The 119834-nt window shown below is 43.9% G+C and overlaps 2 protein-coding genes across 6 annotated transcripts; both read left to right on the top strand.

The window, feature by feature from the left end:
* Positions 1-2916: 2916 nt before the first annotated feature.
* On the top strand, positions 2917-69929 carry ELOVL5 (ELOVL fatty acid elongase 5). 5 transcript variants are annotated; one of them, XM_083607417.1, is made up of 9 exons: positions 24971-25104; positions 41680-41830; positions 44266-44331; positions 47126-47313; positions 54064-54141; positions 61310-61481; positions 64475-64599; positions 65745-65879; positions 67299-69929. In XM_083607417.1, the coding sequence occupies exons 2-9, from the start codon at positions 41824-41826 to the stop codon at positions 67428-67430; spliced, it is 903 nt and encodes a 300-aa protein (XP_083463543.1). In that variant the 5' UTR covers positions 24971-25104; positions 41680-41823; the 3' UTR covers positions 67431-69929. The 5 variants fall into 5 exon arrangements, with proteins under 5 accessions (XP_083463547.1, XP_083463546.1, XP_083463544.1 ...); XM_083607421.1 differs by lacking the exons at positions 24971-25104; positions 41680-41830 and adding an exon at positions 2917-3036; XM_083607420.1 differs by lacking the exons at positions 24971-25104; positions 41680-41830 and adding an exon at positions 3357-3486 and having other exon boundaries at positions 44267-44331.
* Positions 69930-85964: 16035 nt separating this feature from the next.
* GCM1 (glial cells missing transcription factor 1) lies at positions 85965-100927 on the top strand. Its single transcript, XM_083607336.1, has 5 exons — positions 85965-86567; positions 90541-90793; positions 93359-93471; positions 95242-95361; positions 99945-100927. The coding sequence occupies exons 1-5, from the start codon at positions 86466-86468 to the stop codon at positions 100677-100679; spliced, it is 1323 nt and encodes a 440-aa protein (XP_083463462.1). The 5' UTR covers positions 85965-86465; the 3' UTR covers positions 100680-100927.
* Positions 100928-119834: the final 18907 nt, after the last annotated feature.

Genomic DNA, 119834 nt, shown 5'->3' with positions numbered 1-119834 from the left:
ATCACACAGGGCACTGCTGAAATATAAGAGCCCAAAGTCTGCCACTGCTGGTGATCACAATACGTAGTGTGCTATTGTGTTCAGCTCCTGCTTGTGGGTGGGGGTGGCAACTTGAATAAAATTCTGGGGAGGGCCCAGATAAGCCCCACCCTGCATAACCGATCACAAGACACGGCACATGCACACCATTTGAATGGCAATGCCCATCACCTTTGGGGAGCCCCGGCCCCTCAAATATTTTATTGGGGGGGCTGAAGGGACCTCAGCCCCTATGAATTGGCTCCTATACTTGTGGACTTCCTATAGCCATGAGGCTGACCACTGTGGGAGATGCAAAGCTGGACTAGATGGGCCTTTGATCAAATCTAGCAGGGCTCCTTCCATCAGTAGTTTTAAGATCCACGAAGCTGAGACTTCTAACAAGTCCATTTCATCTCGGCATGAATTGTGGACGAAAAGGGCATATTGAACAGCATTATCCTCAATGGCTCCACTTGTTATGGAACTCCAGTGGAGCTTCCTAAAAGGTCTTTCTGTGCTTAATCAGTGCTTATGGCCAGCCAAACTTTGGAGGGTTTAAAAGTGAGGTTAAAAAAGCATGACATTATGTAAGTGCCACATATCCCCTTTGGTCCCCTGCCCTTTTCTTGCAGGGCAGGCTGGAGACTTTGTCCCTTTGATTTCCTAGGAGTCAGCAAAGGTTTATAACAGAGAGATAGTTTTGGAGATGGCTGTGTTTGCACAAGATTAAAATCTTTACCCTCAAGTGGCCTGGGTGATGTTGACCGAGCCACAGATAACGGTTGTGAAGGTAATGATGGGTCTATGCATATTGCATAGGTCTCCAGTATGGTGCCTGCTCATACACCCTCAGAGGCTATCCCTGGCACCTGCATAAGAACAGAAGAAGCGGCTTTGGCCCATCTGACTCCATTGTCAGGGCTGGAGTCAGGTGCAGGCCACCAGCAAAGCAGTAACTCACCCCAGGCCAGTGAAGTTAACTCTTTATTCAAGGAAACAACCACAGTTCTGGCCTAGTGGCCTCTTTCTAGGAGAAGAAGAAGAAGAGTTTGGATTTGATATCCCGTTTATCACTACCCGAAGGAGTCTCAAAGCTGCTAACATTTTCCTTTCTCTTCCTCCCCCACAACAAACACTTTGTGAGGTGAGTGAGGCTGAGAGACTTCAAAGAAGTGTGACTAGCCCAAGGTCACCCAGCAGCTGCATGTGGAGGAGCAGAGACGCGAACCCGGTTCCCCAGATTACGAGTCTCTCACTCTTAACCACTACACCACGCTGGAGGTCTTGTCCTGATGAAGCAGTTGCGAGGACTGAAGGTCCCCATCTTCCCAGTGACCCCCTAAGACTCCTCCTCTCCAGGGCCTTTCCCACGCAGTCACAGGCTGTGTCTGTGCACAACCACCCTCTTCTCTGCCCCCTTCCTTTCTCTGTGAGTTCGAGGGGACCAGAAGGTAAGGCAGCTGGTTGCAGCAGGAGGAGAGACTCCCTGGATTCTTCCACAGCCTGTCTCCACTCTGCCTCTTGGCCTCCACTTGAAACTCAGTCAGAATCTGAACTGTCACAGCCTCTTCCTGTTCACTAAACCCTGTCACCTCTCCTACTTCCGTCACCTCCTCCTCCTCCCAGTCTGCTGCCTCTTGCCACTTGCCTGTCACCCCACCACCATTCCCTGGGCTCTGAGCCTTCTTCCCTTGGTGGTTTCCCAGCTAGGGGCCTCCTACCACTCCTCTGCATCCAGCCACACCATGACATCAATACAGTGGTACCTCGGGTTAAGTACTTAATTCGTTCTGGAGGTCTCTTCTTAACCTGAAACTGTTCTTAACCTGAAGCACCACTTCAGGTGCTTCCTGCTGCGCCGCTGGAGCACGATTTCTGTTCTCATCCTGAAGCAAAGTTCTTAACCTGAGGTACTATTTCTGGATTAGCAGAGTCTGTAACCTGAAGCGTATGTAACCTGAAGCATATGCAACCTGAGGTACCACTGTATTATCTACATTAATAGGCAGCGGTTCTCCAGGCTTTCTGGTAGGAGTCTCTCGCAGCTGTACCCGGAAATGCTGAGGACTGAATTTGGGACAAAGCAGATGTTCTACCACTGAGCTACAGCCAACAGGAGCCAATAACTTGGGGGGGGGAGAGAGAGACTTGCAGATGGGAGGGGACACTTGCAGCATGCAGGCAACTCCCACAACAGTTTCCGTAGCTTGCAAATGTGCCCATGGACCCAGAAAAAGTTGGCAAACCCTGCCACTGTATAACCCGCCCTGAGTCCTAGGATAGAAAAGAAGCTTCCAAGCCGCTCTGTTCTCTTGCTTGAAGGATTCTCGTCTGAATTGTGCAGTGAGTGTTGCCATGTCAGGCCTTGGGGCTTAGTCGACTCTGAGGATATTCTGTTCCATTTCCTCATTCGGCTCTTGGTTGTGGTGGTAAAAGTACGCAAGAGCCCTCCTCCTTATCTCTCCTGAACAGCGCAACTGAAAAGAGATGCGTCGTTGGGGGCACAGAAGAGGCAACGACTTTTTCACTGCACGTGTGAACGCTTCCAACTTTTGTGACATCTGTGAACGTTGCACAGAATGTTTGAAACGGATCGGTGCCCTCTGGTGCCTGCAAAAGCAGGAAATGCAAAAAAAAAAGTGTGTGTGGGGGGGTGTAGTTTTGTTGCTTTAAAGCTATTTCATTCTCAGGCACCACAAACGCCCTTAGCCAAAATCCACATCATTCCCCCGCTCCGCCCCAGAGTCCGCTGAACCGGGTGCCGGGTGGCCGGGTCAGCGCGCTCCAAACCCCCCACCCGAAATCCCGAGGCGCCTCCCCCTCGCCGCTCCGATTGGACACCTCCGCCGCCGGGTAAATGGGGTGAGCGGCGGGCTGGGGTGTGCAGCGCATTGGAGAAACAAGCGAAGTCAGCCCGGGCCCGCCCTCCGCTCTGGAGGAGGTGCGGCGGCGGCAGGCGGGGTGGGGAGGAAGGGGAGCCAAGTCTCGCTCTTCCTCCCTGCCCCCTCCCCGCAGGTATCTGTCCCAACTGGGAACTCAAGGGCGACAGCGCCCCCCCACCCCCATCTCCACGGGGCCGAAGGGCAAGGCTGCAGCCAGCGTGGAAGGGACCGGGTGGAAGGGGGGGATGTGAAGAGCAAGGCTTTACGCAACCTGCGTGCTTTCCAGGCGACCAGCATCCCCTTGCTCCCTCGGCCCAGCTGCTTCGGAATAGCTCCGCACTCCAGTGGCGGAATCTGGCCTCCAACTCCCCCCCCCCCTTCCTCAACTCTCCGCCCTCCCCTTTCCCCACTTGTCGTGTGGGTCCGCCTACCCCGCCGGCCGGCCTCTGACTTCCACAGGACCGCTCAACCCGGTTGTCTCCCCTGCTAGCGCTCCGCTCAGCCTATGCCGCGCGTCTGATCCTAGGCGAAGCAGGACGGTGCCAAAAATAAAATTAAAAAATCGCCCTTCAGCGCTGCCAAGGAAGCTTGTTTAGTTAGTTAGGATCCGCGGGCGCTTCAAGAGGGTGTCGCTTTGCTTTTCCTTTCCTCTGCCCTTTCGTAGTTATTATGAGCTGCTAATCCCCCTCCAAAAGTTGGAAACTTTTAGGCTCCTCACCGCCCGAGCCCCTGGAGCTGTTGCCAGATGCCGCGGGAGGTTTAGGGCGCAGTCTCGGGCGTTTATTCAGAACTCTGCCTCCACACAATTAACTCGGGGTTTCCCCTGGATGTCCCAGCGGCTCGCAGCCTTAGAATTTCTCTTAAAGGAGAGGAGAGGAAAAGCCTAGCAAGGGATTCCGTGCGCGTTTGCTTGGAAATCAGGAGACCCGCGACGGCGGTCTCATTCCTATGCGCAGCCTAATCCGGAGTTAGGCGCACCTAAACCCACCGAAACCCGCGCCTTTAAAAGCGCATAGCTCTGCATGGGAAGCACATCAGCTTTACTTGGGAGGAAGCACTATGGGCGGACACTCGCCTGCACAGAACTATGCACAAAAGCGGGCTTGTTGTTGCCAACTGCGCGCATGCAAATATGTGCAGGAGCCTAGCCTCAAGGTCAGGCACTGGCGCTGCCCGGCGGCTCTAACCTTCCCTATTCACGCCTTCCCTCCCCCGGTCGAGCGTTCCATTGTCCCTCCCTAACCCTCTCCCAGCCCCCGTGGCGTCACAACGCCCCTTCTCGCCAGAGCTCTTCCCATTTGTCTCCCGCCGCGATTGTTACGTCACAGTCAGCCCACAATTTAGCCGGAGATCGCGCCCCCTTCCTTCTTTCCCTCCTTGGCGGTGCCTGAGCGCCGAGGCTCGAACCCGCCCCTTTCCCCTCCCCGCCTCTGCAGCGTGACTGAGCCGGCTGGCTGCTGCTTACCGCTATCTCTCCGCCTCCCTTCTTTTTTATTATTTATTTTTTGGTTTTAATGCTGCCTCGGGATCTATCGCCACCTTAAAACTGCCTGCTGCTGAGTGCGCGCAAAAAGGTAAGGGATCCGCGCTTGGCCAGCCTGGGCCTCCGCCGGCGGCGAGGTGGGTGGGGAAGCTGTTGCTTTTCTAGGGCGGATGCTCCCCACACTCCCATTGCCCTTGTAAGGGGAAAGAGAAGGAGAGAGGGCGCGGGCTCCCTTTCCTTTCCCGCGCGGCCGATCCTCTGCTCGCGGGGCAGGATCGGGGACCGGGATCTCGCCCGCCCTCAGCCCAGGCGAGCAGCGACCGGTGGCTGGCTGGAAGCAGCTGGCGGACGCCCTGGGCTTGCCGAGGGGGCGACTCCGACGTGCTGTCGGCTGGGGAGGATGGAGGGAGCTGGCTGGTGATTCTAGGCAGTGTTCATGCAAATGGCAGTGCGCGAGGGGATGTGGGGCTGTTGCTGTTGCTATTATGTCCCTGCCGTCCATACAACACACACACACACACACACGGGGGGGGGGAGAACCGGTTTAGGGCGGGCCCCCCATGGCGGCTCCACGTGCATCCTCGCCTTTCGCTTCCCCGTTATTGCTGCGGGCGATCAGCGGAAGAGGCGGCTCCCGTCTCGAGTTTGAGAATGTTTGGGGCTCGCAGAGCCAACTCGCTGCTAGCCGGTTTCTGCCCAGCAGGGGCAGAGAGAGAGAGGGAGAGAGATCGGCAACAAGTGCTGAGAAAAGCTCCGCGTTTGTACAAACATCCTCCGCCGCTTCTGGCGGGGGAAGGAGGTGCTGGTGTGTGCCGGCTGTCACTTTGCAGCCCCGGTCCCGCGTCGTCGGAGAATGACGGACGGGGCGCGTGAGCAAGCAGGTCTCTCCCCCACCCCGTGCAGGAAAACTCTTGTGGACGCAGGTCGTTGTTCACGTGTGATGAGCGCTCATCTCGCCGCCTTGGGAAGCCGTTTCCGGCCACATGTCGAAATAGACGTGCACACTCTGCCTTGCGAGGGTCTAATTGCACAGAAACGAAATGCTTCCAGCGAATCTGTGGTCTGTTTGTGCTGTGTAAAGTGTCCCAATACACCCAGCTGGTTTGTTCGATCCAGCTGAACTTGGCTGCCGGTGTGTTGCAAGCCCCCTGCCTTGCACTGCCCTGAGCAAAGTGATGCTGGTGCCCTTCTGTGATAAGCAATCTTGGCTAGAACGGAAGGGTTGCAATGGAAAGTTTGCTCCAGTTTGGCTTTCTGCTCAGGATTCCCCTTCGACACTTGGGAGGCTGTGTAGCCTAGTTATGTAGCCAAGTGGCTGATGTCTCCTGCCAACAGCAACCAGTGCATTCCCAAAGGCCCACTTCCTTACAGGAAAACAGTGTGTCCTTCCTCAGGAAGGAGAGACCGGCACTGAAACTCCCAGAGAAGAACATTCTTCCTGCCCTTAAGCATTTCATTGAGCTCTTCCTTCTAAAGCACCCCCCCATGACTAGTAAGTCCAATGAATAATAATTTTGATTTTTATTAATTTTCCCTGGCAACCATCCCTGTTCCTAGGGGAGATTTGGATCCCTTCCATATGACCTGTTTATTGAGCATTGATTCTTATTTGTTTGCACAAAGTTGCAGGGAGGTGAAACAATGTTGGCAATTTATTCAGCATTCCTTCCCATTTGTTTGCGAGTATAAAAATTCCACTGAGCAATCACAAACCCGTGCATCTTCCCATCATTCTTATCACAAAACTGACCTCCACCCACCTTTTCTTTTTTAGGAAGTTGATTTTGCTATGCAAATCCACTTTAATTATGCAACTTGAATTTGCTGGTACTGTATGTGATTGAATCCCATCTGGATATAGTGCAGTCCCATGCACTCCTCCCATCCACGTAATCCCCACTGAACACAGGGAGATTTGCTTCCATGTAAACATGCATAGAGTTGCTTTGTTAAACTGTATGAAGGGCAGCCTTCTGCCTTGATGCTACATTTTGTACATTGTTAGATATTGGAGAACTTTTTAAGTTCAGTTGGAGAACTTTCTGTGTTCAGTTTTTGTTGAGCTAGATGGGAAGCAACGTTCTTTGGGCAACAGGCTGCTAAAAAATGCTTCATTTGTTTTTGGCCCAGTGTTCAGGTGCACTACACCTAAATAATATAAACTAAGGCTGCTTATCTTACGCCTGCTTATCTTTGAGTGACTCCATTTGAACTCCAAAGGGACTTGCTGGTATGCACTGAAGGGTTGGGCAAGCCTGTACTCTGCTTCAGAGGAAGGTGTAAAAAAAAAATAAAAACCCCTCCCAAGTCACATAACATCATTGCCAATGGCTTTCAATCAAAGAGAATCCCTTCTTATCTCAAACAAGGGTGACTTCATTAGATGTAGAGTTTGGAAGCAAAGTTTATCTGTCCCCACAAAAGCAAATGGATGGGGTTGTTTTTATGGAACTCTTCAATCCCACTTGATTGTGGTTCTGTGCCTTGGAAACGGCAAGGGAAACTCCAGAGCAGCTGAAATAGGAGTTGCTTGTTTTTTTTCACTCTGGGGAATTATGCAAAGCAGCTTGGAATCTTTGACTAGACAAATGTGTTGGTGATGAAGCATCCCTAAGGCAGTGATTTTTTTTAATTATTTTTTTTTTTGGCAGGGGGTGGGAGGGAATGTGCACTTCTAACTTGAGAGTTTGATTAGATGTCGGATTTATAAACATCCATCAACTGCCTTTCCTTAGTGCCTAATCATGGTACGTATATTAAGATATTTAAAAATCCCCAGCGGTGCCTATCAAAACTCGGCATGTTCCTGTGTTAGCTGAGAAAGTGGATGGAACTGAGTTGAAAGTATGCTCTTGAAAACAAAAAGATTCTGTATTGCAGAGATCACCTTTTTGTGGAAAGGCAACACCATTGCTTAGTCAGCAAGGAGGTTTGATCTTCAGACACAAAATCCTGCCTTCCCAGGGCAAAAATATGCTGACTACAAAGCACTCAGCTGCACCCGGAAGAAGAGAAACAGCAAGGTCTTGCCTGGCAGGCTGATCCTATGGTCCTTCCACACAAGGCCTAACATCAATGTAACCTTGTTGCTGCTGGTAGAAAGCGCAAGAATAGCCATAGCAATGAGCCAAGGTAGCAGTAGCAACAGACACATCACAGTGGCTGACAGTTCTGAAGCCACCCATCAATCAGTGATCTTGCACATGGGCGACTTGATTGGAAGACACCAGTCAGCACATTGGGGTGGCATGAACTCTGTGATGAGGTCACCCGATCCTTATGGATCAGTTGAAAACTGCTGCGATCCTGGTGTGCAGTACTTTAATACGCTTTTATTATTGTCCTACAAATCAAAGCATACACATAACTCTTACATTAGTAACTCCTGTTGTTGTCTTCTTTCTGTCCCAAGAGACAATGGAGTGTGCCTCTGGGGGGTGAAGTCAAACCTCTGCATTAACAGCCCTGAAGTGACCTCTCCAGGGTGCAAGCCTAGGCAGTGTGTATGGAGGTCCTGGGTTGCCCAGGCAGCAAGACTCCCCTCTTGGCCCCACTGACATGGTCCGAAGGAAAGTAGAGTAACAAGTTTGGCACTGGCTTGGCTGCAGGAGTTGTCGGAAGGAAACATACAAGGTACCATCCAACCATCTTAGGGACTCGAGTCTGGATTTGTGTGTAGGGTTTACTCCTTAGTCTTTTCTTCTCCTGAAGATATCCCTCAACGCAGCAGAGGTTTAGGACCAGTTTTCCTTCTCCTAGATGGGCTACCTTCCCAAACTGACCTCCATCTGCCCCATAATCTCTGTAACAATATCTATTTATATCTTAATAACTGTAGCCTTGCCTTTAACTGGTACATTTTTTCTAGAGGCACTGTATTATGAAAATGATTGGCCCTAGGTTAGGGGTCTGGCTAGCCTCTTTTGATAATCTGGCCCTGGCTTAAACAGCCTCCATCTCCATTGTTAGTGGGGTCGGGGCAGAAAAGTCAAACGCAGGGTACAGATATTCTCAACCGTCCTGCAATCTTTCCCCAGGCCCCCCACATGGAAGGAATGAACTCTCAGTAGGCAATGGACCACAGTTAGAGAACTTCTGCTATAGCACCTTCCTTCTAAGAGGAATCTGTCAGCTTTCTCTGTTATTCCTTTTTGGGAAGGTACAGGAGCTCAGGAAGAAGTGGGCAGTTGTATCTGGTTTCTCACTGGTAGCAGTCGCTGTACTGCACAAACTTGAGCTTTGCATGGCACTACAAGGAGTTAGGGGAGAGACATGTTTGCCTGCATGAAAGAATGGGATGCCTGTTTGTCTGTGGGCGGGGATGGGGAGATAAGAGTAGCATCAGTAGACATTAGCTATAGGTAAGACAGTCCTGTAAGGCTGGCAACGGCATGTTTGCTACCATGTCAGTGCCTACAGTATTTATTCTGTGCATCTGCTATGCTCATCTGGAACGGGGTGGGGGGTATCTCTGGTTAATATGGCCAAGGCTGTTTTGGACTGGACTGGAAGGACTGGGTGAATTACAGATGCTTCTTAGAACATTGCAACGCTTTGGAGTGAAGACGACCCTTTTCGAGACACAGCATTGGACAAGTGTGTGCACTAATCTGAGTGATTTGTTTTGCTTTTCCTTTTGTTTGTCTTTGGGGTTGGGGAGTATCCCTATTAAGTGTTATAAAACACGCCTGCACTTTTCTGCCAGTGCACACAACAAGCCTGGCCTTCCTGTGCATGCTGCAGGAATAGTTGCCATATTTGCATTACTGTTGCAAATAAATATTCCTCTTGTGATGCGTGCTGGTTCCCAGCCTTCCTTAGTCTTATTCCCAGGGCTCTTCAATCAGAGGCTGCTTAACTGTTGTCAATGTATCTTCTACGGTGCTGTGTTGCTGTCGCTGCTGCTCGCAGTGAGCCTCCCATGGGAGCTTTGAGTTATTGTGAAGGGCACAGAGTTTGTTCGAATTTCTATCCCACCTCTCTTCCAAGGAGCTCAAGGAGGCAAACGTGCTCTCGCGCCATCAGCACAACAACCCTTTGAGGTTGGTTAAACTGAGAGGCAGTGACTGCGGCAAAGTCGGTGAGCCTTATCATGTCTGCGCCTCATCATGGTTGCTATCAGGGGCTGCAACTTCCAGGCAGCATAACCAAGGGCGAAGGGATTTCTCCACCCTGATTGGCCCTCACACCTGCCAGTAGCTCCTCACTAAGATTCACAAAGCAGCTTTGCCATGTTTTGAATTTCTCATGGGAGGAGAAGGACCACCCCACACTACAACATTCAAAAACCTTGCCCTCCAAAATGGCTTAAATAAAAAATTGGAGGGAGTTTTCAAACTAGCTGTTCATAGAGCATTCATCCTGGTATGTTTGCATGGAGAGTATATGTATGTGTGTGACATGTATACAGGGGTGTGGGTGTGTTTATAGGGATGTGGGTGGCACTGTGGTCTAAATTACTGAGCCTCTTGGGCTTGCCAATCAGAAGGTCAGCAGTTCGAATCCGTGCGACAGTGAGCTCCAGTTGCTCTGTCCCAGCTTCTGCCAACCTAGCAGTTTGAAAGCATACCAGTGCAAGTACAGTGGTACCTTGGTTTACAACCATAATCCGTTCCGGAGGTCCAGTTGTAAACCAAAACAGGTTGTAACCCAAGGTGCGCTTTTGCCAATGGGGCCTCCCCCCCCAAATTGGTTGTAATCCCAAAAAAGGGACACGCACTTCCAGGTTTGACGTGGTTGTAATCCAAAACGGTTGTAATCCAAAGTGGTTGCAAACCAAGGTACCACTGTAGATAAAGAGGTACTGCTGTGGTGGGAAGGTAAATGGCGTTTCTGTGTGCTCTGGCTTCCATCACAGGGTTCTGGTGTGCCAGAAGTGGTTTAGTCATGCTGGCCACATAACCCGGAAAGCTGTCTGTGGACAAACTCTAGCTCCCTCAGCCTGCAGAGCGAAATGAGCGCGGCAACCTCATAGTCGCCTTTGACTGGACTTAGCTGCCCAGGGGTCCTTTAACTTTTACCTTAACTTTACACACACAGTATTGGTAGCTAGACTCTTACTGTGCACTTTTATGTGCAATTTTTTGTTGCTTATTGATCTTATTGTGGCCAAGGGCCAGCTGAAGGTCTGTATTCTGCCCCCAGGCCTGAGGTACCCCACCACCACCCCACTCCTTGGAGTGCTTCTACACAGAAATCTTCAAGTGGCTATTTTTGTTGTTGATTTTTTTAAACATGAATCTAACACCCATAATCTCCAAAGCGTTTGTGTGCATTACAGGCACCTATAAACTTCAGCACAAAAAGAACGGAACTTTAGAAGAGGCAATTTAAGCCCTTATTGATCCTCAAGCAGAACAGGAAGTAAACAAGAGGCAATTGTACTACAAATGGGCATTCTGGCCAATGTGGGCTTTTAAGTTCCCATCACACACCCCAAAGCCTCGCATGTTAAGGTTCCTGGCACCATTTTGGAAATGACCCTTAGAATCACTGCAGGAGGGATACTGAGCGAAGGGAGAACTAACCTCCTCTCCCTTCCAGCTGCTAGGGATGCAGGAAGCTGGCAATAGCAATAATGCCTCAGGTAGCTGATATTGCTTTTAATGTGTTTTTGTTTTGCTTTTTTTTTTAAAAAAATAGCAATACTTAAAAATGGTCTAGTGCTGAGGGCAAGACGCAAATATGTTTTAAAATCTACATCAGCAACAGAATTGTGTTTCATAGTTCTGAAAGTGCGAGAGGGAAGCAGAAGCAAAGATGGATAATAAAGGCAGGAAATGGGAGGGAGGAAAGGAAGTGGAGGCTTTAATTGGTGTTAAATGGTTGCCAGAGAAGCAACAGACTTCAGTGGGGTTATTTTTGTTTTTTATAGCAGGCTTACATTTACTACCTTTTCAGGAGGTTCTTGGAGAACTTGATGCCTGAGGCAGGAAATCCAAATGCTTTTTTTTTTTTTTTTTGCATATTAGTAAAAATATAATGGCCATTTTGCTGCCTTTCTACATGGAACCCCACAGAGTAATCTTCTTCAGATGGGCTGCCTTCCCTGGAAGCTGCTTCTGGTGTAAAGGCAGCAGCTCAAGCGGCTCATTAGGGCAGACGAGTGCCGTCATGTTATGCCACTTATGAAAGAATTGCAGTGCTTGCCAATAAGCTGCCAGGCGAAGGCAGTGGCACCAGATACCTGAAAGGTTGTCTCACTCCTTGTATACCCAACAGATCACTCTGCTCTGCAGCATCCTGCAGAGTCCGCACCACTAGATTTGCAGGAGGCCCTGCGACATAGGCACTGGGCCTTTGGTGTGGTGGCTCCTTCGCCATGGAACTCCCTGCTATTACATATCTAGTAGGCACCATCTCCATTGTTTGTTTCTGGTGCCTAATTGAATACCTTTCTTTTTCAACCAGCCTTTTGAGGGAATATTTTTTTATCCCAGTCTCTACCCGATTTGGATTTGAAATTGTTTTCGTAGTTTCCGGTCATAGAAACATAGACTTGGGAGGGTCCCGGTGGATCATCTAGTCCAAACCTCTGTGATTCAAGAATATGCAGCTGTCCCTTACAGGGATCGAACCTGCAACCTTGGCGTTATTTTGTCAGCACCACGTTAAATCATTTTGTAGGATGTGGTTCGGAAATGAAAGGGAAGATAGAGAGAAGGTCCCCGGGGCTTTTGCTTAAAGTGGAGAGACTCTTCTTCCTTGAGGACAGTGATGGGTGATCTTCCCTTTGCTTGGGAATATTGGGTGAACAAAGAGCTAAAAACCTACCTTTCCTGGCTGGAATCTGTTGGATGCTTGGGATCTTTTTGCTGAGAGCTCTTGGAGGAAGTTGGGAAGCTTCTCTCTCCTAGTTTTATAATGTTGGTGCATACATGCTGATGGCGTCGTGTGCAAATGCCATAACAGATTGCTCCCTTGGAATTGTAGTCTTTTTCCAAACACAAAACACCTTTGCCAAGCACACAAGGCTGCTGGGAGCACGAAAGGGTTTTAGGTCTTGATGGGGCAGGGCAAGAAGCAATTGCACTAATTGATTCAATTCAAGATGCTCTCCAAACGACAGGAGACAAGCATCCTGGTTGTGGCTTCGAGTAATGTTTGACCCCGGAGTAAAGGATTAATATGATAGAATTCTTACTCCTCCTAACCAGTTTTGAAGCATGGAGAATCATTATGTTGTCAGCCAGAAATGAACGTTGGTGGGGATTATACTCTCTTTAGAAGACATCCAACCATTACTGTATTTTTCGCTCTATAAGATGCACCAGACCATAAGACGCACCTAGTTTTTGGAGGAGGAAAACAAGAAGAAAAAAAATTCTGAATCCCAGAAGCCAGAACAGCAATAGGGATCGCTACGCAATGAAAGCAGCAATCCCTCTTGCTGTTCTGGCTTCTGGGATAGCTGTGCAGCCTGCATTCGCTCCATAAGACACACACACATTTCCCCTTACTTTTTAGGAGGGAAAAAGTGTTTCTTATAGAGCGAAAAATAAGGTATGTGCTGGAAAAACTTGTACTGTGAACCAAGTAATTTTAAAGTGCATTAGGAGCAAGAGAGGATGATTCCATGAATTTTTATTTGATCAGTTAATTTAGGCAGGGAAATCTAAGCCTTTCCTCAGAACTGGTCTTTCAGCTTGGGGGAAGTTTATTGCAACGATACTACTAGTATTTCTAAGCCTGTTAAAAAGGAGGCTCAACCTTCTCTCTCTCGCTCGCTTTTGCCCTTCCTTGCAGCTGCCCGTGGTGTGGTTTCTTTACACTAGTCTTTCCGTTAGCATTCCCCGCTTTGATCCAGCTTGTGCTACTGGTGGGAGGGAGCTCTCATGCAGAACAACTTTTGGTTTTCTGGTAAGCTGTCAAGCAGCTGTTACAGGAAAGGATAGGTGTAAGTTGATGAGGGAGAAGTGTTCCGATGACATCACACAAGATGGTTGCCTTTTTCTTGACAGGAAACCACTGTGTAGACCACAAAGCAGCCGCCCTGCATTACTTTCTTGCCTCCACCCCCCCCACCCCGCCCAATCATCTGCTTAAAAATAAGCTGTGGATGTTTGCCCTCCTTAATTGTGCCTCTGTAATGCAAGCCTTGCGTTTGTGTTTCCATGTTTTTATTCTTTTTAAAAGCCACCCAGTTGCAAGCACTGGAGGCCTGGGAATTTGCATACCTCATCTAAACCAGAATAATAGCTACGGCCGAAAAATAATAAGCCCACTCTGCTCCATGCCTGTTGCGGAGTAACACTGTAAGACAAACCCCTAACCGTAATTAATTCTACTTGTTGGAATGCAAGCAGGGTTTTCTTAACCTTTCCCCCCTGTTTTTGGAGATTAAAATAAGACTAGAATAACTAGAGAATTTTGTAACGGACCTTGGACACCGTCTTTTCTGAACTCTGTGCTCTGGAGCAAATAAATAAGGCTTGATTTACTTTTGCATCCATCTTCATTCTTACTTGTGTCTGTGAGAAACCTTGGCTGTCCTTTAATATAACTCAGCTAAGCAATTAAGAGCCTCACCTGCTGCCAGACAGACTTTGCCCCTTGAGACTGCAGTAGGTTGTGGTCAAAAATGAGAATGGATCCTTTTTACCAACAATTAAAATGTGGGCCAAGACAGTGGCGTAGCGTGGGGGGTGCAGGGGGGGCCGGCCGCACCGGGCGCAACATCTGGGGGTTAGGGCAAATCCACGGGTTAGGGGGCGCAAATCCACGGTTAGGGGGCGCAAATTACTTGCCTTGCCCCGGGTGCTGACAACCCACGCTACGCCACTGGGCCGAGAGAGTTCTAGTGTAGCCTTCTCTGACATGCTAATTTCCATTTGTTTGGTTTTGGCACAAGGCAGTGGTGGAGGAAGCCGCTCGGGTGCCTGGGACAGCACGCTGAGGGGCGGAGTGAGCCGCCCATAAGGGCGGGGCACACCGCGGGGCCTCCAGAGTCTGCCTGCCTCCTCCCACTCAGTCGCCCTACAACTGAGGGAGAGATGGCAGGTGGACCGTTTGGGGCAGCGCGGAGCCTGCGGGCGCCCAAGGCACTGTGTCACTCCCAGGAGAGACGCATTGCTTGGGCGCACTGCAGGCCCCGTGGTGAGTGCCACCCAGCGTTTAGTCACCCCCCCTCAGTGGTGGAACCGGGGTGGTCCGCACCCACCACACCTATCTTCCTCCACTACGGGCACAAGGGAGCATTGCAACCCTTAAATCTTTGCACTGACAATTGGTGTCGTCCAGTACTAGAGGTATCACTTGACGTTGCTGATCACATGCTTCTGTCTGCTGTGGATGTGTATTCACTGGACTGCTTGGGCCAGCGGAAAGATGCACTTTGGCCGGAGAGATTTCTAGTTCACTTCCATCATCAATCCACAGAAATGGCTAGACTTCAGACTCTTGTGTCTTCTTCAGATGACCTTTTTACTGAGCATTTATCCTGATTCACTGGCATAAAGCTTACCCCGATCTTATATGAGGATATTGTTGAGTTGTTAGCTGGGAGGTTATATATAGCATTCGTCCTGATTACTTTTTGCAGCTATACCTCCTATCAAGAAGTCATTGTCCCACACTTTTTAGTGCATTTCCCTGCAATTTCTCTTAACTACAAAAAGTTATACCAAAAAGTGGATTTGCTACAACAAAGCGCTTCAATCCACTACAGTTGCGCAAAAATGAATTTATGGTATGCGGAGGTCACTGTTTTGGAGAAGGGACTCAATCTGGAGGTGACTATGTATTTATTTTACTAACCCTATATAATCCTTGTTATACAACTCAGATTGTTTTCTTTCTCTGTAAAACAAATTCAGTCTTGACCTCCCTTGGGAAGTGGAGGCAGTGAAATGCTTTGTGTGCTAAAGGTCATGACAAATCATGGACCTTTCTGCTAACAGCATCCCAAAGGTTAGGGCACCTTGATAGCTACCTTCATTGCAAGCTAAATTTGTGGCTTGTAGCCATATTTGTTTAGAAATCTTCTCCATACATTTTCTGTGGTCCATGCCCACATCCAGCTCAATCCACAAAGAACTGCCAGTATGGTGGGTGATTTGTTGTGAGTGTTCATACCAGTGAGACTCTTGCAACACTACTTCTTAAAACTTTACCTCTCCTTTGTTCTCCCTTACCTGTGTAAGAATAAAAGATAGTGTCTTTAAATCCAGTCCAACAGACAGAGTTAATCTACAGTCTTAGCTAGCAGTGCTGTGAATAACGGGAATAAAACTTTGCCTTTTTAATCTGGTTCTTATTGATTTCTCTGCTTCCCGTTACTGGTCTGCTGCGTTAAGTGCAGGGGGACATCAAAATAGTCTCTTCTATAATTATCTGCAAAATCTATACTTTAGTCCCAGAGTTACTCTGTAAAGCAGTGAGCTGACGTAAGTTTAAAGGAGCTGAAAATCTTAAACATGTATGGGAGTGTGGCAAGTAGGGATGGATGAATCTGCCCATTTCAGTTCCTTGCAGTTTCTAATTTTTCCAAACTTTCTCCACATTTCCACACCTGTTTGTACTCACCAGCTTTCAGGAGCGAATTTATTCTCATATACACATGTGTGTGTGTGCAATTTGGCCTAATTAACCCCATTTTTGCAAAGCAATTTCCTCCAACATAATGCATTTTTCTATGTTGATTTCTTGAATATATGCATTTTACTCTAGCATGTTTGTTTATGTCCACATCAATTGATTGGAGAACTACTCAGCAAGATTCAGAGATGTGCGAATTTTAAAGGATGACTGTGTTTCAGTTCATGTTTTGTTTTGGAGAAGTGTGACTTGAGGCCTTTCCCCACGTAACTATGTAAAGTGGTATAGTTGCTGGGGGGGGGTTGGATGGGGAGGGGGCATTCTGACACACGGCATCCTCATTATTTAGCTAAAATTCCACAATAATGTACTTGGGGAAAACGGCTTTCCCCTCCCTTCTGCCGTGAAAAACTTGGCATTTGTGAAAGATCCGGAATGGACCCACAATGTTTCCATTTGCGTGGCATGTGTAGAAGCACCATCCTGTGTGGAGGTAGGGTGGGGTTGGCGCATGTGGTTTGAGGCATCTGTTTTGCACCACTTCCTTTGGACAGATGCAAGCTGTCAGTTTGTGAGCTCAGTTCGGAAGAGAGAGATGGCAGGTAGAGGCAATGGTGCCAGTGACAGCAGTCATTAGCTGCAGACAAAATTTAATCACAGTAACCAGGTTTTCCCAGAGCTCAGGCAGATACACAATTCCTCTTCCAATCTCCTGTTCTCTGACAGTATTAGTATTCTGGAATATTAGGCATTAAACACCCCCACCTCCCCTCCCCCCAAAAAAATCTGTTCCCCCCAGTGCATGTGAATAACTCTGACATTTACTTGCTGGAGGAACACAAAGATATTTAAGGAGCATGGAACATTTCTCAATTTGGGCACAAGCTGCCATTTGTTCAGAAAGGAAAACCCCAACCGGTCATCAGAAAAGTTGTGCAGGCAGAGCAAAAGTTTTGGTACCCAGATAGGACGGATGAAGCATTAAAACTGGAAAACTCATGGGCTGGTTGTTTCTCAGTTTATAAAGAACTGCCTCTTTGTGCCCCTTCTACCAGGGAAATGTCCTCCATCAGCTGGTTAGCATCAGCTCTGCCCACACTACACAGATACAGCCCTGCTCAGCAGTTTGTGCTTCCTGGCACTAAACCCAGCCTACATTGTGAGGGAGGGTTTGCTTTATTTTTCTCCTGGCTATAGTAAAATCTATATCCTATCTGTGGTTGTATCAACCCATAGTTACCTTTCCCCCAGAAACTCAGAATTTGTCTAGCCTCTGTATTTAACTTCCCCCTCTCAGAACGACCGTAGTCTTGCTTCTTCTTTAATGGCCGGTGAGTTGCTTTGTCATTATAGTTAAACGCTGATAGTTCTTCTGCTTCGACCAGCCCTCAATCCTAGGCTGAATCCTGAATTTCCAAACTTGGCATGTTTAGAACGTGAGCTTCCTCAATAAGTAGCTGAGTAACTGAAGTATACCTGGCACACATTTTCAAGATAAATTAGCCCTGATTTATATTGTTTTAAAGACTGTGGGTATATAGACTCTCTATAAATTGACCTGTGAGTGGACTGCTTAGTCAAGAGGATAATGGGAAAATCCGTGTTGGAATGTAGTCTTCTTGCTCCCTTAATCGTTTTAATGATCTTGCTGTCTTTATAAATATCGGCATCAACAGTGCATGTAAAAATATTTCTCATTAGAAGTGAGGGATGAACGTGAAACATTTATTTATTATCTAAGGCATTGCTGCTTTGCCCACCAAATCCTAGAGTCTCCTGCAATAACAGATTGAAATACAACATGGGTGCACAGGCTGGCGATATCCTAGCTGTTTTTACTTCAGAATAAATATGGATGTGAACTATCCAGACAAATGATGCCAAGTTGATGGTGCTGAGCATGAGCAATCTTGAGATTTTCTTACCTCATTCGCCCACTTATCTGTGGAACCCTTATATCCTGGCTGAAGTAGCTGTATGATGCAAAGGATTTTGAGACATCATAGAGCAGTGGTTTTCATGCTTTCTTTGGGGGGACCTCCTTTTACCTGAACCACGTTTGCACAATTGTCTCTCTGCTTAATAAGCGAAGAGATGAACAAGCCTTTTGCTCACACACATACACAGCCCCTTTGTTCCGCCATCCATGTGGGTTGCAGTTAAACTAGGGTTCATTTAGTTTCCTAGTTCATCTGAACTAGGGAGCTATGGTTGCCAGCTTTGGAAGAAGCCAAGGTATTTATCCCTGGTTTGAAGTTTGTTTAATAGTCTGGCTTATTATGAAGCTGGTAACCATAGTTTCCTGATTTCACAAGAAATGGGAAACTGGTTAATTGGTGGCTTCCTGTTTTAATTGTGTGAAGGCAAGAACAAAGGGCTTCATGTGTTGTGGAATGAGCCCTTCGTATCTTGCCTTATTAAGTCAAGATATAATTGTCCAAACTGACTCATTAAGTCATCTGCCAATAAACTCCAGGTTGTGTCCTATTGAAAGCCCACTGGCGGAGCTATGGAAACAAATAATGTCCGCCACTGCGTTGCAGATAATTCTGGTGCATATTGTAGGGCACACAATCCAATTGGGGTGAGGCAGTTTAGAACACACTCAACACTTTCATATGCCCACACATTGCAGGGGAAGACAAAACATGTTGAAAAGCTTCCCTGGAGAAAAGCTTGTCTGTCATTCCTGATCTCATGGCCAAACTTGCAGAGAACCCCAGATTTCTCCTGATTGCGGTCTAGAAACAACTGCAATTGGGTCTTGCTCTCCTGCTGCCCAAATAGAGAATGTATCCAATGTTTTCTTCCCTTCCTGCATATTGCACAGAAAGATTGTAATGATGGACAAGGCTGTTCTCTTCTAGCAGTTTGTTAGCTATTTGTTCGCTGGAATGGCCTTCACTCAGCCCCCCATTTACCCCTTTCCCCCTTTCCTGTTCTGTATGGGCAAAGCTAGACTTGTCACAATTCATGCAACCAACAAGTGTACCAGTGGATTGGGGTTTTAAAAAATACAGTGGTACCTCGGGTTAAGTACTTAATTCTTTCTGGAGGTCTGTTCTTAACCTGAAACTGTTCTTAACCTGAAGCACCAGTTTAGCTAATGGGGCCTCCTGCTGCCGCCAGAGTATGATTTCTGTCCTCGTCCTGAAGCAAAGTTCTTAACCCGAGGTACTATTTCTGGATTAGCGGAGTCTGTAACCTGAAGCGTATGTAACCCGAGGTACCACTGTAGTAAATAGCAGATAAGGGTCACCTATCTGGATCAGGGTCAGAGCAGGAATCAAAGGTTTAAAGGACCCCCCCCCAAAAAAAATAATCTATCAGCATGGTCCTGATCCAATAGCTTCTCCATCAACTGCTCTTTTCTATATAAAAGGAGGATTTACACACTTGCTAATTGTGTGAAGGGAGCTATGACTTGTGTGGCTTTTGTGAGCATGCATTTGTCAAGTTCAGCTCTTGGAGAAAGACACAGGAAAGTCTAGTAGATACCATTTTGGAGGAAAGAGTCTGGCCTAAGTCAAGCAACCCAGTCCCATCCTGGACCAAAGTTTGCCTTCCTTTCTTCCTCCATAGCAGATTTTGCTGAATGGGCATCTCTGCAAATAAGAGGCAAAGGTTTTTGATAGCTGTTCCCCTCCCTCTCTCCTTTTCCCCCCTTTTGTTAATCGGATTACAGTAACTGGCCACCCACATTAATCTTATATTGTTCATTTATGTTTAATCTTGTTTACTAGAGCAGAGACCCTCTGTTGACCTTTGCACTCAATTTACTTAATATGAGCAGCAGACTTGGGAACCCTTGAATTTTCACTTCCGTGTCTGATATGAGTGTCCTCATTCCTTTGGCCCAGTATTAAATATTTGTGCCACTAACCAATTTTTGATAAATCCTCACAGAGGTTTGCAAAAGATAAAAATACTAATGAAGTAAAAAAAAAAACAAAGATCCAGAGTGGTAAAAGAGGAAAAGCAAAGCAACATAATTTACCTTTGAACGGGATTGAAGAGACCTGACTAACAATCATGGGTTTAGCATGGTGACTAAAAGACCTCTACCTGGGAGGTCTTCTGCCTAACCTCTGAGGACAGGGCACTGGGGCAATGGCCTCCAAAGTTAATCCTGGCACATGGCCAGTTTGGTTTGGGTGACAGACTGCAATCCTTCAGGTATCGCAAGTCCCAAATTGTAAAAGGTCTTTAAAGGTACACATCAGCACTTTTGACTTGGGGTGGGAATTGGTCGTCTGTGGATGTTTATTTAGGACTGGAGAATGGTGTTCATATCAGCTGTTCCAAGTTAGTTCCAAACACATCTGCAATGTATATTGCAGTCTCCAAAGGCAGGCCTGAGTAGACCGCTTTGCAGTATGCTAAAAACTGGTGTGCACCTGTGGATTGTTTTGCTCCACATTTTTACTTCAGTGCCACTTGGGATACTTTTTGGCATATGCTACTGTGAAGTTTTAACAGCCGCATATGTGTCTTCTCACAGTTGTTAGATGTGTAGTGACTTTAAACTAGGGTGCAATATTGCTCATGTTCATAGCACAAATATATCCCTTCCTGCTTTGCAGTTATGCAGTTCTCTTACTCAGTTTTCACTATGCATTTTACTTCAGAGTATCTTGTTGGAAATCCAGAGAATTAATCTATAGTCTTAAGGATGTAGTCATACCTCAGGTTACAGACGCTTCAGGTTGTGTTTTTTTGGGTTACGGACCCGCCGAAACCTGGAAGTACCAGAACGGGTTACTTCTGGGTTTCGGGGGTCGCACATGCGCAGAAGCGCTAAATTGTGCTTTGTGCATGCGCAGAAGCGCCAAATTGCAACCCACGCATGCGCAGACATGCCCCTGCAGGTTGCGAATGCTGCGGGTTGCGAACGTGCATCCCGCACGGATCACGTTCACAACCTGAGCGTCCACTGTAGTGCCTTACCTGTAAATGTTGTTGATATAAATCCAGCAGTTGGCTGTTCCACTGGGTAGTTCTGGGATTCTCAAAGCACATCAAATGCTGATTATGTAATAAGTAATATATTTGAGCTTTGCATGAACTGCAGAGCATTCTGGGTGGCGCTGTAACACATGACACTCCAATCAAGTTGGCTGTATGGTCAACTGAAGCACACGTTCTTTTTCCTCAGAGGAAAAGCATATTATTGATAATTCAGTTAACGTGGACTGGCCCTGAGCTCATTGCCTTTAATTACTGTATTTTTTGCTCTATAAGATGCACCAGACCTCAAGACGCACCTAGTTTTTGGAGGAGGAAAACAAGAAAAAAATTATTCTGAATCTCAGAAGCCAGAACAGCAAGAGGGATCGCTGCGCAGTGAAAGCAGCAATTCCTCTTGCTGTTCTGGCTTCTGGGATAGCTGTGCAGCCTGCATTCGCTCCATAAGATGCACACACATTTCCCCTTACTTTTTAGGAGGGAAAAAAGTGAGTCTTATGGAGCAAAAAATACGGTACTTGCTTTTGAACATGCCACTTCTCTTCATTAAAACCGCCCCATGCCCATTAGATGGAGGCTCTCAAACACCTTTTCATGATAGAATTCAGGCTTGGGTTTTGCACTTATTACAGATTGAAATTGGGTATCTGTTTTTATTATTTATTGGCATTCCCAGGTTCTCTCAACAGAAGTTCCAGAAGTGTCCGGTGTGAGTGGAAAGGCACTTCTGCAAGGAAGCCTTCTCAAATTCTTCCCATTTCCCTTCCCAGTTGCAACTCCCTTTGCCCCAACCCACCCTGTTCCAGAGGGTCCTCAAGTCTCTGTAGTGGCTTTGGTGGGGGGCATAGGAGACTATAGCGTTGCCGATAGAGAACCAGGAAAACCCTTCTGCATGAGCCGAGTTGTACCAGCTGTTCTCTGGATCTAGCCCATGACTATTGTATTCATTGTAATAGAATCATAGAATTGTAGGCTTGGAAGGGACCACAAGGGTTGTCTCATCCAAACCCCTCTGCGATTAAGAGACTCATGCTTCTTCCCAGCAGCCAAGCAAATTAAGCTTGGGTTTTCCAGCTGCCATCTCAGTCACAGCTACTAGCTATACCTGTGCTGGCCTAGCTGGAGAAATGGAACCATCTCTCTTTTCTTTCAATAATAATAATAATAATAATAATAATAATAATAATAAATTTTTATACCCCACCCTCCCCGACCAAGACTGGGCTCAGGGAGGTTAACATCAGGCATATAAAAAAATTGATTAAAATACAACTTTAAAACAGAATTAAAGGGCTCAATCAGCCCTTTCATGAGATGAGCCCTTTAAGGGCTTAATCCAAAAGAATCCATGTAGTCAGGACAATAACAGAGTCATCCTCCTTCCTGATGACATAAAATGCTGTGATTCTTTCCACAGGAATGTCTTTTGGGCATGTACAACTTAAAATGTAGCCTCATTTCAGTGGAAACCCAGATCAAAAACTGTTGGGGGGAGAAAACGTCAAATCTTCACCAAGGCCAACTATCTAGACTGGTCCTACGTGGGCCAGAAAAAAGCCAGGGAAGTCCCCAAATAGGGGTTCCATCACAAAAGGAAAGAGGGGGAGGGGATCAGGCTGGTTCCAAGCCAAAGGCCAGGGGGAACAACTCTGTCTTACAGGCTCTGCGGAAAGAAATCAGATCCTGCAGGGCCCTGGTCTCATGAGACAGAGCGTTCTACCAGGCTCCGGAGCCAGTGTTGAGAAGGCCCTGGCCCTGGTTGAGGCTAATCTGACTTCCTTAGGGCCCGGGACCTTTAGAGTGTTGCTATTTATGGACCTTAAGGTCCTCCGCGGGGCATACCAGGAGAGGCGGTCCTGTAGGTACGAGGGTCCTTTTGGGACCTACTCACTGAAGAACAAGTAACACCCCAAGCCCAAGTGTTAACACGAAGGACAAATTCGGTGAAATTAAGCAGAGCTGATTTTGCCTTGAATTATTCAGGGAAGGGAGAACTGGGTGGCACAATTCTTCTTTCCTTTTGCTTACGGGAACTCTGCATTTCCTCTTGCTCAGACGCAGTGGCCTCTTTTGATCGCGCCTGTCAAGTGTGTTTCTCCTGCTGTGCTTCCCTCTAACCAGGCTTCATTTCGGTAGGCATGATGAAACGTTTATTTCTTATGACAGACGCTACTTCAATGTTGTCGCCTCCTTCTCCTCCTCCTTAAAAATGAGTTTAAAGCCTGGAAATTTAAAAAAATGGTACCCTTGGGCAAGCAATCTTAGTTTCCTGTTAATAGTTATTTTTTGTGCCATGCTGCTTTCAGACATAGTTCCACACAAATGTGGGCTTCATCCTGCACTGCTGCTGTCTTCAGAAGATGTGCTTTGGGGGTGGTTGATAAACCACCTTGTTTGCTGACCTTGAGCAAGGGTAGTAATGGAATGGGTAGTCTTCTTCCTTATTTTTTTGGCAGGGAATGGGAAAGCTTTAGCATAAGAGAGATCAGTCTACCATACAGGCAGGACAGTGTCTTATACTTGAACCTACTTGCGACAACACTTAAGATGACAATCAAAGTCCAAATCGTAGTACAGTGGTTCCTTGGTTCTCAAACGCCTTGGTACTCAAACAACTTGGAACCCAAACACTGAAAACCCAGAAGTAAGTGTTCCGGTTTGCGACTTTTTTCAGAAGCTGAACATGCTCTGTTTTGAGTGCCACGCTTCTGTTTTGAGTGTTAACGCTTCCGATTTGAGCGCCGCACTTCTGTTATGAGTGTTATGCTGAGGTGTCTGTTTTTGCTATTTATTTTGCATTTTTGTGGCTCTTTTTTGTTTTTGTGACTGTGTGGAACCCAGTTCAGCTACTGATGGATTGATTGTGTGACTGCAATACATTGTTTCTTCCTATCATTTTATGGATCAATGGTCTCGTTAGATAGTAAAATTCATGTTCAATTGCTGTTTTAGGGGTTGTTTTTAAAAGTCTGGAACAGATTAATCCATTTTGCATTATTTTCTATGGGAAAGCGCGCCTTGGTTTTGGAACACTGGTTTTGGAACAGACTTCTGGAATGGATTAAGTTTGAGAACCAAGGTACCACTGTAAAACATACACACGCAATCCCAGTTTTGTGAAGACCTAACCTTCTGATTTCAGTGGTTTTCTCCTTGCATAAGTCTGCCTCCCTTCTCCAACCTGGTGCTCTGCAGTTGTTGTTGCACTAGGGTTGCCATCATCCCAGGCCATCCCTGATGGGATTTGGAGGACAGGAGGTTGGGAGAGCTGTTTCTCTTGCAGTTCTGTCAATGGACACAAACATTTCCTTGAAGTGGCATTGGACTAAACCTTAAGGAAACAGCTCCATTCCATGGAAGGAAAGGCTTAATTGGGCCATGGTAGCCTCATGAAGATATTCCCTGTTGATTAGAGCTGGGTAACGTATCAATACGTCATCCAAAATCAGTCTGAAGTCCACATTATGGTAATGTTTTCATAATATTTAGTGGTATATCGTGAATCATCATGTGTATGTGTGTGCTATGTAAAAAAATCAAGATGTGGGAACAACCGTGAAGCTGGTCGTCACTTGTCTCATTATTCCTGCCACCCTCGTTGCTCAGTACTATAAAATCATACAGTGGTACCTTGGTTTTTGAACGTAATCCATTCCGGAAGACCATTCTACTTCCAAAACGTTTGGAAACTGAAAACTTAATCAGAAGCCTCAATATGGAAAACTCAATACAGAAGTCACATGGCATGTTCAACTTCCGAGGCGCGTTTACTCCCGGGTTTATGGCATTCGAAAACCGAAATGTTCGTCCGTCAGTGGAGATGTTCAAAAACAGAGGTACCACTGTAGTTGTTAAAGGTAAAGGGACCTCTGACCGTTAGGTAAAGGGACCCCTGGCCAACTCTGGGGTTGCTCATTTCGCTTTATTGGCTGAAGGAGCCAGCGTACAGCTTCCAGGTCATGTGGCCAGCATGACTATGCTGCTTCTGGCGAACCAGAGCAGCGCACGGAAATGCCGTTTACCTTCCCGCCAAAGTGGTACCTATTTATCTACTTGCACTTTGATGTGCTTTCGAACTGCTAAGTTGGCAGGAGCAGGGACCAAGCAACGGGAGCTCACCCCATTGCGGGGATTCGAACCGCCGACCTTCTGATCGGCAAGTCCTAGGCTCTGTGGTTTAACCCACAGCGCCACCTGCACCCCAACAGTATGTTAAAGGTAAGTAAAAATGTCTCAGTTTTAGACCCCTAAGTAGTAGCAGTTGCCAGTTCGCCTCTACATAGTTCCATCCTTATTTCAGACATCATGATATATCAGTATATCATGATGTTTAGCTGGTGATATATCACAATGGTGAAAACCAGACATCGCTCCACCCTACTGTGGATGGAAGCTATGCATGGAGAAGGGGCTAGTGGAAGCAGGCTGCTGGTCCACTGCAGCATTCTGCAAGGCAGTGGTTTCCCCTGCGAATATGCATGCATAGCGGAAAGCCTATGCATGAGCAGCAGTGGATGCGTCTTATGGAGACATCTGAGCCAACACTATGCAGGCATCTTGGGGACATGGCCAGTGAAATTGGAAACAGGCCCAGCAGCACAGTCCCATTGACCCCTTCTTCTGCATGGAGGATGCCCCAGTAGGATTTCTTTCTAATGCCATTTGTGAATGGGTGATAGGAACACTACATATGAGCTCATAGAACTGCAATGCAATATTCAGAATTTTGAAATGGTATCGCTCTTTTTGCAGTGGATCAGGAAAAACAAAACCCTCTTAGAACGGATTGCAACTAGTTTTAAATACCACCCCTACCCACCCACCCCGGTTCTGCATAGGTTGCGTATATCCCCTGGTTTATTGCAATATTTAACAGTCTCCTGACACTGACTGTCATTCATTTCTGCTAATCTGTACTCAAAACTGGCAGCATAAATGGCCCATGGCCCTTCAGAGAACAATAAATCACAAATAAAAAATGTGTGTGGCTTTCCCTAGGACGTCAAATGAAATAAAAACATAAGCGAGTCATTTGAGACAGCTATATCAAAACACCTGTTTGGCTCAGATACTTATCAGATAAGTTGTGTAAGCCTGTTCTCCGAAGCCTTCATCCAGAGAACTTCCTCTTGGCAATATAACTTCCTTATATACATGCCGTGCACATTGATATTGCCACCCAACAGAACCGCTGAAGGTCAGTTTTAAACGATCGCATTTGCAAAATGTCAGTGGCTGGCAATTTCTTTTTAAAAGTGTGAGCATGCCAAAGGGCTTTGAGCCATTTTTTTAAGCATGCATTTAGAGCAGTGATGGTTGATACTTCTTGGGACTGCTGGGGTGGAAGTCAGGGAGCCCAATGGTAGGTGGAATCAGAGCCCATGGCAGGCAGAGCCATCTAGAATTCTAGTTTTGTCCCCATCCTTCTGCCTACTAAGTCCTAGAAGGGCAACATTGAGACTAAGGAGGACTCAAAAGACAGGAAGTGCCACCTACTACTTCCTGGTTGGAAGTAGGAATGTGGTTGAGGCCAAGATTGGTGAAGCACTGCTCCATTCACCCCAATGGATCAACCTCTATTGCTTTGGGTACAGTCTTCTGTATGAAGGGCTGTCCACTCCGCTTTCAAGATCAAGAATCCTAAGTAGGGAGAGCAGAGACCCTGGAGTTCATAGAATCATAAAGTTGGAAGGGACCCAAAGGGTCATCCAGTCTAACCCCCATGCAGTGCAGGAATCCTTTGCCTAACGTGGGGCTCGAACCCTCAACCCTGAGATTAAGAGTCTCATGCTCCACCGACTGGGGTTAATATTTGGGCAGCAGCTCATGTATAGGGCCCATAGCTCACCTGGTCACAGCTTTCCCCACTATGGTGAGGTAAACATTTCTATTTACAGTGGTACCATGGGTTAAGAACTTAATTCATTCTGCAGGTCTGATCTTAACCTGAAACTGTTCTTAACCTGAAGCACCACTTTAGCTAATGGGGCTTCCCGCTGCCGCTGCGCTGCCACTGCACAATTTCTGTTCTCATCCTGAAGCAAAGTTCTTAACCCGAGGTACTATTTCTGGGTTAGCGGAGTCTGTAACCTGAAGCGTATGTAACCTGAAGCATATGTAACCCGAGCTACCACTGTACATCACAATAAGTACTTTTGAAAATTGTATATGTACAATTAACATACTAACATTTCACAGAAATCTTGTCCTTGTTTGGTGTTTGTATTAACCCTTTTGCTGTGGTGCATGAGTGGCCCTCAGACCTCTTTTAATATGTAAATTTGTCCGCTATTTCATTTGGTTTCCACAGTAATGCCTGGTTTAATTGTAAGAATAAAAAAAGACCATGGCGTATAAAGGTATTTCAAAATGGGCTCCCAAGTTTTTTTCCCTTTGTAATATTCTGAAAAACATTGTAATCTAACTGAGATATAAATATTAGCATTAGGAACCTGCTCAAATAAATCAACCTTGAAGCAATTCTAGTTTTGCAGCCCGTGGTTTCGAAGTGTAACTATTCTCTCCTGGGCTCCATTGCTCCTTTTGTAGAAAGCATGAGCTTCATTCCCCAGTTTTTCATTCTTTCCACATTTGCATCTGTGCCACCTACTACTTCATTCTCATTTCTTGCGACTCCAGACTTGCTCCATGTTACGTTTCACGCCTATACATAGTCTTGCAAAAGCGAATTCGTCTGCTAAAACAGCCAATTGCCACATCCTGAAAATTCAGGTCAGGAGCTGCTTCTTAACGCCATTCCCAGGCATTCTTAAACAGTCCACGGAGGGTCAGTGCTCATTAGCTCCACTCTGTCCACCCACCAATTCAGCCTTCCCCACATTTAACAGAAAAGTTTTGAGCGGGTTTGTAAGCACCTTCTGTTTACAACGCAGGAAGGTCAGTGTGGAGTGGGCAGGGCTGGTGCATATGCCCCCTTTGCACAGAGGGTTTAAGAATGCCTTGTGAGGGGGTCTAAATTAGGGAGAGCCTGAGGTTCCATGTAAAAAAGAAGCCTTGATGCCTGGGAAAACAACCCAATATTCGAAATGGATGCTTACATATATATGCCATGCTAGGATGCTCTTGTAGCTTGTTAATTGTAGAGCAAACTTTTTTAGCAGTGGGCCGGTCCAGTGTCCCTCAGACCTTGTGGGGGGCCAGACTATATTTTTTTTGGGGGGGATGAACAAATTCCTATGCCCCACAAATAACCCAGAGATGCATTTTAAATAAAAGGACACATTCTACTTATGTAAAAACATGCTGATTCCCGGACCGTCTGTGGGCCGGATTGAGAAGGCGATTGGGCTGCATCCGGCCCCCGGGCCTTAGGTTGCCTACCCATGTTGTAGAGATAGCACAGAATGCCAAAATCCGGATCCCTGGAATCCTTGAAAGCTTCCAGTCCTCTCAATAATTCTTACAAAAGCAATCCTAAATATACTGGTCTGAAACGACGTTTACTTTGATACCAAATGAGAACAATGTTCTTCGAGCTGGACTTTGACATCTTTCTCTCTGCCTCTGCCTTCAAGGGCTTGTGCATTGTCCTACTTTTGCCACCTTGTTTCCGTGTTCTGCTTGATGTATTTCTATTACCGTGGGTACTAAGCGTCCTTTGTAATTGGCAACTACCCTTAGTCTCTCCTTCAGGCCTTCGATATCTATCACATAGAAAGCATTGTCCTTACCAAGAGGCTGAAATGTAAGATAATGTCAGGAGCTGGATGACAAATAATACTCAGTTGTCTTTGTTTGTTGGGTGCGCTTTTTTAAGGGGTGGGGGAATGGGAGGTTGGGGGTCAAGGGAAGGAGAGAAACTTCTTATTTCCCCACCCCCCTGAAACTTTGCTGATTTCCCATTCCATCAAATAACCTTTATTATTTGGAAGGTAAGTTAGATTGCTAGCACGTGGAAATAAATATTCTGGGATTGCAAGGAGAGAGAGAAAAAGTGCTTTTGGGAGTGATTTGCAGCCAGCCAACAGTAGAAAGAGAAAAAACTTGCAGGTACACTTCACCCCCTCTTGAACTCTTGGGGTCAAATTTCTTGCTGATTTAGAAATGTAGATCCAAGCTCCCACAATGCTTTTCTGCTAATAATATTCTCAGTTTGAAATTACAACCATTAAAAAAAAGGAAAATTACACACACACACACACACACACACACACACAAACCCCTAAGATGGAAGAAATCAAAACTCTTCACCTGGCTCTACTGGAAATTATTTACCACACTTTTTTTTTTTGAAACAGCAGAAGTGCACAGTTAATGCTGTTATAGAGGGTTTTGTTTCCTTAATCCAGGCCTGCACAACATTCAGCCTGTGGGCAATTGCAGTGCTTTCCCTGAGTGTCTGCTGCTCTCGGGGGTGGGGGCATTTTAATTATCCATTGTTTGCAGCCACCTATTCCTGAGTTCCTTTGTGTGTTTGTGTGTTCTCGCTTCAAATCCAAAGCTTCCCAGTGCTCGCTCGGTGCCCAGTTGTTTTATGCACAAGTTGTGCACAAGGTTTATGCACAAGTTTTATGCCCAGTTGTGTTTTAGCACAAGGAAGGGTCTGAAGGCCATGCCACAAAAGCAACAGCAGGGAAGGAGGAGCCCTTGAACAACCCATCTCCTTGGTTTCCTCCTTGCTGAGGGTGGAAGTAAAAGCGGCCAAGGAGAAGGGCTGTATGGAAGGCTTGAAAGTTTCCTTGGCTGGTTTGCTCACCTGCCTTCCTCTTGCCAGACCAGCTGAGGTACAACTGCACATTCTCCTTTGGGCAGAACCTGCAACAACTGGAAGAGTTTCAGGTAGGGTTTGTGAGAGAGAAATGGAGGAGGATGACAAGGGATCTAAATCAAGCAATTCAGTTTTATTTTCCAGTATACCTCCTTAAGCCCAGGGTAGCCAGCATAGTACACTCCAGATGTTGACAGACTAGGGTTCTGTTCATTCCAGACCATTGGCCATGCTGGCCGGGGTGGATGAGAGTTAGAGAACCGCAACATCTGGACGGTTTCATGTTAGCTATCCCTGCTTGAAAGCTTAAAACGTTTTAAAAATATCTTTTAGGTGGGGTGGGGGGTCTTAAGAGCTAAAGGTGACATAACAGGAAAGCCCTGCTCCCCACTTTCAAGCACCTGCACCCCTTTGTTAATTTCAGTTGACATAGCAGTGCTACCGAAGGAAATGTGTAGCTTTTTCTACTTGCTGCTCTAAATCTGCGGCCTTCTTCTTCTTCTTCTTCTTCTTCTCATCATCATCATCATCATCATCATCATCTTTCCTTCAGGAGGACATATGATAGTTTGGGACAGGGCTTTTTTTCAGCTGGAGCTCAGCTCTGGTGGACACCATTGCCATTCTAAGAGAGGTTCGTGGTGAACTCTGGCACCTCTTTTTCTAGAAAAACAGCACTAGTTTGGTCATGTGATCAGAAAAGCAGCATTTGTAGCAAGGGTTAAATGCTCCATCCCCTCTCATCCCCACTGTTCCAATTAAAATTAACCACCCCCTACTGCTTTGCTCTGTATATGCTTGTATGTGTAGATAGTAGTCATTCTGATTTTTTCGCAAGGACAAAGTTGCATCAAGCAATTGCTCTCCCATCATATGTTTCAGTTCATGTTCCTGTCGTTTCCTTGTTGAAAAAAGGTGGTTTGGGGTTGGTTGTCCAAGAGCTCCAAATCAGCTCTAAATGTGCAACTTGGGTGTGCCTGTCTGTGATTGACTCTCGCCCCAGTCTGGAAGTGCACTAAGAATGGAGGAAGAGCAGACAGGAGTCCCTCACTCTGTAAGAATTGGTTAAATGGATGCTGCTTGCTGAATTACCGTATTTATCGCTCCATAGTGCGCATCTGACCATAGGGCACACCTAGTTTTTAGAGGAGGAAAACACACAAAAAAATATTCTGAATCAAATGTTGCACTAAACTATTTAAAGCAGCAAAGCGGGTGGCTCCTGTCCACTTTGCTGCTTTAAAGCGAGCCTCAGAGGAGGGTAGGAAGGGGAATCATGGCTTATCTAAGTCCAGTTAATAATGCTGAGCCTGACTTATGGCCATCGAGATTAGCCTGGCCGTCTCAGTGGAAATCTGGGGAGGCTGAGGTGGACTTTCCAGTGGTCAAAGTGTGGTTGTGTCTGCCTGCCCGGCATCTATTTCCTGCCCTCTTTCCCCCCTGCACCCCCACACCCTGCTTCAAAGCAAGCCACGGAGGAGGGAAGGAAGCGGAGCCATGGATCCTCTGCTCGCAACTGCAGCGGATTCCCTCCACTTTGAAGCAGGTAAGTGGGAGAGGAGCTGATTACAGAGTGTAAGCTGCTCTCCTCCCACTTTGCTGCTTCAAAGGGAGCCCGGGAGGAGGGAATCTGCTTCAGCGGCAAGCAGTGGAGGATCCATGGTCCCCTTCCTTCTCTCCTCCGTGGTTGCTTTGAAGCAGGAAAGTGGGAGAGGAGCCGCTTACACGGGTTTAAGCTGCTCCCCTCCCACTTTGCTGCTTCAAAGCAAGCCACGGAGAAGGGAGGGACGGACGGAATCCCCTTCCCTCCCTCCTCCCCGGCTCAGGTCAGCAGCAGCGGCTCTTGCTGGCTTTACAATGAGCTGGAAGAGCTGCGCAGAGCGTGTCAGCAGCAGCGGTTCTTGCTAGCTTCGCTCCATAGGACGCACAGACATTTCCCCTTACTTTTTAGGGGAGGAAAAGCGCGTCCTATGGTGCGAAAAATACGGTATTATGAAAAGCTGTCTTTTTACCAGCCCTTGTTTACCCAAATCAAGGTCCAGAACCAACCTGGGAATGGAAGTGAAACCTTTCGGACATATTTTATCATTCGGAACAATTAATGCTAGATGAAGTGATGAAATGGTGACCTTGGGCTAAAGAGCTCTCCTCTCCCTGCCATTATCAAGTTAAAGATCTGATCTCTACATTTTCATGTGCCTACAACTTGACCTTAAAGAGAAACTAGCCTTTCCTTACCCTTCTCTATTTGCAGGCCACCACCACCTTTTCCACTGGCTGGGGAAACTTTTTTTTACAAAGTGCTTTGCAGCCAGACATCTTGAGTGAAAGTGGCACACTCTGCTCCCACCTCTAGCAGAGCAATCTGCTAACTCTCGCTGCTGGAAGAGGAGGTGGTGACAGCAAAGGGAGCAGATGAAAGAATTGCCAGGAAGGGGGATAGACTTTTGGGCTGTCATCTGACAGTCCTGTTAGGAAGGCATGCTCTGTGTGTCTGCTTATGAGGACCAGAAGGCAAAAATGCTGGTCAGGTCAGTTTTTATTTAGCTTTGCTTATGCGAGCCTCTTGGGACAGAGTGTTGAGCAGGAAGCTTGTCTGTTTTCCAACCGGTGTCTTATGGTAGCATATGTATGTTGAAGCTGAGAGTTTTATACTGAGATATAGCTCAGTGGTAGAGTCTCTCTGTCTTGCATGCTGAAGACCCCAGATCCAATCCTGGCATCTCCAGGTAGGGCTTGGGTATGCCTGCTGCTTGAAATTCTGGAGAGTTGCTGCCATTCCCATAGACACTTGTTGGTTAGTCGTTTAGTCGTGTCCGACTCTTCGTGACCCCATGGACCAGAGCACCCCAGGCACCCCTGTCTTCCACTGCCTCCCACAGTTTGGTCAAACTCATGCTGGTAGCTTCGAGAACACTATCCAACCATCTCGTCCTCTGTCGTCCCCTTCTCCTTGTGCCCTCCATCTTTCCCAGCATCAGGGTCTTTTCCAGGGAGTCTTCTCTTCTCATGAAGTGGCCAAAGTATTGGAGCCTCAGCTTCAGGATCTGTCCTTCCAGTGAGCACTCAGGGCTGATTTCCTTCAGAATGGATAGGTTTGATCTTCTTGCAGTCCATGGGACTCTCAAGAGTCTCCTCCAGCACCGTAATTCAAAAGCATCAATTCTTCGGCGATCAGCCTTCTTTATGGTCCAGCTCTCATTTCCATACAGCAGAGTTCAAAATTAGCCAGGTGCATTTTGCACCTAGCTTTCGGCCACTTTTGACCACGCAAAGATGCCTGGGCACCAGGAAGGTGCCTGACATCTCTACCATCTGGAATTGCATGAAGGGGGTTCCTTGGGTCTGGATTGTTTTCATACACTAATACCACATCCTGTAGAATTCTATCCGTTACATTTTACTTGCGCAACCGGAATGAATTTCAGGAACCAAAATGCTTTTTTCTTTGCCGTCTGAGCAGGAGCAGTGAACAACGTTACAGTGAATTGTTGTAGCTTGTCTTCACTTGGCCCACCTCATTGTCCTGCTCACAGTCGTGAAGAATATCCATACATTATGAATGGTCTGTGTCAGCATTAAGGAAAAAGAGGTAGTGGCAGGCCAATATATATGTGGGCTGTCTCTGGAGCAAGTGACTTTTCTTCTTTAAGTTCTCAAAGCTCTTAACCTAGCTCAGGGTTGTCATCTGAACTGGCCAGATGCTTAACAATCACAGTCAGTCTGTCATTTGAAGAACTTTAGAGCTGTCTTGCCCCCAAAGGGCAAGTAGACATTCCGTTTTGGTGTAATCTTGGTTTAAGAAGCCATTTGGCGCCTAGCTTATATATCTGAGTTTCTAGCACCGGTAGACAGTAGTAAACTGGATGAACTCAGTGGAGGGCAGCTTTCAATGTTCCTGTGGATGGAGGAGAACAGCCATGTGAAATGTTGGCAGCAAACTGGCTGCTCCGGGATTAGCCTCTTTTAATGGACTCAAACAGATGATACTCCTCAAGCAGCCTTGTATTTTGATCGGTTGTCGGGTCACATATTTCACAGTGATATTAGCTGAGCTTTGTTGACAGCAAGGAGTTAACACACAAAGGACTTTGTGCTTGCCCCTTCAAAAGTCGCTGGGTCAGCCTGAATGCTGACTCTGCACGATGAGAATCTCATTTTACCTTCCGAGCCAAAGAAGAACTTGTGCCAGGGAGTGACACTTGATTCATAATACTGCCAGCGTTACAAGCAGGGCAAATCCATATTCCAAACCAGGTAATTATGACTTTGGAGACATCTCTAGCTTGCAAGCCTGCTCTTATATTGCATCTTTCTTGAGTTGCCAGTGAGTATAGCTTCAGCATCTCTCATTTTGATAATTATCAGTAGTGTTTCTTTGGAGGCTGTTGCTCTTACATAAAACCAGGGATGTTTTCTGTGACCATAGAGGTAAAAGAGATAGTTTGTCCGCTGCGAAGGCAGAGGAGCATATTTTAAAGAGGCAGGGAGTGACCTTTCTACCTTTTTTAAAAAAAAAAAAACCTACCCCAGTGAGCTTCTTAACGATTCCTAGTAGCAGTTAGGATCTAGAAGAAATATCAGTGGAAAGAACGTGGAAGAGAATGAATAAAGTGTCAGGCAAGCTACCTGAAAGGTAGACTGTACCAATAGGAATCTTATACAATAGGCGTGCTTTCTGTTTATATGAGGACACCAGTGGTTATGTGGCATTTTACAGATTACAAGAGGAGCTCACAAATAAATTTTAGGTCAGGAACAGGTGGGAGAAACAAACCAGGAGCTCTGCTTACTGTGGTGGCCAAGCATTGAATCCTGGGTATTTTTTTTAAAAAAGCCATGGTTTGTTGGCTTGCATATCCTAGCTTGTTGGTGAACAACTGGCCAATATTCTGGTTCAGATATGTTTCCCCAGTGACAGCAATGGGGATTTTTACAAAACATTTTGAATGGGAAATCATCCTTTTTTGTAAAAAAAAAAATCCTTCGCAAATTAGTGTTTTCAGTCTTCATCAGAAAATTTCCAATTCCCTGCAGAGGGATTGGATTTAGCACGTTCAGTTTCCTTTTATTTAGTAAACAAAACTGTAAACTTGCCAAGCTTGCCTACTGCTGCATTTTCAGCAAGTGCATCCGTTCATTGCTGCTAATGAATTTTAAGAAATATAAAATTCCCACAGGGGTTTTCCCCTCTCTGCTTCACTGGCTAGATGCCCTGTTTATTGTGATGTGCAAACGTGGCTGTGTGGTTGTTTCAGTTGTGCATCCTCAGAGTTCCATTAGGGCATTAGCTGGTTTTTGGACAGATGTTCTGGGAAGCAGTCCCAGGCACAGGGCAGCGAGGGAGAAGTGATGGAACTGTTGGAGGATGCAGGAAACCTTTGAGCAGCTACAAGTGGTGGAACTAGATGAGCAAAGGTCATTGGCAGGATTGTATCAGGAGATGGGGGTGGCAGGGGCAAGGCTATGGAGGAGGTTGAAGGACCTTGCACTGAATGTGGAAACAGACAGAAAGAAGTAGAGAGATAAAATTTGCCAAATCGTTTTTATTGCTTTTTCCGGATCGTACCTAATCAGCCACAAATTAAAACAAATTTAATACAGTTTCCCCCAAAAATTGGTTTCCCGCCCTCTATTCTTGATGTGTCCAGTTTCCTCCTGTTGCTGCTTTATTTTCTAATACACGTTCCATTAAACTACTTTATCCCTAACCATCGGCTATCCACTTGCCTATTCCTGCATGTGCAATATTTCAACATTTGCAATTTCTACAAGAGAGGTTACTCCACAAAGTGTCAAATCCACAATAGATCAGTAATGATCTTTTCTAAAAGCAATTCCTTTCCTGGGTGGAGATTTCAATGAGTGGTGTTGCATGATCAGAGTGGTGACAGAGGCACGTTATTACAGCAGCAGAGTGCTTGACAGATGTGAGGGGACCCAGGTGATACAGCGGAAGACCAAAGAGGAGGAGGCTGTAGTCAAGGTGAGAGATTACCATGGCGTAGACTTGAGTTCCTGCGGTGGGAAGGGCCGCATTTTTTGCAAAGCAACACAATGTAGCTGTGGACTCCGTATGAGGAACAAAGGAGGGGGAGAAAAACCAAGGTTACATGCCTGTTCAACAGGATAGATGGCAACATTGTCAACGAACAAAGAAAGTGTGCAGGGTGAAGCAGGAACAAAGAAAGGAGGCTTGGGAGGAAAGATGAGAAGTACAGTCTTGAGAAGATTGAGACTGAGACAACAATGAAGCGTCCAAGCAGAAATATTGGAGAGACAGCTGGAGACGTGAGGTTGGGGCGAGGGAAATGCTTCAGGGGGAGCTGTGCTGAAGACCTGGTGTATCAAAATCTCCAGCGCACTGCCTTGAAACTAGGAGAAAAGAATCCTAACAAGACAGCAAGCATAGATTAAAGCCATTCATGCCTGGATGTGGGTCTGTTCTGGACTGGCGTCTGAGCCACAAACACGAGTTTGAACTAGCCGGAATTTATCCTTTGATCATGTGGCTTCTGACATCTTTTCAAAACTCTTCCGCAAGGCTAGCCTGCCATTTCTTTACTGTGACTAATTGTACCGTGCTGAATTTCCCAGTGTAATAGTTATACTTTTGAACTCTGGCAGAGGAGATGTTGTTTGGCTTGGAGGATTGTGAAAGTCATCTTAATGGGGAGAGATGTGGTGAGTTTTTTTGGTTGGGTTCATCTGGACTGCATTCTGCAGATTACCTCTTAATTCTCAGGGAAGTGCTTTGGCTAGCAGGCTCTAACTTTGTCAGAATCACTTACGGCTTTCATTCTCCATGTGAGGCAGACCTCCTGCAAAGGCACGAAGGGTTTCCAGGGGAAGACAAGCTCCTTTTATAATACCTTCCAACCAATATGAAGGAAGAGATTGCACCCCATGCCTTTTTTTTCTCTTTGCCAATAAGCAACGGAGCCTTATGTACTGGAAGTTACTTTTACATCCTTGCAAGACTTTTGTCACCTCTAAGCAGGCACTTCCTGTCCCAGTTCTTATTACTATATATTTTTTTAGAAAATAATGTCCAAACAGCACATGAGAGTGGCATACCCGTGTCTTTAAATGCAAGGTGGCCTTTAAACAAAAATTCTAGCCAGGAAATCAAAGCAACACTTTCTTTGCAGCAAAGGAAGAATTGGGAGTAGACTTTGAGTGCACTCCCAATTCTTCCTCCTTTTATATAATAATAATAATAATAATAATACCCTGCCCATCTGGGTAGATTTCCCCAGCCACTCTGGGCGGCTTCCAACAAAATATTAAAATACAACAATTCATCAAATATTAAAAGCATCCCTAAACTGGGCTGCCTTCAGATGTCTTCTAAAAGTCAGATAGTTATCTGAAGTGAGAGCGTTCCACAGGGCAGGCGCCACTAACGAGAAGGCCCTCTGCCTGGTTCCCTGTAACTGTTCTTCTCACAGTGAGGGAACTGCCCGAAGGCCCTCTGCCCTGGACATCAGTGTCCGGGCAGAATGATGGGGGTGGAGACGCTCCTTCAGGTATACTGGGCCGAGGCTGTTTAGGGCCTTTTAGGTGTGGTTTGAACTTTCCCATGCCTGATATGACATCAAGTCCTGCAAAAGTGGATGTGGTTTATGCGAAACAACATGGCGGACCACCCTGTGGTTCAGAGGGACTCCACCACAAATCTTAAAGGGCCAAAGGAGTGTGGAGGTAGGAGGTGCTGGAGCCTTTCCCCAAGTCCCCCCCCCCCGCCTACCCATGCACACATAATTGGGCTCATCCTACTCATCCACAGAATGTCAGAAGACAATTGCTTCCCACTGAAGCCGCCTTAAGAAGGGTAGGCCTTCACGTAATACAATCCTTGTTGCAAATATCACACACTATAGCTGGAAAAAGAAAGATAATAAAAAGAACCATCACTGTTGTGATGTTCCTGTTTTTCTCTGCAATTTCTGTCATGACAGTCAGCTTTTGTTTCCTCAGAGTTGGAGGAGACAGCAAAATATCATTTTTCTTCCCGTTACAAAAGAGAATGAGAGTTGTATTCCCAGAAATCCCTGCAGTTTCTTGGAAAGGGAAAAGAAAAGAGAAAAAGGAGGGACTGCTGCCACTTGAGCCAGTGGATTATTTTTTTAATGGTTTAATTGTTAATTCAGATCCCAAACGTTATGTCTACATATTTGGGGATATACGTAACACATACACAGTCACAGTCTCTCGCTCTCCATTCAGAACACTGCAGCAGATGTCAGGAGTTGGCACAAGTTGAGAGAGAGAGGGGGAAAACATACACAAAACACTTTTGTAACAGCATAGCTAAGGCCTCCGCAGTATATGATGGTGGTAGCAGGTTCACATTTTTAAAACATGAGCCAGCCCCACCCAGATATAATGCAGGAAGGAGGGATAGTCAACTGAGATTGAAAAACAGGGTCAATTGGGCAAGCAGGGGACCAAAGCCTCCGAGACAGTTCCTATTTTTAGACTCCCCCCCCCAGGCTCTTTTTTTGTGAAAGTAGTGTTTTATTTCTTTTTTAAAAACTGAATTCAGTTTAGGCAGTGGTTTTGCTTTTATTTAGATGTGAAAGCCTAGACATATTTGGAGAAGAACACAGATGCAATGTACCATTCCCCATCCTCAAAAAATGATCTTTCTAAATATTTCTAACATTGTGTTTATTGGGGGGGGGGGTAAAACTCTAAAAGAAAAACATTTGGGGGGCACACTGAGGAAAAACCTCCAACAAAGTAGTTTCTCTTTTGGGATGAGTGAAATGCTTTGAAAGACAATATTTTATTCATTCAGGGTGTGTAGTATGAAGAATTTTATATGCCAAGTTTTTTAAAAATGTATATAATGGTGTATTTGATGCATTACACTGTATACATTTTCTCCATGTTCTCCCCACCCCGCCCACTGAATGGCTTTAGAGACCTTGCATCTCTTAATACATATACAAATAAATTTACACAAGCACAAAACCATTCTGGCTTATTCCATAATGGTATTATGTAACCAAATCAATCATTGTCAATTCAGCCAAGTGAGATGACCACATGGAGATTCAGGTGGCAAGTGGATGACTCACCTGTAAATGTTCTCCTCCCCAAGTTTCTAATTACAAGGGGAAAGAGGACTTTCCTATCTCAGTTTGTTTTGCAAATAATATATATTTTTGTATGCAGCCTTTACCATGTCATGCTATACTTGTTTACACTAGTAAACTCAGTTTATACAGTGGTACCTTGGGTTACATACGCCTCAGGTTACATATGCTTCAGGTTACAAACTCCGCTAACCCAGAAATAGTACCTCGGATTAAGAACTTTGCTTCAGGATGAGTACAGAAATTTTGCTCCGGTGGTGCGGCAGCAGCAGGAGGCCGCATTAGCTAAAGTGGTGCTTCAGGTTAAGAACAGTTTCAGGTTAAGAACAGACCTCAGGAACGAATTAAGTACTTAACCCGAGGTACCACTGTATTGCACAAGCATGGACACACACTGCTGTTAGAAAACAACTTCCTCCCCCATGATCCAGCGATCTGGTGAGACAGTGGACACCTCACAGCTCATGTGTGTTTGGGTCTTGTGTTGTGCTGGAGTGCTTGTCTCAATGGCAAAGGAAATGTGATGCTCTGCATTTTGACTGCTTAGTTTTGGAATAATGCCCCTTCTGCTTCCCTGCCCCCGGAAGCACCTTGGGGGATCCCATTCCAATTGTTAACTTTTGTGGGTGTGGGCCATTTTGTGACATACCTACAGAGAGATGAGCAAATACCTTATGTTTCACACAATCTTCTAATTTGCACGTTCCATGCCTCTAATTGTTTTGAGTTATTCTTCCAGTCCATTATATTGAGGGAGGAAAATTAAAGTCCCATTTTCCATTATTCTAGAAGTCTGTGTACTTTAGTTCAATTGCGTAGCAGATCTAAACTTTCTAGCTAATGTTGTTGAAGCCTGTTAAAAATTTCAGGGAGGATTTCCATGTTATCTGTGGCTGGACAGGAGTGTGCCCCCCAAAATCAAAACGTATCAGCAAAGTTCATGCTCTTTGTAAAAACCATAGAATTGTAGAGTTGGAAGGGATCCCGAGGGTCTTCTAGTCTAACCCCCTGCAATGGAGGAATCTTTTGCCCGGCGTGGGTCTCGAACCCACAACCCTGAGGTAAAGATTCTCATGCTTTACCAACTGGGCCATAAGAGTACTTCCAGAAGACCTGTTTGTTGAGCATTCATTCTGATTTGTTTGTGGGGAGGCTAAGACAGTGTTCCATCAAAGCAGTTGTTGTCCCACACTGCCCACTTCATTTTCCTGTCACTTTCCTTACAGCTAAAAGTTGGGGAGGGTGTTGGGAGAGAGGAGAAATTGGTTAGCTGTGCAAGACCTTCAAATCACCTTTAATCATCCAAGCTTAATTTAGCAGCATGTGATTTGATACTACCTGAAATTAGTGACCATCTAGAAGTGTCATGATCCTGACATGGGGTAACTGTGCCCCTGAAGGACCAGGTGCGCAGCCTGGGAATCATTTTGGACTCACAGCTGACCATGGAGGTGCAGGTCAATTCTGTGTCCAGGGCAGCTGTCTACCAGCTCCATCTGGTACGCAGGCTGAGACCCTACCTGTCCATGGACTGTCTTGACAGAGTGGTGCACGCTCTGGTTATCTTCTGCTTGGACTACTGCAATGCGCTCTACGTGGGGCTACCTTTGAAGGTGACTCAGAAACTAAAACTAATCCAGAATGCGGCAGCTAGACTGGGAGTGGCCACTGAGACCACATAACACTGGTCCTGAAAGACCTACATTGGATCCCAGTACGTTTCCAGGCACAATTCAAAGTGTTGGTGCTGACCTTTAAAGCCCTAAATGGTCTCGGTCTAGTATACCTGAAGGAGCATCTCCACACCCATCGTTCTGCCCGGACATTGAGATCCAGCGCCGAGGGCCATCTAGCAGTTCCCTCACTGCGCGGTTACAGGGAACCAGCCAGAGGGACCTTCTCAGTAGTGGCACCCACCCTGTGAAACGCCCTCCCATCAGATGTAAAAGAAATAAACAGCTATCTGACATTTAGATGACATCTGAAGGGAGCCCTGTTTAGGGAAGTTTTTAATGTTTGATGTTTTATCATATTTTTAATATTTTGCTGGAAGGTGCCCAGAGTGGCTGGGGAAACCCAGGCAGATGAGTGGGGTATAAATAAATCATCATCATCATCATCATCATCATCACCATCACCTGAGTTTCATTTCATGCAAAAAAATGTGATATTCCCACTCCTGTGTGTGTGTGTGTGTGTGTGTGTGTGTGTGTGTAAAAGTAAAGGGACCCCTGACCATTAGGTCCAGTCGTGACCGACTCTGGGTTTGCGGCGCTCATCTTGCTTTATTGGCCGAGGGAGCCGGCGTACAGCTTCCGGGTCATGTGGCCAGCATGATTAAGCCGTTTCTGGCGAACCAGAGCAGTGCACGGAAATGCCGTTTACCTTCCCGCCGGAGCGGTACCTATTTATCTACTTGCACTTTGACGTGCTTTCGAACTGCATCCCATCCACTAAACCCCTAGAAGGAAGCTAATTGCAGGTGGTTTGAAGGTACACACACACACACACACACACACACATATTAAAAGGGTGTGGGAACCTGCTAATGCAAATCTGGAAAAAGCCATCCTTAGTATAGCAATATTGCTGATAGTGTGGATTATGTCAATCTTGTTAAAGTAGCCAGTTGCCTACTCTTATTCCTGGGTTGAGCAGAGCAGAGCTGAGAAAGGGCATGGTAGTTCTGTGGCATTATTCAGCATTGGGTGGTAGCTGTTGTTGTTTAGAGAAATACAGTGAGAAGGGATGAGTACTTGCTTTCCCAACCATGAGGGGTGGAAACAGGAGACGCTTGGAGGTGGGTTTTTAGCTGCTGGTATATGGAAATCTTCATGTCAAAGGTTGAAGCAGCTGAACAACATCGCTGAGGTTATTGTGATGTGTGAATAAACAACTGCAACAAATGCCCTTGGAATACGCTGCTTTCCTTTTAACAATATAATATTGATTTTATCTCAGCATGGGCCTGTGAAACCTTTTGTTGCTGCGAATCTTACCATTTCTTCTGATACACACACCCTGTTTGATATGCCCTGCCTGGTCTTGTCTGGATGTAGCATTGCTGGCTACTGAGAGATCTCAGTAACATAACTCTACAGCTCCATGAAATGTGAGTTCTTTGCATAGTTCAGGGTTGGCGGGGGGTAGGAGCAGGACTCCCTTGTTTGTCAGTAACTGGGAATTGGTGGCCGTGATGTGGGGTTGCCATATGTCCTCTTTTTCCAGGACTTGCCCTCTTTTTCATGGGTTTGTAAAATGAGAGTCGTCATAGCGATTCGTAGTTAAAAGCAGAAAGTCTGCAAACGTATCCTATTTTTTGCTCTTCCAAACATGGCAACTCTAGCAGTGTGAACAGCTCAAAAGTTGCAAACTTGCACAATATATGGGACAGACCTGGGAGATACAGTGTGATTACTTTAGGGAAAGAATGTAGTTCTGGAACGCTTTACAAAGAGGAGTATTTTCTTATTAACCTCCATGTTGAATGTGCTTTATTATTCTGTGCCTGCATCCCGTTTAGTGATAGATAACGTGTGTGTGTGTAGCTGCCTTATACTGGTCCATCTATTCCAGTAGAATAAAAGGGACCCGGGTGGCGCTGTGGGTTAAACCACAGAGCCTAGGACTTGCTGACCAAAAGGTTCGCGGTTCGAATCCCCGCAATGGGGTGAGCTCCCATTGCTCGGTCCCTGCTCCTGCCAACCTAGCAGTTCAAAAGCATGTCAAAGTGCAAGTAGATAAATAGCGGGAAGGTAAATGGCGTTTCCGTGCGCTGCTCTAGTTCGCCAGAAGCGGCTTAGTCATGCTGGCCACATGACCCGGAAGCTGTACGCCGGCTCCCTCGGCCAATAAAGCGAGATGAGCGCCGCAACCCCAGAGTCGGTCACGACTGGACCTAATGGTCAGGGGTCTCTTTACCTTTACCTTTATTCCAGTAGAATAATAGAATTTTAGAGTTGGATGGAACCCAAGGAATGCAGGAAACTCAACTAAAGCATCCATAGCAAATGCCATCCAACCTCTGCTTAAAAACCTCCAATGAAGGTATTATGTACTCTGCTTAGCAATGCTTCATCAAGGCAGAAGTCTTCCCAGTTGCCTGGGATCCTTTGAACTGAGGATGCCAAAGATTGAGTCTCTGAATGCAGTAAAATTGTTCTTGACTGCGCTTTAGTCTCTGCCGGTTAGGAAGATGTCAACACAGCACCACAAGTGTTGGTGCTGACCTGGTAACTGGAGACCTGATTTTTCCCCTTAAACACATCCACCCACCTCTGGACATTGGTACAGAAGCAGGCAGCAAAGAGTACCCTCACTTTCAGATGCTGCAGAGCTGCATGGTTTTGATAGTGCAACCCTCCTCTATGCATACTGTCGAAAGGTGAAGTCCCAGGAAGGGTTTACTTGACAAACTTGGTTCTGCTGTGCTTATTTGGAAGGTGGCATTAAGTCATTATAAGACACTGTTTATTCTGCTGTGTTTAAACTTGGTCTGAAATATCAGGGCTGCGGGTAAGCTTTATTTGGCAACTCTCATCTTTTGGTTAAATGAGCTGCTGCTATGGTTTCGCTGTACATAGACTTGTTTTGTTTTGTGTATACACACACACACACACACACACACACAGGCCAAAAAGTGACTCAGGATTATTTATAAAGTAGGAGAGGAGGAAGGCAGGTGAAGAGTCCCTTTTTAATTATAAGTGTTTCCTGTGCAGCTACGAGCTATAAAACAAGTTCCTGCTGCATCTGTTTCAGGCTTTGACTTGTGAATATTGTTTTTCAGTATCCAAGTAAAGTAGAGATGGCTTCCATTTTGTCTCTTTTCTTGTACGCTGCCTTCAAGATGGCAGGAGATGTTTTTAAATACGTCTTTAGGGATGTAAACTTTATGGCGTGCTCTGTTCAGCGTCAGTGTCTTCTCCCATTATTTGTGGTCTTCCCGCAGCTCTTAACTACTGAATGCAAAAGAAGTCTTACAAAGTTACGCCATGCTTTATGCATTTGAAACTCCATAAGGAAATGTGTATCAAACGTAACGTTTTGCGGAATTTCCCTAAATCTCCTTTAAGCCTCCATTGCGATAAGTAGAAGAGTACCATTTATAAATGCACATTTAAAGTAGTATAGGCTCCTTATTTGTGTCCTGGCCTTGGGAAATGCAGAAAGTCATGTTAATACCGTGATGTGAGTTCAACAGCACTCTTTCCACCTGTGATTCAGAGGTATACTGACAGTGGAGCAGCCTTCAGTGCAAAAGATGGGCTGTAATTCCCCAAATATTCCTGCAAAAATCTTCCAAGTGTTCAGAGGAATACTTGGGGAGCCTGTGGCCTTTTGGTTGTTGCTGGACTCCAACTCCCATCAGCCACAGCCAGTGCGGTCAATGCTTAGGGATGATGGGTGTTGCAGTGTAGCACCATCTAGGGAGCCATGGATTCCCACATCCACGAAGGTATCTCATGCTAGTTTAAACTGTATCCTGATAGCAGCATTTCCATAGAAAAGAGCAAAATAACTGTTTTCTCCCCATCTTCCATATAGGTTGCACAATGACGTCTCTGGATGAAACAATCAATAGCTATCTGGACGTTTGGCTTGGACCCAGAGGTAGGTGGTTTATTTGGGAGAGGGTGGGCTACCTAGTTTCTGATTACTTGCCAAAGGTTTTTATGTTCCTGAATACAGTGACATTTAAAAAAACTCTTAACTAAGATGTTGTGTAGTAGTCACTGGAATGAGGACTGAAATCCCTGCATGGTTGGTTTTTTTGTTTTGCTTTGCTTTGCTTTGGCTTGCAATGGATATAAGTGCTTTATTAGATGTATACTTTTATCCTTGTTGGAATTCAATACAAGGGGTGTTCTGATTTATGCCACTTTAGGTAGCTAGATCTTTTGGAGAGGTGGCCTATAGTTACATTAATAAATAAACTCCCCAGCAGCAGCGTCCGTGAGCGAATAGCATATTTCTGTGCTGAATTCTTCTGTGTACAAAATAGCTCCTTTTAAGACTCTGCCTCTGTGGTTCTGTTCCCATGGAAAGCACAGTCACGAACAAAACGAAATAGTTGCCCTTTTTATGTGTTTGCTTAGACATATTGCATTTGAGGCACCCTCGCTGATCTCACCCTCTGCATCAGCTGAGTTGGCACAAAAATTGAGCCCGCATGTTCCGATGACCCTGCGGGGTGAGAATTCTGTAGTGACATTCGGTCCTGACGTCAGAGTGGAAAACACATGAATGAGGCAGCCCATTTATGTTAGCACATGTTCAAAAACTCCTGTCAGTTAATAGACTCATAAACATTACAGCTATCGGAAAATACGAAATTACTCTTGCATTTGGCGTATGTTAAACAATTGTGGAAGCAATCTATCCAAACTGAACCACTGAAATGCCATTGATATCTGTGGGAAAGATAAAAGCTCATATTGTAGCTTAAATGACAGAACACACAATGCTGTATGGAGAAAGACCCAAGTTCGGTGTTCAAATTTAGCCAGGCGCCCGGCATGTTTTGCGCCTGACTTTTGACCGCTTGTGACCAAGTGAAGATGCCCTGAGCACCAGGAAGGCAACTGAGATCTCCACCATCTGGAGGTGCATGCTTGGGTATCATTGGATCTTGGCTGTAGAATTCTATCCGTTACATTTTACCTGCGCAACGGAATGAATTTCAGGAACCAAAATGCTTTTTTTGTGCAGCCGGAGCAGGAGCAGTGAACAACATCATAGTTAATAGTTGCAGATTGTCTTCACTTAGCCCACCCCACTGCCCTGCTCACAGTTGTGAAGAATATCCCTACATTATGAATGTTCTGTGTCCCCATTAAGAAAAAGAGGTTGGAATAGGTCAATATATATGTAGGCTGTCCCTGAATCAAGTGGCTTTTCTTCTTTAAGTTCTCAAAGCTCTAAGCCTAGGTCAAGGTTGTCATCTGAGCTAGCCAGATGTTTAACTGAGAATCAATCCCAGTCATCTTCATCCTTTGAAAAATAAGACTTTAGAGCAGGGTTTCCCAAACCTGTGTCTCCACCTGTTTTTGGACTACATTTCCCATCATCCCTAGCTAGAAGGACCAGTGGTCAAGGATGATGGGAATTGTAGTCCAAAAACACCAGATGGAGACCCACATTTGGGAAACCCTGCTTTAGAGCTGCCATCTTGCTCAAAAATGGCATCTAGACATTCTGTTTTGATGACTGTAATCTTGGTTTAAGGAGCCGTTTGGCACCTAGCTTATATATCTGAGTTTCTAACACTGCCCAAGTTTGCTTCCTGGTGTTTCCACTTATAAGATCTGAGGAGGCTTCTGCTTATGACCTGTGCATGTTGCTGTCCATTAGAACAGATAGCATTATCCTAGCTGGACCAAAGTTCTGATGGTGTAAGACTGGGCTCTCCAGATGTGACTGGGCTTCCGCTCTCATCAGCTCTGCCCATTGGCCATGCTGGCTGGGGCTGATAGGAGTGCTATAACATCTGGAGGGCACCAGGTTCCCCATCCCTGGTATAAAGCAGCATCATATCATCAATTTGCTTAACTCTACTATGACACACCCATGGGAATGAAAGATGCTCCAATTTTCTTGGATCATCCCCAGGTTTCCAAAACATGAAAGGCCGCCCCCCAAGAAAGTGCAACTCCTCGGAATATATTTTTCAGATTCAACAGCAAAGCTTAATTGTGTGAACATGGGATCTCGGATCTCTTTATAATATTTAAGCACTATTTAAAATATTTACATTCTCCTTATTTTGCCACAAAGCCTGGTAGTTCAGATGGGTGGGAATCAATAAAACTGAGAAACTGCCAACTTGAAAGGTGAGGCGAGCATCTTGGCTCTCACAAAATCCATCTAATTTCAGATAATGGGAGTAATGGAGATGTCAGGAAGGAGAGAATTAAAAGTAACTTGGAATATAAAAGCACCAGGTATCAATATTTGAGAGAGAAGTAGGAAAGGCTAGTGTGTCAGGTGCTCCTTCAGGGAGCAGCACTTTTGTAAAGGGAGCATAATTAGTTGTTTAGCAACAGAGCAATTAAATAAAACCTCGCTTTATTTAATTGGGGTTCGTGTGCAATTCAGAGCAATGGGCTTTTCTCACTGTATCTCCCAGCTATTATTCCTTTGGCTTCTCTTAGAAAGCCTTGCTAAAGGGGGAACCGAATCTCCACACACATCAGATACCACTAACACAGATTGTCCTCCCAACTTCCTTTGGTCTGAAATGTTGGTATTGAATCTGGTCAGACGCTCTGGAGCAACTGCTTCCACAACATGCATAAATGTGTACCCTGCCTTTCCTAGCAATGAATATTCTTCCAGTCTTAAATCTGATAAGTCTTTGAAATGGCCTTAATCCAGATAAAAATGTTGCCTTTGTGTTCCGTTTCAGATCCCAGAGTAAAAGGATGGTTTCTCCTGACCAATTACACACCTACCTTCATCTTCACCGTCTTATACTTATTAATCGTATGGTTAGGACCAAAGTACATGCGGAACAGGCAGCCGTTCACCTTCAGGGGTATTCTAGTGGTCTATAACCTCGGGCTTACGCTTCTGTCCCTCTATATGTTTTATGAGGTAAGAAATGAAGAGGCTGTGAATTTTTCTCGCATTGCTTGTTCCATGCTTTCATACAAAATATCAGGTTCAGGAGGCCTCTCCGAATAATACAGTTTTAGAAGACTTCTAAAAGCAACTGGGAATGGCGTCCACCAAATCTCTGTTTTTGCAAGGAGTTCCACAGGGCAGAGCCTGCCATACAAAAGGCTCAGTCCCTGGTAAGGTGGCAGAAAGGATGTGAAGGGAGAGAGTCTATGTGCTGACCACCTGCATCACAAGGATGCTTCAGAAGGGAGTTGCTGCCAGGAACATTATGTGCAGGTGTATTTTGATGCATTGAACAGAATGAAAGTTTATGAGTCATGGTGGAGGGGAGAGCATATGTGTACAAATTCAACAGAGCTTGCTTTGTTTGTTTTGTTGCTATTCTACACGATTTATGCTGTATTCATTGTGTTCCATTATGTTATTTTTATCTTTTGTTTGTAAGCTGCTTTGGGATTTATTTGAATAAAAAGCAGCATAGAAATAGAATCAATCAATCAATCAATCAATCAATCAAAAAGGCCAGTCAAACCTCAGGGGTGTGTGGGACCACCAGCAAATGCCCCATCAGCGATCAAAGTGGATATATTTGTCTGGAAGCTTGGGCTTCACAATCCTTGTAATATATTTCCTTCTCTCTCACCCCCCCCAACTTTGGTAAACTTTGACCAATTGTGACTCCTAAAAAGTTAACCATTATAGTTGCACAGTTCATACATTTACAGGCCACCAACGCCTTTCTGGTGGCAGAGGAACATAGTCTTCTAAGCTCATCCTGCAACAGCTTTGCATGTTTGACCGTAGCACTTACCTCAAGTGTGGTTTGGCAGAGAAAGTGGCTCATACATTCCTGAAATAAGTGAACAAGCAGGGCCATTCCACGCATGGCTGAATGCACAAAACCCTCGTGCTGCATTTTATGGGAGATGCGTGGTTAAGTGACAGAGACCATAACCTGCTCCTATGTCATGGCAAGCAGCTCGGAAGACCAGAAAACTGCATGAAATGAGTCTCTAGCAAACGCATCCTTTGAATAATTGTTACGTAGAACCCTATGATATTAGAAACGCATGTTGTTGTTGTTTGGGGGGGGGGATTATTTACATTTTCACAGTACCGTAAAAAGAGCAAACTAATCTACAGGAAATACAAAAAAGAAAGAAACTAAAGGAAGAAGGAACAGGAAAAAAGAAACTACTCATTGCTTATATTGTAACTTTCATCCCCTACAGAGGAAGGTGTGCCCTCCCAGCTCTCACCTGGCCCCATCCATCTCCTCCCACAGCCTCTCGTCCCTGTGGTATCTCTCCTTACCCACTGTGGCGATCACACAGGGTCCCCAGATGTTTCACCGTCTATTGTTCCCTGTGCCACCACTTTATTTCTCGCTGCCACCACCCAGGCTCTACCTGGTACAATACTGAGTCCAGTCAGGGTTAAATTGGGACATAAACGTCTGTTTATTTATTGCAGTTTAACAAGTGTGTGGTTTCATAAGCAGTATCAGTCAATTACATTCATGGGGTGCCTATCCAGACCTATAACTTCCGCTACCTGCTCTCACTCACTAAACCACCTCTCAGATATTTACTTGTCTTCCTAGCCCCTAACTGTTCCTGACTCAGCTTATTTCGCTACACTAACTCAACCTACCCACAGACTTTATCCCAATTCACTTCCACTCCAACCAACCACCCAACTTCCAACAAACTCCTCCCTTTGCCCCTCCCAGAGCTGGTTTTATAATCCCTCTGATTCCACCCCCCTCCCCCAGGTTCTGATAGGGTAACCTGTTTAACTATTTCACCTCCAGCACTCTCATATGGTAATGTCACACCCACCTCTCACACAGGGTTCTCAAACTGTCCTCCCCTTATCTGTATACTGTTCTTGTTGTTGTTTAGTCGTCTTAGTCGTGTTCGACTCTCCGTGACCCCATGAACCACAGCATGACTTGGAAACTCTCGCTTCTCAAAGCTTCTCTTTTTTTTAAATGCCCATGGAGTTTTCTTGGCAAAATACTGGAGTGGTTTGCCAGTTCCTTCTGCAGGTGTATCACATTTAGTCTAAACTCTCAGCTATGACCTGTCCATCTTGGGTGGCCCTGCATGCCATAGCTCACAGCTTCTCTTGAGTTATTCAAGCCCCTTCACCACAACAAGGCAGTGATACATGAAGGGGATACAGTTCTTACCAAAGTACAATAAGAATATGAGAATAAGAATAAACCACCAAGGGAGATAAAAGTAAAAAGAGGAAAAAGAAGAAAGAAATAGATAAAAGGACCTCCAACTACCTATCTGTCGGTTGTGTATACGATATTTCTTGTTGAATCTAGGTTATTCAATTATTCCTCCCCTTGCTAGATTTTGTTTTTCCAGCTCTCCAGTTCATTTATCAGTTGCTTGGTGGGGGGGGGGGCATGGCGTGTTCTTGGTTTGCACAGAATGGCCTTTCCTTACCTGGGGAGACAAGGTTTGTTTTCCCATTCTATAAAGGTCTGGAGGCTCTGTAGCCTAGTTATTCCGGCTTTGGTTGGTACCTGAGTAGGATGTTCATGCGAAGTGTTCTAAAAGATCCCGGCTAAAATGGGAACAGGAGCAAATGTGCTAGAATAGGAGTTCAGAATCTTCTACAAAAGTGGCATGACAGTCTTAAACAGTTTGTCCCCACGCCTTCTCCCTGCAGAAAAACCTCACAACAAACAGCACTTCTCTCGGAGAGTTAGATACCTAACTTTTTATATTGCATGGGAAACACCTAATTATTGCAGATACGACAGGAGCAGTTTATTTGTTTAGAGATCATTAATCTTCATTTACTTTTCCACTTGAACATACTTGCTGTGTCAAAGTAGGTGTTCAAGTGAGATAGTGGCATCTGTGGCATGTGTTCCGGAGCAAATATTTTGGCACCAGGATTACCCACAATGAACACATCTACGCAATCCTTTCTCCTTTAGAACCTCACAGGAATGCATTTTCCCCCCTTCTGATTTTTAATTTGAAGGGAAATATCTGGCCAAACAAATAACTTCAGATACTGCGTTTGGATTTCAGGGTTATGTTGCCTTAATAGAAACGGTACATTTTAAAATGTACCTTTTGTGTGTTTTTTGAAAGCAAAATAAAAATAAAAATCTGTTACCTGCTCCTCCCTCTGTGACACTAACCCACCTGGTATTTTATTTTTTTAAATCCCTTGTGTCATTGCTAATCACATTGTTAACCTAATGTGTGGTTAGACCCTTCAATCAGTAGCCAAGGCTCAACAGAATATAGTAGACTAGTTAATAATGCCAGTGATCTGCAAGAATGGAAAAGGTGGGGAAATCTTGACTTCTGTGAACAGATGATAATTTAGGATGCTGTAGTAGTAAGGGGCTTTCTAAATGGTGGGCACAAATCTGCATTATGTATAGAAGGGTTTTCTTTTGTTTTGTTTGACAGCAAAGACAAAGCACAAATACACCAAATTGCCACTGCTGTAGAGCTTGTGGGAAATCCTGTAGGGAACAATTAATGGTCAAGTCCTCCTTCCCATGTGTGCTCAAGCCTCTTTGTCATTTAATATGTAAGATGAGATAACTACAGAGACTGAATGCAGTGGCAGCAGGAATGGGCAGCAGGTTGCTATGGGGAACTTGCAAACTATAAATGGAGAACGTATTGTTTCTGGTATTCCCAAAGCCAGAGTTTCTTGAGATAGTTTGAATGGAAATTCTGCAGATAATGATTATGCTATCATTGGGTAGTACTCCCACCCCCACCCCCCAACAAAAAGTTAGAGTATCTTGTTTTCAAAATGCATGTTTTTATTTTTGTACTGGAAACAAAGTAGTAGTTTTATAGTGAGGTTAGGTGGGGGGGGAGTGCCAAAAGAGAGCTGCTTATTACATTGCATTTATATTTTTGTTCCACCCTCTTCATCCAAACAGTTTGGAAAGCATATTTAATTTTATCTTTCCTGCCCCCCCCCGCAGTTTTATCCGCCCAACAGCCCTGTTAGGTAGTCCAGGCCAATAGAAAGTGACTGCCTCTAGGCCACCAACTAAGCTTCGTGTATATGAACTGGCCAAGTCCTGGATCAGCCACAAAAGCTATATCTGATTTCATAAAAATGCAGAAATCTCAGCTGGAGAAATCTCAGGCATGCTAAAGCAATGAGTCTTGCACATTTAGAACTGTTTATGGAAACCAGTTGACATTCACTATATATGCACTCCAAATGTTGAGGTTAGTCCTTTGATTTTAAAATGCTGTGTGTGGTTTTATTTTTTGGGGGGGGTCAAGGAAGATATATTACATGAAGTTCTAGATAAACATTTTTCAGAAGACGTTATCGAAATTATAAATCCTGGCCTCTTGCCTTGAGTTGAGTTTTGTTTTGCTTTGCTTGCTGGCCCAGCCAAGTCAATACTCATGAGATTTGACCAGTATTTTTGTCAAATCTAAAATTATATTTTCATGTTTTCTTGTAAGGAAGCTTCTTGTGGTCAAGTCAAGAAGACTTGAAATAGAAGTCTGATGGAAAGTGTAAAAGAAGACTGTTTTGGAATCAGACTCTACTCTCATCCTGCTTTTATAGAAGCCCCTCTTAAAGATTATCAATCCCTCCCCCAAGAGTTGCAGGCTATTTCAGCATTGTGATGTGTACATACAGTGGTACCTCGGGTTAAGTACTTAATTCGTTCCGGAGGTCTATTCTTAACCTGAAGCACCACTTTAGCTAATGAGGCCTCCTGCTGCTGCTGCACCGCCGGAGCACAATTTCTGTTCTCATCCTGAAGCAAAGTTCTTAACCTGAGGTAATATTTCTGGGTTAGCGGAGTCTGTAACCAGAAGCGTCTGTAACCTGAAGCGTATGTAACCCCAGGTACCACTGTATCTCACTTTTACCTCTAGGCTATTGGATAGCAGACATTTCCAAAACCTGACTGAGTAGTGCATGATAGGGAATCTCAGTCCCAAAGGCTCCTCTGTCCAGCCCTTGGGAGGCAACACCCATCAGCAGCCCTACTCTGCACCCTCCTTCAGTGAACTCTTGGAATCATAGAGTTGTAAGGGACCATGAGGGTCATAATCTTAATCTCAGGGCCATGGGTTTAACAAAAGATTCCTGCATTGCAGGAGGCTGGACAAGATGACCCCCACTGCAATGCAGGAATCTCAACTAAAGCATCCATGATATATGGCTTTCCAGTCTCTGCTTAAAAACCTCCAAGGAGGGCGAGTCCACAACCTTCCGAGAGAATCTGTTCTGCTGTCGAAGAGCTCTTACTGATGTTTAGTTGGAATCTCCTTTCTTGTAACTTGAAGCTCCTACCCTCTGGAGCAGGAGAAAACAAGCTCGCTCTATCTTCCATGTGGCAGCCTGTGGTGATCACACAGGGTCCCCGGACGTTTAACGGTCTATTGATCCCTGTGCCACCACTGTGCTCGCTTCCCCACTGCCACCAACCCGTTACTCTCGGGTAAAACACTGAGTCCAGTCAGTTGTTAAAAGTGAACCAAAAAAACCAAGTTTATTTTACAAGCATTAACAAATTTATGGTTTCTCAGATAATATTCCCGTCAGTATCTTAACTTTAGTTTCTTTACCGGCCTATACCTTCCTAATACCTTCTGACTGATTATCTCAACTGTTTGACTGACTCCTCTTAACAAATTCTCTCCCTCTCTCACACCAGACTAGCCCAACCCACAGACTTATCTTCTCTGTCTCTCCTAACTCCAGACTGTCTCTTCAACAACTCTAACTCTAACTCCTGACTTCTCCCTTTGGGTTCCCATTGGTTAGTCATTTTACAATCAGTTAACCCTTTCCTTATGAACCCAGTATGATGTCACACACCTAGGAGGGCAAACGCCACACAGCCCTTTAGATATATGAAGTTGGCTATCATATCTCCTCTCAATCTCCTCTTTACCAAACTAAACATTCCAAATTCCCTCATAGCACTTGACTTCCAGACCCTCGATCACCCTCCTCTGCTCACAATCTGGCTTGTCAACATCCTGCTTACCGTATTTTTCGCCCTATAGGACGCACTTTTCCCCCTCCAAAAATGAAGGGGAAATGTGTGTGCGTCCTATGGGGCGAATGCAGGCTTTCGCTGAAGCCTGGAGAGTGAGAGGGGTCGGTGCGCACCGACCCCTCTTGCTCCCAAGGCTTGCGGATAGCAGCCTGTTCTGGGGGCTGGGGTCGGGGGAAGCTCGGGCTTCCCCCGCCCCAGCCCCAGCCCCGCGGCTGGGGGGGGGGGAATAAATTTTTTTATTCATTTCCCCCCCAAAAAACGAGGTGCGTCCTATGGGCCGGTACGCCCTATAGGACGAAAAATACGGTAAATTGTGGCACCCAGAATTGGACACAATATTCCAGGCGTGGTCTGACCAAGCCAGAATAGAAAAATCCCCCTCTCACTCTCCACTTTTTTAAAAGCTGTCGTTTGTCTCCAGCATCTAATGAAACTGCTTTTGGGGGACTTTTACCCTAAGGTCTTGTGAATATGACTTTGATTCTTTTAAGTTTGTTTAAATATATAATATAATAGAATAGAATAGAATAGAATAGAATAGAATAGAATAGAATAGAATAGAATAAAATATAATATAATATAATATAATATTATATATATATATATATATATATATATATATATATATATATGTAAAAATGTGCAATGTTGTCAATGGCCTTCTTTCTTTTTCTTTCTTGATTTAGCTGGTGACAGGAGTATGGGAAGGCGGATACAATTTCTTCTGTCAGGATACGCACAGTGGAGGTGAAGCTGATATGAAGGTAACATTATAAGCTGACTCTACTCTTTTGCTTTGCTTCTTGCATTTGGAGCGAAGGTCAGTACAGTTCTTACATATTTGGGAAGGACATGTACCCTTCTCTGTTATTGCCAAAGGAAAGGCTTTGCTGTAATTTGCATGCTTTGATAGTGCCTTGAAAGGAAAGTTAGTGCATCATCACTAAATCCATCTAGTCCATCCAGAGTTTCCCAAACTTGGGTCTCCAGTTGGTTTTGGACTACAACCTGCATCCATCCCTGATCTGCTAGCTAGGGATGATGGGAGTTGTAGTCCAAACACAGCTGAAGGCCCAAGTTTGAGAAACCCTGATCTAGACATATCTGAACATAAAGGAGTAATGCAAGCACCAAATGTTGATAACTCAAGGCTTGTAAGAAGTGCAGCCCACTCTGTTCTGTGTATTGCTACTTTGATATGTTTTCAGTGGACCTCTCTAAAATTCCTAGCTGGAAACTCCCTCGTTTTATGAGAAGCCTGACTCTGTAGGGTGTGTGGGAAATACATGTAACTGTAATTTGGCTTACTGGCACTGAATAAAGATACTTTCCTGGAATAAAATTGTGCTTTAGTTGGTTGAATTCATCATTTGGCGGTGCCACGGGTGATTTGGTACACTTAAAAACTGGTGCACATCCCTTCTGTCGTTAACAAGGAGATGAAGACGGCAGTGCTTTCATTGGTTTAGGAGCCATGCAGATAAATATTCAGGAGGCAATTGAACATGTTCTGTCAGCTGCTTTCATTTCTAGCATTAAAGGATGCTAGACAAGACATAGAAATCTCTGTCCCAACTTGGCCAGCCATGAATCTCTTGCTTAACTCCGTCTTGCGCATAGAGCCAAGTGAAGGGTGGTTAAATGCTTTGGGTTAGTCACTATCTATAGGCTTAGCCCTACTGCACAAGGTTGTTGCGAGGCTAAAACTGGGGACACCGCCTCTAACATTGGATAGCTTTAGCATACAATACTCAAGAATCAAAAGTTTTGTGTCTCTTTTGTAGGAAATGTGTACATTTCTGGGCATTCCTCAGTTTTCCATTTTGAGCTCTTGATACTGGAGGTATAGAAACTTTTGCAAATGAAGTGACAATTTAAAGAAAGAAAGAAAGAAAGAAAGAAAGAAAGAAAGAAAGAAAGAAAGCTTTTCACTAGCTTGAATTGCAAAACTTGCTCACTGTTTTGTAAGATATTGGTTGGACCTAATAAAGGTACTGCCTGATGTAGGTTTTTGGATTTCCAACCACACCCACTATGGACCAACACAGCTATTGGCCATCACTTCCCCTCCCCTTGCCCCACTTCGCCACAGGGTGAAGGAGATGCTATACTAGTAAAATCAGCCAAATGGCATTGTCATGGGTAGTGGGGAGAGAAAGGGCAACCATTCAAAACACAACCCACCCCCCTGTATGAGAGTTGAGTCATTCTTCATCCAATCCTTGGCTCTCTTAATGACTCGGTTCCTTCTGAAAGAGATCCGTTTCCTGTAACCGTTGTTACCAGCAGCAGGCTGTCACTCCTAGCATTGTAGTGTGGTCAAGAGGCAGGCTGGGTTCATTGTTCTCCAGCTGACCATGAGAACTTCTGGGACTTGGTTTGCGTTATGCAGTAACTGAATGGGAACTTAGGAGATGGTTGCTAGAAACATAAGCTTGTGGTTAGTGCAATGTGGCATAGAAGCCACTATGCCCATAGAAATTCTAATCTACCTAGGACAATTCTCCTCTAAGGAGCTCAGGGTAGAGCACATACGTGAGGAAATGTTGCTTCTAGCACTGCACCCTATGGAATATCACTATGAACTTTTTCCACCCTTTTTCTACAATATAATATAATAATAATAATTTATTATTTATACCCCGCCCATCTGGCTGGGTTTCCCCAGCCACTCTGGGCGGCTTCAAACAAAAGATTAAATATACATTAAAATACCAGTCCTTAAAAACTTCCCTAAACAGGGCTGCCTTCAGATGTCATCTAAACGTCAGATAGTTGTGCCTGGTTCCCTGTAACTTTGCTTCTCACAGTGAAGGAACTGCCAGAAGGCCCTTGGTGCTAGACCTCAGTGTCTGGGTTGAATGATGGGGGTGTAGACACTCCTTCAGGTATACTGGGCCAAGGGCATTTAGGGCTTTAAATGTCAGCACCAACACTTTGAATTGTGCTCAGAAATGTACTGCGAGCCAATGTAGATCTTTCAAGACCAGTGTTATGTGGTCCTGGCAGCTGCTCCCAATCACTAGTTTAGCTGCCGCATTCTGGATTATTTGTAGTTTCCGGGTCACCTTGAAAGGTAGCCCCACGTAGAGCACATTGCAGTAGTCCAAGCAGGATATAACTAGAGCATGCACCACTCTGACGAGACAGTCTGACGGCAGGTAGGGTCTCAGCCTGTGTACCAGATGAAGCTGGTAGACAGCTGCCCTGGACACAGAATTGACCAAAATGACTCCCAGGCTGCGCACCTGGTCCTTCAGGACCAGGGAGTCCCCCACACCCATCCACCCCGTCTCCCCAAAACAGTACTTCTGTCTTGTCAGGATTCAACCTCAGTATATGAAGCATCATCCATTGGTTCCCTCTGGTGTCTTATAAATACATACAAATTTGCGCAGACTTTTCTGGACCAATAAGGTTAGACCTTGTCATTATTGAATTTTTGTTTTTATATGACTGTCTATGTTTGTATCTCTGTTTTTAGGATACTGTTTTATTGTTTTTATGTTGCATTATTGGACACCACTTAGATGTTTTTAAATACTGAGCAGTTTAGAGGTGCTCTTAAATAAAAAGCAAATAAAAAAGCTCATGTGGTGTAGGATAGGCTGAGAAGTAATAGCTTTCCCAAGATTAGTGAGTGAAGTTCATGGCTAAATTGAGAATCCTGGAAGAGCTTCTCCACACTCTTTCTTTCCTGGGGTGTTAGATGTTGAAGTCTTAGTGTGAACCCTATTAGAACATTTCTGTATCCTGCCAGGATATCCCAGATAGATTTTTTTACCTGTCAGTGTCCAGCAAGCAAAATGTTCTTATAAAAGCAAATCTGAAATTGGCCTGCAGTCAAAAGAACTGGAAAACCATGAAACTATTTTTAACTTGTCTCTCCCTCGGAACATAGTGCCTGAAAATTACATCTCCCATTATAGCCAGTGAACAAATAAGAATCATAATTGCCTAATTCCCTCATTTTCAGTTCCTTTGTTTCTTATAGTACTGGACACTTCTAAGGAAACACTTTCCGACATTTGCATGTGACAGTTTGAATGGAGGAACAGTAATAACTAGCGACAAAGAATGAAGTATCTCATATCCTTCAAGAGGACATTTGAGACAGATGTAGTGCACAACTCATTATATAAAATGATAAAATTAGATCACAGACAGAAGCAGTGTTTTAAAACCTGAAAAGAAATGACCCTGTTACAAGTGTCTACATTTCAAAAGCAGCGAGTAACTTCTTTAATGAAGGCTACAAGACGATTCCACTTCTGTGTTGTTTTGTGGCATCCCGGGAAAATCAGCTGTCTTCTTCTGTTTTCCATGTTAGTTTGCTTTAGCTGACGCAAATCAATAAGCTTATGCTTTTACAAGTTACCTTTTAAAAAAAGAAAAAAAATGAAAGATATTTCAGATGTGTAGATGTTAAAAGCATGAGCAGTATCGACCCAGGTTTCTTTAGGACGCTGTTATGGGTGACACCAACTTGACTCAACTAAATTTTGGACGGCTAATTTAGTCAGTGGTGCCAAAACCCAGTAGTCCGGGGGGACGGGACTGCAGGACCAGGGGCCAATTGTGGCCCTTCAAGTTTCTTTAGGACTTTTTGGACTGGTACAGTCCCAGAAGTTCATCACGACAACCCTGGAAGAATGGCAGATGAAGTTGATTGACTGTATGGGACTGGCAGAAATGACCGGCAGAATCCGCGACCAGGGAGAAGAGTCAGCAGAAGAAGATTGGAAGAAATTTAAGGACTATTTACAGAAATACTACAAAATTAATGAACTCTGAAAAGATGTTGGATTGAACTTTTGTAGTCTCTAGCTGTTATGATAAAGATAATAGGGATTAAAATTGTTTAAGTTATTAAATTAAAAAAAAAGTTGAGTGGAAAATAAGGTGATATTTTAAAAGGAATGTTAAGAGATTAGGATTTGCTGGATTAACAAGTTGAACTAGAAAACAAGAAGGGGAGGTAAGAGGAAGTCAAAGAATCATGTTATTGAAAAACTGTTATTGAAATTGATTTGTTTTTAATATTTTCCTTTTTCTTTTTCTTTTTGTGTTTATATAAAATTGGAAAATCTAATAAATATTCATATAAAAAAAAACAGAAGTTCATCACGACATGCCTTTTGGGTTCTCATGCCTAGAGCTTTTGAAACATCACTGAAAGGTCAGGCCATGTAATCATGCCAATGAGTTTCCTTTCTAACTTTCAGAATCTCTCTATTATGAAATTTGGGGCCGGTTCAGATGTCACAATCTTGGCCTGATAAACCATGTTTTGTTCAAATGGGAATGAGCCATCCCCTGTATACTTTCTCTCACCTGCTTGGGTGATTCTCTTCAGAACAGATGTCTGGGTTTCTTATACCAGAGTTCTCTGTATCATCCAAACCAGAAAGGGTGATTGGCTCTTACCAAAGAACCAGATAGGCTCTTACCAAACCAGGAGACATAACACCAAACAATAATAAGCATGAGGTGTCTTGGATTTTGTGTGTGAAGTGTATGGGCTTAAAATGGACAGTAGTGTTCTTTCAATTTATTGAAAGTAGACTTAGCTTCCAACCAGCAGGTTAGCTGGAGTCTACACACTCTTCTTTCTTCTTCTTTTCATTGACATTATAGAAATAAGATTAATATGTTAGGGAAGAGATGATGTTATACGTTGAGAGGGATTCCACAAAATGGGGGACAGTATCATCATCATCATCAGGTTTATGTGCATTGGACTGAAAATAAACTTCCTGTAGAGAGAAATGTGGGAAAGATTTCACGACAAATAAAAGTCCTAATTTTTCCAAAATCGGCTCTTCTCCATACAACAGTGTGGATATCTGTCTGCTCACCTTTCTGAACTCCAGTTTGGTTTTCAAGTTCTCAGTGTCAGGCATGAGGTTGAACAGTTCCGTGTCCTGTAACATCATCTTAACACAGGTTTGGGCATGTTTGTGGAACAAGAATTCTTCGTGATTTCACATTACGGTTGCTTGCTTGCAGCAGTGTTTCTCTCCTTCCACATCAGCCCAATCTTCTGTGCCTCATTCTCCCCAGCCTGGAGGAAAGCAATTTCCTTTTAGGGAATACAGTAGCACAATCCTCTGTTTGTTGCTCAGATTGTTCTTCGGAGATCACAGTAGCAGTGTAGAGATTAAAACCTCTCCCCTGAGTGTCTTGGTGCACCTGAGGTACACTTTAATAGGCTTCTAAATCATTGCCTCTTTTGCTTTAGTCACTGTTTTGGTTTTATGACTACAATCCAGAGCATGCCCGGGGACTTAGGTCCTCCCAGAAAGCACCTTACTTTATTTTGAACAGCACACATGCATTGCCGGCTGTTTTCGAAACTTCCCTGTCTTGGGGACAACATAGGAAGCTGCCTTCGACCTATCAAAACCAACAACTCTCAGGTCAAAGACCAAAGCCCTGCTGAGAATATGGAGCAAGTTACCCTATTCTGGTAACTAATGCACAAAGAGGCTTCTAAGAAGGGTGTCAGAAAGCCACAAATCCCATTCACCAACCCATACGTCTGCTGTGTACTCTGGCCCAGCACATCATTGGATGTGGGCACATTAAACCCTGGTCAGGGTACCCCAGTCAGGAGGTACTATACATCTTTGTGGACAAGGCCTTCTCTCAGACATGACTGGCACCTGAGTCAGCATCTAAGGGGCCATGTTCAGTACCTAGAGATAAGAAGGGAGAGGCCTCCTCTGCCACTCGGTCAGCATTGCCTCATGCAACTCCCACCTTCCTCATCTGCCTGTAACAGCATGATGGCCTACTTGTTGCATCAGGTCAGAAAGAAGGCAGCGCTGGTACACTGGGCTGGAGCTGCCACTAAGTATTTGTGCCTTCAAGTATCTTTTAAGTTTGTTTTTTAAAGTGGTCCTGGGGATAGCTCAGTCTGTTGAGCATGAGGCTCTTAAGCTCAGGGTCGTGGGTTTGAGTGCCACGTTGGGCAAAAGATGCCTGCATTGCAGGATGTTGGATTAGGACCCCCCCCCCCGCCGTGGTCCCTTCTGATTCTACAATTCTGTGATCTATGTTTTATTATGTCTACTTGGTTCCAAGTCTGTAGACTTTACTGCTATTTTCTTATGACTACTTTATGTGAACTGCTTAGAGGTTGTTGTTTTTTTTAAAAAGTGGTTTATTCATTTTCATAGATGATAGATAGATAGATGATAGATAGATAGATAGATAGATAGATAGATAGATAGATAGATAGATGATAGATAAATAGATAGATAGATGATAGATAAATAGATAGATAGATGATAGATAGATAGATAGATAGATAGATAGATAGATAGATAGATAGATCATGACTGTCACACTGTATGGCTGAGCACCCAATAACCCAATTTTCAGTTGCCCCAATGGTTGTTGAAGACCATCAACCAAACTTGGCTAAACCATTCTGCTGGCTCGCTTCCTGAGATCATCATTTCTGAACGATGGTGCTGTTATTGGCAAAGCATATTATGTAACGCTAAGCCATCATTTGCTCATGGCTTGTTGAACAAACCATGGTTAAAAGAACCTCAGAGACCAGACAAGCCATGATTTATTTCTGCAAAGCTTTGTTTCCCACCTCCTGCTCTTGCCTCATGCCTCTGTAGCTTGGTGTGTTCCACCGCACTTAATGCAAGCCATGGCTTCACATGCATCGGCCAAGCCATGGCTTTAAATAGTGGTTTGTTTCTACAAAATAACCAGGGTTAGTATGCTAGGCTGGATTCAAATGAATAACATATCATTCTGTTTGAACTAAGCCTATATTGCAATGATTATTGATCACCAGGATCTGTGGGGCAGGGAGAGATTATTTGCTTGGTTGGTAGAATTTGCGATGAGCTATCTTATTTCATATGCCTCTATGGAACAAATGCCTGACCTCTTTCCCCCTCCTTTTAGATCATACGTGTCCTTTGGTGGTACTACTTCTCAAAGCTCATCGAGTTCATGGATACTTTCTTCTTTATATTACGGAAAAATAACCACCAGATCACCGTTCTTCACGTCTATCACCATGCAACAATGCTTAACATCTGGTGGTTTGTTATGAACTGGGTGCCTTGTGGCCACTGTAAGTATTCCTGTAATTCGTGATGAGAGACCTGTGTGTGTGTGCATTTCCTGAAAGACTCCTTCTGTTTGAAGAGGGTGTGTTAATGCACACCTTCACTTCTTGGGAAAACCGTCTCCTTGGTTGGAAATGGGTAGGGTTGTGCTGGTTTGCCAGCAGCTTGTAACAGCAACCTCCTCCTCAAAGCTGGGTCAGTTCTGTGTGTCTCCCTCTGTTCTTTCAGCTGTTATCCAATGCTTTCATCCATCAAGCTCCTGGTTTCTGACTTTTAATTTGTTCTCTGGTCAAATATTACTTGCAAGCTTGCTCTGTGGTTGGCTGGCAAGCTGGATTTGTTAAAGTACAACAGGAAACTGGCACTCCAAAAGTCTTCAAAGAACAGTGCATGGGAGCTGCCGTGGTTCCACGTGATCATAACCAACCTGAGTAGAACTATTTTACCTGCTTCCAGCCTGCTCTCTCTCTTTTAAATATAATGTTTATTACCGTATTTTTCGCCCTATAGGACGCACCGTCCCATAAGGCGCACCTAGTTTTTTGGGGGGGAAATAAAGGGGAAAAAATTATTTCCCCCCCCAGGCGCGGGGCTAGGGCGGGGGAGGCCCGAGCTTCCCCCGACCCCAGCCCCCAAACAGGCAGCTCTCTGCAAGCCGTGGGAGCCGAGCGCTGGCTCCCGCTGCTTGCTGAGAGGTCCGCGAAGCCTGGACGCGCTGATCTCAGCGCGCGCAGGCTTCGGCATGCAGGCAACTCTCCGCAAGCAGCGGGAGCGCTCCCGCTGCTTGCGGAGAGGTCCGCGAAGCCTGCATTTGCCCCATAGGACCCACACACATTTCCCCTTCATTTTTGGAGGGGAAAAAGTGCGTCCTATAGGGCGAAAAATGCGGTAACTTTCCATTTTATAACATTTAAATACATCCTTTTTCCCCCTGCAGTAAATTTTTTGCTCTTATGAGCTATTCGACTTCCCTCCCACCCACCTCGTGGTTACCACATTTCCTTTCTATCTCGTAGCATTTGTATTTTTTCCTACTTATCTTTCATCATTTCAATTGTCATGTTTTTAAATAAATATAAGAAGGTATGAATCATAATTGTTACAAGCTTTTTAGATCAGTCCTGCTAGTGTTGTTAATTCTTTGCAATTGTCCTTCAAACATTGTACAAATTTACTTTCCTTTTGGAAAGCTTGATCATGCTGGTTTCTAATTTTCCTGGTCAGCTTCGCCAATTCTGCATATTTAATCATCTTCGTCTGCCACTCTTCAATCGTTAGTAATTCCTGTTGTTTCCATTTGGGGGCTAAAAGAGTCCTTGCTGCTGTAGTTGCATACATCAACAGTTTTTGATCTCTTTTTGGCATTTCTTCACCTACTACAGTCATACCTCTACTTACATATCCCACCCTATACGTAAACTTCGGGTTGTGAACACGGCAAATCCGGAAGTGTATACTTCTGGGTTTCACCCCGCATGCATGTGCAGAAGCAGCACCTCCGGATATGGACTTTTCAGGTTGCGGACGGACCCCCTGAACGAACTAAGTTCGTATCCAGAGGGCCCACTGTATACCCAATAGGAACGCTTCTGGTTTTTTAACAAACGCACTCTCAGCCTGCTCTCTTTTTTATTGTAATTAATCTTTGCATTTTAAAAAAATGTGCTGGTTAAATTGTAAGCCACGTTTGAGCATTTCTTTTAAAGGAAAGGCAGGAGAAAATGAATTTGAATGAACAACGACACTTGCAAACTGTACGGAGAATATGCAGAGCTGGCAATCCAATGTTTGTAGCTGCTGCAGCAACCCATTGAAAGAAAGGGATGAGGAAACAGTTGCTGCTTGCTGCACTTTGATGCCCTTGGTGGCATCAATTATTTGATGATGCACATCTGGGTGTGAATTCACATTGGGTTACTCATTCAGCTGCAAAGCATCGGGTGCAGCAGCCTCTGCATATACGACCTGGTGCAGATAGGGCTTCCTGTTTCCATCTCTGCCTTACTATGCAGATGGAGTGAATGTCCCTAACCTGAAGGCTGAAAGCATGTTGTCGCATGCAACTGGATTCAGGATCAGAGCCTGTGAAGGAGCTGGCAATCTTATTACCATTCATGTTGTTATTTAGTCGTCCTAGTTGTGTTCGACTCTCTGTGACCCCATGAACCAGAGCATGCCTTGAAAACTCTCACTTTCTTCTCTAAGCTTCTCCTTTTTTATGTCCATGGAGTTTTCTTGGCAAAATACTGGTTTGCCAGTTCCTTCTCCAGGTGGATCACATTTAGTCTAAACTCTCGGCTATGACCTGTCCGTCTTGGGTGGCCCTGCACAGCATAGCTCATAGCTTCCTGGAGTTATTCAAGCCCCTTTGCCACGACAAGGCAGTGATTCATGAAGGGGATTACCATTCATAGCCCAGCTCTTAAAAACACAGTCCAAGCCAGTCTTAAGAGGGGAGAGACATTGCTCTTAAGGCAGTTAAACCCAATTTGCATGGCAGATCTGACTTTCGACATCTGTAATTCTCTCTCTCTCTCTCTCTCTCTCTATATATATATATATATCATTGCCTTTGCAGTTTTGTGTTAAGTTTTTGAAAAGTTCAGCAGGTCTGAGGAATTGAAATGGGGCAGGGGGCAGGAAATAAATGAGCAATGAATTGTAATAAAGGGGAAATGTAATAGATAAAAGTATGTTATATATTACAGAAGGAAAGGGCAGGAATGGAAACACCAGGGAGGAAGGACGGGAAGTCAACTTATTATTACTATTAATTAATTAATTAATTAAATTTGTATTAAATTTGAAGTTAAACTGTTAAAAAAATATTTGAAATTCAATAAAAAAATTAATTGGCAAAAAAGAAAAGGAAAGTTCAGCGGGTCAGTTTAGTGGTTTAAACTTGCATAGAACAACAGTTTAAGCATGTTTCCTATAATGCATATTGTTGCAAAAAAAAAAAAAAAATTCAACTAGCATCTCTTTCTATTGTTTCCAGCCTATTTTGGTGCCACCCTTAACAGCTTTATCCATGTCCTCATGTATTCCTATTATGGGTTATCGGCTGTTCCATCCATGCGTCCATATCTTTGGTGGAAGAAGTATATCACGCAGGGGCAGCTGGTGAGTAAATGGTGCCTCTGTACATTCTTTTTTCCTCATATGCCCATATGCTTATGCTGGTTATTACTGTGTGTTACTCTAATGGGGGACATTATAGTTATATAATGCCCCCTTCAGACTGGAGGTCAGAATCTTTTTAAGATGACAAAGCTGCATATAACAGAAGTAGGGAATCCCTTATGCCCTAGCTACTGCTTACAAACCTCTCACTTGTACACCAAGTCACTTGCAAGTCGAGCTTTACTATGCTTTCCTAACCATGGAGGAATGGGAGCAATACTCAGCTCTTTTCACTGTCTAACTCAACCCTTGTGAATAATAATAATAATAATAATAATAATAATAATAATAATAATAATTTATTATTTATACCCCGCCCATCTGGCTGGGCCTCCCCAGCCACTCTGGGCGGCTTCCATAAAAACCAAAAATACAGTAAAATATCACACGTTAAAAACTTCCCTGAACAGGGCTGCCTTAAGATGTCTTCTGAATGTCAGGTAGTTGTTTATCGCTTTGACATCTGCTGGAAGGGCGTTCCACAGGGCGGGCGCCACTACCGAGAAGGCCCTCTGCCTGGTTCCCTGTAGCTTTGCTTCTCGCAATGAGGGAACCGCCAGAAGGCCCTCGGCGCTGGACCTCAGCGTCTGGGCAGAATGATGGGGGTGGAGACGCTCCTTTAGGTATACTGGACCGAGGCCGTTTAGGGCTTTAAACCAGCCACATGATATATTTTTAAGCAGGGACCCTACAGTAGAGATTGCAGTAGCTTCCTTCGTTTTCAATGTGAGCTGCCTTGGGAAGGTGATAGATTTTGAGATATATAAGTAAACTTGTGGTCTTTCCTCCCCCTTTCATAATATCGACATGTTCTCTACTTGCGAATACTTGAGCTTAATTGAATGGCACAGTTAAGCGGCCAAACTTGTACAGGGTGTGCGGTACCTACCCATCTCCCACTTGGGGAGCAATGGGGTCTTCCAAGGGGCACAACCACCAATCTCTTACAGCCAAGTACAAAAGGCAATTTAAAACCTCCACATTCATACCCAGCTATACTGCTACATAGGGAATGGTTTCAATGTACTCCTTCGTTTGTCTGTTTTCTTGTTCATCCTTTCACTTTCTTTTTTTACCTTTAACAGACTCAATTTGTCCTGACAATCTTCCAGACAAGCTGTGGGGTGGTTTATCCTTGTCCATTTCCCCTGGGATGGCTGTACTTCCAGATAGGCTACATGATCTCCTTAATTATCCTTTTCACAAATTTCTATATTCAGGTAAATTAAGATTTATTCCTCTGTTTTTGTTTTTTGCAAATGTCGATGAAGAAAATAACAACTAGAAAGTTTGTGTATCAGAATGCACTTCTAAAAATTAGTGGACAGTTGGATCCTAGCAGAAGACGTACTTGGTTAACTTCCCAGGACCACCACTAATAGTCAATTTTATAATTACTTTGGTGCTGTAATGCAGCAACAGGAAGCACTCCCTGCCAACCTTAGGCAACAAATGGAGATGGGAACTTGCACTCTCTCTTATGCACTTGCTGCTGTGTGAGAGGATTGGCCTTCTCTGCTGCCACTAGAATCTTATGTAATAGATACAAGGGGCAGTCAGTTCCTATTGACTTGACTAACCCGCCAGCCCCCCAGTGTTGGTCCAAAAAGCCTTTCAAATGAACAAAATGGACTTTTCTGACATGGAAATGTACTTGGCCTAGTGGCTGCAGCTACTTTGCAGTATTTACACAGTGGTCCCTATTCAGAGAAAGCCATTAGCATTTAAATCCCATTGGTGTTAGTTGCAACTAACTTTTCCCATTGATTTCAATGGAACATAGGCACAAGTGACTTAAAGAGGATTGGGACCAGTTGCTTGGTATCAGGTCAGGTATAACTTAAAGCAATGTGTTTAATGAAGGAAACTACTTTTTCCTGAGCTATTTCGGAAAAGAAACAGCTTGAAGACATATTTGATGGCCTTCTGTTCTAATAGGAAAAGAGTAGCTACAAGTAGTGGATAGAGAGAGATACTATATATATTTGTTTTGTTTGGCTGTAATGCTAAACAAGCCTTCCCCAAACTGATGTTCTCCATATGTTACTGGACTACAACTGCTTTCATCCCTGACATTGGCCATATGAAATGAAACCATAGTTTAGTGTTGCAGAAATGAGCTCATGCGCTGCCCAAACATGGGGAGCTAGGAAACTTCCACATCAGTTTTAGATTAACTGCAGCTTTCTGTGTCGTCAGCAGACGGGTTAATCTTAACTATGGTAGGTTGAAACCAAGCCAACTTCAAATTATAGGTTAAGAAACTGGCTTGTCCCAACAAACTGTGGTTAACATTAACCATAGTTTAGGGGCACAAAGGCAAGAGTCTTGGTTTCATTCTTGCCTTTCCTTTGGCCACTCTTCCTCCCACTAGCTCGCAAACAAACTGTAGTTTCCTGTTCCATTTTATATGGGAAGTTATGGTTTGTACAAACCATACCTTGCTCCCATACCAAGATATCAAACAGGGATGTTATGTTTTGTCTTTGAATCTGAATAGGGTGTATGCTTCCTAGTCTTACGTCCATACGAAGGGGCAAGATGCTTGTTAAATAACAAAATGAAATTGGCAAGTTTGCTGCATTGTTGCTGTGTGGGGCGAAAGCTCACTACTGACCTATGTGATTTATTTTTTTTAGACTTACAACAAAAAGGCAGCGTCCAGAAGGAAAGAGTATCAGAATGGTTCCATGGCTGCTGTGAACGGGTATACAAATAGCTTTTCTTCCCTTGAGAACAATGTGAAGCAAAGAAAACAAAGGAAGGATTGAAGACCAAACTGAGAAGCCATTTTGATATTCCGGGCAACAACAACAACAACAAAAATCATCTGATTGTAAGCACAATATGTGTTGTGCACTGATATAATTCTTGACAGCTACTGTAGCTATTCCTGCCTAGAATAGTGTTGATTTATGTAGGACTTAACAAGTGCAAAACATCCTAGAAACTATCCATAGGCTCAAGTTGATGGTGTTGATCATACTGGGTGGTCACAGACACGAGTGTAAACTGTGGAAGGGAGTATTATTGTAGTATGTGTGCATATATCTATATATAAATACATAGATATATTCGTCACTGCAGTTGCCTTACTAGTCAATATGATAGGTGCTGAATTATGATTCACAATTTCAAGACTGTAATCCAAACTCATATTTTTTAACTGTAGATAATGCATGTGATTGTGATTTGTACAACAAAGGTTTTTTTGTCTGTGTTAAGGTGTTTTTCCTCCCCCAGTAGTTTAAAACACACATGCCTTAAATTTGAAGTAAAGCAGGGCCCAAAACTTAATACTGGTTTGAAAATGTATGGAAATGTTTTGACTCTGGGAGCGACTTCTCACGGGGCTGACACCCAGTTACCAAATAGACATGCTATAGTGTCTGTTGTGAACGGTGCACATGTGTAGAAAGAATGGCTTTCCCCCTTCAAAATGCTTGTTGGGTGGCAGCTGGGATAAGACAGCTTGCACATGCTCATGTGCACTCTTGATCAATGATGCAGCCTGTGTGTGCCCCTGTATTTGAGGGTCCCAAGAACAAAATGGACTGTTTAGAAGCCATCCTAGATGAGTTGGGCTCCTTTCGTGAGTCATCTAGAAGTCTGCTCTGTGTTGCACTGAAGTTGGAGTAATTCTCCCACACGTGATCTTTTTGAAATGAAAGATTCACGGGAAAAGCTGGACTCTTCATTTCAGTCACGAATTGTGCAGGAGAAAGACGTTTGATTGTGCTTACTGTCTTTTTAGTTCCATTATCACAAGTCTGCAGCAGTTTGGTGGTTCAGTTTGATTTTGTCAACTAGGTTTTAATTTGCATAAGTGACGGGGAAGTTAATTGGCACTTAAGCAGCATCCGTATCTGAATGCTGACTCTCTCCCCTTCTTTCAGCATTAGAGAATGCAATGGGGGGGGGGGGGAGAGACATCTTACTCCCTTTAAAAATCGACATTCCCAAGTTGTAGCCTGTCCCTTTTAAAATTGCCACAGAAGTGTGAGATGAACCACCTGCGGCATTTTTCTTCCCTATCCTTCTGACCAGAAACTGTGTAGAAGCCACAGCTGGTTCATCCCCCCAGTTCGTTAAAAGTTTAAAAGATGTAAAAGTGAATCTCCAGGTTGCATCCTGGCCAGCCAACCATTGACCTACCTGCAATTTAACTGCAAAGCAGTTTTCTGACTGTTGCAGAAGTTGTGACATGTCCACATTCTCCATTGTTTGACAAAACTGAGCTTGCAATTCTTAGCTGGTGTTTTTCTTGCTTGCTTGCAAGCTTTGAGTCGGATTCCAACAGCCACAGGTGGAATCCCACTGGCAGAACAGGGTTTCCATCACTTCCCTTTTTCTCAGAAAGCTGACCCGGAGTTCAGAGGATCCTTGAGAATGATGAGGATGGGGTTTGGCTTGTGGCAAGGGGGGCTACAGCTGAGGGGAAATGGGGAGCTCCCTCAGAGCAAGCAGAGATACCCTTCACTCACACGGAGTCAGCCTTTGGATCCAAACCATTGACTTAAAAAATGTGCCTATAGCAAAGGGGGTTGTGTGTGTGTGTGTGTGTGTGTGTGTGTGCTGCAAAGTGTGCAAATTGGGCCATGCCAGACTTTTATTGTTGTCTTGCGAAAAACCCTTGGAAATAGATTGGTGATGAATGTCTGTTTCTTAGTGTGTGTTGTGTATTTCACCTGTACTTCCTCGGCCTGTTAAAAGTTTATTAAGAAACTTGTATAAAGTGTGTTGGAAACTTCCCCGCCCCCCCACACTTGCAATGTCATAAAGCAGGCACCTTTAATGGATATACTATGTAATTTGGTGGAGTTTTAGCCTACTAACTTGTTGGTCATTGAAATTCATTTGTGTCAAGCCATCCTGTTGCTTCCATCCCCCAAGTTTATATATTAAGTATAATTTGATATTTATACAAATATCAGTTTTACCATGTTTTTGCACAGCTGCTATTGGGGGAACTAATGTGTTTTCCCTAATGGGCTCGCATATTATTTTTATTTTTTATTTTTTGCTTGTTTTTGAAATGAGAGGCAGAACCAGTTTATGTTTGTCTGCTTTATGTTCTCAAAGCTTGTGTGTATGTATGTGTCCTTGGTTTCTAGGTACTGATTTGCAAAGTCTACATATTTCATACAGCAGCTTCATCATTCAAAATATGCTGTCTAAACATGTGTGCTAAAAATAAAAAAAACTAGCTTGTCTGAAATATTGACATTGTCAACATTTTGTGTTTTTAATCATTAAATTGTTATTGAGTACCTGTGCCTGCGTTTCAATACAGTGGCATCTTAGTGGATTTGAGAAGCTTTGCCGTGGAAGTGAAATTTTCATTATTAACAGTTCTGTTATGTGCAAATGAAGCCATCAACTGACCACTAAACCATGGCTTAGTGTTACGTGGGTGAGCCTGCATGAGCCTATAAACACTGGGCTAATGTAGTCCCTTCTGCCACATGGCTTGGATAAGTAATTTACCTAAGTTTAGTTTTGCGTAAGTATTAAGGTAAAAAAAAAGAAAGGTAAAGGACCCCTGGACAGTTAAGTCCAGTCAAAGGCGACTATGGGGTTGCTGCACTCATCTCACTTTCAGGCCGAGGGAGCCGGCGTTTGTCCACAGACAGCTTTCCGGGTCATGTGGCCAGCATGACTAAACAGCTTCTGGTGCGACGGGACACCGTGACGGAAGCCAGAGCGCACAGAAACACTGTTTACCTTCCTGCCACAGGGGTACCTATTTATCTAGTCGCACTGTTGTGCTTTCAAACTGCTAGGCTGGCAGGAGCTGGGACCGAACAACAGGAGCTCACCCTGTCACAGGGATTCGAACCGTCAACCACCTGTCCGGCAAGCCCAAGAGGCTCAGTGGTTTAGACCACAGTGCCACCCACGTCCCGCTAAGTATTATGTACAAAACAATGGTTAGTTAAACAAGCCAGCTTCATAATGTTTGGGTTTGAAGTTGCCTTGTTTAGAAACCAGCCACTGCTTTTTATAAACCAGGATTCCTAGTTTGTACGTAACACTAAGGGATTGTCCACATTTGATCATTATTTAGCTGTTGACCCACCCCCCCACCCCCACTTTTGAATTATACCAAAGTAGTCCACACCTGCACATATTTGCATTCATAAATGAGGAGGAACTTGGGTCTTTCTCGTTTATACCAGTAGGTGTCCCATTTTGTATTTGTCTCTGCCTTCTAATTTGTTGATTCTGTTACGCTAACCATAGCTGTCAACTTTTCCCTTTTCTTGTGATGAATCCTATTCGGAATAAGGGAATTTCCCTTTAAAAAAGGGAAACGTTGACAGCTATGACGCTAACTCAGTAGTGACTATGCATGCCTGCAGATAGCTGTGCATGCATCATTAAAAAAAAATAAATCCCCAGACAAGAAGAGTGCTAGACCACACAAGCAGGAAGTTGTAGGTGTGCATGTGCAGTTTTCTGGTTTTGTGCAAATGTGAAAGTTCAAAATGGAGACAAAATTCCTGCATTCAGGAGCATGCAAGAAAAGAAACGAAAGCATTTGTGGTATGGCTTCATGGCATTCAATGATGTCTGCATAAATAAAAGATCAACTTCTCAAAATTATCAGAGGCACACAATTCAGATCACTCTGAGGTCCACTTAACATTCTGCAACATTCAGTGGAGGTTTTGTTACTTTTTTGACCCAGCATTTTTCTTTGCTGCCTGGTATATCAAATTCCTTTTCTCATAACACAAAGAGACCCTCAATTTTCCCCACTGCAGGTCTATTCAAACTTCTCCTTTCTTAAAAAATAATGATGATATAAACATACAAAAATCAGATTCCAACAGCCCCCCTGAGTCACCATGACTGTGGTACCAGGTTGTATATCTATATAATTTTTGCTTTTTCCTCCTTTCTTCATTAGCTTTCATCACTTAACTCTCACAGAGGGTCTGCTAATTGTCTGAGAGAACGGTGTCTTATTGTGTGCTGCACACTCCTGTTCTATATTCTTCTTAAGAGATGTGGGCTAGTCTTGTGAACATGGAAGTTTAACGTAGGAGTCCCAGGCCACAATCCAGTCAACTACTTGAGGCTTGGCCAAGGATCGCATACCCTCAATGGGACATCTGTTCCTCCTGGTATCTCAACATCAACATTCCTCTCTTCCCTCCCCCTCCCACATCTATCACAACCTACCACAGTGGAACCTCTGCTTACAACCATAATCTGTTCCGGAGGTCCGGTCATAACTAGAAACGTACATAAGTAGAGGCACACTTTTCCATAGAAAGTATAGTGGTACCTCGGGTTAAGAACTTAATTTGTTCTGGAGGTCTGTTCTTAACCTGAAACTGTTCTTAACCTGAAGCACCACTTTAGCTAATGGGGGCTCCGACTGCTGCCGCTGCTGCACGATTTCTGTTCTCATCCTGAAGCAAAGTTCTTAACCCGAGGTAATATTTCTGGGTTAGCAGAGTCTGTAAACTGAAGTGTATATAACCTGAAGTGTATGTAACCTGAGGTACCACTGTAATGGAAAAGTGAATTGATCCATTCTAGACGATGAAAAACAGCCCCTAAAACAGCAATTTAACATGGATTTTACTAACAAGACCATAGATCCATAAAATGAAGGCAATAATCAATGTACTGTACTATAAAATAAATAAGACAGTATTGTAGATGAAAACATTTATTTTTTTCCTTATGTGCGCTGAGGGTGGGTGGGCTTACCTGGCTTCAAGCTGGGGGTGGGGCAAGGGTCAGTAAAGAGCTGATGCACTTCAGCCAGGGTCACTTTTTTTTCTTGCCAGGCCAGGTTCTTCTCTGGACTTCCTCAGGTTAGTTCCTCGGTGGGCTTTGGGGCTGCAGTGCGCCCTGCTGTGCCTCTTGTATGCGGCACCTCTTCCACAGCTTTGGGGGTGGGATGGGGGCCCTCTCCCTGGCAGCAGAGGCCTCAGTGCTGCTCCGCAGCTGGCCGGGCGAGCTCCAGGCTGCCAGCAAGGCCTCTGTTCATATCTAGAGGAAAGTTCATAAGTGGAAGCACCTACTGAAGGTCGTAACTGGAATCATATGTAAGTAGAGCCATACATAAGTTGAGGTTCCACTGTACTGAAACACTTCTGAGGTTGTGGGAGCTGGAAATCCTCCTGAAGTTTAAACACAGTTCAAAATGCTTTGGGGATGGGTATCAAAAGCCCAGCCAAGTGTGGAGAAGCAGGCAGTTCTCTCAGTTTGACACCCAGTGGTTGCAGGATTTTATAATATTATGGAAGTTATATCCGCATTGCTCCTCTTTCTGCCCCAAATCAGAATATAAAGATTCTTCTTCGTAATATTGATCATTATTTCATTATGTCAACCCTAAGCTGCCATCACCCACTTACACTAGTACCTAAAATCAGGAGCAAATTGGATGCTACACCATTCGTTTGCACAATTAGCCATTGAATTTATAGAGTGGCGTTCAACCAAGTATTCCTGCTTTCAGGGGGTTGGATTAGATGACTCTTGCGTCCCTTCCAACTCTATGATTCTAGACCTACTAAAAGTAATGGCCCTAACTGGGTCAGGCTCATTAATTACAATAGGATTACAGTGGTTCCTTGGTTCTCAAATGCCTTGGTACTCAAACAACTTGGAACCCAAACACTGCAAACCCGGAAGTAAGCGTTCCAGCTTGCAAACTTTTTTTCAGAAGCTGAACGTGCTCCGTTTTGAGCGTTATTCTTCTGTTTTGAGTGCCACACTTCTGTTTTGAGTATTACGCTTCCGATTTGAATGTTACGCTGACGATTTGAGTGCTACACTTCTGTTTTGAGTGTTACACTGAGGTCTGTCTGTTTTTGCTATTTAGTTGGCGTTTTTGTTTTTGCAGCTCTTTTTTGTTTTGTTTTTTGTAACTGTGTGGAACCCAGTTCAGCTACTGATTGATTGTGTGACGGCAGTGCATTGTTTATTGCTTTCATTTTATGGATCAATGGTCTCATTAGATAGTAAAATTCATGTTCAATTGCTGTTTTAGGGGGGTTTTTTGAAGTCTGGAATGGATTAATCCATTTTGCATTACTTTCTATAGGAAAGCACGCCTTGGTTTTGGAACGCTTTGGTTTTGGAACGGTCTTTCGGAACAGATTACCAAGGTATCACTGTACTCCAATTTAGTTGACTATCAGCCATTGTTGTTAGTGTTATGTACTGAAGTTCTCACCCTGGGCCAGCAGGGGGATACTGTAGATAGTTCAGGTCCACATATGCAAATAAGGGATCGAAAGTGACGTTCAGTGATTGGATAGTTACAGAAAATGGTTACTGTTGCGTTCTCGTGGAGCTCTATATAAGCAGGCTGGCTGAACCCTTCAGTTCAGTTCTGTTCTGGCCTGTGAATAAACAAGAACTGTTTGAAGAATCACTGTGTCGTCTGATATGTTCACCCACAACCTAACAGTTAGAATGAAATTGCAGGTGGGAGGACCATATCCAGATCCTGACAGGTATAGGGACTGTGGTGGGCCGTCAGGCTCTTTGCCCTCTGCTCTGGTCCTGAACTTGTCCATCTGACACCTGCTATTTGCATGAAGAATAAATCTTCCATTGCCTTCCTGACACAAGTGGTAGGAGAAGTGGGAGCTGTGTCTGCAATTAACACCAGTTCATGCCAATTTATAAATATGTGAATAATGTGACACCTAGTTTGACCGTCATCTACTTACTGAAACTCAATTGTTCAGAAATATAAATAAAATTCCCAACATATGAGAGTTAGCTTCCATTGCATACACTGAATTTTGTGTTGAACTTTTTAAGTTAGTAGGCTCCCTTCTAACACTCCAAAAAGGCAGTGGTGTTTTGGGGTGGAGCGGGGGACAGACCCTGAATATCCCTGGATTCATCTTCAAACGACTGGATGTTCTTTATCAGGGTCTGAGAGCAGGGAGCAAATTTTGGTTTTATCTCCAGACTTGGTTGCTTATTCAAACACATATCCTGTTCTCTTTGTTGCTCTGATAATGAACCTTGCAAGACATTCTCTGACAAGTCAGTGCAATAAGACATCATCACCTAGTCTGTGCTTGGCTCATCTTTTGCCGAAGCCTCTGCTGGTCAATTGTTCTGTATCATGAATGCAGTCATTCTGTACTGTACACAGAAGGCCTATTTGTGGACTGGGGTGTGTGAATCCAACACGGCCAGCAAGATGCATAGAACAAGATATAAAACTCTAAATGGAGGAATGGTATCAGAACTAAGGAAGAGGTCTGCCCCCCACCCCAACACCACTGTGAATCTTAGGAAGCTCATCCCAGAATTTCTAAAATTTGTCTGGCAGAGGAGAGGGAAAGGGTTTTCTGCAAACAGAGCTGTCATCAATTATTTGCAAGGTAACAATTTTGATATGCCCTTGTAGGAGTTCTCCGTGGTGCTGACAGCCAGAATATAACGTCCTCTGACAAGACAACGAAGAACACATTTCCCTGCTACCCCGTCAGACCTCTTTGCATACAGTAGCAACTCTTAGGGAAAACTGAGGGGGAGGGGAGTAATTCAAGTTGCCACTAGATTATAGGGTGTTCATATTTTGATAACGAATTTTACAAACTGGACCCTGCACAATGAACTGTGAGGGAAATTAAAGGCAGAAGTTCTCCTCCTTTTCTCCTGCAATGAATTGTCCATGGCAACCGTACGGTTCCTAGTGTTGACTGATGGGCAGTCCTGACTTTATGCATTCTGTCTGTCGTCCATTAAATGTGAGGCAGCATAAATTGGGTTCCCATTCAGTCATTGAGCAGACAGAGACTTGCTTTACTTCGGCATGTCTCATGTTCCTTCAGACCACAGCTCCCACGCTTCCATGGTCTAAATGTCAAACATCATAGGCCATAACAAGCATAGGGAGAAGTGAGGGTTTGTTCCCATCCTGCTGGTTCTCTACAATCCTCTCCCCACTTTATAAACTGATAGTGGACATACCACATCATCTATTTTTAAAACTGTAATTATAAATATTGTACTCATAACTTGTCCTTCCTCCAAGAAGCCCAGAATATTATATTTCAAATGTGGAATTTTCCAGTCTTGCCCTTCAAAAAAAGTCTGTAAGGTGGGTAAGACTGATATAAATCAGCTGCCCCAGGTCAGTAAGCAAGATTCATAGCTGAAAAGATCTTCCCAATCTACCACGCTCTTAAGCTCTGAGTTCCACACTCTACTAACCAACTTACTCTATGCTTACCTATTAGCTGGATTCTGGCCCTCTGTCCATTGTGTGGTTGAATTTAAGATCTTAGTAGAGAATTAAGTCTTGTTTTAAATTACCGTAATGGGAATGTAGCTCATTGTATTTGATAATTAGTGCTTTAACATTATGCTAATGTCCTTGGAGTTGAGCTGCTTCTTACAGAAGACCAATGTAACTTTCCAAACAGGGTACCAGTCTAAGCTTCATGCAAATATTTGAAAGGACAGGTCTGAAGGGCACCTATTTCTGCACAGAGACAGCATCCTTCAAAGGCAGCAGCTCTGACACTTTGCATTAACCCAATGTGCCTAAAATGGAAAGGAGGTGATCATCTGTCCTGCTCCAGTGACTCATCTGAACTCACCTGACACAGCTTCATTTTCTACAGCTAAACAGATCTGTCTCTGGTCAGTACGTAGAGCAGTGTTCCCTTGAGGTCCTTCGGAGGAAAGTGTGATGAAAACAACAAGTTCCTCACACTTTGTGGCAAAGATAAAGAGATATTATATTGCGTGACCAGGCGGCAACCACCTCAGCCCCCAGGGATCACCAGTAAGTAATAATGACACATGACCACGTGTTATGGATTAAAAATTGGCCACAACTTTATTAAACTTTCAAATGTAGAAGACCTTGGCTTAGGCATTGGGCTTCTAAGGGTAAATGGGATATGGGGGTGCTCTGCAAGATGTATGTGTATGCAGGCAGCCCACCTCATATCCCCGCATGCAAGGTAGTTCACTGGCAACCTTTCAGTGTATGGCCAGTGACACCTATATCACAACCCCTTTAAGAGGTGACCCTGGAATCGCCGCCACAGGCGGGGGGGGGGGGTGAGTCACCACTTCATGTCCCTCCCCCATTTTAGGGAAGAAAAGACTAAAGGAAATTAAGATAAAGGACCAGAGACTATTCATGTATGTCACAGCTTCTGCAAGGACTTTGCTGGGCCAAAATTGGAAATCACAAGAAGTTCCTACCATTGCAGAGTGGCAGGTGAAGATGACAGACTACGCGGAATTAGCCAAATTGACAGGAAGGATCCGGGACCAGGACGACCAGAGATTCCAGGACAATTGGAGTAAATTTATTGAGTATTTAAAAGACAGCTGTAAAAATTTAAAAACACTAGCAGGACTGAAGTAACTCCTACAATGTAAAATAGATAAGATGTGAGAATAAAATATGCGAAAAAATGTGATAAGGGATAGCAACTGAAGGGATGGAGGGAAGTCATAGCTCAGCAGAGCAAAAGGGTTTATATTTTGATGGATGTATGGATTGTTGAAAAAAAGATAATGTAAAGAAAATAATAAAAAATTATTTGGAAAAAGAAGAAGAAAAGACTAAAGCCCAAGCCTTATACCGTCAAAGTTGTGACGAATTGCTACGGGAAGGACAAAGCCTGCCAGTGCAGGAAAATTTCTTCCCGACTCTTCAACAGCAACCAGTCAAAAGACTGCAGCAGCGCCCGCTAAACAGGAAGAAAAAGGTTAACCTGTAAACAATAAACATTAAACAAAGGGAGGGGTGGGTGGGTGAAGCTCCTGAGCTGACTGCCTGGCTGCTGCTGGCTCCACCCCCTATTTATATGACTGGCCCCACCTCCCAGCATATAACCTGCATAACCTGTGTAACCTGAGGCTGGGCGTGAGCCTCCACAGAATAACACGGAGAGGCAGGCCAGCCCATACAAACTGGAAAGTTCCCTGGGGTCCGAAGCGTCGTGCGCAATCCCGCAAAGTGCACCCACAGTGTAACGTGTGAGTGCTCACTATGGGAGAGGGAGAAAAAGTTCTCTCTTATCCACTTTCTCCCCACACTGCACAATTTTATACAAAAGTACTAAATCAGTTGCAGGGTCTGGTTCAGGAGTAGGGCTACCGGTAGCAGATCTGGCCCAGTCTCAAAGAGCGAATACAAGCCTTTAAAATAGTGCTGACTAGAGAGCCAGTGTGGTGTAGTGGTTAAGAGCGGTAGACTTGTAATCTGAGGAACCGGGTTCGCGTCTCCGCTCCTCCACATGGATTTGCTGGGTGACTTTGGGCTAGTCACACTTCTCTGAAGTCTCTCAGCCTCACTCACCTCACAGAGTGTTTGTTGTGGGGGAGGAAGGGAAAGGAGAATGTTCGCCACTTTGAGACTCCTTTGGGTAGTGATAAAGTGGGATATCAAATCCAAATCCAAACTCTTCTCGACTTACACCCTCCCTTTTTTGCTCGTGCTGACTTGGTAGGTCACGTAACTGAGTCGAAAGGAGTTTGGAATACTTGAAAGTCTCCCTTTCATCCTTCCACCACCACACCTCTCTTCTAAGACTAACCCCAGCCTTGGGTCAGCTGCCTTTGGCTGAGCTGGTGTAGAGAATTTTGATCAGCGTATCTCCAGCTAAGCCAGGATGAAGGTCTTCACCAGCATGCCACCTATTCTAACCTCTGCCCATCCCAGTGGATATCAGGTTTGGATTTCTCCCGAAGAAGATCACTCTCATCAGTGTCTGAAAAAGGGGTCATAAGAGGGGCAGAAATGTAGTCAGGGGCAATAGCCTGAAAGCCAGGCTGTTCAAGATGGGGGATTCGTGGATGAAAATTCGTAACAGAACATTAAAAACCTGTATGCCTCTGTATTCATAGCCCAAATACACCATGATGTTGTTTTTAAATCAATATAAACACAAAGAACACAAGCTATTGCAATCAGCATGCCAGCAGGAGTAGCTTCAGTGGGGCAACAGGGATCCATTGCAGTGATGGTATTCCATCAGTGTGATTAATTCATGAGGAAGGAACTTTCTAAAAGCTGATAAAGGAAGTCAATCTGGTAGGGAAAAAAAGTTAAAAGCTTGCGCCAATAACTGTGCATCTGAAGATAAGAGAGTTAAAGATGCAAAGAGTATGTTACAGGTCATTCCATGTTCCCAAGGAAATTGATCCCTGGTTGATTGTAACTGGGCAAAAAATGTCAGCTGTTGTCAGGGCCCGGTTCCAAAATGGCTGCTTAATGTAGCTCCTAATGCCTGCTGCGCTTTGCTTTATCTCCTGATTAGTTCAGGTACTTTGATAATGTGAAGAGGCCACAGTCCTCCATGTCCTTCAGACTTATGGCAAAGTTAATTTGCTTTATTTCAAACTGTCATATATTTCCCAATGCGATTTTTCTTCACAGCTGGCTGAGCTCTAAAACTAATTGAGTAGCCACTTCAGCTGTGCAGGGACACGTTCTCTCCTCTCGTGCTGAGAAACTTGATGCATCCTGCAGAACATACAAGCGCCAACATCCTTCCAAAAGGATTCACACTACCAGAAATATTTATGAAATAGTTATCAGGCTGCAAAAAATGAAAATAAAATAAACCCTTTTGTCGTCCGCCATCTATTTCTTCCTGTTGGCTTCAATAAGCGGCTGCAATGGGTTTTTTAAATTTATATAACTAGTTCTGTGTCAATTCAATGGAATCAGACTCAGAATAGCATTTATTGTTGCGGCCCATAAACGCACCTTTGACCGTAGTGATTTCTCAGCATTTTTGAGCTTGAGCGAACATGGAAATCTCTTAATACAACATGTAAATATCTAACCATGCGTTACAGATTTACAATGGCCGTTCGTCACTTGGTTCTTCGTTTTGCTGTGTTGTAAATTGTTTCGATTACTCAAAAAAAGTCTGTTAAAAATACAATATGTAAACGAGAGTGTTTTTGTTAATTCAAAATGTATATTCAAGTCCACACACACACACACACACACACACACTCAATTAAGAAAACCCCTTTTGTTATATGTTGTGCTAAAAGATTTCCATGTTCACTCGAGTTCAAAAATGCTGGGAATTAAAAAAAAAAAATGCTGGGAAATTACTACTGCTAAGGGTGTGTCATTAACAGCCCTTAACAGACTCCATGGGCAACCAATACCATTCACAAAGAATAATTGAGTTGTCAGGGACCTAGAAAGTCATCTAGACTGTCTCCCTGCTTAGTACAAGATAGCCACGAGTGAAGCACTTCTTATTACTCCTCCTGCACATCTCCCACACAGAGGTTTGGTTAGCTCTGTAATTCTGAGAAGAATAGAAATCTTATACAGTAAGTAGGTCAATATTTCGTGTTTGCGAAAGAGCTGAGAAAGAGCGTCTTACATTGCACTGCTTTTTGAGTTTATGGAACAGGAAGGCTTCCAGTTTTGGCCTTCAGAGGTTATTGAGAATACATGATACAATGCAATAATTATCAGTTCTTCCATCTAAAATTAAATTGACATAAGCCCCTTCAGAAGTCCAAAGAAGCGATACTGATGAAAGTGGTTTCAAGATTCAAAATTACATTTTAACAATCAATAATTATAATCCTATTCTACAATATTAATGACTTTCCGCTCACCCACGCTCGATGTTTATAAATGTAATTACATATGATTGCATTTTAAAACTCCCTCATATCGAGTTCCATCCTCTTTAACTGGTTTCTTAATATAACCTACTATTTTTTTTCTTAGACTTCAGTATATAACTATTGCAAATAAATAAAGAACAAAATAAAAATCGAATATTTACAGGTGCTTTGCTTACATTATCTCAGCAATCCTTACAACAGGAGGACTGTATTTTACCCCTCACAAAGCTACAATTCCCAGCATGCTTAGCAAACTAAGGTTCCCAGGATTCTCATCTGGTTCAATGTAAACACTACTTTGCTTTGCCTTATGGAGGCTACTTGAACCTAGTCAGTTTTGTTGCATCAGAAATACTCCACCCCCTTGTCTTTCATTAAACATAATTTATTTCAAAAGCAGATGAGGACTTTACTCAGCCTTGGTTTATGGTTTGCTTTCAGTGCAGTTGTTTGATCTGGCTTTAAATCCATTGTACATAGCCAGCGAATAATTTTGCCCTTTGGTTCTAGTTGGCTTTGGGGAAGTGTGATGCCCTCCCACAGACACCAGACATTCAAAACTACAGAGAGGCTTGTTCTGTCCCCCTGCTGTTACATTTTTTACAAACTCCAGGCGATCTCTTTTAATAACCGCATGCTTTTGCCGTCCTGATTTGGTGCAAAGATGTTAAACTTTAAAATGCATTCCCAGCTGATGCTAGATGAAACGTAAGGATACGGTCTCTCACTCAGGGGGTAAACCTGTCTCTGAACTCGTCCCTTTCAGTCGGCAGGTTGGAGTTTTACACAGCTGAGTGCTCCTCCGTGCACAAACATCCCCTCCACACAGAAAACCACTTATCCAGAAAATTTCAGCTTCTTCTCCTGAGATACCAGTTTTGTTTGTATTGGTAGTAAGCCCAGACTATGAGGAACAGCTCCAGAGGCCAGCCTCAATCCAGGAGGCCTCCGAAACCAGCAAACAACCATGACAGGATAGTAGCAAGCAAACCTCTGCATTGGCAGCTGAAGCTTCAGCTGCCCACCATTTGAACCAAAATCATTTCCAGTCTCAAAGATAGGGAATAGCAGCCAGCTCTGCCAATCAGATGGCACCAGGGGCGGTGTGTGTGCATTATAAGGCCAATGAAGGCACCAGAGCAGTGTCTGGAGCAAGCCAACATTCCCTGAGCCCTTCCCTTCATCACTCCCAATGTTCTTATTGGCTCTGTGATCCTAAAGGCAGTATCTGATTGGCCGATTGGTCGCAATCACTCTTGTGGCAGGGTCTGGAATTGTTTAAATGACAATGGCAGGCCCAAAGAGGTTGGCAGCCACAGCGCTTCAGTGTGGGACATGTACTGGCAGGAAGTCTTTTTGCAGCAGCCTACAAACAAGGGAAGAGGGACATGGGTGGCACTAAGGGTTAAACCACAGAGCCTAGGGCTTGCCGATCAGAAGGTCGGCGGTTTGAATCCCCGCAATGGGGTGAGCTCCCGTTGTTCGGTCCCAGCTCCTGCCCACCTAGCAGTTCGAAAGCACGTCAAAGTGCAAGTAGATAAATAGATACCACTCTGGCGGGAAGGTAAACGGTGTTTCCGTGCACTGCTCTGGTTCGCCAGAAGCGGCTTAGTCATGCTGGCCACATGACCTGGAAGCTGTATGCCGGCTCCCTCGGCCAATAAAGCGAGATGAGCGCCGCAACCCCAGAGTCGGCCACGACTGGACCTAATGGTCAGGGGTCCCTTTACCTTTACCTTTTTTACGAACAAGGGAGACGAGGGCTGCCATCAACAATGGCCACCAATAGCAAAATAATAATGATAATAATAATAATAATAATGGTGATGGTGATGTGGTGAGATGGAAAAGAGTAGGGTGGCCAAAAGGGGAAGTGATAGCACCAGCACTTGTTTGTGGAAGGAACTTGGGCTATTCCATCATTTAAACATTTACTGGCAGTCTGAAGCTGTACAGAGCAGGGTTTACCCTCTCAATTAGGGCTAGACCCAAGACAAAGGATAAGATGGTGCCCTCCCCATTCCATGTACAGACACTAACCGCCTGAAAATAAATAAGTAAATCGCAAACTCTGGAGAACTGAACCTAGAGGTCTGGAGAAATGAGGAGCTGAAACGGATGTACAGTGGTACCTCGGGTTACATACGCTTCAGGTTACATACGCTTCAGGTTACAGACTCCGCTAACCCAGAAATAGTACCTCAGGTTAAGAACTTTGCTTCAGGATGAGAACAGAAATTGTGCTCCGGCAGCATGGCAGCAGCGGGAGGCCCCATTAGCTAAAGTGGTGCTTCAGGTTAAGAACAGTTTCAGGTTAAGAACCGGCCTCTGGAATGAATTAAGTACTTAACCCGAGGTACCACTGTATTCCTATTCCTAGGACTCATCAGTACAAAAGAAGCAGGTGCAGCTACACTTCTCCAGTGTAGCATTTATCCCCCCCCCCCATCTGAAAGCCTTTTAGGCTTCCCGGGAGCTCTGTCCTGTGGCTGGAACATAACTGTGACCTTTGCTCTTAGCTCCGATACAATCAAGGAGATTGGGTTGCTGCAGTAAACAGCTTATTCCTTTGGCTCTTAACAGGGCTTAGCAGAGTTCCTCCAACTTTTTATTTCATTCTTTTAATTGATCAGAATAATAACAAACATTGGCACAGACCAGAATGCTAACAGTGAGAATATGTTGGAAGTGAAAATTGTGTGGTGAATGAGCTAGGGCTCAGGTGCCTGACATGTCACCACACCCCTCTAAACTACACATCTTCAAAGAGGCAGGAGATGATCTAGCACAGCTTACAGAGATTGCGCTCCTATTCTGGTTCTCTCCACTGCAAAAAAGAGAGAGAAGAAGGTAGGATTGTGTGAGCTCCAGAAAGGAAACAGAAGAAGCACAGGAGAACAATAATTTGAAAACAACTTCATATGTAACTTTGCGAGGGGTGAACCACAGAACTACTTGGAATTATTGGAGGGAAAGAATGTGCTCCGATTGTGCTTTGAAGGCATTGTGTGTGTGCACACCTAGTGTGGAAATTCCCAGGACAGCTTCACTTGAGGCATCTGCAGGGCAGTAATAGCATTCAGCACTAGTACACCAGGTCACTGGCTTAAGGGTACGGAGTGCCCAAGGCAGGCACTCTGCTTGCTTGCTTGCTTAAATCTCTTTGAAGTTCCTCAGAGTGCTGGACATAGTTATGCATTACAAGATCACCAGGCCTGTAGGTTGCTTGTCCTGGATTCCAAAGAGTTTCTGCTTAGAATCGTTGACTTGAGCTCTAACCTGCTGCCCATGCAAGAAATCTGCTGCAGGAAACCAGAGATGTGGCCACCATCCAGCCTCTGCTTAAATACCTCTAACGAAGGAGAGCCTGTCAATTTCCAAAGCAGGTTGATTCCGAGTTTGAAAAGCTCGTACCACCTGGAAATCAAAATCCTTTCCCCTATCATTCCTATCCTGATGAATAAGAGAGAAGGGATTGGTTGGGTCATCTATCTCAGAGGTTGGGGACATCAAGCCCAGGCCTCATGAGCTGGGGCTCAGGACTCTCCCAGGGTCCCACCTCTTATAGACCAAGCTCCATGCCCTCTAAGAGGACTTTTGCCTAGTTGAAGTGTCTCCTTGAACAGAGAGGTGAGGATGTGGGTGTGGAACAGGCATAGGCCAACTCGGCCCTCCATATGTTTTGGGACTACAACTCCCTTTATCCCTAGCTAACAGGTCAGGGATGATGGGAGTTATAGCCTCAAAACATCTGGAGGGCTGAGTTTGCCTATGCCTGGTGTAAAGGCTTATGACTTTTGTGAGGAACGTCTACTGTACAGCGGTAGGCACTCATAGCCATTATTCCGCCTGCTTTTGCCTCTGGCCACGTCCATCACTAGGTTGCCCAGAACATTGCCCATGAGAAAATGCATCCCTCAGGCAGAAGGTTCCCTACTCCATATCTGTTATTAATCATTTATTACCTACCTCTCACAGGGCAGGCTGATCCCAAAATCCAGCATTAAAACCAGTTAAAACCAGTTACAGTTATGGGAATAGGGTGGGTCCCTGAAAACACACATCTCAGGCATCAAAGTCCTCAGTAAATAGATGGGTTTTCAGCCCCTCAAATATTTTAAGATGTCTATCGTTGCCTCTTAATCACCTCATCTCTAGAACTGATCTGTCTAACCCCTTAAGCCGTAAATTATAGGAATTGATCTTCAGATTCCCTCACCATCTTTGTCGCCCGAAGGTGAGTAAGAACATCAGAAGATCCCTGATGTGACCCAAGGCTGAGGACCTATCTAATCCAGCACTCTGTTCTCACAGTGACCCGTCAGATGGGAAGGCTGCCAGCGGAACCTGAGCAAGACATCATTCTCCTCACCTGTGATGCCCTGAAACTGGTACTCAGGGGCATGATGCTTCTGACCATGGAGGTTGGTCACTAGTGCATTGGCCAGGCAGGTATGTGGCTGTCACTGCCAATAGCTTAGCCAAGCAGAAGTCTTCAGTTGACAAAGTGTCCCACTCAGGTGTCCTCGGTGGCTAGGAGTGCCTTTTTTACCAACTTTGGTTGGTTTGACAGCTGTGGCCATTCCTAGAAGAGGACAACTTGGCCATAGTTGTCCATACATTGGATTACCACAGTGCACCCTGTGTAGGGCTACCCTTGCTCTTGGTCGGGAGGCTACAGCTGGTGCAGAACATACAGAGCTTAGTGCCAGCAGCATATAACATCCTGCTTGCGGGATTCACCTGGGCTGCCACTCTCCTACCAAGCCAAGTTGAATATTTTGGGACTAATATTGAAGGCCTTTTACAGCTTGGGACCAAGTTATTGCCCTATCTCTCACGCACCCAGTAGATTGCTGCAATATGCAGGACAGTTTTTCCTAAAAGATTCAAAGCCGCTCAGGGCTTTTACTGTGTCTGCTGTTGTTCAGTGGAATAGCATTCCCACCACGATACGACAGATGCCCATTATCTGAACTTTCCTGAAGCAACTGAAGACTTTTTTGTTGTCGTTCCGACAGGTTTTTCCCAGCTGGGTAAACGGGACTTTACCACGAGTTTCTACATGTTAGGTTTTTAGTCTTAAGTATATTTGCTGTACGGGATGTGGGTGGCACTGTGGTCTAAACCACTGAGCCTAGGACTTGCCAATCAGAAGGCCGGTGGTTCAAATCCCTGTGACGGGGTGAGCTCCCGTTGCTCAGTCCCTGCTCCTGCCAACCTAGCAGTTCGAAAGTACGTCAAAGTGCAAGTAGATAAATAGGTACCACTCCTGCGGGAAGGTAAACAGCGTTTCCGTGCACTGCTCTGGTTCACCAGAATCAGCTTAGTCATACTGGCCACATGACCCGGAAGCTGTATGCTGGCTCCCCCGGCCAATAAAGCGAGATGAGCGCCGCAACCCCAGAGTCGGCCACGACTGGACCTAATGGTCAGGGGTCCCTTTACCTTTATATTTGCTGTATTTGTGTTTTTAACTGTTTGTAATAATCTTATATGCAAATTGCTTTGGAATGATTGCATAGAATATCATTAATAAATCAATGAGTAATAATAACAACAATCATATTGAACTCGGTGGGGCTTATCTCCAGGTAAATGGGGTCAGGACTGTAGGCTTTGTCACAATTTTCTTTTGGGACATTGAGGCCAGGCTGTGAAACATCCCAGCATTTGAAACATTTTCTTCCACCCAGAGGGAATGAGTAAATAACTGTATTTTCTGTTGTTTAAATTCTTACGGTATATTTCTAGCACAGAGAAGAACAACAAGTGTCCTTTTATAGTGTTATAGTGTCTTTCTCTTGACTACAATGTGAAAGTTTAACTAGAACGAAACAGGTGTGCTTTGGCTCCATAAATTTCAGAACGAGAACAAGGAGTTGCATTGGGGGGGGGGCTTTGCTTTAGCTCTGCTACAGACATCTCCAGAAGGCCACACTCTTGTCTCGAAGCTATACTTTCCATTATTGTTGCTGCTTGCAAAACTTTGGATGGAACAAGTTTTTCTAGCAAAAGAATACAGATTTTTATCTTTAATGGTGCTTGAGCAGCCTATCATTTGGCTTCAGGAAACAGCTTCCTGGTTCTAAACACTTGCAAGTCGAGTGGCTGCCAGACAGTCAGCTTCAAAGGCTGGCAGTAGAGACTGCTGTTGCTGAGTCTAGGGAAGGGATTTTGAAATGCTGAGAGCTGCAGAGGATGTCAGCATGGAACAGGAAGCCTTGGGTTCTCAAAGTGGTGAAATGGTCAGCTGGGACATCAATGACATCAAGCTCCCCAAGGTAGGTATATAGAATTCCAAGAGTATTGTAGAAATTGCAGCTACTCTAAAAACCATCATATTCTGTCATTATATTATACTATATTATTGATTTGCTTACTTGATCATCCATTTGCATAATTCCATCAGTGTATGCACAACAGATAATACCTCTTTGCTGCCATTGTACTTTATAATTCCCTTGCAGCTGAAAACTCTTGAAACTCAAGTCAGACGTTCAGCAGTATTAGCTCAGCCTGGATAGCTCAGTTGGTTTTAGCATGGTGCTGATAATGCCAAGGTTGCAAGTTCAATCCCTGTGTGGGACAGCTGCAAATTCAGGCGGTTGGACTAGATGATAACAATATTACTTACTGTTTTTATTTCTTGACTATATTATTTATTTCTTTAAGTCATTTGTATACCGCTAAATTATTTGTAACTCCAGGTGGTGTACATTTTTAAAAATCCACAGCCAGCAGGGTGATGAAACAAAAAAAATAATAAAACCTGAGAATTTTTTTAAAAAGATTATATCCATCTCAAAAAAGAAATTCAATGTGACAAACGAAGCGAAGCAACAGCAATTCAATGTTTAAAAGTCATGGGTGGTAATCAACTAAGTTTTACTCAGAGTAAACCCATTGAAATGGATAGCCCTAGCTTAGTTGTGTGCATTAGTTTTCATGGGTCTACTCTGAGTGAGTAAAATGTAGTTGCATGCCACCCAGTATGCCACCCACTTTTACTTATTACAACAGTAATTAAAAAAACACCCATGTTACTATGACAATTGTCAACAATGATGATTTCTGGAAACAGTCAAAAGGCAAACTGTGCTTTAAACAAAAAGGCTAGAAAAGGAAAGATTCATCAAAAGTTTTTGAAGATTCAAATTTTTGCCTGTTACCTAAAATGAAAGAGCAACAGGTCCTAATGGATTTTGGTGGGGAGATTGTTCTGCTATAGGGTGGCTGCAACTGAGTTGAATTCATTTGGTCAAAATGGGTTTGGCGGTAGCTTGAATGAGATTCCCAGCAAAGGTTGGTCATTCGGCACATATATCGTGTTACCTTCTTTGACTGCATGCCACCAGGGACTTCTGAGCATTGTGCAAGCCTCATGGAGGTGCATGAAAATGCACTCATAACTGCTCAAAACTGAAATATTTTAAAAATACGTCTTCAATTTCTAAACATTGTCAAATAAAACATATATTATAGCATTATTAGACTGTAATTAGAGCTAAATGTTAACAGGGTAACTTAAGCTGAAGTTGCAACAGGAATTTGATAGGTGTTATTGACAAATACGTTGTGAGGGTCTTAGTTCCAGGGTCTCTGGACTTTGCATAAGTTAAGAGCCTTTGCATCACACTCATTCCAATGCGAAAAGAAATTAAGTCCTGTGAAATAAAAAGTTAAGGAGAGTGAAGAAAGTGAAAAACCCATTGAGATGTTAAAACCTATAGGATTTGGTTGGATCATGCCTAGTATAGAAAACAATCCTAGCTCTATAAGCAGACTTTGTTCAAACAATATCTTTGCTGTGGGAGTAATGAGTGTTGCCTCCAAAGACATCTTGTGGTTTCTATGTAAAATTCTCATATTTATGGTAGATCCCAATCAGCTGTAGCACATGCAAGCTGGAGTGTTTCATTCATGTTTACAACCATCCATGTCACAGAAACCATAAATTTTCATGATGTCAACTTGTGGTTAGAGAATAGTTGACAATATCTAAGATTCAACCACTAGCAAGCCACAGTGCCGTGAATGGATATACAGGTATCTATATTTTTCTAAGAGTTTCTGTGTCAAAAGTTGCCAGAACAGATATAGTGCTTGATCATTTTCCCTGAATTTATTTCTTTATTTGATTAGATTTCATACCCACTCTTTATCATACGGTCCTAGGTTGAGTGGCAACAATAAAAAATGAAATTATAAAATAGAAAAGCATAAAAAATTGAAAACACTTCCACATATAAAAACAATACAAATATTTTAAAAGAATTCCATGTTTAAAAATAGTTCTAGTACACCAGTGGAACTGGGGTAAAGTAAATTGAAAAAGTAATTTGTAATTTTTATGCAGGTGATCTTGAAAGGGAGAAAAGCCACCAGAACTTGCATGCTATTTCTTTCCCTCTTTTTTCTATCAAAAAAATCTTCCAAAAGTCAAACACTCAGATATAAATGGGGAATGAATGACCAGTCCCCTCTGTGATGTGATCAGTTCAGCCCATTCATAAGAATGCACATTTGTCCCAAGGAGATATCTCTGATGTTATATATGTAACCTTCAGCACAAATCATGAACAATATGCAAATATCCACAAGCAAACAACAAGCATTGTTGCTCTCCATATCTGCCTGGGTTCTCCTGCTCTACAGTACTTTGAAGATAGAGCGTGACTGCTCTCCTTTAGAATATGATCAGCTGTAGCACATTCCTATTGGAAGAAAACCATCAGTTTTGTCCCAAGAGACATCTTTGATGTTCTGGAATTAGGCTTTTGCTTCATTGGCACAAATTGTTGAGTGTTATGCAAATGTGCATATCCAAACAGCAAGAATTGATATCGAAGCACATTCTTTTCCTCAAAGAATTCTGGGCACTGTAGTTTACCCCTCACAGAGTTACAATTCCCAGCAACCCTCAACAAACTACAGTGCCCAGAATTCTTTGATGGAAAGAATTATGCTTTCAAGGCAGAGTGTATATGCAGCCCTTATCTGCCTCAGTTATCATCCTCCATGCTGTTCTAATTAAAATGATATGTACCTTCAGCCATTCATCAGCCCTGAATGTTTATAAAGTTTTATTGACATTGGCAGAGACCCCCTATGTTATTTTAGACATCTTCTGAGGCTTTTTTTCTAATTTCAGCAAGTCTACCCAGACATATAATTTAGTGACCTACCTTCATTTGAAAAGTTTAACTTACTGTGTCTGTCTTTGCATGATAATTATTTTATGTGTAATTGTTTTCTTTATAGTTTTGTGGGTTTCAGTGTTTCGTCTACAGTATTATTATGCACATCTCTTCAAGAGCGGTTTCATTGAGCAGTTTAGAAATATTTCAAATTAATTACAGTGGTATCTTGGTTCTCAAACTTAATCTGTTCCAGAAGTCTGTTCCAAAACCAAAGCGTTCCAAAACCAAGGTGCACTTTCCAATAGAAAGTAATGCAAAACGGATTAATCCGTTCCAGACTTTTAAAAACAACCCCTAAAACAGCAATTTAGCATGAATTTTACTATCGAGACCACTGATCCATAAAATGAAAGCAGTAATCGAACTGTACTATAAAATAAATAAGACAGTATTGTAGATGATAAAAATTAAAAATAAATATTTTTCATACCTGCACTGATGATAGTCATTGTTTGGATGAGGGGCTTTTATCCATTTCCGCAGTCACACAATCAATCAATCAGTAGCTGAACTAGGTTCCACACAGTCACAAAAACAAATTAACCAAAAAAGCCTCAAAAACAAAAACGCAAAATACTGGTAAATAGCAAAAACAAAAGTGCCAAACTCAATCCGTTCCGGAAGTCCGTTTGACTTCTGAAATGTTTGAAAACCAAGGCGCAGCTTCTGATTGGTGCAGGCAATAGCCAACAGCCACATTGGAAGTTTGGCCTCTGAAAAACGCTTGAAACTGTAACACTTACTTCCAGGTTTTTGGTTTTTCGGAACCAAAGCTTTTGAGAAACAAGGTACCACTGTGAATGAATAAGGGTCATGCACAGCCATGTGGAATCTACCATGAAATATAGAAGAATATTCAGCCAGGTTAATATATTTGCTAGGGCAGAGGGGAGCAGATAATTGTTTCTGCAATAAATGTAAAGTAGACTTAATAAATGCAAACAAATAAGGGAGCTCTGTGTTGCAGACTTGATTCATTGTCTTTGAATTTAGGTCGTGTGGCGGGGACTTGTTTCCTAGCTTTGAAACATCACATTCTTTGGGTTCCTTACAGGACGTGAAACAAACAGATTGGTTTCAGGAATGGCCAGATTCCTATGTAAAATGCATCTATAGCTCTGATGACAAAAATGCTCAGAGGCACCTAAGTAGCTGGGCAATGAGGAACACCAACAATCACAACTCGCGCATCTTAAAAAAGTCCTGCCTCGGAGTCGTGGTCTGCAGCAATGATTGCTCAACTTCAGATGGGGGAAAGATGTATCTGAGGCCGGCTATATGTGACAAGGCCAGGCAAAAACAGCAGAGTAAGTATGCTTCTTTGAAAAGGGCTTACATTAGACTTCTTAATAATAATAATAATATCTTTATTGTCATTGCCCCCTCTCAGGGACAACGAAATTACTTGACTGCTCCATAAAAACACTAATTAAAACAATACAGTATAGTACAGCAAGGAAGATTAGATGACTTTCAAAGTCCAGGCTTCCCATTCAGGGCTGAGATCGCTCTGGAGAAGAAGCTGTTCTTAAGACGGCTCATTCTTGTCTTCATCGTCCTGTATCTCCGTCCCGATGGCAGGAGCTCGAAGAGACAGTGACCAGGATGCGATGGATCTTTTACTATGTCCAGTGCCTTCCTATGGCACCTTGTGGCATAAATCTGCTCTAAGGTGGAAAGTGGGCAGCCAACAATGCTCTCTGCTGCCTTAACAACTCTGCACAACCCCATCCTGTCCTGGGTAGTACAGCTTCCGTACCACACACATAAGCCATAAGTGAGCACGCTCTCAATGGCACAGTGATAGAAGGCAAGCAGCAGTTTCTGTGGAAGATGGTTTTTCCTTAGAATTCTCAAAAAGTACAGTCTCTGCTGCGCCTTCTTCACAAGCCCCCTTGTGTTGACACTCCAGGACAGATCCTCTTGTAATTCAATGCCCAAAAATCTGAACGTTGTTCTTGCAGTTCAATTTGGGTTTCCGCTGCCACAAAAAAAATCTACTGGGTAATCCTGGTTCAGAACCTGACTTGCATTAGACTAGTACATCTCCAGCCACACGTTGGAGGTATCACATCGTGAAGTACATATAATTGTAGGGATGGATGGATATGGCCTTTCCCCCCCTCTCTCTTTCTCTTTTTTCCAGTTCAAATTTCGCCTAATAAACACATTTTGCAAGTGATTTTCTTTCACAAATGGATGCATTTTTAAAAGTACACTTTCCCCTTATATAATATATGTGCATTTTTTTAAAAAAAGTACACTGAGTTTACTTTAAAGTAAGTGAGCCTAGTTTACAAGCTGATCCTGAGTATTCTTACTTGAACATGAGCCCTGTGTAATTCAGTAAAACAGATCTGCAGGTGTGTACAGAATAGAATATGTACTTGGAAGGTAAGGATTAGGACAAAAATTAAGACAATCATGAAAGAAAGATTGTGACACTCATAGAAGACAAATTAATTTCTGGAAGTCTTAATTATTTGATGAAGTTTTGGGGAGAGAATATTCATGCAATCTTCTAAATGGAAACTTTCCCAAAAGAATGCAATTTATTTGGGGCAGAAAGTGAATTAGTTCCACTAAGGATAATATTGTATCTATATCTAATTATAAGGATCATACATTGGTCCTTTACTGAGGAATACCAAAATTATTCAGGCTAAGTGAACATGTATATTTTTTTTTATGGTGTAATAACAAACATAAGAGCTTATAGTCTAAGGTAATAAGCACACTCAGAAAATCTCAATAAAATCAAATGGGACTTTATTTCAAGTAGAGGTAAGTAAGGTTGATCAAGATAGTAAAGGTAAAGGTACCCCTGCCTGTTTGGGCCAGTCTTGCCAGACTCTAGGGTTGTGCGCTCATCTCACTCTATAGGCCAGGAGCCAGTGCTGTCCGCAGACACTTCCGGGTCACGTGGCCAGCGTGACAAGCTGCATCTGGTGAGCCAGCGCAGCACACGGAATGCCATTTACTTTCCCGCTGGTAAGCGGTCCCTATTTATCTACTTGCACCCGGAGGTGCTTTCGAACTGCTAGGTTGGCAGGCGCTGGGACCGAATGACGGGAGCGCACCCCGCCGCGGGGATTCGAACCACCGACCATGTGATCTGCAAGTCCTAGGCGCTGAGGTTTTACCCACAGCGCCACCCGCATCCCGTTGATCAATTCAAAGCTGAGAATCCTACAGCACAATCTAATTTCTACACAGAAATATGTTCCATTGAGTTCAATGGGACTTACTTCCAGGTAAGGGGACATAGGTTCACAGCCTTAGACAAGTTTGGGTTTTGTGTTTCATTTGTGCCTACAGCACATTTCACTTTCCAAAGATATTTTACCTGAACACAAGTCCCATTGCATTTATTGGAACGCGGGTGGCGCGTTAAACCACAGAGCCTAGGACTTGCCGATCAGAAGGTCGGCAGTTCAAATCCCCGTGATGGGGTGAGCGTCCATTGTTTGGTCCCTGCTCCTGCCAACCTAGCAGTTCGAAAGCACATCAAAGTGCAAGTAGATAAATAGGTACCGCTCTGGCAGGAAGGTAAACAGTGTTTCCGTGCGCTGCTCTGGTTCGCCAGAAGCAGCTTAGTCATGCTGGCCACATGACCCGGAAGCTGTATGCCGGCTCCCTCGGCCAATAAAGCGAGATGAGCGCCGCAACCCCAGAGTCGGCCACGACTGGACCTAATGGTCAGGGGTCCCTTTACCTGCACCTTTGCACCTTTGCTACAAGCAGAGACATCTGCTGTCAATAACCCAACATGAAAAGAGTATATTGTACCCTACACAATGAACTTCTAACATGACATAATCTTAAAACTAAGTTCATTCAAAATAAAATATTTAATGGTACACTTGTTTCAGGAAAATCGTGTCCCAACTGCTATGGGCCCTTGAAGCTTATTCCCTGCCGAGGTCATGGTGGATACCCTGTAACAAACTTCTGGAGACATGAAGGACCATTCATATTTTTTCAGGTTGGTAACAGTATCTGATTTATTCAAGGCAAGCCTGCTGTTATAGCTGAACTGTGCTTGGAAGATGAGCAAACCAGGAAATGTTTCACACTGAGCCAAAGAGAGTATTTAAATTGTTAGTGAGGTGTGACACCTCAGGTAAGGGGATCCACAAAAGTTAACCAGTTGGCCATGCTTATACATAAAAACAAGCCTTTTTTTCCAGCTGGAACTCTCTGGAACTCAGTTCCGGCACCTCTTAGGTGGGCGCCATTGCCATTCAAAGAAAATAAGGGAGGTGTTCAGGATGAGTTTCAACACCTCTAGAAAAATAGCATTGCATAAAAACAACAATTTTAAACCGTACCAACTGCAAAGGAACTAAGAAAGAGAAACATGAAAATAGTAGGCACATAGAACATTCTCAGCTGAATCCAGGAAAACATCTGTCTCAGTTTTTTGAACCAGATGGTCAAGTCCATAGCACATGTCACAATTCCATTACTTACACATTTACTCAGAAGTAAGTCCCACTAGGTTCAATGGTGTTTACTCTTAAATAAATAAAATAACAACAACCACTAGTAGTATTATTAGTATTATTATTATTTTGTATCCCACCCAGCCACTCTGGGCAGCTTCCAGCAGAATATAAGAAAACATAACAAAATATCAAATATTAAAAGCTTTTCAATACAGTCGTACCTTGGAAGTCAAACACAATCCATTCCAGAAGTCTGTTCGACTTCCAAAACTTTCAGAAACCAAAGCGTGGGTTCTGATTGGCTGCAGGAAGCTCCTGCAGCCAATCGGAAACCACAGAAGCCCAGTCGGACGTTTGGCTCCCCAAAATAGTTTGTAAACTGGAACGGTCACTTCTGGGTTTGTGGCATTCGGGAGCCAAAACGTTCAAGAATTAAGCTGTTTGAAAACCAAGGTATGACTGTACAGGGCTGCCTTCAGATATCTGCGGAAGGTCATATAATTGTTTATGTCCTTGACAGCTGACGGGAGGGTGTTCCATAGCACAGGCATGACTACTGAGAAGGGCCTCTGCCTGGTTCCCTGCAACTTCACTTCTCACAATGAAGGAACTGTCAGAAAGCCCTTGGAGCTGGACCTCACTGTCCAAGCTGAAAAATGGAGGTGGAGATGCTCCTTTAGGTACACAGGGCTGAGGTTGTTTAGGGCTTTAAAGGTCAACACCATGGCATGCAGAGCACTGCAGCCACAAATAAGCAAAAATGAGCTATTGATATGAGCCTTGGTATATGAATGTAGAAGACAGCTAAACATCCACATGGGAATCATCATGGAAATCATGGTAGCATTTTCCTCCAAGATAGAATTTCAAAAAGTTATGTCCGAATTCAGTCACATAACCTTTCGGGGAAAATAGGAGTAAAAAATAGAAATAGAAATAGATAATTCAGATTATCATTCCTGTGCCTTTATAGGTGACTATGCTCTTAATTTTGACCAAGTATAAAGTTTTTTATTGCAGTCAATGACCAGTATCAGGATAAAATCACCAATTTTGACTATGAAGCCAGATTTCCCCTGCGGAATAACCTATTCTATACATGGATCTTTTGAGATGGTTTTGCCATTTCAGCAAAATCGGCAACCCACTTCCATTTAAATTGAAACTTTAATCTAAAATGTAATGAGTTACATCAAACGAGACAGGCAAGCCATTTTGGATTTTACACCCCTTGTCTTGCGAGCATTGTGTTGAAAACTGCCTTGTGGTTTTATGCCCCTACGCCTTCTTCACTTGCTGTTATAAAGTCAAAGGGGGCTCACGATCATCCAAGGCCGGAAACAAAATCGGAAGCCGAAGCAAGACGATCGATACAAAAAGCACACACCCCAAGTTCTCCGAGACTTAAACGGAGCAGAGATGTTGAGGTAAACGCTTGTTTTTTTAACTACCAGCAAAATGTCTGCCATTATGGCAGGTGGATTGAAGGAGGGTAACGAGGACTGCAAGAACCCCTGCGCTGTGCAGTGTGTCAACTGAGGGATGTTTATCAATGAGGGCCAGGCAGGTTTCTCCCTCACTGTAGCAGCGGACTCCCAACTGCAGTGGTGTACTATTCTCTCATCTGAATGAATAGTAACCATTCAATCATATGGAAAATAGTAATTTGGGGATACCATGGGGTAGAGTGGGGGCTCTCTACCCCTGGTGACTCTTCATAGCCCTTTCCTGGGTTCTGTTTCTTGGTCACACAGGAAAGGTGTTGAAGATATGGATATATGTTGGGATACTGGGTTTTATTCTGTACAGTGGTTCCCCTAGTTACAAACTTAATTCATTCTGGAGGTCCGTTCTTAACCCGAAACTGTTCTTAACTAGAGCTGTGCTTTCGCTAATGGGGCCTCTTGCTGCGACTGCGCTGCTGGCACACAATTTCCGTTCTTATTCTGGGGCAAAGTTCTCAATTCGAGATAACTCTTTCAGGTTAGCAGAGTTTGTAACCTGAAGCGTTTGTAACCTGAGGCGTTTGTAACTCGAGGTACCACTGTATAATAAAAGCCAGCATCCTGCATATATCTGTATTTTCAATCTGACTTCAGGTTTCATTATTACTGTATTTTTCCATGTATAAAACGAGCTTTTTTCCTGAATTTTTTGTGATAAATTGAGGGTCGTCTTATACACGGGTTAATATGTTAAGTAAGCGAGGGCTGGTGTTGCGGCGGTAGCAGGGAAATGTCGGAGAGGAGGCTGCTTACCCGCTCTTCCCGGCTTAGGAAGAGTAGTTGGTGAGCGCCAGTATGCGGTGTATTACGGTACCAGTTCCGTCAGCCAGAGTGGGGGATCGTCAAAAAGCTGCTCAACAGCTCAGCGAACTTACAAAAGAAGCTCAACAACTGTTGAGGGCTCCCAAAAATAAGGGTCTTCTGATACATGGGGTCATGTTATACACAGAAAAATACGGTACCTCACTTTTGGGGGTCTTATATGTGTACAGACAGTGCAAGAACTGTGAACCATCGTGTGTATGGTGCTTGACAGAGTAGAGGATGACAGTTCCCTGCCCCAAGGGGCTTACACTCTAAATTCAGACACTGAAGAAACAATGGAGGAAGAGAAGGGATTGGGTAAACAGAGAAGCAATACAGTAGGGGCAGGGAAAGCTGTGGCCCTCCAGATTTTGGTGGTCACCTCCACAACACTCTTGGACAACTTTTAACAGGAGTGGAGAATCTTGGGAACTGTAGTTTGTTACATGTGCTGGGAATTGTATGTCTAGGAGGCAGCACCCTTAAACTGCAGACACGACTGTTTCGGTGGTGTAAGAGTGCTTTAAAGATATGGCGCGACCCCACCACTTCCATCATCCCTGACCATTGATGATGCTGATTGTGGGATCTAGACTCCAATAACATACGGAGGGCACCAGCTTGGGGAAGGCTGACCTACTGTAACCAAGCGTCTAACTAAGCCTACTTGGCTTTTCAGTGACACATGCTTAGGCGTAGATATAGGCTGGGTATGAGAATTCAGTTTTGTAAAAATGGTGCTTCATTTCCAACCTACCAAAGTCTTTCCTTAGACCTGTGACAGATGGTCAGGAGGAGAAGGAAGGAAAATGTTTCTGCATAGCAAATGCCTTGACAAACAGACATCCGTATCAATATAGATATGTTGCCTGCAGGTTTTAAATTAACTTCAGTCCCGTTGATCTATATTTATGTTAATTTCAATGGGATTTTAGTGCACCTTAAAGCACCTGCAGCAAGTTGAGTGATCTCTCTGACATCTACCAGTAAATGCTGTCACAGTGAGAGAATACTGACTTCCGATGTGGAGCAACTTAGGAAAGGGAGTGGGGGAAATCACCCCTAAATTATGCACAAGGAAGGAGACTACCCTAGTATGTTTCGTGACCTAAAAAAAAAAAGAACAAGCTAAAATTAGATGGATTTTTAACATTTTCCTTGGAGTGTCACATTACTTTTTAACTTAGAAAGGGATGGGCTCTAAAGAATTTGCCACTAGCAAAATGTCTTCACAAAGTCCCCATACAGCAGAAGTGTGTTTTGCTATGTATTATTTCTGCAAGCGGTAATTTACTACTAATTATCAAAATACACTGATATGAAATAATAATAATAATAATAATAATAATAATAATAATAATAGCTGCAAGTCTCTTATCAGTGGCCCAATGTGGGGGTTTTTTTGGGGGGGTGGAGGATTAAACTCCCCCCAGTTATAATCCTACAGCTGTGGTGTTCAAAGCAAATTCATTGTTCTGTGCCCAAGAGAGGTGTTTAGCAAATGACTGGTGTTTGTTCAAACCATATAGGCAAATGCTATGCCTTTGCAGACTGCCTTGAAATGTGGAGAACTGAAGTTGCGAAAGATGAGAAAAATGAGAAAAATGAGAAAAATGAGAAAAATGAGAAAAATGAGAAACTGAGAAAGACTGAAATTGATAGGCTTGGCCATCCCTAATCCAGACACAGCTTTCTAGCCACAGTGACACGTTTGTCTCTTTTCATACATTTAGGTCAATTCACGTGCAGGCAAAATAACTTTGATTTATGCAGTTGTAAAATACATGTTCTGATGAGGGGGTGCGATCCTTTTTAGATTAGAGAGCTATTTGGCTCCCTGGGTTTCTTTGGGTTACATTGCATAGCTGCTGGAGTGGAAGGAACGGACCAGGAATCTCTGGGTCACTTGTGACAATACACTGGCAGCTAACTTTTGCAAAAGCAGCTGTTCATGCAAGTGATTTACCCACACGAGTAGTGTAACATTGGAGTGACTAATTCATAAAAAAAGATCGCCCCCTTTCTTCTGCAAACTGGAAAATCACTACATGGCAATTTTCCAGTTCATGGAAGAAGAGCTGTTGGTTGTATGAACAGCACTGTAGAAATTGTAGTGACGCTGCATCGTATTTACTGTATAATTCCCTCTATTAGCAATGTTTTGGGGGTGAGTGTTGATTCAGCATCACCCACATATGAGGCGGGAGCATCAACAGGCTTAGGAGAACTCCAAGGTTTGCAGAAACCCCAAAAACCTTCAGAAAAAATATCCAGAAAGGTCTGAGCTTTCTCAATCATAGCCAGAGAATGCTATCTGGTGGGGGGAGGGAGGAGAGGGGATGCAATGGGGTATTCTGTAAGAGGGCTTGACTGGCTGGCAGAACCCTGAACTGGAGCACTTTACCCATTTGGTTGGTGCTCCTACCTGTCTCTATTATTTGTGCCTGCGGCAGTGAAGCTGAACTTGTGCGACGGTTCAGAATATCCAGTTGTTCAAGGAAGGAAATCATTTTCAGTCTAGTTTCTGTGAGGGAAGGGAGAGTTGTCAGTTTGGCTGGGATCAAAAACTCTCACACAGAGGATGAACAAGGACCACTGTAGGGAAGATAACGAAGGACGAGCCCAGAGGAAAGGAAACCGAATGAAAGGTACTAAGGGGGAGGGGGATGAAGGAAAGATAAATGAGAATGAAGCTTAAGGAAAGGGATTGAAGGCAAGGAAGAACTAATAAAACAGAGAGGTGACGCTGGATAAACATAGCTGTGTTAAAAGTGAGAAGGGGCTGCATGGTTTGGTTGGAGAGAAAACAGAGTGCTAGAAGAGCTGGTCAACTGTCCCAGCTACTAAGTGACAGTTGAGCAAAGTAGGCAGTGGCCTGAGGAAACAAATATTCAGTAGAGACATGAAATTAAGTAAAAGAGGGGCCAAGTAGAAATGGAGCAAAATTCCCATAGATGAAGATGGGGTGAGGAACTAGTGGCCCTCCAGATGTTGTTGAATTACATTATCCCTGACTGGGGATATTGACTGGGGTTGATGGCATTCTTGTCTAAACATCTGGAGAGCTACTGCTTACTTTGCTCAGGTTCCCCATCCTTGGCCTAAGAGATAGGAGGAGCTGTGCACTGTTTGCAAGATTGAGAACCATAAGGTTTGCAAGAGAGAAAAGCATAAGGACATAGGAACAGGACTGACCCACCCCTGAGGCTCAGTGAGGCAGTTGTCTTGGGTGGCAGGTTGAGGCCAGCTGTGAGGGGTCACAGATCCAGGCCTCTGAGGAGCACACAGCGTGCTACCTCCTGCATTTGTCACCTGTCTCCTCTGCTCCCACCTCCCCAATTCCATTTGCTCCTCTCTGGACTCCTTTTTTCTCCCCCACCACCTTCAGTGCACCAGGGTTTCCCTGGGCTGCCTCTGGTCGCCTCAGGTGGAGGTGGAAGAGTGCGGGTAGAGAAGGAAGTAGCAGGGGGAACGCCATTTTCAACTTTGCCTCAAGCGGTAGAACATCCTGGGACTTTGTGACCTGGCAACCTTAAGGGGGCAAAAAGGGGAAACAAGGTGGATGAATTTCACACACAGAGTTGAACAACCCAGCTAAAGTCCTTTAGCTGCAGCCTTCTAGTTCAATAGTATCAATCTGAGAAATTAAGAGGGCTTTTTGTTTGGCTGCATGATATTATGATGCATTTTTCTCTCTTAAGTCCCTGACAGGTGAGAAGCCAAACCAGGACACTTTGCCATTAATAGTCTCCAAACAGGAAGACCTTATGTCACAAAGTGCCTTCTTGGGACAAGAGCAGGTGTTGAACGATTGCTTGTCTCTTGCCAAAGGGTACAGTTCAAGAAAATCCTCTTATCTAATAGAGCACACTCCGGACGTAGACTGCAGCAAATACCTGGACAGGTGCAAACAGATCAGAAGCAGAGAATATAGCTACAGAGTCCCAGCTGAACCCTCAGTATTTGCATATTCTGAATACAGAGAGCAACAAACCTGGAATAAGACTGTGGGCCTGGGAAGAAACCCATTAGCAGAGAAATACTGCAGCGGCTCTCCGACAGCCCTGGCGGGTCTACACTGCGAAACCCTGGCTTCCATAAGTGCGGTTGATGCAGGGATCCAGCATGCTACAACCAAGTGGGACCCGATGGCAAAAGTTGGCTACCAGTCCTTCAGATCTAACGTAGGTACATTTGGAGGAGAAGGCATGTATGAAGGAAAGCCACACCTGCATTATAACAGCAACCATGCTCCTTCCCCCTGCTGCCCGATGTCTCCAGAGGAGCCCTGCCTCATTGCAGACGCTGCCCATCACTATTACCAGAGCTCCTTGCCCCTGAAAGGAAACGAGTGGCACTTTGAAGAAGAAAGGAAATACACAAATCTGGACCACTGCAACAATGAGATGTTTTTTAACTTCTTCCCTTTGCGATGACACTGACACCTTTCCGTTGTCGCTCACCTCCTCTGTATCTCTTGGCAGTGCCACGGATTGTCTGCTATCCTGAACCTCGGGTGGTTACTTATGCTTTTGTGTTGTTGTTTAGTCGTTTAGTCGTGTCCGGCTCTTCGTGACCACATGGACCAGAGCACGCCAGGCACTCCTGTTTTCCACTGCCTCCCGCAGTTTGGTCAAACTCATGCTTATAGTTGAGGCAAATAAAGTTGCTGATGTTGTAGTGCTGTTCCCCTCACTTTACAGAAAAGAAGGCGGACTGAATTTGTCACATCAGAGAATAGGTTCCCTTTCCTAAAGAGGAAACCTTTTCTCCAAAGATTGTACAGCAGTGCATAGGCACATTCATGTTATAAGATGCATAACACACTCATAGAGAGTTGCTCTTCTGTATACATTGGCTCTTCGGGTCCTTTTCAGTGGTTCATGTACTGGAGGGAAGGACCAGTGAAGTCCCTCGCTTACATTCCTCTCTTGGGTGCAATGTTTTGCATGGTTTCAGCGCATTGGGTCAGCTACTGAAAAATGCCGACTGCAGCTCATAAACAGAGCCATGTAAACCAGTATAATTGTCCTTATTTTGACCTGAGCGGTGATCTTAAAAGTGCTGACCTGGCAACACACTTTACTAAAATAGATATTCTTGCTTCTCAATAATATGCACAGAAAGCACAACTACGCTGCGCTAACAAACGTAATATGACCTTAAATCAGTTTGAATATATGGAGTGAATGCCTAGACGTATCTACTGAGATGTTAGTCCCATACTTCAGTCCAAAGAGATTTATGGCCAGGACAGTGAGTACAGTGGTACCTCGGGTTAAATACTTAATTTGTTCCGCAGGCCCGTTCTTAACCTGAAACTGTTCTTAACCCGAAGCACCACTTTAGCTAATGGGGCCTCCTGCTGCTGCCACGCCACCGGAGCACAATTTCTGTTCTCATCCTGAAGCAAAGTTCTTAACCTGAAGCACTATTTCTGGGTTAGCGGAGTCTGTAACCTGAAGCATATGTAACCTGAAGCGTATGTAACCTGAGGTGCCACTGTATAGGATTGCAGCCCCTGAGTTTAAGAGGCCACAGATCCCTCTGTATGGGAGATCTATTCTTTTATTTTTGCCACCAGAAGTTTCTCCTTCCCCATCATCAGAAGCTGCCTTTTCTAGCTGAAATTTCCTTCCAGCTTTGGCTTGTTTAGGCCCTTTTTTAGAACAAGACTACATTGAGGGCATTGCCCATACCACTGCTACATCCGTTAAATGCACATTTAATGCACACGACTTCCCCCAAATAATCCTGAGAACTGTTGTTTGTTCAAGATGCCAGGAGTTCTAACTCTGTGAGGAGTCGCTTCTGAGGGTTTGGAAATGCTACATATATCAAATCCTAAAGACATTCAGACTTCCCCAGTTTCCAGAACCGTACCTATTTTCAAATAAACTGAGGTGTGCTCGCGCTATAAAATTTTATTAATACAAGTCTGGGATGAGAATGTTTCAGACCTTGCAGCAGTAAACTACTTTATAGTACCTCACAAGGTGCTATTATTTGGCTGTTCTCAATTGGGCTCAGTCAACTACAATTTGTCTTTTGTTCTCCGGTCTCTGCCTTCTTAGATCCCCTTTGCCTCCCTCCCAAAGCACCTTGTTACTATGGGAACCACGTTGTCAGCAGCAAGAGTGGCATTTAGTGACATTGGCAGGAGCCGGCTAAGTTGGATTTATGGGATGTTTCAAAATTTACACAGCAATTTGCAAGCCTGTAATTGGTTTCACAACCACAACAGGTGCCTCACAGTGTGACAGTGGCTTTTCTAGCTATAGGTCAGCAGAGGGAAATGTAGGTTAGTCCGTCAACTTATGCCTCAGCTCCAGATAACCTCACATTTTGTGAATTTTACTCTGTTCTGTGAAGTCTACGAATACGTCCCTCGCAAACACCACCACACATGAAAACGTTTGCAACTGTGTGGATCCAAAAACGTTAAAACCTCTTGCGCTACTAGAACATGAATCTTGGATACCACTCACAATAATTGAATTGAATAAACAAATTAAAAACACCTTTTTATAACCGATTTTTATTGGTTTTTAAACAAATGCAAGAACCATCAAACACTTATCCAGCAGTACATCTAATACTCTATGCATTGACGCTACTGATAAGAAAACTAATGCAGTTGTACCTTGGAAGTTGGATGGAATCCGTTCCAGAAGTCCATTCGACTTCTGAAATATTCAAAAACCGAAATGCTGCTTCTGTTTGGCTGCAGGAAGCTCCTGCAGGCAATCAGAAGCCATGGAATGTGGGCATTCGGCTTCCACAAATCGTTCACAAACCGGAACAGTCACTTCTGCATTTGCAGGGTCCAGGAGCCAAAACATTTGAGAACTAAGCTGTTCAAAAGCCAAGGTATTGGGGATTTGTTGGGGAAGAGATAGGACCCCACCCAAACCCAGCAAATGATATTTCAAATAATGAATACTGAACATAGTTCAACAGCTACCAACATCTTTGATGACCTTCATCTACACTGAGACACAGCACAAGAGGAAACATCAGTGGGGTGTAGACTGTGACCTGGAAGAGCAGGGTTCAAATCCTTGCTCAGCCATGAAATGAACTGGATGACCTTTGGCCAGTCAGTGTCTCTCTTGGTCTAACCCACTTCATAGGGCCGTTGTGTGGCATAAAGAAGCTGAAGAACACTGCACGACCTTGAGCTCCAAAAGCTGGGATATAAATGAGAGTGAGATATGAGAAGCCTAAATGTTATCACAGATGGTTTGTAACAGGAATAAGGAAAACTATTCAGTCTCCCACTTAACTCCACAAGGAGAAAGCACACACTGAAAATCAGCATGCAACACAGTGAGCATATTTTTGAAGAAGGACAACTGCCCTTTAGAGTTCTTTGCCGCCACATAGTTGGATCAAATTAATAAAAGACAGTAGTAATATGAGTCGATACTCACAAAGCTGATCAGGTCACTCAATACACTTTTCTGAAAACTGAAAAAGACTGAAAGGAAGTGAAAAAGAAGCTTTGCAGAACTCAGTGCATAGTGAAATTTAATAGGTCCAACACGGTGATATTTCTGCCCTTTCTTACAGTCCAGGGTAGCCAATGGGATGCCTTCTCAATGTTGTTGGACTACAACTCCCATCAGTCCTGGCCAGCATGGGCAATGGTCAGGGATGATGGGAGGTGGCAGTCCAAAATATTATGAGAGCACCATCTTGGCTACCCTTGTTATAGTCCATCACACAAACAATCCCAGAGGGAAAAGAGCAAAGTAGCGTGAGGTAACAGGTTCCAGCCCCTTTGAAGAAGACAGGTATGGCTTGGCTTGTCATATTACTGCATGAACAAGTTATAGCTGCTGCCATTTTCCTTGTGCACGGCTAGGAAAGGTCCAAGAGTCTCTCCCTGTATTTTAAGAAGTATTTCCCTGGTCTTACCACTCCAGTTTATCTACCTCATTCATCGATTTTCAAAGACATGGATGTTTGTGAGTTAATTGAAGAATAGGAGGTAGAGCAACAGATTCAGATAAAAGGAATGCAAAGTAACAGTAAAAGTCAGTCCAAGCAGGGACGCCAATTTGAATAACACATGGGGGGGGGACAGGTAAGCCCCGACCAAATGAGGCGGTGCGCACACACCATTTGAAAGGCAATGTCCATTAATTGGGGGGCCCAACCCCCTCTAATATTTTACAGGGGGAGCTGAAGACCCCTCAGCCCCTAGGAGTTGGCTCCTATGAGTCCAGGGTAGTGCTGCTGATTTATTTGGGATATAACCTTTTGAGCTGAAGAGCTCAAGACTATCATTGACAACTAATCTTGATGGCGGTGCTCTCTTTCCCACTGTCAGAAGGAAGGACTGCTTCACACAGTCCACAATTAAACTACAAAATTCTCTCCCACAAGATGGCCACCAACTTGGCTGGCTTTCAAAGAGGAGTCCACAAATTCGTGGAGGATAAGGCTGTCCATCTCCGCTAGCCTCAAGGGCTCCGTTCCACCTCAACTGTTGGTGGCAGCAGGACTCCAGATGTCGGTTTGCAAGTGGAGAGAATGCTGTGGCATTCAGTTCCTTCTCGCCGTCTTAAAACAAGTCACCGATAAAGCAGCTTCCCATTTCTGCTGGCTGCCATACTTAAATCATGATCTATTCAGGGAGAGTCCAAGAAGCGACATTCAAGGAACTGGTGTTGAAATATGATGGAGCAAAACTGATGGTTGAGGGGCATGCCTCCAAGAGTAGCTGCTTGCTCCTGCTGCATTAAAGGCCAAGTTGCTATAAAGCCCATTTATTTTAAGTCTTTAAGGGGAAAGGGGCACTTTCATTTCTTTACTTTATTTAAGGATTTAGAAACCACTTCCCAATGAATGCTTCTGAAGCAGTGCTCAACACACACACACACACACACACACACACACACACACACATTTAAAAGCCCAACGTTATCTATTAGAAATAAAAATACATAACAATCTAAAAACATGATTTAGAAGCATCAAATTACAAAACTCTACCTAGTATACACTCTTCAGGGAAAGCCCTTTTTAAAAACAAAAAACAAGTGTTCAACAACCTCCTACAAGCTAAAATATTAGGTGCTTGTTTGATTGGAAGCCAATTCCATAAAGCTTGAGTCACCTTGCACTAAGGGTGTAAAGCAGCAAAACTGGGCCTTGAAACAAATTGGGAGTCAAAGCAGCTGCTTTAGAATGGGTGTAATATCACCGCGCCGGGTTAGACCCGTCCATAGTTGAATGAGCCAATTCTGAACCAAAGTTCTGGATTGTTTTTAAGCCCAGGCCCACTTAGAGCTCATTAAATTAATCTAATCTAGAGGCCACCAACACATGAATGACAATAGTTAGCAGAAGGTTTCTTTGTCCAAAGAGTGAGGTTCAGTCAACCATTTCCCACATGGCACTGCTTAGACATTTCCTGTCAGGCAGTTATCACATTCCCACAACTCCTATGGGACCTGTGAAATTTGAGCTGGTGGTAATACTCAGGTCACCAAAAGGCCAAAGGCTACAAGACGACAACCAAAAAAATGGAAGTGTGGTATGCAGCTATCTGATTCCATTTGACTGTACCGATGACAGAATAATGCATAGTCAGGACAGAGAGACTGTGAGGGTGTTTTTGTGTAGGACAACTCGTATAAGGGCCAGTTGAAGATTCTCAGCTGGATGGTCAGGGTGACAGGGAAAATAGTTAAGGATTTTTTAGGACAAGATGTTCCTTCAGCTTTTCACACGGATGACCCGTAGCGGCCAAAGGTATGAGCCGTGAGCGAAGTAGTGCCTGGCTGCTGGCACAAATTCACCGGGAGGCCTTAGGTAAGCCACAATATCTTAGCCTCAGGACTCCTTTCGTAACATGGAGATAAGCCATATTGGCCCACTTTATATGGTTGTTGCAGGATTGCTGCCATAACAAATGTGCAGCCCTTGAAACACTGAAAGAACACTATTTAGTGGTAATTACTATTCTTAGGGTGCCTCCAGACAGTGGTGGCCGGCGGGGCTGTGCGGGTGCGGCTGTGCTGCCCTCCAATCTACCCAATGCCACACGTCCCTCTGTTTCCTGACAGAGACGGGGGAGGGGAAAGGGTGCTGGGGCTTGATGCAGTGTGGGCCCAGTGGAAGAGCCAGTCCAATGCTCCTGCCACTGCGCCCACATCACAATGAGCTCCCCCTGCCCTGCCCCCTCTCAGTGAGCAACATCAACACACGACATTGGAAAGAAGGGAGAGCAACGCAGCTCTACCTACTGCTAGTGCCTCCAGACTGTCACTATTTTGCAGGAGGGATTCAAGGGCATATATAAAAAAAATAGATTTGCTCTGTCACCCTAGTACAATTTAAAGCGCTCTGTCACCCTACTAGTAGTAGTAAAGTAAGTAAATTTTATTTATACAGTGCCCTCCCCGGTCAGAGCCGGGCTCAGGGCGGCTAACATCAATAAAATTTCAGTAAAAACATAATAAGAAAAAAAAAGAAAAAGGAAAAAAACAATTTAAAATACAGGTTTAAATGCAATTTAAAATGCAGCCTCATTTTAAAAGTCAAAACCATAAGGGGAGGGAAACATAAGGGTCAGACTGAGTCCAAACCAAAGGCCAGGTGGAACAGCTCTGTCTTGCAGGCCTTGTGGAAAGATGTCAAGTCCCACAGGGCCCTAGTCTCTTGTGACAGAGCGTTCCACCAAGTCGGGGCCAGTACTGAAAAGGCCCTGGCCCTAGTTGAGACCAACCTAACCACCTTGTGACTTGGGACCTCCAGAATGTTGTCATTTGTGGACCTTAAGGTCCTCCATGGGGCATACCAGGAGAGGCGGTCCCATAGGTATGTGGGTCCTAGGCTGCAATAAAATAGAAGTAAAAACACCCTGCACAGCAGCGTCTGGGGCAGAGCTTTTTTAAAGGAGATCTGCCAAAGTTGTTGAGCTTTCTTTAGGAGATACCCCAATACTGTTGAGCTTTTTAAAGGAGATACTCCCAAAGCTGTTGAGCTTCTTTTACAAAATCAACAAAAGTTGCTGCTGAAATTTTTGGGAGCAACAGACAGTGGCTCTGCAGCCCTGAAGTGCCAGTACCGCCAGTCAACTCCCATGCTGCCCTGCAGCTCCAATGCTGCCCAGCAGTCCCCCAGAATGCCCTGTGACACCCAGTGCAGCCCCCCCACCTGCCCCAGTCTTGCTATGCTACTGATCCTGCAAGCAATTCAGGGTGAATGCTCATTGTCATATGAAAAGCCTGCAGACAAATAAGAAGGTATACCCTGTAAGCCCTGGGCATATTCTAACCCAGGGGTCAGCAAACTTTTTCAGCAGGGGGCTGGTCCACTGTCCCTCGGACCTTGTGGGGGGCCAGACTATATTTTTTGGGGGGGGGGATGAACAAATTCCTATGCCCCACAATTAGCCCAGAGATGCATTTTAAATAAAAGGACACATTCTACTCATGTAAAAACGCACTGATTCCCGGACCGTTTGTGGGCAGGATTTTAGAAGGTGATTGGGCCGGATCCGGCCCCCGGGCCTTAGTTTGCCTACCCATGTTCTAACCTCTGCAGAAGCATGTAAGCAAACCAGGATGAATGTTCAATAAACAGACTGTTTGGAGGAGCCATTAGATTAACCATAATTGCAGGTCATAGCTGGTACCCCTGGAGCACAGGCAGATTTAGAGCAGTGCAAGTGGTGCGGCCGCACAAGGTGAGCAGCTGAGGAGGGTGCCTTCTCAAAGTGCTTATCCAGCTTTGAGAAGGAGGTAGGAGAGCTCTAAGACCCTGCCAGAGCCTATACCACCTTCCCAAAGCCCTGTGTAAGCCAGCGCTGAGATGACTGCGGGGAGGGTGCCAAATGTTGGTCTTGCACAGGGCAGCATATTACCAAGGTCTGCCCCTGTCTGTAGGTCAAGTTGTCCTCTCTTATGGGGAGGGGTCCCGCTGCTTCTGGGCTGGAGGTACATACCCATTATTGTACTCCCCGCTGCAAAAGGAGAAGCTCATCATTTAAGGCACCCTTGTGCAGAAGCCATAGCTTAAAAATGCTTCGCAATATATCTCTCAAAAGGCTTCATTTATATGTCTGGATTGTGTTGTCATAACCAGTCGCACCTTTCCCCCAACCGGCATATTTATTACATCCATTGCACGCTACAAGGGGATTATTCTTCAGTGTGAAACGCAACCTTACACAATGTACTCTTTCCCTGAGGACAACCCATCGTAAACAGAAATTAGCGAGGGCATAAAATCATTTGTATTTACAGCCGGTAACTTTCTGTTCTTGACCAACTTACCAAGCATTGGCTGCCATATGTACTACATAGCCAAATGCTGTTCCTGGCATTCGAGAAGAAAAGTGGCTGACAGGATAGTTGAGCAAAGACGACTAAGGCTGGCTGTTCCACCTCCACCTAGCAGAGCGATCCCGTGTTTGGGATTCACAGTGGAAGAAATGATATGTCAATTTCTTGACTAATCCCTCATGACATTAAACCAGCATTATGATCTTTTATGCCATTGCTAAGAATGTCAGATGGTTGCATGTCAACTCCACAGCTCTCAGGTGCTGACAAATAGATGCTGAGAGTTCAGCTCCATTAATCTTTATTATCATCCTACCTTCCCTGTATTACCATGCTATTGATTTTTCCAAAATGTTTCCAATTAAGATGCTGTTCTTCATATCCCAGATGTGATGTCAGACCATAATAGCAAGCTTAACAGAAGAACTTGACACATGCAACACATTAAACTGCTAGCTTTTGTACAGAAAGTAATTAATACAATTAGTAATAGCATGATTAGAAGCATTAGGCCAGTCAACAAATTAAAGGCGTTTGCTTAATTAACTGCTTGACTTAACTCTAAATTGACAGTATTTTCATTAATGATGTCAGGCTTCTCATGTAAGAAGTTACCCAGATACGTTTTTGTCTACCAGATTGTATAAAGCTCAGAATCTGTATATATGCAGACATGCTTCATGCCAGTGTCCACTGAGGTCAAAGGAAAAATTTTCACATATCTACATGGATCTGCATTGTAACATTCATTGGATAAGAAAGCCCTTGTAACCATTACTGAATATACTTTCTGAGTTGACAGCTGTACCTAAACTGGATGTGTCGTGAGTAATCTAAAGTTCAATAAATTAACTCTGCTTAATCATTTGCATTCCAAAGAATACCATCTGTAAAGGAGTCACCAGTAAATGTTGCCAAACAAATGCTTATCAAAGAATTTATTATCTTCCTTATCAAGAAATATTGGGCACAATCCTGCCAAAGGTCAGCATTTTTAGGTTCAATTAATTTTAGTGAGAGATTTAAGTATACACTGATGACTGAATATGCACCATACCTTTAAAGCATGTTTGCAGCACATTCTTTCCCTCAAAGAATTCTGGGTACTGTAGTTTAATCCTCACAGAGTTATGATTTCCAGTAACCCTTCACAAACTACGGTGTCCAGAATTCTTTGAAGGGAGAGGAATGTGCATCAAATGTACATAAAAAGGTAAAAAACTGTCCCATTAGAACCAATGGGATCTATGAGTGTCGTCCAGAGAGACACTGGGGATGAATGTTCTTGGCAGAACTGCACTTCAGCAACAAATGAATGTCAATTCTTAGCTTGGAATAAGTTAAAATGCCAGTTTTTCTCAACTTCAAGATCCCAATCAGAGAAACATAAAAAATCTGCCCTGAGGAGGAATTTTTTACACCCAAGAAGCATGTTAATCATATGCATTTACATTTATTATCTAGTTGGTGATCTTTCACTCATAAAACCTCTTTTAATTAGCATCCCTTCAAAACAAAGAGGAAAAACCAGATTGAGATTGTCCCTGTCTTGTTACATACCCAGACACGCATTCATCTTTGTCATCATATTTTCTTTAGCTTTTCAGGTTCAACTAGATTTGTCTTTAAAAGACAATCCTACACACAAGAGGAAAGTAGTTTGGGTTTTTTTTTTTAATTTGATATGCTTTCCATTTGGACTTATCAGAAGCCAAGGATAGCAACTCTATTTTCATTATCTATTACTGTTGATGAAATCAGGGTTGGAGGCAGAAAGGTTTTAACCTATTATTCTTCCCATAGTTAACTTTGGAAGAAGGGCTGAAAGTTGAACCTAGCTAGGACTAAGCAGGAGATGTCCTCACTTCAGCTGAAGTTGATGGTTCCTGAGGAAGCCAGCATCATGGAGAGGCAGGGACAAATGTTGCAGACTTTTGTATTTTTTTTTGTTTCCCAAAGGCCCTTTGCATCTATGTTCAGGAATATTCTTCAAGTCACTAGTAGTGCTTTGATGATGCAAACTGATCTATCAGAGTTCCTGGCAGAGGTTTAGATCTGGGCAGATGAGATGATACAGTAGGGAATTAAATCCTCTGAGATCCAGATACAGCACAAAAAGAGATGCTTTGCAATATTAAAAAATCTTCAGAGGCTATGTACGATTCCGGGCACAATTCAAAGTGTTGGTGCTGACCTTTAAAGCCCTAAATGGCCTCGGCCCAGTATACCTGAAGAAGCATCTCCACCCCCATCGTTCAGCCCGGACACTGAGGTCCGGCTCTGAAGGGCTTCTGACAGTTTCCTCACTGTGAGAAGTGAAATTACAGGGAAGCAGGCAGAGGGCCTTCTCTGTAGTGGCGCCCTCCCATCAGATGTCAAGGAAATAAATAACTACAGTGGTACCTCGGGTTAAGTACTTAATTCATTCCGCAGGTCTGTTCTTAACCTGAAACTGTTCTTAACCTGAAGCACCACTTTAGCTAATGGGGCCTCCCGCTGCCGCCGCGCTGCTGGAGCATGATTTCTGTTCTCATCCTGAAGCAAAGTTCTGAACCCAAGGTAATATTTCTGGGTTAGCAGAGTCTGTAACCTGAAGCGTATGTAACCCGAGGTACCACTGTATCTGACGTTTAGAAGACATCTGATGGCAGCCCCGTTTAGAGAAGTTTTTAATGTTTGATATTTTATCACTTGATGATGATGATGATGATGATGATGATGATGATGATGATGATGTTGGGAGCTGCACAGAGTGGCTGGGGAAATGCAGCCAGATGGGCAGGGTATGTATGAATAATATAATATAATATAATATAATATAATATAATATAATATAATAATTATTAGGCCATTACAGTCAAAAATTAGTAATAGTTACATGTGAAGCTCTAGAACGTTGTCTTTTTCTGTTCCAGTAAGTGATCAAGGATTCTAGGCTGCCCTGGGTCTAAAATGCTACAACAAGTCTTTTACAATAACGCATGTCAAGATGGAGACTGTCAAAACTATGGTGGCTTCAGGAAGAAGCTTCTGTAGATTTAGTAATGCACTAATATGCATATGGGTGCCTGCATTTCTACTGTGAAAAAACAGAGCTATCAGGATTGAGCTAGCTTCTCTGTTTGGTCTCGCCTCGGCACCACCAGTTTTCTCTAAGATCTTAGTTATCTGATTGTCCATCTGAGGACAAATACAGACCACTTCACCCATCATAAAACAAACTGTGACTGCCAACTTGGGTAGTGGACTTAGATGACTGGGTGAAGACAGTCACACAGTATGTGTGTGCATGGTATTATTAATTTAATCTTAGTTATGAAAATGATATACTGCCTTTCAGGCCAACAGAATTATTAGTGAGCACCAATACTTAAAGGTATATTATTATATCATCACAGCCACCAAACTGCAATGACTATGATTCTTTGGAGGAAGTAGCAACAGTTGAACTGGTATAGAACCAATGTACCTCTGTAGCTTCAGGGAAACAATAGCCCCTTTCATCTCCTTCCACACGCCTCAGACTTGCAGAAGGTAAACAAGGCTGTGCCCACTGGTTCTCCTCCCTGTCCTCTGGGTGGTGTCCAACTGCTCTGTCACAATTTGTGTGTGCCGTGCGGATAGGGAAGAAATTCAGTTCAGCTTACATTTAAAGCTGAATATGTCAAATCCACAATTTCTGAAGCAATAGGAGAACTGAAACACATCCAACCTTTGAAATTCGCACAAATCTGAATTTTGCGATACAATTCCCCAACCAACCAATGTACAGTGGTACCTTGGTTCTCAAACGCATTGGTACTCAAACAACTTAGAACCCAAACAATGCAAACACAGAAGTAAGTGTTCCGGTTTGCAAACATTTTTCAGAAACCGAACGTACTCCGTTTTGAGTGTTACGCTTCTGATTTGAGTGCGACACTTCCATTTTGAGTGTTATGCTGAGGTCTGTCTGTTTTTGCTATTTATTTTGTGTTTTTGTTTTTGTGACTCTTTTTGTGTGTGACTGTGTGGAACCCAGTTCAGTTACTGATGGATGGATTGTGTGACTGCAGTACATTGTTTCTTGCTTTCATTTTATGAATCAATGATCTCATTAGATAGCAAAATTCATGTTAAATTGCTGTTTCAAGGGTTGTTTTTAAAAGTCTGGAATGGATTAATCCATTTTGCATTACTTTCTATGGGAAAGTGCGCCTTGGTTTTGGAACACTTTGGTTTGGGAATGGAATTCCGGAACGGATTAAGTTTGAGAACCAAGTTACCACTGTATACGCAAATACATATATTAGGGGGAAGGTATGCCTTATTGGTAAAAGATAACATGCACAAATGCTTGGTATTAGGAGAAATGGCTTGCAAAAAAATATATATGTTCATCAAAACTGCATATTAAAATGTGCTCATTAGGAGAAACTTGCTCTAAAAAGCTGAAGGATTCTCATGAGGATTTAAAAACAAATTGTTGCAGAAGTATGGCAAACTGAATTTAAAGTTGGAAAAACGAGAACAGCCATTGGCAGATCCTTCCATCCGTAGTGTGTGGTACAAAATACTTCTGCTGAGCTCACAGAAGTGAGGAGACAAGGTCAGTTGATGTAATCTCATGCACTTAGTAATGAATGGAGAGAAGGTGTTGAAAGGGAAGATAGCCACGACTAGATTGATGAAGCATAGCTGCATGGCAAATCCAGACGCTACTGGACAAAGGACAATTTGATGGCAGGTCAAGTTCCTTCCAGTATCATGCCTTTTAATGAGAAACTGGATGAAAAGCATCAAGTGATATATGCATCAAATCTCCTTGAATATTGAGTACAAAAGAGGAGCATATCTGGAAACTGACAGAGTACCCATAAATCGCTTGCTGTTATTACACATAGCTAGTGACAATGGTTCCATAGTCCTTATCCACTCTTCCTGATTAAAAAAAAGGATTGCGGTTTTATTTCCTCCCTCACCCATTTATATTTGCTCCATGATAATAATTTGCTGCAATGACAAACCTAGACAGCATCTTAAAAGTTAGAGACATCACCTTGCAAAACAAAGGTCCGTATAGTTAAAGCTATGGTTTTCCCAGTAGTGATGTATGGAAGTGAGCGCTGGACCATAAAGAAGGCTGGTCACCGAAGAAATGATGCTTTTGAATTATGGTGCTGGAGGAGACTCTTGAGAGTCCCATGGACTGCAAGAAGATCAAACCTATCCATTCTTAAGGAAATCAGCCCTGAGTGCTCACTGGAAGGACAGATCCTGAAGCTGAGACTCCAAAACTTTGGCCACCTCATGAGAAGAGACGACTCCCTGGAAAAGACCCTGATGTTGGGAAAGATGGAGGGCACAAGGAGAAGGGGACGACAGAGGACGAGATGGTTGGATAGTGTTTCTCAAAGCTACCAGCATGAGTCTGACCAAACTGCAGGAGGCAGTGGAAGACAGGAGTGCCTGGCGTGCTCTGGTCCATGGGGTCACGAAGAGCCGGACACGACTAAACGACTAAACAACAACAACAATAATTTGCATAGAATGAGGCATGATCGCTTCTGATGAATGGGAATCTCAGTCTCAATGATGATTAAAAGAAAATGTGGGACCAGCGCCAAGAAACTAGTATATATATTGGGTCAGTCTGGTTGCACCCAGGATAGTACAGTGCATGCAGTTTCAAGAAGTGCTTGTAGATAGAATCAGAAAGGAAGAGGAGGCAAGCAGATTCACATTTAAGTTGATGCTGTGATATACACAAGTGTGGTAGCTGGTGGGATGGACATATCTCTCATATGTAGTTCATTGTATACTTTTTCTCCTTTGTGATTAATTAGCACCAATAACTTGGTATCTAGCCTCAAGGCTCTTGAACAACTCAATGGCTTAATGACTGGCAAAAATAGAGAGGAAGAGGAAGAAGAAGCAGAAGCAGAAGTTTGTAGTCTTCTGTGTATTTCTGCTGAGGAAAGCAGCACCTGCTGAATTTTTACCTTTGATGCAGCTGTTAAATGCAGGTGGTTCTGCCAGAAAAAAACGTGGCAATCTTAGTCTTATTTTCAGGGTTTGCTCTTCATGACACTGAGCGCTAGACAAAACAACACCCTGAGTCTATTTTAGTAGGACCCAAGTAAGAATGGTTCACGGTGAGTTTAGAGCAGAAACCAATGCTGTCAATTAATTTGCCTAACAGCTGTGTCTTCGTATTTTCCAGAAGTAAGGACAAAGGACAAGATTCTCTGTTTAGTCCCCACCACTCATGATTTTAGGTACATTTCCATAAAGTCCCATTTTAAGCCAAATGACTCACTGTGACTACGTGTGACTAGTCAGTTCATGTAGTCAGGAGTCAGTTCAATAAGGATCACATCCAGGTATTTGTGGATAGGATTGCCAGCTTCATTATTTTTTCAACATGTCCCCCCATGGCAGAAGCACAACAATACAAATCAACTTGGCGTATTTGCAGTATAGCTGCTTCATAAATGCTTGACTCTGATTCTGACCTGTCAAGACTGTTGCTGTTTCCTTTGCCCCTTGATAGATTTAAAATATCATGCCCGTCCAACAGTCAAAACCCTTCAAAACAATAATTTTCTGCTAATTTCACACACACACACAGTCATGATTTGCAGAGCTATCCAAAATCCCTTTTGTGCTGGGGTTTTGAAAAACGTTTCCCACTATTCACTTGTGTCATTTACACCTATGGGAATGGCGTTGATCTTCCTTTCTTCTGGAAAAAAACTAGTTATGCTTTCTGCAGCCTAAGAAAAGACCCACAGGGAAAATACAGGACAATGACTGGGTGGTGGTGGTGTATGGATGCTGTTTGATGTGACTGAACCAAGGAGGCAATTCCACGATAAGTATCGATGTCGGCCACCAGAGACAAAATAACTCTTCCATTTTCAGTGAGCCAATAAACAAGATATCCAAATCACCAACTGCCACCTAGTGGCAAGTATTTCAATTTATAACTCAGGTTAAAAGAGACTCAACCTTCAAGAAGACAAAACAGCTCCTCTATGACACCCAAACATACCCTTCACCGTTTCTGTTAGGGTGGGTGCCCATGTTTTGCTTGCTAGTCTTCCAGTCTCTATGTTCATATGCATGGCCTCTATTCTGAGTTCTTCTGTTTATTCCCTTTTCACTCTTTAATCATCCTACACCTCGTTTCTTTCCATCACCTTTATCTGCTGACTTGTACTCAGTTCTTTGAATGACGAAGCCTCTCTCTGATTTCGCCATGTGCGTGTTCACTATTCTTCCTCCATATTCTGTCTGTTAATCAAATCTCTCTAAATTTCCATTTCCTTGTGCTATTTCTCCTTTGGGGTGCTCTCTCTATTGTAGCCCCTTATACTCTTTTGCTTTATATTTCCATCAGGCCTCCTCTCTATCCTCTTTCAGAAAACAATTTAAATCTTCCTTATCTTGCATTTTCCTTTTGATGACATTCTATTTTAAGCTTCTTGTTTTATTTCCTTAATAAGTGGGCTTTGTTTTTAAAAACAGATCCTCTGTTGCAGGAGCAGCCAACAGAGTGTGGTCCCTTCCTAATGTCTGGAACTACAATTCATACTAGCCCCAGACAGCATAGGCAATGGTCAGAGATGATGGGAATTGTAGTCTACAGCTTCTGGAAAACATCCTGTTGGCTCCCCCCACCCGTAACTCCTTTTAAGCTTTCTTGTAACGTCGCCCATGAAGTGTTAAGAAGGGCTTAGCAAAAATCACCTACCTAAATGGGGCACTTTGCCAAATTTTTGTGGATTGGGAGTGAGATGAAAATCTAGTTTTTTCTCAGAAAATTCTTTTTGCCCCATGTAACGCTGAATAAAACTATTTTCGGTTCATACTGCTGGATGAAGGAAGCACACAGCTAATGGCGAATGGCCCAAGGTCAACTGGTGAACTTCATGGCTGAGTGGGGATTTGAATCCTGGTCTCCTAGTCCAACACTTTAACCATCACGCAACACTGGCTACACCATTATCAGTGTAGTATCACTGCTGATACCTAGACAGCATCTTAAAAAGTAGAGAGATCACCTTGCCAACAAAGGTCCGTATAGTAAAAGGTATGGTTTTCCCAGTAGTGATGTATGGAAGTGAAAGCTGGACTATAAAGAAGGCTGATCGCCAAAGAATTGATGCTTTTGAATTATGGTGCTGGAGGAGACTCTTGAGAGTCCCATGGACTGCAAGAAGATCAAACCTTTCCATTCTGAAGGAAATCAGCCCTGAGTGTTCACTGGAAGGAAAGATCCTGAAGCTGAGGCTCCAATACTTTGGCCACCTCATGAGAAGACTCCCTGGGAAAGACCCTGATGTTGGGAAAGATGGAGGGCACAAGGAGAAGGGGACGACAGAGGAAGAGATGGTTGGATAGTGTTCGCGAAGCTACCAGCATGAGTTTGACCAAACTGCGGGAGGCAGTGGAAGACAGGAGTGCCTGGCGTGCTCTGGTCCATGGGGTCACAAAGAGTCGGACACGACTAAATGACTAAACAACAACAATCACTGCTGCCTTGGGGGCAGCACTTGTCATATTTTGTGTTGTTCTACAATCCACTTGTCATGACAGGATACAGTGGCTGATCTTGGAAGGTGTTCCTTTTCACATACGGACCACAACCTTTTATACCTTGAATGTTGGAGGCAGATTCTTCATCAGTAAAAGCACACCTTAAGGTTGGAATCTTCACAAAGCCAAAACTTTGTGAAAAAGCTTTGATTTTTCTGGTCTATGGCATAGGGAGGATCTACACACTAAGGGAAAAACCCTCTATAAATAAGTCAGAAATTAAATTGTTGTAACAAAATTAAATAAAAAACCCTATGGGAAAATGTGTATAATTTTTTCTGCTCTCTGGTGCCATCTGGTGTTGCATGTTTATAGCACATGCAAATCGTTGTTTCTTTACTAATATAGCTGAGTCCATGGTTATAAATGAAACTTCTTAGTTCTCTTCATAGACCCTGCGTTCGTTTTCTTACCCTGTAGCTCTTCCGTCATTCAGTAATGATACCTTGTCTGTGACTGGATATACCAAAATCCTTTCTGGCAGGCTTTATCTGCCTCAAGTCTAAAACAAGGATCAGGAACTGGCGGCCTCTTAGTCAGGTGGTCAACTGGTCCTATCAAAGTAAAAGGAGGGTGTGGAAGGGAAAACCCTGGAGTAATGATGGCTACCGTAGGTCCATCCAAACAATGGAGATGTGGCGCTCGGACTTCCTATTCCCTTGTCACCATGGCCTGCTATCAAAACTAATTGATGAACAGTGCCCTAGAATTTTCAAGTAAGCCTAGTATGTTCCACATTATGTGCAGCTTACAAGGACCCCTTTTTAATTATAGCTTGAAGTTGTTGTTCTTTTTTGCAACCTAGCAAATATACATCCATAAACATAAATCACAATTTTCCAGGGCAATTTCCCATGATAAAAAGCTTAATCAGGGCATAGTTAACAGCCCTGTGGCTGCATTCTCAACGCAACAATAAATTCTACAGCACAGCATTTATTGGTTTATTTCCTCCAGATAAGGTATTGCACAATGTGTTACTTTATCATCAAAGAGAACCAGACTTATCCCAAGGGCAACGTGCTAGAAAACACTATTAAATGATAAATACACATTCTATCCTATTATGATCCATTTTCAAAGACTGGTCTACTTGCTTGCTTTTTTTCAAGTTCTTCAGCTTATGCAATGAAAACAGATGAGTGCCACTACTATTATTGAACGTTAAGAAAGCCTACTTTTAAATGCCATGTTTACTTTTAGGGTGGAATCCAATGTATAAACAGACAGGACTTCCTTCTCCATCCTTTCTTACAAAATCTGCTCTAGAAAATGCCCCAACCTGCCAGTTTTGGGGACATGTAGAGAGCGGCGGGGGGAGAAAAGGGGGGAGTCCCACTGCATGAGCAGAAGTCTGTTTCATTCGTGCACAGACCGCCCCCCACTCAATTCAAACCCTCCACTTTAAATGAATACATTTGTACAACTCAAGTGCTTCAAATTTCTTCTTTAGAACAGGTATGTTTTATAACACAGCATAGTCTTTCACTTTGATTGCCAGTTTGACCAGGATTGGTGTACTATGTTTAAACTTTCTTGTTCTGGTAAGCAACCTGGCACAGAATTCTGCACCAGCTGGTATTTCCAGTCTTCAGAGGCAGCCCTATGTACAACACATTGCAGTAATCTAACCTAGAGGTTACCAGAGCATAAATGACAGAAGTTAGGCTATCCCTGTCCAGACAGGGGTGCAGCAGGACCACCAACTGGAGCTGATGAAAGGCACTCCATGTCACTGAGGCCACCTGAACCTCAAGTGACAGCAAAGGATGCAGAAGTACCCACAAGCTAGGGAACCACCCATTATCAGTGCCTCAGCTTTATATGGATTGAGCTTGAGTTGGTTGGCTCTCATCCAATCCATGATTGAGGCAAGACAACGGTCTAGAACATCCACTGCCTCACCTGCAGATGTAAAGGAGAAGTAGAACTTTGTGTCATCAACATATTGCTGACAACGTACTCCAAACTTCTAGATAGCCTCACTCAGTGGTTTTATGTAAGTGTTAAACAGCACAGGTGATAAAATCGAACCCTGAGGAACCCCACATTGAAGGCTTCACAGGGCTGAAGGGCATCACCTTCTAGAGACATCCATCCAAGGAGGAGCAGAGCTAACTCAAAGTGGTGCCGGTGCCTGAAACTTGCAGTCGCTCCAGAAGGGTACCATAGTCAATAATACTGAAAGCCACTGGGAAGTCAAGGAGAATTAACAGGGATACATTTCCCTTTGTCATGAAAATGGTTCTAAATTAACAACCAAGAGAGCAGAACATGGTTAAAAAAGACAGTGACTTTTTTTTCAATCTGAGCAAATACTTCTGCTTGGTTTGAATGTGTGGATGGGTTAAAAAAACTGACCCTGAGCACTTCTCCTTGAACGGAGATTGCAGATGTGTGAATATAAGTTGTGTCAATTTACTCAAGAGTTCAAAAGTGCACCGGCAATTTATGTTTAAAGTAAACAACCTGTATTTGCAGGTTGAATTGAATTCAAAATACTGCTAGAATCCAGATGTAAGCAGACCTACTGTATCCTGAGGGACTTTGGACTTATACTTCTTCCACAAAAGCATGGCAAAGCACTTTTGAAAACAGCAGCAGGACTTCATAAGCTATTTGTAACAGCGCCAGCTAAGGGGAGGAAATCTACCACACCTAGATAGTTCTTTAGATCCCAGCCACTAGGTTGGATTCTCAGATAGTTTAGTG

This window comes from Podarcis filfolensis (genome assembly GCF_964270895.1).
Source record: "Podarcis filfolensis genome assembly, chromosome: 3".
NCBI classification, from domain to species: Eukaryota; Metazoa; Chordata; class Lepidosauria; order Squamata; family Lacertidae; genus Podarcis; species Podarcis filfolensis.
This window is presented reverse-complemented; position numbering and strand designations above follow the sequence as displayed.

Excerpts from the sequence above, each read along its gene's own strand:
- ELOVL5 (XM_083607417.1), top strand. Across the intron at positions 44,332-47,125 it reads CGTTTGGCTTGGACCCAGAG|ATCCCAGAGTAAAAGGATGG; the intron begins GTAGGTGGTTTA and ends GTTCCGTTTCAG. Across the intron at positions 64,600-65,744 it reads ATATCACGCAGGGGCAGCTG|ACTCAATTTGTCCTGACAAT; the intron begins GTGAGTAAATGG and ends TACCTTTAACAG.
- GCM1 (XM_083607336.1), top strand. The coding sequence starts at position 86,466 with ATGCTGAGAGCTGCAGAGGATGTCAGCATGGAACAGGAAGCCTTGGGT. Across the intron at positions 90,794-93,358 it reads GGCCAGGCAAAAACAGCAGA|GAAAATCGTGTCCCAACTGC; the intron begins GTAAGTATGCTT and ends CACTTGTTTCAG. Across the intron at positions 93,472-95,241 it reads GACCATTCATATTTTTTCAG|TCAAAGGGGGCTCACGATCA; the intron begins GTTGGTAACAGT and ends GCTGTTATAAAG.